Source organism: Osmerus mordax, chromosome 7, assembly GCF_038355195.1.
Source record: "Osmerus mordax isolate fOsmMor3 chromosome 7, fOsmMor3.pri, whole genome shotgun sequence".
In the NCBI taxonomy this organism is placed as follows: Eukaryota; Metazoa; Chordata; class Actinopteri; order Osmeriformes; family Osmeridae; genus Osmerus; species Osmerus mordax.
The window spans coordinates 4,739,547-4,883,725 of NC_090056.1; the positions used below are offsets into that span (position 1 = coordinate 4,739,547).

Sequence of the window (144,179 nt, forward strand, 5' to 3'; positions counted from 1 at the left end):
TGGTGGAAAATTTGCCAACCACTTTGTCCTTGTCAATATGTATGTCCCGCTCCACACACAGAAAAATGAGATTTGACAGTCTGGCCTCATGCATGCACGAACGCAAGTAGGCTATGTCTTAATGAGACGTAGACGGCTGAAATTTCGTTCGGCACTGAATGTAGCGTTTTGTTGCCTGGCAATTGTTATTGTTGTGCTGGTTTACCATAGCCACGAGTTAAGTGACTGTTACGTAACTTACGTTTGATAAAAAAGAGCTGGATTAACGGAATGTGGTAGCGCGAGATCAGAAGCCGTAGTTAGCTACTTTCAGCTAATTATCTGCATTGTGTCACTAAGCGAGGGCCCCTTTCTCGTAACGTGACGCAAGATCGGCGGCGTTTGGGGGCCCACTGACTGGCACGGGGCCCTGGGGCGGCCGCAGCCATGCACCCACGCTATCTCCGCTACTGCTTATGCCTTATGAGTTCAAATCCCCATTCAGCCTATTGTTGTTGGCCAACTACATGAAGTACCTTTGCTCTCTTGTTGTCCAACTCTCCCTCTTCTACAATGTAGCCTACATTTTTATAATATTTTGCCATTTTGCGGAGGAACCCGCATCGCTGCTTGCAGCTATATTTGGTTTTGTGTTTACAGTTTTGAGAAAATGGTGGACTGTTTCAAGAAATGTGTTTTAGCAATCGTGAAAAACTGTAATAAAGAATAAAATCGACCAGACGAGTCAGGTACCTAATCGGAAATACAATACCATCAACATCCACCGGGGCTGTTGCCTCAAGCCGAGGAGCGAGGGGTGGGGGTCTGGCTACAACATATGAGGGAGTGAAACAGCTCATTAGGGGAATGTAGTGCAGGTGTGTGAGAGGTAACTCCTCTGGTGACCTGGACCTTTGGAGCCGGGCTGGAAGTGTGACAGTCACACAATCAATCATTCAAACAACAAAACATTGAATACATTCCTCCATGTATTCCTGGTTAGTTCCTGGTTAGTCAGTCAAACACACCAGGGTCAGGATGATCAGTGATACAGGAAGCACTTGATTTACTAAACCCACTGAGACCAAAAAAGTCCAGAGCAAAGCTCTGAGTTAACATAAACACAACATTTCAAATACTTGTCCCAAGCATCACCAAATGCTTAATTATCCTGCTTTATTCAACTATTGGGCTGGTCAACCCTCTTCCTGCAGATTTGGAACCACAATTGGAACAAATATGATTCAGCTTGTCAGCCAGGTAATTATTAGAATCTGGTGTTTTGGATTAGGGTTGAACTCAATCAATCACCACCTGCCCCTCTATAAATACAATTGACTAGTTGCACGTCTACATATCCAACAAACGCAGCTGCTGTTTGTCCAAGAGTCTGAATTTTTGCCTCTATTAATACTAGTTGTCTGAGGTGAGGTTGTTTTTTTTATAATGTCTAGAAAGACCATGAGTCCTCGTCTCACGCTGGGTGCTTTGATCTGTAAGTACCTGGTCTCTCTGGGCTGCTCCTTGGTGAGCAGGAGGACTACTTTATATTTACATTATCATTCAAGTTTGTCTGGGTTTGAAGTTGTAGAATTAGATTATGGTTTGTGACTGGATTCACTGTAAGGTAACTCCTATTGCTCCCTCCTTTTAAAAATGTAAACTTAAATGTTATGGAATGATCAGTTCCAGAGACATCGTGAAACTAGTTCGGAAGTCATTTGTTCTGGGGTACTTTAATGAAAGGTGTATATTTTAGTTATTTGACTATGGGTTAAATTGGAGGCGGAATGGTCAAAGTAAGGTGAAATGAAATGGATAATGGAATTGATTACAAAGCAAACATGTTACAAAATGAAGGTTTTTACCTACTCCACTATAATTATTGTTAATCAGAGAACAAGAGGTGAGGAAGGAGTAGGACAAGCCAGAACTGAAAGTGCTTAGGAGATAAAAAATCCACAGAACAATGCTTCATAATTCCCTTTTATACCAAACTATAATTAGAACAACCAATCAGACCACATCTTGACCCTTAACAACATGCAACAGTAAGTTACAAAATGAGGTGAGACCATGAAGTAGACTCCATCCAACAACTCCAGATTTTAGCCTGAGAGGTGGGGGCAGGGTGACACTCAGCCTTGCATTACTTCAATGAATTGTTAGTTTCCGTTTATGAAATGTAAAGGGGTGGGGGTGAGTTTCTTGTCTTTCCACAAATATCCAGAAGGAGTTGCAGATGTTGCAAATGCATCTGGGTCCGACTGTATATGATGCTCTAGGAATGTTTACAGTCCATATTTGGCCAACTGCCTGATTGTGATTGTGATCTTTGTCTTTTTCAGTGCTGGCATGTTGTATGTCAACAGGAGCAGGTAAAACTCAGAGCCTGATTGTCCAAGGGAGGATCTACTTTTTGTAAACGATTGACAATTATAATTTGTACTGTTTCAGTGACTACAGACATCTGTGAAGGTCAGCAGGCCACCCTGAACTGTGGTACGTTGCTAAACTGTTACAGTTGTACAGTTGCCTTGCTATACTATACCCACAGCATTGAAGTTACATTAATGGTAAGAGAATGGGGCTTAACTTCCGGTTTCCAGGGAGTTCTGTGATCAACGTGGTCAGTGCTAACTATGGACGCACCGACCGTGTGACCTGCGTCTCTGGTCGTCCACGACATCAGATTCGCAACACCAACTGCCTCAACCCCACAACCTTCCCGTTGGTGACTAGCATGTAAGACACGTGCACGCACACAGACATGCGTGTTCGCTTTTTCTCACACTCATTTTGCTCCTTCCACCTTCCCAGTGTAGCAGAGCCAACAGACAAACCACGTACCATCACACCTTTCCCCTACCCCCGACAAGGAGAAAGGGGGTTTTCCCCCTTTGTCCTTATCTCCAGAGCAGGAGCTTCAAAGCTTCTGGCCCAGCATGGGGTCAGAAGGTAGACCAAAATGGCCTTACAGTATGGAGACAAAGGATTTTAAGGAAGAACTAACTTTTCTGGATTTACAAACATATTCTCAAGGACTACATGGCTCAGGGACACTATTTCAATGACAGTAGTTGATGTGTTATAATGTATGCTTTCCCTTTAATGCTGTGTTGATATAATTTGATGTTTTAATGTAACTTCCTTTCCTGTTATGATAAATCAGTCAATCTTGATATCAAAATGATTCGAATCTACAAACTAAACCATTTATGAATGTTGTATTGTTATATTTTGAAGTATAAGCAATACATGGACATTTGAAATAGCTGAACTCTGAAAAGTTATCAACCACTTCACACCCATACGTCAATCTCAGGATGGACGCCCAGGTGGGAGTAACTGACCAATCAAAGAGTTCACCTCCAAAAGGATACCCCTCTTTCGCAAGGATTATAAAACCTCGACGCACAAGCAATCCTCGCTTTTTCGCAAGGATTCACCGGAAGTGTTCGCGACACATCTGACCTATCCTTCTCAATCAGCAACTCACTGGACCACTAGGAACTTGAACGAAAGATTCCTTTGCTCTAACCGTTTGACAACGACGAACGGAACCTTGACTCTTCTTCTTCAAACTGACAACAGTAACTGCGATATTGCTACATTTCTTACTTGTGAACATTGGCATATTGTGATTTAATTTGTTACGTTTGATTTTAGTTTGCAAATGATTTAACCTAACTTTCGTTAGGATTAGTTAACATACTCTCCCATTGTTCTCCAGAAGCCTATCTCTCTCTCTCTCCTCTCCCCTCCCCACGCGCTCTCAACCTACCACCTTGTACCAACCCTCATCATAGTTTAGGACCTACTGTATACAGTTCAACTCAACTCACTTTCAACTAACCTATAACTTCTCTGGTATTTGTTCATTATAATTACATTTCCTTAAATAAATCATTGTTTATAATACTCGCGTTATCCCACGTTATCTGATCTGCTCTACTTTCATAGAATTCACTACTTAAGATTAGACTGATTATTACGAAGGCTATTATTTCAATATTATTCAATAAGGTTTCCTCTATCCCTTTAACAATAAGAGGTGGTGCCCCCAAGAACTACATACTTTATCATAAATTAAGTATTGCTAATCTTAAACGAGCGAACCCCGCTACACCAGGTGCAATGGGCATACAAGCTGTTCTCTGGATGCCTCCAACTCTGTGTTCTCTGATCCCTGTTATGGAACCTACAAATACCTGCATGTGATCTACAACTGCATTCCCCCAAGTTGGTATTTGTGTGTTTGATTGTGTGTGTGTAGAGCGTCGACACTGACATATTTGTACTATTACTGTTTCAGAGACGACAGTGATCTGTGAAGGTCAGCAGGCTACCCTAAACTGTGGTATGTTGTAACACTGAATGCTGTTGCCCTACTATACTGTTAATAGTGCCACACGGCATACACTTTGATGGTAAGAAAGCAGAGGTAATAACTTCCTGTTTCCAGGGAGTTCTCATATCAACGTTGTCAGTGCTAACTATGGACGCACAGACAGGGTGACCTGCATCACTGGTCGTCCACAAAGTCAGATTAGCAACACCAACTGCCTCAACCCCACAACCTTGCTGTCGGTGGCTAGCATGTAAGGCACGTGCACGTGCACACAGACATGCGTGTTCTCTCTCACAGACACATACTCACACACTTATTTTGCTCCTTCCCAGGTGCAATGGACATACAAGCTGTTCTCTGTCTGCCTCCAACTCTGTGTTCTCGGATCCCTGTTATGGAACCTACAAATACCTGTATGTGTCCTACACCTGCACATGACCTACACCTGCGGTAAGTGATCTTTACATCAGTCTCTGTATGAGTGACGTGTGTGTCTTTTATAATATAATATTTGTTGACTGGCACTTTCTGTTTCAGTGAGTATTGTTGGGTCGAAGGAACAGGTCGAACAGCCTGGACCTGGATGTGAACCTGTTCCAATGCCAAAGACTGGTTCAATATTGAATAAATTCCACCATTTACATGTATCAGTGTGTTGTGGTCGTTTCCAGGTCAGTCAGAAACGCATCAGGGACAATATGGATCAGTGATGTAGGAAGCACTTGATTTACTAAACCCACTGAGACAAAGTCCAGAGCAAAGCTCTGAGTTAAAACAAAACCTACTTGGTTTCAAATACTTTCCCCAGGCATCACCACATCCTTTATCCTGTTCTTAGTGTTATGAAATGTAGTTATTATTCAATCCTTTCCAGCCGGACCATACAAAATCATTCCCATGGTTCCTGCCTTAATATCTTCGCTGTCCACACAAATTATTTCTGAACTGCCAGATACCTGGCATGTAAGACACGTGCACGCACACAGACATGCGCGTTTTCTCTCACACAAACACACTAATATTTGATAGCCAAATCCTTGGCCTGAATACTTCCACTGCAAACATTTATCATATCTTGGTGCATCTAAACAAGCCAAGATTACACTTGTGTGGCAGATGGCCTATTTTAAAATAGAAATTCCCACATTAAAAAGCATAATGACAGTTTGTATGATTTGAAATTGTCATTTGTCATCACACTAGCATTTTTAATCATCACGGTAAACAATTATACTGCAATGAACTGAAATTACACAAGTTAAAATAACAAAACCTATAATATTACTTGTGAACGAATATCATTCACGTCATACTAAACCTAGCTGTCAAATGAGGTAAACCAATCCTTCGTTTCCTCTTCTGAGCCTATGCAGGTCGTGAAATTATCCAAAGACTTGTGACCTTCAGTGACAGTCGGTAGATGAACGAATCATTTCCTCTACTGAGGAACTGTCCCGATGCGCGGCCACGAGAAAATTAACATATCGCTCTGAGACTACTCGTTACTCCTGAGTCATACTAAAGATTTGTTAAAATTAACTAATCGTTCACGAAGGCCACATCACTACAGGCTACATGTAATCAATTACAGTAGTTGGGGACGGTGGACACATCACTTAAGTCATACTGCAGTATATAACATGCATAGCTACTTTGCACTACTACCTAATAATACAGTATACAATTATTTCAAAGCCTATTTTGAGCTGTAAATATACTGTATGTTTTAGGTCTACAAAAGGACAGGGAAACGTATCAACAGATATTCTCATTCAAACTATCTTCTACTGTACTCATTTGCTTAGTCATAGACGAGTTGCTCTTCTGATCTCTATCTTGACCTCTGGTCCAATGCATGATAGTGTGGCATCCTGACAGTCCCCCTGGTCTTTAGGTTGGGGTCGGTTTGAGAGCCAAGGAGCTATATTGCTGACTAACACTGACAAGGTACGCTGAAAATGTTCTAAAATGTTCCACTCATCCATACAGGCTCTCTCACCCAGGTCTGCAGTTCATCAACTGAAAGCTGCTCTTGATTGAATTAACAACTGCTCAGGGGACAGGCTATATGCATGCCTGTATTTTAACTATTTAGTAGGCTATAGTTGTCAGGGTGTTTCCTCGCTCCATGTAAAAGCCAGGGGCTCCGTGCTAAAAAGCTGTTCTGGTCCTGCCCTCGTTGGAAGTTTGGTCTGCAGTCGGAAGAAATCTCCCTCTCTCCTGATGATGAAATGGTTTACCTGATATCGCCAACTTGTAGTGATTTCCTTCCTGGTCCTCTTCCTACTGTCCCTCCACTAGCTCCATCCTTCTAGGTGCAGTTCTGACAACACCCAGATAGAAGTCAAAGAAGGACATCAAAGCAATAGAACACTGTTCTGAAACTAAAAAGCGACTTTGTGAAGCAGAGGATAACAAGGGTACAGACAAACACATAACCAAATGCTGTAAATAAACCAAAATGACACCATGACATGTCCAAACCTTCAGGTGTTGATTTCAGCAACATCTAGTGATTTCAATTTGCACTGTGACAGAATATGTTATGTTCCCGGCCTGATCCCGGCCAGGTTTTCTGTTTGTTCTGTTTTGTTCTTGTTTTCATAGGTGTTGGCTCCAGGCTCAGGGTCTCCTGCCACATACTTAATCCTTCCTGTGAAATTGAAACCACTGCATCTCATCCCCTCATCAGCACCACAATATTTCAACCCCGGTCACTCATCGCCAGTTCAACGCTTCTAGTAGACGTGTTAGTGTTGGCACCTAACTTAAGGTACGTTATCTCAGAACACTAGGTAATCGTGCTTTTGTCTCTGCCTGTTACAGACCGTGCCATATCCTCCTTTGCCTGTTCGTCTGCCTGCCTGCCCCCCCCCCCCCCACCCGCCTGCCCCCTCCCCCCAGATCTCCTTCGTTCCCCTTGTCCTTTTTTTCCAATAAAACTGTCAACGGTGCCTTGTGTGGAGTTGTGCATTTGGGTCCACCAGCCAGTAGCCAGTTGGTCCATCTTAACAGAGTACTCTTCGCCGAAGCTGTGAACACTTGGTTCATTTTGGCAAGCGGCAAAGTTCCTTGAGGCAATAATTCTGAATGAAAAGCAACACATTTATTGGATCAAAATATCCATATAAGTTATGTGCTGGGACTTCCTTTAGATATGAACTGGTTTCATCTGGTCTGGTGAATAATACCTGAAAACTTAAGCAAAGTCAGCCATCCTCAAATCTTCACAGATCTTTACCAAACTCTCTTCTCGTAAGAGAGACAAATATCGACAAATATGTACTGTATACATTGTTGCATGTTGCAAGCTCTTACCAAGTTAGCCAGCTTTACTTTGTAATCTACTACTCATCTACTACCCATCTACTACCCTACTACTACTGTACTCATGAACATGAATGAACTCATAAACATGAATTTAAAAAGACAATCTCCCTTCATCTTGTATTACCTTGAATTTGTCAATCTCTTACAATTGCTTTGAAAGCTTTTCATTGCTGTATGTGCTGTGTGTATTCTCTTTTGTACTCGCAAACCTACATATTCTAATCACAAAGACCAGTTTCTGCAAGTGACATGCCTGGACATACATCTACAGATATGCTGTGAGAACCTGCTTTTTAATCCAGGCACACCTTAGGGAAACACTGAAATGACCCTGGATCAGTAGACAGGCTGAGAACTCACTTCCTCTGGGTCTGGACAGTAAGTTCAACTGCATATATTTCGCGTATATAACATTCCAGTGTAACAAGAACTAAATGTACGTTTGTCCTTATAGTTTGTTTGTGCTGTTTTGCTGTTTACAACGACTGACTTCTCAGATTCAGCAGCATTCAGCAGATTAGACAGCACTTCACAAAGCAATTTACCTGGATGTCCCTCCACCCACAACCCAGGATCACTCCACCCGGGATGCGAGAGGTCTTCACCAGGCTAAATTCTTGTGAGTTGAGAAAGCCTGGGAACAATATTACAGGATCAGTGATGAGGGCTAAAATTGTAAGCTTACCATGTCTGGGTCCCTGTGCAGAGTCTGGTGTCCTCCCTGCTTCCGCCCATGGCTGCCCTTCGATGAACTCCAGCTGTCTTCGCGGCAGCCTCCTCTCCTCCTGTGTACAGTACCAGATGTCTCTGAGCTGGCTGGATGGACGCACGGCTATGCTGGAGGATAGAGTGACGAGGGAGGGAGACTTAGGAACATGAAGACATGGAGACAAACTCGCACATGCAGCCATACACAATGCCTTGTCAACATCACCCTCCCTTCCTTTGCAGCTTCAGTCACCAAACTACAAGGTTAGCATTGTGCCCAGAAACACTGGGCAAAAGTTTTAGTGTGTGCTAACATGGCTTCTAAAGATGAAATAATAATTGGGTTGTGTTTCTCTCTTCGGTTCTCAGCCTCTTAGAGCCAAGACCTGATTTGTTCCAGAGATCTATCCCATCAGCCATCCCTTCCAACCCCGCCCTGCCTCTCCTCCATGTCCCATAAAACGCCTTGCATGTGTATGTGCAACGTGCATCAGTTCTAGACAATCTCCCCATGTTTGCATATGAATGCCAAACACTGTCGTGTGAAGGGTCTTAAGCAACAAGGATCATCCCAGAAACTATCAGTGATTAGTTCTGGGCTCATTGTGAGAAACCTGCAGAGGAAGGTTGTTGATATCCTCCAATTTGTTTCTTTGGACACTTGGTTGGACTTCCTAATGGGCTTTACTACAGCCTGACTGATTACTCATTTGGAAAGGTTGAGCTTTCACACAGCTCAAAGTTCGTGAGCATGAGACAGGATGAGTGCTGTGCACTTTGTATGTTTGCACAGCTCCTCGTTGCAGATACTGGCTGTCATCCCCCCTCCTCCGTCTCTCTGCTCTGAGCTGCACTCCATCCAGCCAAAACAGACAGACTTGCTGACATGTTACTTCACTCACTCAGCAAAGGCACGAAAGGCTATTAGCCGCCCGCCTTGCTAAGGTGTTCCTCAATGAAGGAAAATGTCTGTATAAACAAAGACCAGCTAAAGGGGGGGGGGGGTATCCAATCCAGTCATCCTAGAATCAGCCTTCGAAGATAAGGATGAACGCACAGGAATGTTTGTCATAAAAAGATTCCTAAGCAGGATCTTGCTGTGTGAATGAGCTCTTTGTTTACAGCCAAGGTTTGTGGGCTCAGTTAATCAAATGGATTATGGCTAGACCACCAGTCTGAGAAATGGCCATTCTCAAAAAAACAAACACCCCAGTCCCATGCTTTCACTATGGTGTGTGTGTGAGTGTCTGCTAAAGCTTGAAAAATTGATAGATGAAGCAGATTGGTGTCAAATTGGCCACCACCTTAATCAGTTCAGAGTCAGTGAGTCAGATGGCTGAGCGGTTAGGGAATCGGGCTATTAATCAGAAGGTTGCCGGTTCGATTCCCTGTATTTGAAAATGACGTTGTGTCCTTGGAAAAGGCACTTAACCCTACTTGCCTCGGGGGAATGTCCCTGTACTTACTGTAAGTCGCTCTGGATAAGAGTGTCTGCTAAAATGACTAAATGTAGTTCATTTTGTCAACCATAATCTGAGGGAAAATATTTCTTTATGACTTACTATCCCATGATGATGACAAGATGGAAACCTGACTGCCAAACAAGGATGCCCTTTTCATTCACATGACCCAACTACATCAAGGCCTGAGGTTTTCTTTGAGTAATTCCATATTTGAGACCGTTGTCTCTTTTCAGAAAGAGCCTATGTGAACACACACACTGTACACACATACAGAAATATAGAGTTAGTATCACTGTACAGCTGTAGAGAATACAAAATACATAGCCTTGTGGCATTTTCTCTCTGTTCCAGATAGTTCCGTTCTATACGTACCACTGGATGGTGCTATTTCTTTGAGCTAGGTAACCTTCATCTTGGTGCGAAGTGAGACGAATGACACATTACAGTACTGCAGCATAATGTGAGAGGTTGTTTGGTTTTAGTCTGGAATGTATTCTATTCTACTGCATCTAATGACACATGTTTGTTTTGATGCAAGTCTAGAAAGTTAGTGCTGTGCATTTGGCTGTCTGTTTTTCACTCATTTCACTAACTTTCATGGTTATTGTGAACCATAACATTTTGCAATTGAGGTAGCTTTCTCTGTATTTACAGAATGGTTGGGAAGGATAGTTTAGAGAGCAGAGCCATTATAAGTCATTGTACTTTGTTTAATTGCCAGAAGCAGCTTCAGAATAAGGATCTTAATGGAATTTTCATCCTAATGCATTACCATTCAATAGCTAACAAAACATTAGTAAAAATAGCTTGCTAATCGAATCAGAACTTGTTATGGAGTCAGGTGGCTGAGCGGTGAGGGAATCGGGCTAGTAATCCGAAGGTTGCTAGTTCGATTCCCGGTCATGCCAACTGACGTTGTGTCCTTGGGCAAGGCACTTCACCTTACTTGCCTCGGGAGAATGTCCCTGTACTTACTGTAAGTCGCTCTGGATAAGAGCGTCTGCTAAATATGTAAATGTAAATGTACATGTAATGCAGGAGACTCAGAAACCTTAGCACGTCACAAGCATCTTGTCATATCACGCAGTCGGCGCACAGCTAGATAATCAGTGCTCTTGAGTACCCAGCATGCAGTGTGGCATGTCAAAAAACGCAATGACTTGTGGAAAATAGTTAGGTTACAACGACCATGCGAGGGATTTCAGTTGTTGTGTTCGTTCACTTAGATGTTTGTAATGTTATTGTTTGTTAGTTAATATAATCTTGTTGGTCACCCTGAGTGTGCGTGTAGTTTAATCCGAACAGAGAGTCTACTATCAAAGGTTTCACTCGCAAGGGGCTGGACGTGGGCCGTATCCTAGCCAGTTGCCTATGAAGTTATTCTTGATTCTGGTTTGACTGAGATTCTGGAAAGAGATCTACTCAATAAGAGAGTCAATATATCAAGCCATTTGTGAGAAAATTTGAAGACATTGTTGCGGTTAATGTGTTTGGATTGTGGGAGGCAACGATTGGACTACACCTAAACCTCATGCGGCTGCTGCAGCATTTCTGCTTTGACGTGACCTGCGCTGGGAGAGAGAGAGAAACAGCATGGATGGGGATAGTGTGCGGGCAGATGTGTCTTTATATAGGGTGAAATGGAATGAGAAATGCAATACAAAATGTCTGAAAGGGGTGTATTTATGTAAATGTCCACATTGCCTCAATATCTTTGTGTCAATAAATAAAATATAATTTTGACTGATGGTTTTTCAAACCTTATTGGCTTCAAGGTGACATCATTCTGATGTACAATGCGCAATTTCATGCAATTTTACCTTGAAATGTCAACCGTTTCTTCACCTTTGTCCCAAAGCTGACCAAAGCTATTCATAAAATCTCAACAGTTGGTGTGTAGCAGAGAGGATAAAGAGACTGACTTGTAACCTTATGCCCAGGGGCGGAGCTAGACTCAGTGCAGTGGGGGCGGAGCTTCATCATGGGGCCCTCTGCTACAAAGTCATTTTAAAATTAAAGCCGTAAAAAAAACGGTAAAATATCTGATGAATGCATATGTTATAATGTGTCACATGTTCAGCCAAGTAAGCCTATATGTCAAATAAGACACATAAAAAAGCCACATTTGTTGACAAGTTTGTATTGACGAACAAAGAAAACAGTTTGCCAGTCAAATAAAATATTTTCAACACCACGGACAGCAACAGCTGATCGACAGCGATGGTGCTGAACAGGCCAAGTGCACTCAATCAGTGCCACAGTATTTCTTACAATTTTGTTGTCTGCTTAACGATCCTCCCGAACAAATGAATCTAACAAAACTATACACATATCCCTTATTAAATCTTCATCCTCCTCCATGGTGGAAAATTTGCCAACCACTTTGTCCTTGTCAATATGTATGTCCCGCTCCACACACAGAAAGGTGAGATTTGACAGTCTGGCCTCATGCATGCACGAACGCAAGTAGGCTATGTCTTAATGAGACGTAGACGGCTGAAATTCCGTTCGGCACTGAATGTAGCGTTTTGTTGCATGGCAATTGTTATTGTTGTGCTGGTTTACCATAGCCACGAGTTAAGTGACTGTTACGTAACTTACGTTTGATAAAAAAGAGCTGGATTAACGGAATGTGGTAGCGTGAGATCAGAAGCCGTAGTTAGCTACTTTCAGCTAATTATCTGCATTGTGTCACTAAGCGAGGGCCCCTTTCTCGTAAAGTGACGCAAGATCGGCGGCGTTTGGGGGCCCACTGACTGGCACGGGGCCCTGGGGCGGCCGCAGCCATGCACCCACGCTATCTCCGCTACTGCTTATGCCTTATGAGTTCAAATCCCCATTCAGCCTATTGTTGGCCAACTACATGAAGTACCTTTGCTCTCTTGTTGTCCAATTCTCCCTCTTCTACAATGTAGCCTACATTTTATAATATTTTGCCATTTTGCGGAGGAACCCGCATCGCTGCTTGCAGCTATATTTGGTTTTGTGTTTACAGTTTTGAGAAAATGGTGGACTGTTTCAAGAAATGTGTTTTAGCAATCGTGAAAAACTGTAATAAAGAATAAAATCGACCAGACGAGTCAGGTACCTAATCAGAAATACAATACCATCAACATCCACCGGGGCCGTTGCCTCAAACCGAGGAGCGAGGGGTGGGGGTCTGGCTACAACAGATGAGGGAGTGAAACAGCTCATTAGGGGAATGTAGTGCAGGTGTGTGAGAGGTAACTCCTCTGGTGAGCTGGACCTTTGGAGCCGGGCTGGAAGTGTGACAGTCACACAATCAATCATTCAAACAACAAAACATTGAATACATTCCTCCATGTATTCCTGGTTAGTTCCTGGTTAGTCAGTCAAACACACCAGGGTCAGGATGATCAGTGATACAGGAAGCACTTGATTTACTAAACCCACTGAGACCAAAAAAGTCCAGAGCAAAGCTCTGAGTTAAAATAAACACAACATTTCAAATACTTGTCCCAAGCATCACCAAATGCTTAATTATCCTGCTTTATTCAACTATTGGGCTGGTCAACCCTCTTCCTGCAGATTTGGAACCACAATTGGAACAAATATGATTCAGCTTGTCAGCCAGGTAATTATTAGAATCTGGTGTTTTGGATTAGGGTTGAACTCAATCAATCACCACCTGCCCCTCTATAAATACAATTGACACGTTACACGTCTACATATCCAACACACGCAGCTGCTGTTTGTCCAAGAGTCTGAAGTTTTGCCTTTATTAATACTAGTTGTCTGAGGTGAGGTTGTTTTTTTATAATGTCTAGAAAGACCATGAGTCCTCGTCTCACGCTGGGTGCTTTGATCTGTAAGTACCTGGTCTCTCTGGGCTGCTCCTTGGTGAGCAGGAGGACTACTTTATATTTACATTATCATTCAAGTTTGTCTGGGTTTGAAGTTGTAGAATTTAGATTATGGTTTGTGACTGGATTCACTGTAAGGTAACTCCTATTGCTCCCTCCTTTTAAAAATGTAAACTTAAATGTTATGGAATGATCAGTTCCAGAGACATCGTGAAACTAGTTCGGAAGTCATTTGTTCTGGGGCACTTTAATGAAAGGTGTATATTTTAGTTATTTGACTATGGGTTAAATTGGAGGCGGAATGGTCAAAGTAAGGTGAAATGAAATGGATAATGGAATTGATTACAAAGTAAACATGTTACAAAATGAAGGTTTTTACCTACTCCACTATAATTATTGTTAATCAGAGAACAAGAGGTGAGGAAGGAGTAGGACAAGCCAGAACTGAAAGTGCTTAGGAGATTAAAAATCCACAGAACAATGCTTCATAATTCCCTTTTATACCAAACTATAATTAGAACAACCAATCAGACCACATCTTGACCCTTAACAACATGCAACAGTAAGTTACAAAATGAGGTGAGACCATCAAGTAGACTCCATCCAACAACTCCAGATTTTAGCCTGAGAGGTGGGGGCAGGGTGACACTCAGCCTTGCATTACTTCAATGAATTGTTAGTTTCCGTTTATGAAATGTAAAGGGGTGGGGGTGAGTTTCTTGTCTTTCCACAAATATCCAGAAGGAGTTGCAGATGTTGCAAATGCATCTGGGTCTGACTGTATATGATGCTCTAGGAATGTTTACAGTCCATATTTGACCAACTGCCTGATTGTGATTGTGATCTTTGTCTTTTTCAGTGCTGGCATGTTGTATGTCTACAGGAGCAGGTAAAACTCAGAACCTGATTGTCCAAGGGAGGATCTGCTTTTTGTAAACGATTGACAATTATAATTTGTACTGTTTCAGTGACTACAGACATCTGTGAAGGTCAGCAGGCCACCCTGAACTGTGGTACGTTGCTACACTGTTAGTTGTACAGTTGCCTTGCTATACTGTTTCCCACAGCACTGAAGTTACATTAATGGTAAGAGAATGGTGGTTAACTTCCTGTTTCCAGGGAGTTCTATGATCAACGTGGTCAGTGCTAACTATGGACGCACCGACCGTGTGACCTGCGTCTCTGGTCGTCCACGACATCAGATTCGCAACACCAACTGCCTCAACCCCACAACCTTCCCGTTGGTGACTAGCATGTAAGACACGTGCACGCACACAGACATGCGTGTTTGCTTTTTCTCACACATTTTGCTCCTTCCACCTTCCCAGGTGCAATGGACATACAAGCTGTTCTCTGGATGCCTCCAACTCTGTGTTCTCTGATCCCTGTTATGGAACCTACAAATACCTGCATGTGATCTACAACTGCATTCCCCCAAGTTGGTATTTGTGTGTTTGATTGTGTGTGTGCAGAGCGTCGACACTGACATATTTGTACTATTACTGTTTCAGAGACGACAGTGATCTGTGAAGGCCAGCAGGCTACCCTAAACTGTGGTATGTTGTAACACTGAATGCTGTTGCCCTACTATACTGTTAATAGTGCCACACGGCATACACTTTGATGGTAAGAAAGCAGAGGTAATAACTTCCTGTTTCCAGGGAGTTCTCATATCAACGTTGTCAGTGCTAACTATGGACGCACAGACGGGGTGACCTGCGTCACTGGTCGTCCACCAAGCCAGATTAGCAACACCAACTGCCTCAACCCCACAACCTTGCTGTCGGTGGCTGGCATGTAAGACACGTGCACGCGCACACAGACATGCGTGTTCTCTCTCACACACACATACTCACGCTTATTTTGCTCCTTCCCAGGTGCAATGGACATACAAGCTGTTCTCTGTCTGCCTCCAACTCTGTGTTCTCTGATCCCTGTTATGGAACCTACAAATACCTGTATGTGTCCTACACCTGCACATGACTTACACCTGCGGTAAGTGATCTTTACATCAGTCTCTGTATGAGTGACGTGTGTCTTTATAACATAATATTTGTTGACTGGCACTTTCTGTTTCAGTGAGTATTGTTGGGTCGAAGGAGTGGAACAGCCTGGACCTGGATGTGAACCAGTTCCAATGCCAAAGACTGGTTCAATATTGAATAAATTCCACCATTTACATGTATCAGTGTGTTGTGGTTGTTTCCAGGTCAGTCAGAAATGCATCAGGGACAATATGGATCATTGATGTAGGAAGCACTTGATTTACTAAACCCACTGAGACAAAGTCCAGAGCAAAGCTGAGTTAAAACAAAACCTACTTGGTTTCAAATACTTTTCCCAGGCATCACCACATCCTTTATCCTGTTCTTAGTGTTATGAAATGTAGTTATTATTCAATCCTTTCCAGCCGGACCATACAAAACAATTATTCCCATGGTTCCTGCCTTAATATCTTCATGAATATCATGATGATGACAAGATGGAAACCTGACTGCCAAACAAGGATGCCCTTTTCATTCACATGACCCAACTACATCAAGGCCTGAGGTTTTCTTTGAGTAATTCCATATTTGAGACCGTTGTCTCTTTTCAGAAAGAGCCTATGAACACACACTGTACACACATACAGAAATAGAGTTAGTATCACTGTACAGCTGTAGAGAATACAAAATACATAGCCTTGTGGCATTTTCTCTCTGTTCCAGATAGTACCGTTCTATACGTACCACTGGATGGTGCTATTTCTTTGTGCTAGGTAACCTTCATCTTGGTGCGAAGTGAGACGAATGACACATTACAGTACTGCAGCATAATGTGAGAGGTTGTTTGGTTTTAGTCTGGAATGTATTCTATTCTACTGCATCTAATGACACATGTTTGTTTTGATGCAAGTCTAGAAAGTTAGTGCTGTGCATTTGGCTGTCTGTTTTTCACTCATTTCACTAACTTTCATGGTTATTGTGAACCATAACATTTTGCAATTGAGGTAGCTTTCTCTGTATTTACAGAATGGTTGGGAAGGATAGTTTAGAGAGCAGAGCCATTATAAGTCATTGTACTTTGTTTAATTGCCAGAAGCAGCTTCAGAATAAGGATCCTATATAAAATGTCCTGAGTGGGTTGAACTTGACGAGGCTACACATGGAATAAAAAGGCTAGTCTGCTAATAGTTTCTAAACCCATGGCCATGTGTTTTTGATCATAAAAACCAGACTTAGTTCAAGATGACATTGTAGAGAAATACTGACAAGTAATTTGCGTCTTAATGGAATTTTCATCCTAGAAGACCGGGGGCTTAACTCATTTTATTGTTTAACAGGGGGGCAGCCATAACACATGCAAGGGGGTTTAACATTCTTGTTCTGTAAAGCTTCAAGCTGTTCGTGGTGATACAGGATTCACTTAAACATGAGCTCTGATAGACGATCCACTTGTGAAACCTTGTTAAACACACTTTACACACGTGATTGAACTACTGCTAATACTGATCCCACAGGATCTTCCATGCCCAGTGTACAAGGATGGCCAGACAAAGGATTCAGATTGCAATTGTAGATGACATTTCAACATCTGTATTGACAGGAACAAATTGTAAGCCAATATTACATTTGTTTTGAAGTGAATTTAAACTGCAAAAACAAGTCATTTGTTCCATTTGGTCTTGTACTGTTTTCCATCAGGGTAGCTAGCAATGGAAAATGCTCCATGAACCATGACATTCTGGAAGGATCATTGGAAGTCAGTGTCACCCAGTCAGTTGTTCTCAAAGGGTGAGACAAGGTGACACTTTTCTAAGGGGGCTTCACTTAAAAAAAGGTTGAAATGCAGCAAAAAAATTTTTTGCAGTGAACGAACTAAGTAATATACAATATCGTATAATATTTGATATGAGAGTAAAGCGAGTGGACAAAAAATGCAGACTTGTGTGCAACATTGACACTTCCCTCCTGAAGAGGACTGTAACTCAAACAAACCAAAGTACTCATATTTGCCCCTCTGGTTCAAATAGTACTGTTGATATATTTTACTTTGAGCCAAACATAGAACAGCTTGTTGATCTGTGGGAGTGTAGTAAATGGGTGCAAATATTGAGCCAGTTAACAACCACCTTAAACCCTTTGTGTGTCTGTGTGCTGGCTGTGCCCTGAGCCAGGGTATCATTCACCATTGTCAATAAAGAAATACATGTCTTCAACAGTAAATAAGAATTCCCACTCACCTGTTGTCACAATGTTGTCTTACTAGCCAACAGTCAGTCTAACTCTGTGGTTTTATCATCTCAGATCAACCGTTTGATTCCAACACAGACATATTATCCAGCCAGGGTAATTGGAAGTAAACTCACTTGATGTTGTGATGATGTATGAGTATGTTTAGACTAACGACAGTTTTTGAGGGAGAGATGTAATCTCTAAGGAAATGGTGTAATAACCATGCTCTGATAAAAAAGTTGTAAAACGGGAATGTATGTCTGAGCAAATTCAGTTCAATTCAATTTCAGTTCCTTGCATTGAGATGACCGACAACATTAATGCCCCTCAGTCAAAGCCGGATCTACCATATGGGCAATCTAGGCACGTACCCAGGGGCCTGGGCATAGAGGGGCCCTCCGTGATCAGAGAATTGTATTATTATTATAATGTTTTGGCGACATAAAAACAGTCTACACAAGGCTTGCTTGGCCCTCGATCTGTGGGGTGGGGGGGTGGGGGGGTGGGGGGGGTGGGGGGGGGGGGGGGGGCACATGAGCTTCAGTGCCTAGGGTCCCTTTGGGGTAATAATCTGGCCTTGCCCTCAGTAAATGACTTAATTGTGACTTCCTTCTTTCCAAACACGGTGAGCCATCATACATGTTTTTATTATTAACTAAAATAAATTTTTACAACACTCTGGATAAGAGCGTCTGCTAAATGACTACATGTTAACACTTTTTACAAACAATGTCACAGAGAGCTTCACAGATGCCCATAGAACTGCACCTAAACCCTCCTAAACCCTCAAGACAAGGAACAACTGGAAGAAACCTTGTGAGGAGCAATTCACTAAGGGGTCCCCCTCCTCCAGAGATGGTAATGATTCAGAGTATCAGACCACAGGCTGAACACAATTATACATTAAGAGTAGAAATACAAGTAAATATTGTGAATGGATGGTGAAACACAAATATTCAGAGTTTGGCATGAGTAGAACATTTGCAGTACTCTGCATTGGCCTTTGGCTGTTTGGGCATTGGTATCACTACTATGGTAGCCAAGAAAGTAGCCATACAAACACATTGAGTTGTTGTTTAGCCTATGCCTGCCTTGTTGTGTTACCCTGTGGTCAGACTTGGGTATGGATGGGGTGCCCAGGCCCCTGGCTTGCATTGACAAGGGCCTCCCAGTGCAGACTAACAGACTCCTGCCATTGTTGGGGACTCTGCCCTGAGAGAAAGCCTAACGGTCCGGGTCTGAATGTCGACCCCAGACACCAACAGTAAACATGAGCGAAATACCAAACAAACAAAAGCAAAAGGTCAACTATACTGTCCCTTTAATGAGCATCTCGGCCTCTCTCTTTCACAAAAACGTTCCCCCTCGTCTCCCTCTCTTTATTTTTCTTCATCCTCATTCTTTTTCTCTGTCTCCATAAGAAACATGCTGCACTCATAAAGATGCTCTTCAGATGATCCTATTTTGATTCAAATATTGAGATCATTTCAAGCTAATTATTTCAATGTAGAAAATGGTGTTGGAACCATTTTTGTTTTAGTTCATTGAAATCAGTTATGTAAAAAATTTGAAACAATATCAAAACACTTTCATCTGGATATAGTTTTATGAGTGTGTGGGTTACGACTGAAGCGGAACATCTCATCCGGGGCCAAAACTAGCAGAAACCCAGAGGTCAGAAGACGTTTGGTGGAAATAACATCTCCTTCTTGTTTACATGCTTGTCCATGCCAGTGTTCGATTATTCTGTTTTCAAGCATTTCCATGGAAGTATTTCTTCAGTCCTCTGGGTGTCTTCATAGAGAACATGTTTCCATGTATGTAGTGTTGTCATGTAACTGTTCAGGGGCTCTGGTGTCTAAGCCTGTGGGGGAGAGGGACCTAGGGCCATGGCTCACTAAGGGGTTTTGTGTTAGGGCCTCTTTTTAGGGATGGCCAGTGATGCCCTGAAATAACTCAGACATTTTGATTTTCCACATGCTTGGCTTCTGAGACCTGTGGCTAATCCAGTAAGCACTAATATATATGATCTACCACTACGCTCCTAGCCTGTGGTCTGGAAACACTTGAATTCTGCCGTAAATCTCACTCTCATCTTAAACTGGTTTGTGCTGTATATTGTGCTTTTCTATCTCTGTATACAAGTGTGTGTGTGTTTTTAATTCTTCTTCCTACATTTACATTTAGTCATTTAGCAGACACTCTTATCCAGAGCGACTTACAGTAAGTACAGGGACATTCTCCCCGAGGCAAGTAGGGTGAAGTGCCTTTCCCAAGGACACAACGTAATTTTGCACGGCCAGGAATCGAACCAACAACCTTCTGATTAATAGCCCGACTCCCTAACCGCTCAGCCATGTGACTCCCCTTCCTCTTGAATAAATACTGTCCACAGCCTCTGTTTTTTGTTTCAGACGTTTTGGTACTGTTTTTCAGTTCTGCTCTTCATCGTCTTCCTGAGCCAAACTGAGCTCAAGCAGAATCGTCCTTGGGAGTCACAGTGGACCCCCAACAGACTCCTACTTCTCCCGCTGGTCGCAAGCATGGTCTGGTTCAGGACTCACACTGATGGCACCGTTTTCGCATACTTTATTTTGCTCGTAAAATCTCAACCACTCATTATAAGCTTGTCATTAGTGAGTGTTAAGTTGGTTAAGTGGTGTACTTCATGGTTGCGTTGAGGGAATCAGCCTTTCCCTGCCGGCCAAGCTATGCATTTCCACATTCAAAAAACAGAACCCTGTGAGGATCTGTAAAACAGAACATGGACCAGAACCTCAGCCCTGTCAGTACTCCTCATTCATAGCTCTGGATCTATATGTCACTACTTTTCATTTGTTTGTCTCTCTTCAACACGGCACCACTCTAAAAGGGATGGAGCCATGTGCGGGGAGTTCAAGACAGATAGAGGAGCGAGGATGGAGGAATGTGTTCTGAGGTTTAACAGTGTTTCATATGTGCGCTGGGAGATGGTGCCATGGGGCCCAACCTGCTCTGGCAGAGCTAGTGAGTGTGAGAGTGAGAGGGTGAGAGATAGATAGATAGAGAGAGCGAAAGAGAAGAGGAGAGAGAGGGAAACAATGAGGGAGAGAGAAAGAGAAGGGGGTGGAGAGTGTAGCAAGAGACGGAGTGGAAAGAACATGGAGAGAGAGTGGAGGAATGATGGGATAGATGTAGAGGGAGACTGAGTGTTTGGGATAGTTAGCAGAGTGAGGCTCTTTAAACATCTGGTAATGATTTTGCAGCTGTATGTTGGAGGGTGGGGGGGCACTGTAACAACAGGAGCTGCATTGTGTTCTGTCTAATTTGCGTGCATTTTGTTCTTATTTGTGGGCCCGGGGGATGCAAGCATTGGCTTGAAATGGAAGAAATAAACAAAAAATGCGCTCTTATCAAAGTCACACAAAAATGCAGCACTTCAGGATGCATGTGGAAGCCAAATTGCATGTGCACGCGCTAATACACACACACACACACACACACACACACACACACACACACACATGCACTCTCTCTCTCCAACTTTTTTGGAAGCTCATGGAAACAATATATAAACTTTTAGAATAAGTAATGTGTCTTCTAACAGTAACCTTTGGGAATTTTCCCATTCCCTCTCATATACAATAGATACATTGGATGGATGGATCTGGTATTGCACCATGTATGGGGGGAGGAGGGACTCACACCTAAAGGAACAATTAGTTCCTCAACAATTGGTCTTGCAGTTTTTCCTGTTTTTGTTTTTCTGTGTCTTCTGTAGGCTTTCTAAACAACTCTTCTGTTTGGCCCCAGTGGGGTCATTGTGGAAACATAAACAAGAAACAGAAAAGGGTGTGTAGAGAAAATGAGAAATAAACCTTGTTGCCAAGTACTTCATGATAGCCCTGAGGTTATGTTTCTGTGGGTCCTAAAGGCTGATTTGCACAAACAGTGAAGTAGGTGAAGTTGAGCTTCCAGAAAGTGCATATTCCTTCTAATTGATACCTGTGATCAGTGTTCACATTGTGTGAAAGGTCGTTAAGGTGGAGGGGGGTGGTGGGAAAGTTGGGAACACAAATAACTTCGGACCCCCCAAGTTTTTCAGGGGCGGGCCTTAACTATAAATGGAAGTCCACTCTCCATTCTTACTGCCCTGCTGTCCCGTGTGCCGCAGTCTTCACATAAAAACACCACAAGATGTTCTAAGCTCTGCAAGCCATTTTTGCAAAAATGGCTGGTGCAGTCCTTGAGGGAGATTGTGGAAGAGATTAACCACTCGTTGACCACAACTTGTTGGTTGGATGCACAGTCCATGGCAAGTGCCTTTCTAAAGAGAGGTGGTAGAAAAACATTACAGTAATAAGGGAGGGGGGCTATGCAGAGACCATTAAGCACGAGGACTCTGATGTCATCGTCTCACAAAGCCTTCCTGGAGGCTGGACAGCCCCGTTATGGAAGGGGCTGTGAGAGGCCCAGAATGTCTAACAGAAGAGCCACTCCTTTTGGCTATCATGCGTACTTGCAAAAATTCTCTGGCTGGAATATGACTACCAACACTGACATTTAACTTATGAAGGCTTGTGAAGGAAAGTGCTCTGTACTTTGCAATTAGCAACAAATCTGATCATCTTAATGTCCACCTGAGACATTCGTTTCTTCTCTTTGGAAGGAGAGGTCCGTCTTCATAACAGTCTCTTACCACAGTATACAGTGTGTGTTTTGGTCAGCTTAATTGTTGTAAAAAAAAACATAAGATACATGGTGCAAAAATCAGTTCTACATTTACATTTAGTCATTTAGCAGACGCTCTTATCCAGAGCGACTTATAGTAAGTACAGGGACATTCCCCCCGAGGCAAGTAGGGTGAAGTGCCTTTCCCAAGGACACAACGTCATTTTGCACAGCCATTAATAGAACCGGGAACCTTCAGATTACTAGCCCGACTCCCTCACTGCTCAGCCACCTGACTCCCTCAGTTCTGGTTGCATTCAGAATGTACAAAGTTCTGCATCGACCATTCAATCTTCAGCCAAAGCCCTGAATGGCATTCCATCTCATGCTAGTCGACCCTCTGAAAACTGAAAGAGAGAGAGAGAGAGAGAGAGAGAGAGAGAGAGAGAGAGAGAGAGAGAGAGGGGGGGGGGGGGGGGAGAGAGGGGGAGAGAGAGAGAGAGAGAGAACAAAAATGAAAAGAGACAGAAAATTAAAAAGAGAAAATGTTCTAGACGGTAAAGGAGTGTATGAGTGGGCTGGCCATTTGGGACAGATAGCAGCACAAGTTTGCACTGATTTGCACCAGTGCTCTCAGCTCTCTCCCCATCTACACACCCACTTAGCTGTTCTAGCTCTGAGTTTAGCTGGGGTTTCCTTCTGACAAGCCCCATTACGTATCCTGTTGTGCTTACATGTTGTGTGTGTGTTATTTGTGAGGGAAAGGGGTAAGTTTTTGAAATTGAGAATAGAGTTTCAGTTTGAGTTCTTCAGTGACCATCTCATTCCTGCCAATTCAGAGCCTTTTGAAGATGTCCACTCTGCACCAATTGCCCGTCTGTTTGTGATTTTGACTTTTAAGCTCATAATGTTTAGATTTTTCTTATCTCATTGATTAAATTATTGTGTTCATTGTAATTATGCTCCGAATGTGTAACTTAACCTCATAACCTGTTTTCCATTCATGCTCCATGAGTTGTAAGACAAACACCAATGCAGAACATTTCAAATGCTCTGCTAATTCAGAACTCAATATTTGTGTTAAACCATACATTTACTTGTGTAACTCTGTGGCATGAAAGCTTCTTTAAAAGGGCTATACAAATAAAATGTGTAAACGCTACAAATGGCACCTCCTGTAGCTAATCTGAAAAATGGCATGGCCAGAAGGGGGAGACCATTTTAAAACACAAATATGGATGCACCTACGACTATATAAATTAAGAATTAGAGGAACGGAAAGATGGGAAGGTGGCTGGGAAGGGAGGTGGAGGGGACCACAAGGAGTTTCCTCATCATCCTGAATATTTGCCACCAAGAACTACACGTACGATTTAACTGAGATGATGTTGCAGAAATAGACAGAATTTTCTGGAGAGAACATTTTAAAAAGCAGACTGGTTTTTTGGTGGCTTGAAGTCAATTATTTATGAAACATTTATGAATCTTAGGGAACCAACTGGTCTGTTTTGCTGAGCAGAGAAAATATTTTCCAATGAAAACACACAGAGATACAGCATCGCTCCTTAATCAGGCTCACAAGGAGAACCGATTAAAGGTGCATTTAATGGGTTTTCAGTTCTCAGTCCAAAAGAAATATTAATTCATTAAGATATACGTGCCGTTTATAATGGCTCAAGTCTGTGGCAGCCTTCAGTATGAACATATGTGTGCATACAGTCATCAATTATGCACACACACACACACACACAGACACACACACACACACACACACACACACACACACACACACACACACACACACACACAAACTGGGTGCCTGTGTTTAGCACACAGCTGCTTGTTCCAGCCACAGAACTTTGAAGACTCCAGCGCAGGAACCTCCACCTCAAAGTTGAAAGACATGGCAATGAGCACTGTAAGGTGTGTGTATTAACCAGACGTAATCGACAACACGTGTCCGTGAATGTTCCAGAAATCACATTCTTCACCCAACTCACTGTAACCCATTAATTCTTTAACAGATGCTAAATGAATGGTTGCTTTTACTAGAGACACTACAAGCTGCTGTTCACACAAGTCATGCTTTTAGCCAGTCTAACCTGCTTCAGTGCACTGAATTAGATTGACGTTGGACTTACTTTTATCATTGGGTCTGAACTGAACATGCTCAATAGCCTTTCAAAAGACTTGACGTAATATTGTTGAGGATTGGGTACTGTACAGTTTTGTAGCTATGAATGCCACATGGTTCACTACACTTCACAGTCTGGTGGTTGTGGCATCCAGATGCTCTTAGCAGGCCTTGACAATGACTGTTTGAATAATAGGAGACATAATGGAATCATTCACTATATCACGAATGAACTGATACTGTAGAACATATTTTTCAAATAATGAACTATAATTGCATTCACCTTGATTTGAAAATGGTTTGGTAATCATCATATCAGAATTATTTTATTGTCATTACACTTGACCTCTATTGTTCTACACATATTTGATTGTTGTTTAATTATATATGTACCTGTAACTAAATAAATGTTGCTCGAACAGAAGCTAACTGTTAGATATTGAGCTAGTGAGGCAGTGCCAGATTACTGTAATAAGGGATAAAACTCTCCTTCACATTCTATCATCTACTTTATAAAGTATTTTCCTCGGTATTTCCTTCTTAAAAATGCTAACTGCACATTCAATGTGTGTCAAATACAGTTGTTGCCTTTGGAAAATAACAATGGGTTCAAAGCATGATGAATTGCCTTGGTTATATGCCTAGATTATATCAAATAATAAATGACACTTAATAATAAATAATCCTATACATCATGTAATACATTTCACCACTGACCATATAAAACATGATGCAAATATGATATGATATTCACTTAATCTCTAAATGGCGCACACGTGCATCTAACAACAATAATCTGTTTCAACTCACTCCTTCGTTCAATTACCCACCCACCTGCCATATCACATGCCTGGTTTTCTTGGTGCCTCCGCTGGTCTCAATGCTGCTGCTTCCTTGTGACTTGCTCATGTGTTTTACCAGTTCACCCCGGTCCTTAGAGATGCCAGGGATGCCTTGGTGATATGTTCATTGCTTAGAAAATGCACCACAGCCATGTTGGTTAGGGATAGTTTTGGGCATAGACGTATAGCTACCTGACACTAACTCTCAAAGCTCAAACTGACAGGACGGCAATGGAACAGTGTTCAGAACACCGCGTTAGCTGAGCCCAACTGCATTGTTTGTTGCTTGTGGCTGATACAGTGTAATGTAAACGGCATCAGTGCACTGGAAAACAATGATGTCATGCGAGATACATGGCCCTGGTTCGTAATTCCACCCCCTTAGCTCTACTGGAGTCTCCACATTGAGTTCTCTTTTTGTGGGGAGGTTCAGCTTAGCAACGCTGCTGGCATCAACCAGCCCAGGTTCTTCTGGGTTCCCTGGCTTCCTTTTATACATAATTGCTCACCACAGATGTGACAAATGATGCCAGATGCCACAGGGGAGAGAAGTCCAGCCATACGCAGTTTTATGAGCAGAAGAGAAATAGTGGGCCCTATTTATAGCTATATTTTACTAGCCCTGGCCCCAGGGAATGGAGAGTGGCCAGACTCGGTACCAGTGGAGAATGTGGCACGTGGAAACCATTATTACACTGGGGACAACACAAACAGGTGTGCCAGGTGGTTGTACGTGTGTGTGTGTGTGTGGCCAGTCTGTTCCTGAACACTGTAGCAGACAGTATGGTCACACTAGGACACTAATTTTGTGTCACGCCTCTCATTGGAGACAAAGTGTAAAAAGTCACTTGTCATTCTCTGATTATGGACTAGTCAACAATCGAATGCTTTGGAGACGAAAGTTGGCCAGTATTTGACACTAAATTGTGGCATTAATAGAAAACCAAAGACTTGCGGTCCATTACAAGTTGTGATTTATAAACACATGGGCATTGTATGTCCTAATTGATGTACCATTTGCAGGACATGGGTGGTGTCCTTGACAGGTAACACCGTGATCGAAGCACCATGTCATGAGAATCTTTAGACTGCTAGGTGTCAGGATTCTTTGTTGATTGGCCGATGTATTGGCCGATGTATTGGTTCTTAACTGGACTAGTTCTGGAGATTGGGTCTGGTTGGAACCATCTGCGGCTGTATGAAGTGGATGTAGAAGATGTGACTTCATCACTTCTACGTTTCGTTAATGTTCTACCCAGGAAATGTGTGACCTTTGCTTATGTTTTTGCATCGAATACCCCTACTCTATGTGGTCCACTTTTCCACAGATAACGTCCATTTATAGGAATGTTTTCCAAACATGACCAGATATACATTATCAGTTTGGGTGAATCCTAGAGGCTGAGTCGAGTCCAGCTCCGTGCGGCTTGCCAGCCAGTGTGCTGTGATTGAAGTGGTGTCAGCAGTAGCGCAGTGTTTGATGCTGTGCCCTTGCCTCCTGTATCCTGTCTCTGCTCCCCCAGGTATGCGCTTCTGAGATTCCTGGCAAAGCCGAGTCCAGACTGCAGCCCATATGAGGCCCTCTTTACTACCGGCCTCACAGGAAATTGAGAAAAAAGCCAAGGCTCTAAACTTGCAGAGAGGGGTTTGATGAGAATTTACTGTGTGCATGCTTGCTCTCTGAGCTCTGAGCAACCATTTAAAGGCTGCCTGGCCTCATCACCTTGAACACAGACAGATAGGGCCTGCTTCTGTATGCAAATGTGTTTCCAAACTGGTCTCCACTTTCAAACTAAACCTCGACATTTCCTTGACAGTGGACTGGTGAAGTAATTCCCAATAAAACAGGTAAGACACTCATAATTCAGACACAGCCAGAGCCAGAGTGTAAGTGTGTGTGTTTGTGTGTGTGTGTGTGTGTGTGTGTGTGGTGTGTGTGTGTGTACTGTGTATGTGAACGCGCGCGCGTGAGACAGACAAGCTCGAAAGGCAAATAATTAAATATGGACGAACAACCACACAGACAATCCGACCGGCCAGTAGACTGAAAGCTGACTCGGGCCTTCTCCTTTCTCACTAAGCGGCTCCACGGTCGTGCTGAGTAGTTAACCCAGAGAGAGACTGTCTGGGATGGAAAGGACTGGGATTGAGAGAGATGAATCTTCAAGGCTGGATGAACTAACCGACTGTCTTTCCTGGGTGTCTTTACGGAGCGCAGAGGTGCAGAGGTTAAGAGTCTAATCCTCACACACGGTCCTCAAATAGCAGGACCATCTCCTCACACTCCTCTTGTAGTGAGAGCACTGCAAGCGTTTCCCAAGTGTGGAAAATGTATTTTCATTTAATTTAGGTTTATTTTATAATGCATATTTCAACAAGACAGTAGGTATTTTTATACTATAATTTTCTTACATACATTTGTAAGTTCTAATTACAATAAACATAATATTTTGGTTGATATCATAATGTTTATGCTATTATTCACTTTAAATCTTTTGACACTTCTAGGATTTTGCAAAAAGCATGATATAATACCAAATTAGTGTTGGTGGCGTGTATGAATTTCTCTTTTTCAAATAAATCTGTTCAGTTTTGGGATTGGCTATCAAACCAGTGACTGAGTCTGCTCTGGTCTAAAACTCAACGAAGGGCGGGGACCATGAAGGAAAGTTTACGATAGAGTACCTATTTCTGTAGTTGGGCTTTTTAAAATCCAGAGTCCCTTGAGTTTCCATGGATGTGAAAATAACTTTTTGCCCCTCTCTGTTGTAAAACCAGGACAAAAATGCAGCCAGCGAATGCCTGGATTTGGCACTATTCATCAGTCAGAGCTTTTAGTGACATAAAGCACATGGCAGCACTGGTACGGTCCCATACGCCAGAGTCAGCTTGGAACCCAGGGAGCAGCGCTGGTAGGCCCACTTAATTAGGATTAAGGTTTCATGAGGGATTCATGATAGAAAAGGAAGCATCAAGGTATGTGTGTGTGGGACAATGCGACCTTATGTTAAAAGGGGGGAAACTATGTTGATATGCGTTATACATGTTGCATGCTAGCAGTTTCTAAGTTTCACTTATTTAATTTGATTTGAATCCTGTCCAAAACAAAAATGGTCCCACTTCAGCTACACTTGAGTGGTTACAGTCATGTGAAAATGTGTAGACTGAAAGAAGACGTCAATTTTCATGGAAGCGCCTGAGCAAGAGAAGCATCAAGTGTGGACCTCACACAGACTCCTAAGCACCCCATACTGTATGTAGATTGGACACCCCCGGACACACACACACACCCATGAAGGTGGTCCATTTTTGGAGTGCTAACCTGAAAACCACGAGAGACCAAACATCCTCACACAATGCTGTGTGTGTTCCACGTTCCTTAACTGATAGAAGTACAGATAACATCCTTCTTATCTGAACGAAGACACCTTCATTTATTTGCCTCAAATTCCTGGTAAAAGAATCTGAAATGATTGATGAAACTGAACCAGCAAGGGTATTGAGTTATGTACCCCCCCCTCCCTCCAATCCCGAACCTGGGTGGGTATTTTCTAATCCATAATGTAGCTTGAACCCCTTCACCCATCACCCATTCAGAGCAAAGCCAAAGTGTTAACCTGGTTGAATTTAGGACCCCGAAATCATTTAATGTCTCCTTTCACACTTCCAGATGAGGATGAATCATCTCTTTTGATGCGTCGTTTTAACTGTTGCCAAAGAACCAGAGACAGAGAAAGAGGTAACGAAAGAGGGAGACAAAGGTAGAGAGAGCAAGAGAACGACTGTGTCACACATATGGACACAGTTATGCCAGTTCACACACACGGGTTGGTGTTATCATGAGCAGAATCAGCCAGAGGTGGTATTCTCACTGCAAAAACACAACATGCACATACCAGCCTGATCCCTGGATATGGTCCTGCAAAACCACAATATTTAGCCTCGGAATATTCATTACATGAGACGTTTATTTGCGATGTGACTGGGAATAACATTGACGTTCTGCAGGCATTCAGTGTTTTCTAAATGCCTGTTTCTGAAATGGTCTCCAATGGTCTGGATCAGAGAATGCTTGTGCAAGGCAAGGCAGACACTACACACTTTCAGACCTGATTTGGGTGTCCGGACGGGCCTGCAAGCTGAAGAACGGAATCTCTGATGTTCTGCCGTGAGACAGACACGCTCACCTCTGATCCAATCCATCTGGGAAACCCCCTGTTCTTTCTGTTTGATTCTATCAGCATTCTATCAACACGGCCTTGCAGCGTGAACTCTGCAAAGTTCACTGCATGTACAGGGTGCTTGTGTAGAAATAGCACGTCTGTCTCTCAGAGATTTTCATCAACAGTAACAATGCTTAATACTAAGGTAGGTTAGTCCGACCTATGACAACAGTAAATAAGTCTTATATTTACATGCCGTTGTCTAACGTTACAGAACTGGACTGAGGCAAAGAGAAAAATAAGGGCTGAACTGGAGAGCCTTGCTTTCGGAAAGCACACCAACTGACTTGACTTCCATCGTGTACAAGAGAGACGGCAGGGAAACAACTTACTGCACCTTTATCCAGAAGCTTAAACCACGCTTAGCTCCGCCCGATGTGGAAGGTGTGTGCGTGCACCCTCCGTTGCTTACGGCACCAAGTGGAGTGAACCTGAAGGATTGCGTCAGTGCCAGAGAAAGGAACAGCTCTGGCCCGTAAACTGGCCTTTAATTGCTTTGCAACTGAGAACACATTGCAGAGGAAACAAGGGCTTCATTGTAAATGCATGTTCATCTCAAAAACACCTCATTTTAAATGTCTCTCCCTTCATGTGCCTCTCGTGGATGTATAGAGCTCCCAGACACAAGAAACATAGGTTATAAAAAATTGTTTGTCTTGTGTCATGCACATCTTTTTAAAGATGCACTTGTTGCACGCAAAGAAAATGTCAGTGAATAACAGACAAGAACGTTATCTAATCTAATCTAAAAACAACCACAAGAAAACAACATAGATATTGACATGCGCGCTCTCAAGCTCCTGGGCTAATGTGCGCCCTTGTGCAAACACATGCACGTGCACACTCGGCCCCAGACACAGGAACTAAATGGGTCGCATTGTCTGCCGTTCTGTTCCACAGCTCCCAGCTCGTAGTAGGGCAGGTTACAGGGACTACGCTGAACTCAGCTCCTGCCCCAGATAAAGACACATTGTGCTCTGAGTTTTTGGAGCCAGGCAAAAGACTAAGGAGTTATAAAATATGGGTGAGGTGTGTGTGTGTGTGTATGTGTATGTGTGTGCGTGATTGAAAAAAAGTGCTTGTGTGCGGGTGTGTGTTTGTGTGAGGAATTGAAAAGTGGAGAAAAGGGAAAAGTGTGTGTGTTGCCGGTGGAATTGGGGAGGGTGATGGTGGTCTATGGTAATCAAAGCCAGATGCTGAGTGAATGCAGACCGTACCCACCAGAGAGAGGAGACTGTGTGTGTGCGACTGTACGGCGGTGCATGTGGGTAAATAGCAAAAGCAGCAACATTGATTACAAATCCAAAGTAATCTCGGATTTGCCCAAAACCGCATATGGCAGAGGGTCGTTGCTGTGCAAGACACAATGATCTCATGCCTTCTTGTGGAATCTGTAAATCATATGGAATGCATCCAACAACTCCAGTGTCTCATGATTTGTGGTTTTAAAGCAGATATGTAATTAGACCCCTTAGGAGTGGTATTAAATTAATCTAACATTCCTTGAATTAGGTCCGAGTTTACTTACAGTATGTAGGCTCTGTATAACAATCGTTTTATTCCATCGACCCTCTTCAACTTGTATTGACTGTATTTAGGACCATTTTGACGTTGAAAAATCTGGAGATATCTTCTGACTTACCTCAGGAACAGATTTGTTCAAACTGTTTGTGTATCTGTATAAAAAAGAAACTTTTTAGAAGTGCTGCTGTCATTGACTGGATAGTGAATGTGAATGATAGCCCCTGAAGATGATGCTATATGAACAGGGACCAAAATGATGAATGATGTATCGCATACACACACACACAGATTTGTTTTACTATCCTAGCGGGGACCGACAACAAACAAAATATCCCCACAAGGTCAATTCTTTCTAAGTTTACTATCCTGTAAATGGGGACTTCTGGTCCCCAGAAGGGTAGTTAAACAAGACTACACACACACACACACACACACCTACTCATGTTCCCACAAACACGACAGTGGAAGAAAGGACTCTTAAAGGTGCTTCTCTGATTTAGAAAGAGAAATATAGTAATTGTGCTCGTGTGTGGTGAGGACTTAATACTCTGTTTTGTTCTTTTTGTAGAAACACAAGTCTTGTGACCCTAGCAGGCCACGAAGGGTGAGAGGGAGAATTATATTATGACCAAACAAGGTCAGTGCTGTCGAACCACAAGCTAATCTGGGATTTGGTGCAGTCTGAGCAGTGGCTTGGCATTTTCAGATTCCGTTTCTGACATCCACGACATTGTCTCAGGAGACCTGGACAAACACAGAAGGTCACACAGTCATGCAAGCTATATTTATGCCCCCGGTGGTCACAAACTGCTGCCTTTTTAATCTCACCTCACACACTTGCAACAGTATTCTCCCCTGCCCTCCCATGCCCCTCACTCTCTTTCAGCAAAACCCTGAGTCTGTGACAATATCCTCTCCTCCCTCCCCACCCCCTCCTCCAGAAACCTGACAGTGGGTAAACAGGGGTGCATACCTCACACAGACACTGAGAACACCTAAAGGAGTGTGTGGCCGAACGTAGCCGAGGGGAGATGGAGAGAGAGAGAGTATTGTGGTATCGGGGGTTAGGGTTACACGCTGAAATGTCATTCCGTTCCCACACCTACAGCTTTAAGAGCTCTTATCCTCCCGGTTCTATTGTACAAAAATGGAGGCTGTGCCTTTGCAGGAAACACCTTTTGACCCCAGTAAAGTATATGTGTTTATGCACAACCACCTATTTGTAAAAGTAAACGCTCTTCTTTACTGGGGATTGTATTTATGGCTGCTCATTGTTTTTAGTAAATGGGAAACACAGACAGAATAAATATTGAAGGGATTGTAACTCAAATAAGATCATCTATAAAATAGGATTTTCTTTCACAAATTCCAATTAAACACAGTAGTTGATTTTACGAGCCTTGAGGCAATTTTTGAACCGGCTCACTGAAATAAACCACTTGCTTTTTTTGCTCCATGCGAACGCTGTAAGCTTGCTTCTTTATCAAGGCTGTTCTATTTGTGCCTCTTGTCCTGTAGAAGGGGAATCATTTGTTGCTAAACATTCTAAGAGCCTTCAGTCATGATGGTGTACACACTTGCACGACATATAATGTATCATGTCTAACAGATGCTGGGTAGGAGGGGGATCCATATGAAATCCATGAGAATTTTTTCTATCCTCTTCATCTTCCCCCATTTTATGGGGACTGGTTCATTTCCCAGGTCACTACTGTGGGAACAGATCAAGTGTCCTTCGCTACGTTAAGTGGCTGATGTCACAGCCTAAGAATCTGTTTTCTCTCTCTCTTCTTGTGCCTCTCTGCTATGTCTCTGTGACTGAATCTAATAAAATAATTTCCAGTAAAAAGCCTGAAGAATGCTGATTATGAAGGTTCATAACGGGGTTACACTAATGAAAGTTACTGAGTGGTGTGCTGTCTTGTTGAAATTGATTCATTAAACTTGGTTCCCATCTCTTGTTCTCCATGTGACTGCAGTGAGCTTTGTTCTGTCAGATAATGTCATGAAGTCAGACCAAGTGAAAGATTATCTTGAAACCTGTCAAGGAATAATGAGATTGTATTTTCTCAAAATGTACAATACTAGCACAGTGCCCGTTCTCCATCGCTTAGTACGGCTCTCATGAACCGCTCATCTAGACAACTTCACATGCGACACTGCACGTTTTTGGGTCCTGAGTAATACTCAACTTCATACAGTGCCCGATTATCGGGATAATTGAGCCACAGACAGACAGACACGGACTGAGATTACTGCCTTTGTAGTTAGATAAAAGATTACTCATCACAATAAAATGTCCATGAGATACAATGAGGACTATAGAATCTAAAGTTTAGATCCATTTAAAAGTACTTGATATTGCCTGAATTCTTTTCAAGTCTGAACTAATTTGAAAAGATTCAGGCATACATTTCAAGTTCCAGAATCTCCTTTACATCCTCATCAACCTTTCTTGATGTTTGTCCTAATTGCTTTCTGAGGAGACTGACTCGGCACGTCAGATTGAAAATACCTCAAGGAACAAACAAGCATGCAGGAGTGAGACAGCTGAGCTACTGTGAAGAGTGCCACAATACACATGCTCGTCTGGATGCATTCATGTATGTATGTAATTATACCATTCTTTATTCGCGGGGCTGGGGGGGCAGGTGAAATATATTAGAATCAACCCTGACTTGAGATGAATGCTAACACAACAGCACTGCATTTCTTACCATATTTTTCCCCGCATACAACAAGACCTAGATGTACACTATCCTGACTTAAGACCTGGCTTAATAAAGTATGGTATGTTTTTTTTCCAATAACGCCCACAATTTTTGTCAAATTGCTATTTGTGTGCAAATCTTGGTATGGGGTGCAGGTTTCTTTAGAAGTTTCCCAAAGGGACGGTAGCAGGAGGGGGTGGATGATGGATCACAAAGCACTTTGGCGCCACACACCCGTGTCCGGCCCCATGCGACCACTTTGTTGTGTCTTTTCTCAGCCAGACTTTTCTCTTTAGGGTTTTTTTATCCCTAACTCTAACCGTAACCTTTTATTTTTCAATGCTTAAACCCAAACTAAATATTTGTTTTAATCAACCTAACCTAAACATTTGTGTTAATAATTCACTATTTGTTAGATTTGCAACAAAATGCCTGTCATAAGAATTGTTTCAACATGCCACTCGCCAATCATAACACGAAATAACAGCACATGGAAAAATTAGTTTGGAGTTCACGTTGGCTTTTCAAATGATACTGTCCTGGGACAGACAGCTATTAAAATGTCTGCCAAAGATCGTTCTGAAAGATGACTTAAAGACACACCTATTAATGGATCCCCTCTGGTCAATACCTGCCAAAAAGTTCAGAAATAGTTTCCTCCTCACTTTGTCCGGTGTATCTTGGATGTGCTACAAGGGAGAGGGAGGATATTCTGCAGAGTGGGTCAGAACAGGCACCAAGCTGTTCTGCAGGGAACCACATCAGTCTTATCACATGCAGGCAGGGTGGGTCCAGGCAAGAAAATAACCTGAATTTAAGTGTGGGTGGAGAGAAAATGCATATAAATGTGATGGTAATTAATGTTTTGGGTACAGAGAAGATTATTATTGATCCACTGGTGTCTGAATAGGCCAAATTAGATTTATTTGTGTGCATTTACTCACGAGTAACTTTTACACAGGCCTTTTACAGGAATTACATTAAATAATAACAGACATAGATTTCTACTGAATGTGAAGAAATGGGAGGATGGTCGTTTAGGGTGTGTGGCTGGGTGTCCAGTGAGAGATGAACAGAACTGTTTGGTTGGGACTGTTTATCTCTTCAAGTTTTATAAAAGTTTCCCAAGCCCTGTCCTTATCCTTGGTTTTCATGGCTTGACTTAACCTATACGTTCTGGAATGCACAACTAAATTATTTTGGTTTCAAACCTTGTTTGGTTGCAAGGCATTCACATTCAACCTTAGATTAACATGTTGACATTCCATGTAATAGAAAAATGACATTGGACTGAATCACAGTGGTAAGCATTTTACAAAATATGTTGATATGATTGTATGTCTGCAAGATTGGTTTTGCTTCCAGGATAAAATCCCTTCAAGTTTTGACGTGGTTGATATCAGGGAAGCCACTCCTGCGGATAGTGTTGGGATTCCATTGGTGTAGTTAGGGTTCTGGTTAGGTCTAGGCATACAACTTACGTTTTTGGCGGTTAGAAGTAAGATTAGCCTAACAAAAAGCATCAGGACACTGGTAGAGAACGGGTTCTGATGCATTGCAAGCCAAGAACTTTTACATCCTGCTTTTTAACTTTAAACACTTTTAAAATGGGTGAAAAAAAAGCTGACTTTTAATAACGTGTGTGCAACTAAAGCTACTTCATCATGTGTAGTCGGCTAAAAAAGTTGTTGAAAAGTTGACATAACCTTTTTCAGAGCCCTTTAGGCGGTTCTAGTGCTATTGCACAGCTAAACTGTCTGTTACAAAACGACCCTTTCCAATATAGTTGTACAGTCACCTGCATTCATAAGTGAGCCTAGAAGCTTCAAGTCTTCTTTGTGGAAGAGAACCATCTTCTCCCAATTTTCTTCAAATGTTTTAAAACCACCAGGGGCAAAGATGGCAAACCCCCTCACCTTGAAAACATTTTTTGTTTAGTCTAAGAGATTTCAGGTATTTTAGTTAGGCCCTGATGTTTCAAATTGTTGGCCCTAAACACACACAGACAGTGCCTTTTTGCAAGTGTGTGTATCCTGGTCTAGAGTGCATCTGTCCGTTTTCTTTTCACAATGACCTGTAAATGAAGAGTAAATACAGCATGGTAAACTGCATCCAGGCAACTGCTGGATGTGAGAAGAGACTCCCACGGTAACCAAACAAACAAACGAGTCGTTTTAGAACTCTGTCTCTTCCGATTTTCAGGGTGGCTCTTACAGTAAATAGTTGTATAGTAAAACAGTTGTTGTACTCTCTCTCTATTTCTCTCTGTCATATAACACACACAGACACATACAAACACACACACACACACAACACAATAGAAAGGAAACAAAAAAATAAATAAGAGAAGTTCCAAGCCGAAACCCGGCTATTGCCAATTCCCGGTCTCAATTTAAGACTCAAACCAATTTATTCAAATTCGATCTTCTAGACTCATGTTCCTGTTTTGCACAACAATAAGAATACTGCATGTATGGGATGTATGAAAGCAAGTGTAGTGAGGGGTGAGAAGCAAGGGACTGGAGTAGCTGGACTGGGGATAATGGTGGACCACTGTGAGGAAGGGGGGTTCCATTGTGTTCAGGTCCAGCAACTCTCTAGCTCTGCAGGCAGGCTGCTCATGGACCAGACAGACAGACAGACAGACAGACAGACAGACAGGGAGAAAGATACGAAAGATAAGCAGACAGGTCAGACATACAGGTCAGACAGACAGGTCAGACAGACAGGGAGAAAGATCCAACAGATAAGCAGACAGGTCAGACAGACAGGTTAGACAGAAAGGTTAGACAGACAGGTTAGACAGACAGGTCAGACAGACAGGTCAGACAGACAGGGAGAAAGATCCAACAGATAAGCAGACAGGTCAGACAGACAGGTTAGACAGAAAGGTCAGACAGACAGGTTAGACAGACAGGTCAGACAGACAGATTAGACAGACAGATTAGACAGACAGGTCAGAAAGACAGGTTAGACAGACAGGTCAGACAGACAGGTTAGACAGACAGGTCAGACATACAGGTTAGACAGACAGGTCAGACATACAGGTTAGACATACAGTACAGGCAGGCAGAAAAGTTGATAGACAGACAGATGACAGGGAATGAAGATGAAAGGGAATGGAGGAAGGGAGACACAGGAGAGGGAGACAGAGAGGGCGAGGAGGGACTGAGAGAGACATGCTATGGAAGGGGAGGGGAGAAGGGGATGGGCCAGGTCTGCTGCTCATATAAAGGGGTCAAAGGGGGGGGGGGGGGGGGGCTGGGGTGGGTGTTGGCTCAGTCGAACGCTTTCCTTCTTAGGAATCAGTGTGGAGCAAGGACGACTTTGCAGACGCAAAATCAGATCAACGTTCAAAATACTGAACTGGCATGGTTTGTAAAAATCTATTATGACAGGGCTTGTGCCAGTAATATCCTTTGTTGGCACACACTGTTTAAATGATGCCTAAGCCTTTCGCTCCAGCTGCATGTGTGTGTTTGTTTGTTTGTGTGTGTGTGTGTCGCCTGCCTGCCTGCGCACGTGTGTTGGTGTGTGCATGGGTGCATGTGTGTGAGAGCGAGAGAGAATCAAGGGGCTGTTCTACCCCAGTATGGGTAGCGTTTCAGGGCAGTGGCCAGAGCTGGAGTTGGGGAGGGATATGCAAATGTCTCCCTGCCTGCCCCCTCCGAGGCAGGAGGGGAACACACAGCTCCTGCTCACACACGGCACAGACGACTGGAAGCACCGGGCTTACTCAGCAGATCCCTTCCACTCACTCACACACCCACACACTCCGACTCACAGACATCCATTCGCATGAGCATGTGCGGATGGACCTGTGGCTTTCCTAGAGACCCCGACACCCTCTCTCTCTCTCGCTCTCTAACTTTCTCACTCCCTCTGTTTTCAATTTTCCTTGTTGCTTTCGATCTCTCTTTCGGACTTTCTTTCCGGAATCCTCCCCCAACACACCTTGGTGTTGTTTTTCTCTGCTTCCGATCCTTCTCCCTCTCCTGTCTCCCTCCTCCAGGCGCCTTCCTGTGCGCCTGTCACTCGCCGACCCTCCAGAATAGGTGAGGACTAGGGCAGGATGTTTTGGATGCTCCAGAAGGCTGGCCTGCCTGTCTCCTTTAGGGCTGACTGAGGACAAGGACTGCAACTCCATCCAGAAGGAGAGGGTCCTCAAGCGCAGAGCATCTGTGACACCAAAATAATACTACATCAAAAAAACGAGAAGAACTTTTCCAGAGCTTTCCTTTGGCGGCGTCCGTAGAGAGCAAGATGAGGTCCGCTTCTCGCCCAGTGGCTCTTCAGTCCTTCGTCCTTGGAGTCCTGTTGTCTGTGGTGGATACCAAGGGAACCTTCTATGGAGGCCACGCAGCACCTTTCTACGGGAGCAGATACAACCTGTACAAAGCTGGAGTCAACCCCCTATACACACCAGGGAAGCCCATGACCCGTCACAAGTAAGTACACTTCAACATAAATACCTTCTGGTTAATTGAGTTGTTACTGTAGATCCAGCCGTGTTCTGGATTTATAGAACACCTTACCAACTGATAAGAATGTTTTGCATGCGATGCAATGGGAGACCCACCTTCGACTGTCTTTCCCAAGTGAAATACGTCCCATTGCGACTTATAGGAAAAGGTTTTCGGTTAGTGGATCGGCTCAGGATCCCTGTCTGATCTGTGTTTCTGTTTCTCTTTCACACACAATCCATCTGTGACTGGCGAAAAACAATATGGGGAACCAATGACATGGCACATTAGCAGAACAAAGGCTCCATTATGAGGGTTACGGTACAGTCGAAAGGAGGGCAGAGCTGATGACAGGGATATTGATTGGGGATAGGCGTAGTGTGTGTGTGAGTGTGTGTGTGTGTGCACTAAGGAAGGGGGTTCATTTAGATGCAGACATACAACTGTGTACCCTGAAGCTGAAGAGGGAGGTGCTGCCATGCAAAGCAAAAACACGTTTCCTCAATCTAACTGGACCCAGAGCTTGACAAGCGCATTGGATACCAAATACTAGACCGTTTCATTTGACCATCAGTCGTACCATGATAGGATCTGGGGTGGTATGCTTTGATCCTGGTCTGGGAAGTGAATCACCAAAATGATTCCACTGTAGAAACTACTGTATTTAACGTCGATACTCCTCCACCCCTTATCTTAACTTCAAAGCAAATGACTTACATTTCTTCTTGGGGTATCCACATTCGATTGTTGTTGTTTTTCTTTGTACTGCTAGTACTTGTACAAGAAGTATTACTAGTATCAATCGTGTTTTCACGTTATTATAATGTTGTTGTATTCTTAGTTGTAATAGCAGTTTTAGTAGAAGAAGTTGTGGTAATAGTAATAGTTGTCATACTAGTAGCAGTATCAGTAGTGGTAGTAATAGTATTGTGTGGGTTGAAACCGTAACAACCATCGACATTGCCAGATTTGTGGGTAGAACACTTCCAAACCACATCACCACCATTTCCACAGTAATTGACAAATTACAAATATACACAAGGAGTGTCTTGTGTGAGATATTCCCAGTCAGATATATGTTGGGTGAAGCATAGTCAAAGAGATCTATTTGGCCTCTGCATACTTTGTTTATGTTTTTTTTTTTTTGGTTTTCCTCCCCTCTCCTCTCTTTCGCTTGGCTTCCTCTCAGAGTAGGACATCTTTGGACAGCTCCCAAGCTACCTGCTGCTTTTCTCAAACTGGCTTAGCAAACTGAATGACCCGGACCTACTTATTTTTACCCTCACCTTCACCCGCCCTCACCCTATCCCTTCTTCACACCCCCCTGGCCCCCTTCTCTCATAATCCAGCTCACCCTCACAGGCGCTCCCCTTCACTTCCCCTCTCACCTCTGTCCTCTCCATTCCCCTGTGCCCGCCTCACCCTCTCCAAAACTCCCGCCCTCAACTCACTTCCACCCCGCACCCCCACTTTCACGCCGCTTTCCTTCCTCCGCTCCTCTCACCCTCTTCGGTATCTTTTCCCCTGACAAACAGCCTTCTGCTCGCTAGAAGTCCTTGTTCCTCCTGTACCACCACAGCCCGCCTCCTTCCCTCTTTCTCTTCTGATTCTGCTTTCTTACCTTTATCCTACCCTGCTCCGCCCTCAGAATGTTTTTTTCTTGAAAACCTTCACATGGCTCTGTCATGAGAGAGGGCTAAAGGGGGCCCAGACCATGCCTTATGTATGTTAGTGGTGTTACATTGTTAGGTTTATGACACTGGCGCCAATAGGTTTAAATATATCCCCAGACAAACATGGGCATTAGTGTGCGACATGAACACACTCACACACGCACAGACTCACACACACACACACACGCACGCACACATACACACACACACACACACACACACACACACACACACACAGACAGACACACACTGAGCCCTGTGGATCTTCCAGACCTCAGCACCTGATGCATAGGTTTAGTTTCTGTCTGGGAAAGAGAATACGGAGCCTTTGAAAAATAGCACACATGTTTTAATATGACGTGTGTGTGCGTGCGTGTCAATGTCACACACGAATCCACGTTTGTGTGTGCACTTGCTTGTGTGCCTACCATCATGTTTAGGCCGTCCATGCAGCCTGGTCAACCCTGAACATGACCGCGAGCCATTAAATGTTTGACATTCCGTACTTCTTTTTTTTGCTGGATTGGAGAATGCGATCTGGCAATCCTTCCTTCATTTGGTGGGAACTTAGTGAGAGGAGATGTGGGCCATTCTTTATCAGTAGTGACATTTCAGACAATGACCATAATGAGTAGAGCTCTACTGTACTGTGTGTCTATCACTTTAGTGGTTGCAAAATGAGCACGGAGGGAGAGTTCACCCGAGTCTCTCTCCTGTAGGTCTCCTTTTATGAAAGAAACCGCATTAAATTTCTGGAATGCTTGTCTTGTGTCTTTTGGTCGTCTTTTTTTCTTGCCGATCATTGTGTCACGTCTGTCATCTTCGGAACAATGGAGATTGCAGCGGATCCAACTACTGTCGACTTTCGTCAAGCATTTTGTGAAAATCGTCTTTTATTGTGGTAAAGATTCCTTCCTCGACTTCATTTCCTGTGTTCTCGGATCCTCCCTCCCCTGGTCCCCTCCGAGTTTAGTAAAGATGATGATGTGCACAACCATGAGCCATGCATCTGGAGAATAGACATGCTAGAGCTGAACGACAAACTTTGCGATGTAACGCTACCGTGACGGCTGCACAAAAGGCACCGGCTCCTGTACTTTGAACAGCGTGTTTCTTCCTGTCAGATTACTGTAAGTCTACATACTGCAAGAAGCATCGTGAATTCATCATGCAACGAAGCAGGAAGGGAGTGCTGCGACCTGGTGATGTGATGATATGCTATGATTTGTTGTGATAACATTGCTCATGGAGCTGTTCAGTCCATGAGCTGCTTGCAGAGATAGGCCATGTAGCCTAATCAATTTACACACAATTATTTTAAGTACATCCCACAGGTATCCATACATGTAATTCTTTTGTGATTAACCACACTTAAACTACTTTACATCTTGTTAATTCCATTGATGTGGGTGCATCTTCAGCCAGAACTGATGTCCTGTGGCAGTGTGGCATATTGATTTCAAAAGAAGCATTAATTTAATGGCTAATGGTAATGAGAGCCTTAGTTGTAACATTGTTGCATGTGTTCTTGATGCACTACATTATCCCAAATTGTCTGGGGGTCTGGCTTTCCCTAAATACATAATATTCTGAAGTGATACAAATATGCTAACAGGATTTGTTCCCTGCTGAACTAATCTCATTTGCATGCAGGCACGCATACTTGGCCACCTGTGTACACAGTCATAAAAAACTCTAATCCAGTACAATTCATACTGTATATCTTTGTATGAATAAATTAGAGGCTTCAGAAAGGGCCTACACCAGCCAATGGATATCTGAAAGAGTTCCACTGATGGATTAGACAGGGGTTCAGAGCTCAGAGGTCAGTGAGTTGATGGAGGTCAGAGGTCGTGTGTCGCATGGTGTAGGTTTGTATTGTTTCTCTAGGAAGGACAGAAATGGATTCAGTGTCCAGCTGGGGGTCAGAGGTCAGCCTCACAACAACACCTCCACGCAGCTTTCTCACCACGCTACCTCACTTCTCACACTGCCTGACTCAGCCCACAGCCTCGCGTTTCCCAGGGACACAGCGCAAGTACGAAAAGATCTATCGACGGTTCGGTACTGTACAGCACCTACTTCGGGATCCACAATGTCAATCGACTGATTTTCCTGCCTTAGTGTTCTCCAAAACAATGAAAGACGACAGACAATGTAAGTGTTTTAGGGTTGAAGCAGTTCCCGGAAATATACAATATGCTGACATACATTATACAACATACTGCATATTGGGTACTTACATGGGTTTTGCCGAAGTCGAGGCAAATGCACATTGAGGGTGACAGATAATCTAAACTGTCTATTGTGCCCAACCATTCCTATTGGGGAAATAAAAGTGCTTTGGTATGCCTGTGCTAAGTTCCTACTAGTGCATGTACTGTGTATGTACAGTAATGCTATTGAACCACCAACCATTATACACATGCAGCCTAGCCTACAATCTAGAGTTAGATGAAGAAGAAAGGCTGTGGATATTGATACTGAGTGCAACAACAGTATTGTATGTTTCTTCATAATTTCCAAAATGTCCCCATTGTGGGACAAATAAAGGGATATCTTATCTTATACTGATCAAATGAATGGATATGATTCAATCTATCCTCTTGTCCTGTTCTAGGTCAATTCAATGAAACCCATCCTGCTTCAGAAAGAGGTAGAGAGTCTTTGGGTAAACGGGTGAATACCTAAACCAGAAACAGAATGGGAGTTGTCCGTGAGCTGACCCTGCCTGAATAAGACTGAGAGATCCCTCTGCTCCACCGCCCCGTCCCGCCCCCCCCCCCCTCCCCCAAAAAGAAAAATTGAAAAGAATGTCTGCTTTAAAACCTAATCAGCTGCCACAAGTCCAACGTACATCAGCCATATCATCAGGGGAGCTCTAAGACTGCCAGATGGATGGAAATCGTTTTCTTAAAAAGCCCTTGAAAAGAAAGAAGTTGAGGAAGGAAGGCGGGAGGGAGGGAAGGAAGAAACCACAGAGGGGATTATTTGCTAGGCTGTTATAATGGCCGTAAACTGTGGATGTGCCCCTCTCCTACAATAAATCTCTTCTTTGTCAATGGATGCAGTGTCGGGCAGTTAATCAAGAGCCCGGCAGGTGAGGGAAGCAGGTTGTTGTTAAACAGTCCTGCCTGTACTGGAGCTCCGTGGAGTCGTGACAAGAACGGAAACCATGGACAGGGAGATGGGGGGGGGGAGAAGAGGAGAGGAAGGTGAGCGTTGGGGACCTGACAGCAGAGCAGAGGAGGAAGTAGAAGGATTAGGAAAGGAGGAGCAATGAAAATGAAACAAGAGAAAGGGTTGGAAGAACGGGAGAGAGGTATGGAAAAATCTAATTGGGTGCATGTAGAGGGAGAACAGTGAGAGAGGTGAGCGTTTGTAGAGGGTGGAGGTCCAGCAGCAATAATATTTGCCGACGACGCTCCGTATGCAACCCCACCCCACCAGCCCAACCCCCACCACCTACCCCAAAGGGGATTCAGGAACTGTAACACAATACTGGAAATATTTACAGTGGGACCAGACCCACAGCAGAAAAATGACATGCTTGAGAAAAAAAAAAATCCAATATTTTGGGGGGAATGAGGTGAAAGGGGTTAGGAGCTGTCATGGGTGAACGGTGGGTTGGGAAAGCAGAGTGAGGAATGTGGAGTTAGGGTTAGCGGCTGGGACAGTGTGGCTGAATGGAGGTTAGGTTTAGGGTTCAAATGTGTTTTGCGTGGTTAGGGTTATGGTTGGGGTCCGAATCAGATATGGGTGGTTAGAGCTAGAATCTGTTCTGGTTGGTTAGAGTTAGGAGCTGCTGTGATGAATGGTGGTGAGTGGAGCTGAGTGATAAGTGTTTGTATTGTGGGAAAGAAGGGTGTTGGGATTTCGGTGGAATGTTGAATTGGTGGGCTGCTTAAGGAGGTTTGGGTTGTGGGTTAAATTATGACATTCAATAGCGTCAAACAGATAATACAATGTAGGACACATCTGTTTCGTTTCTGTCTTTTGATGCAACAGTTGAGAAATGTGGTGTGAGAATGGCTCAGAATTAAGCTTCTCCTCTCATCTCCCACCCTTAGTCACTCTCTCATCTCAGATCATTCCAGATCACTCCAGCTCATCCCTATTCCCAAGTGCCTATTAGCAGGCTTACTTCAAGGCTTGGACATCACTCAGAAAAAACACGCCAAGTCCAAGTTTTCACCTCAGAGACAACAGCTGAGGCCTGGCCAACACACACACTCACACACATACACACATTCACAGCTCTTACCCTGAGAGGCGCACATGTATAAACAGCCACACACATGCTTATAAACTCATACTGTAATAGAGACACATGCACACACACACACACACACACGCAGCTGTCTTTCATATTATCAGTTATAAAGCTGTCATAATCTTTGCACCTCAAACTGTATGGTCTCGGTGGGCATTCGAGCGCAAGGTCAAAAGCTTTATTTCTCTAATTCTATAGACCGTGTGTGTGTGTCTGTCTGTGTGTGTGTGTCTGTCTGTGTGTGTGTGTGTGCGCGCGCAATGGGAAGGGCCGTAGTTCATGTCTCACACATTGATGCTCTTTGCCTATCTGTCTTAAGATCTTCCTTAGAGACCCCTTTGTCTGTTTCTCATTGACCCCACAGAGCTACTCACAGCAATGCAGTTGACCTGAAGTTGCACTGACTTTACACTGCAGAGACACCAGCCTCATCTTCACCCAACACTGTAGAGAGACTGGCCTCATCTAAGATGTCTGTTTTCAGTGTCATGGACCCTGTTCTCCTCACTCTGACCGACACCTGCTAGGATGGAACATCTCTCAAAGAACCGAATGGCATTGCCAGACTTGTGAGACGACCATGGGAGGCCTGGAGAGAGGGAGAAGAAAGAGGAGAGGAAAGGGAGTGTTTTTGATTTTTTTTTTACTGTACATCTGGATTCCCAGTTTAGGCCTTTGTGTGTGTGAGACCGAAGGTCGCTGGCTCTCTGCAGATGTGCACCTGACAAACAAATCTGGGAGCACAGTCTGTTTTCACTCCTCCATCTCAACCTGTGGGTAATCCGAGAGGAGCCTCTGGTACACACACCCACACACGCACACACACATGCACACACAAACTCACAGACACCACACACACACAAACACACCACACACACAGCTGTCAGACTGTATCTGTAAAGCAGGTCTGTCGTCACTCACCCGATCCCCAGACAGCAGGCAGGTAGAACCCTTTAAACAGCAATATTTATGGAGAGGAAACTACGAAGAGAAAAATCCTCCACTTTTACAGTATGATTTTAAAACCAGACACTATGTGTTTATTGACGTGAATAAACGTGCGCGCGTCTTTGACTTTGACTGGCTTGGGAATCGTCAGCATATTCACCCGGCAGATTTATCGGAGCGAATTCTCTGTCGTTAAACAAAGTTGTGAAGTAAACCATCGTCAAACTTCTATGCTGTAAGGACAATGTGTTTAAGGACAACAACACTCAATTGTGTATTTCAAAGTAAATGAAAGGAACCAGCTGCAGGTAAAAAAACAATGTACTTCGCAAAGTACTTTTAACTGGACCATCCAGTAATACTTCAACAGCAGATTATGTATTAGCCAACCACTTCCTTTAAGGAACACAGCCTGGCAACAAGTTGTCATGTTTGGATGGAAGGAGCCCAGTTATTCATCGCTTCATCCACTTCTGTGTCAACACCAGGAGAGCGGTGGTCCACACACACACACACACGTACATAGGTGCTTGCGCACACGACACACACACCCACACATTCATGCACTCAGCAGTTGCCGAAAGCAATAGCGCAGTGGTTTCTCACAATGTCTGACAGGCTGTCCTCTTCCCCGCAGCCCTCTGAACCTGCTCACTTGGCTTACACACACGTTCTCTGCCTCAGAACGCCCCCTCTGTTCTCCTCCAAACACTTCTGTTTGCCTTGAAACAGCTGTGGAGGGGAATAGCGTTGCTGAACGTTCCCCTTTGACCTGAAAAAAAGCTTCACTTTTTGGTCTAAAGAGCGCAGATCATTTCCCGTGTGCAGGGGCCAAGGAACATTTAGCAGTTGCTATAGTTGCACTGGCGATAAAGAGAGAGAGAGAGAGCGTGTGCGTAATGCAATGACAGTCTATAGTGGTTACTGTGAAGCTTTTATGCATTTCTTCTGTGCTTGAACACTCACACTTCTCTGCTTCTTCGAAATGGTCGTTGGCTGTTTTTCAGATGACTCGTAATTCCCTAAATGCCTTGTGATGCTTGTGATTGTGTCGTTAAAGACTTGGCCACAGCACAGTGCAGCTGTGTGTTGGGTAAGAGAGGGGGAGAGACATTAATACTGGACAGCCCCTTCTCCATTTTAAACTGAATACAGGACTGTAAGAAACGATTGTGTGATGAAGTAAAGCATTTATGAATGCAATTGTAAGTAGCGTGTACTGTAACACAACTTGACCAATAGGTGTGTGAGTGATAATCACTTTCTAATGTTTATACATTGTACAACAAACCAAATTGACGTTGAGCAAACACAGGTATCTTGTTTCTTGATATTTCTCTCTCTCTCTCTCTCTCTCTCTCTCTCTCTCTCTCTCTCTCTCTCTCTCTCTCTCTCTCTCTCTCTCTCTCTCTCTCTCTCTCTCTCTCTCTCTCTCTCTCTCTCTCTCTCTCTCTCTCTCTCTCTCTCTCTCTCTCTCTCTCTCTCTCTCTGTCTCTCTCTCTCTCTCCTCTCTCTGTCTCTCTCTGTCTCTCTCTCTCCTCTCTCTCTCTCTCTCTCTCTCTCTCTCCTCTCTACCTCTCTCTCTATATATATATCTCTCTCTGTCTCTCTTCCTCCCTCTCCTCTTTCTGAATCAACAGAAACCATTGTGCGTATGTGGTCCAGAAGAACATCACATGCACCATGCAGGACGGCGTGGCCACATATGTGAAGGCGGAGTACACCACCAAGTGCATCTGGGGACAGAAGTGTCCTGTCGTTATGTAAGTCAACATGCACCAGTGGCAAGGTTGTGACGTCCATTCACAAAAATGTGGGTTCAGATATCTTGTTGCTGCTGCCCTCTAGTGTTTATGTGATGATCCAATGTGGAACTTGGAAAGTGTTTATACAATAAACACAATTACATAATTCAATGCGCAAAACAGGCCTGCAATGCTTAAAAAAGAAAAGTTGCCAGTAATTTAACTGAATATTTATTAACTAAATTAACTGGAATTTTATGACTTTTATGATTTTACAATGAGCCTTCATTTTAGCAGACAATCTAGACAATTGGACTAAAGTTGGATGTTGAGTGGTTAGTAGGAGACAAAGTAGAAAACTACAAGAGAATCTGTTTCAAACAATATAACCATAACCCTGTCCAGTGTCCACCACCATTCATGCCTTCAGGTACCTTACCATCTTGCTCAAATCCTTCTTGCTTGATTGAATTATGTGGCTTAGCTGACAGCAGCATGATGACACACTATATCTAAAGGTGTAAATTGACTATACCTGTGTCACATCTGTCTTTTCTCGTGTTTAGGTATCGCACGTTTTACAAGCCCAAGTACAAGGTGGGACACAAGACCATCTCTGAGCTGGAGTGGAGATGCTGTCCTGGCTACTCTGGAGATAATTGCTACGATGGACCCACCTCCTTACCAGACATGATGATGCCCCCCTTCAAAGGTGGGGCCCCTCACCGGCCCGGCTTGAAAGGCTTCCCCCACGGACACCCTCGGCCCCTACCGGACACCAGGCCCCAGACACCCGGGGGTCACCTGGAGCCAGGGAAGGCCTTCCCAGGACAGCCAGACCACAGGCCCATCCCCTCTGGACAGCTGCCCACAGGGAACGGCAAGTCCACTACTCTGGATGTTCCTTTCTGCCATGTAACAGCATGACTGTGAACAAGAACAGTTTCACAGGCCATATTCCCAATACAAAAACCCCCCCAAAATAAAATCAAACCACTGCAAAAAAAAAAAGGAAATAAAACTGTCTCTCTTCCCTACTCTCCTCCACCTCGCAAGAATTACTAACACTGAATCCTTCCATCTGTGTCCCTCCCCTTCCACAGGCCACAAGTATGGTGGGGTGTCCGGGGAGCGCCTGGACCGTATGGAGGAAGACCTGCGTCATCTGACCCAGGGTCTGGACACCCTGAACGGGGTGGTGGCCGGCCTGGAGGACCGCCTGCGGGTCTCCCTCCGCGAGGACACCAACAAGATGCTGGGGTCAGTCCTCTCCACCAGGCCCAGGCTCTCGGACTCCTCGGTGGGCTTCGGGGTGATCCCAGACGGGACGCCCGACGGCCTGGAAGGGGGAGAAGGCTTCCCTGGTTTCGGGGATCTGGCTGGGAGGGTGACGGAGGTGAAGGATGAGCTCCGGGTGAAGGGCCACATGCTGGAGGAGATCCAGGTGTGTAGAATCGCAGGGAGGAGCAGGGGAGTGTTTGTCCGTATAAAGAGTTTACATCGCAACCAAACTGAGGGGAGAGAGCTTTCTCACATTGTGATTTTTTGTTAAGAGAATCGAAAAGAACTACGGTTATTTATGTAAATAACTGAGCGAGTGAGTTTATACAGTCAGCTTAGTGAATTTATGCAGGGATCATTTACTCTAGCTAGCAAGGCACACTGTGCTAGGCTTTGGCCAAAAGCAATAAAATAACATTTTGGCATGGTCACTGATCATTTAAACCTCTCTCTCTCTCTCTCTCTCTCTCTCTCTCTCTCTCTCTCTCTCTCTCTCTCTCTCTCTCTCTCTCTCTCTCTCTCTCTCTCTCTCTCTCTCTCTCTCTCTCTCTCTCTCTCTCTCTCTCTCTCTCTCTCTCTCTCTCTCTCTCTCTCTCTCTCTCTCTCTCTCTCTCTCTCTCTCTCTCTCTCTCACTTGCTCTCTCTTTCCGGCGATTTCCCTCCACCCATCCTCCTGCCTCTCCTCCTCCTCCACCCGTCTTCCAGGGCATGGTGCTGGGCCACGAGGGGCAGCTCAAGAGGCTCCTGGAGACGGCCAGCGGCAGGCCCATCCCGGCGGCCGGCTACCCGTCCCTCATAGAGGAGCTGCTGGACGCCAGGCTGGCCGCCGTCCGGGCTGACATCCTGGACGGCTTCGAGCGCCGGCTGTCCACCCTGGAGGGCCAGTGCGAGGAGCGGATCGGGGAGGTGCAGAGACAGTGCCACCGGGAGCACATGAGCGGGCAGGAGCAGATGCAGCAGTCTCTGGACGGGAGGGAGACGGGGATCAGAGAGGAGCTGGGGACCCTGCAGGCTCAGATCCAGGGACTCACCCTGACGGAGAGCTGCTGCGGACAGGTAGGGGACGGCACGGTCTTGTTCGCCAGCGAGCGATGGGCGAGCGAGCGCTGGGCGATGGTAATAGTTAAAAGTCAAAGGTTCTCACTGTAATCTATAATATATTATATTCATTACAGGGACTCTCAGTTAATATGCATTTTGTTATCAGACAATGTAATACCAACTTTGTTTAAGTGATCAATAATAACTATGTTCATCCTCAAGTAACTTACTGTGAAGACACAATGAAATAGGTGTGCTTAACATGACTGACCGACACTGTGATGGTGTGTCCAGGTGAACAGCCTATCCCAGCGTGTCCTGCACCTGGAGGAGTCTGTGAAAGGCTTGACAGAGTCTCAGAGGCAGCTACAGACCGCTGTCACCGAGCAGAACATCCACTTTGAGACTCTGGTGGAGGCTCGCCTGGTGGATGTGGAGGGGCGCTTCAACGCCAGCGAGGCAGGGGAGCCGTTCCCGGGCTCTCTGGATGGCTTCAAGGCCCTCCTGGAGGACAAGCTGAAGACCCTGGAGGAGCGCGTGTTCGTGGCGGTGGAGGAGCTGAGCAACGCCACGGCTCCCGCTCTGCTGGAGGGCCAGGTGGTGCCGGCGCTGGAGACGGAGATCGACTCGGTGAGGAGGAGGGTGGAGGGAGACCTGGATGGGATCCAGAAACAGCTGACCGACCTGGAGCTGCTGTGCACCTCCTCCTGCAACCCCTCCCACCTCCCAGCAGGGGGCCTGGGTGGCGTGGGCGCGGGGGAGGACTGCGAAGAGTTGGAGGAGACGATGTCGGGCCGTCTGGACTCGCACGGCGAGCGCCTGGGGCGCCTGAACGCCACCCTGCAGGCGCTGCTGGCCCGCGTCGCCCAGGACGACGAGGAAGGCACTGTGCACGGAGAGATCACGCTGCTCAAGGTCAACATCAACTCTGTCAACCGCACCCTCAAGGGCCTGAGAGACTCCGTTAGCCTGTTCGCCAAGGACGTGGGCCACGCCAACGCCAGCTGGCAGCACAGAGAGACCCAGCTGGCCACGCAAATGCAGGGCATCACCCAGCTGGTGGGGCACCAGGCCTCCCTGCTCGGGGCCGGGGAGAGACGGCTGGCCCAGCTGAAAGGCGAGCTGATGGTTCTGAGGAGGAGGCTGTCCGGGGAGCTGCAGGGCTGCCGCAGCACGGCTCTGGGGGTCCAGAAGGAGGTGAAGGAGGTGGATAGCAGGGTGACCCAGGTGGAGGGTCAGTGTGGCAGCCTCGGGGAACTGGCCGACCACCTGGAGAGGATCAGGGCCGAGCTGGAGAGGCACTCAGACTCCTACCTGTCGCAGGTGAATGGGACACTGGCCAGCCACTCGGAACAGCTGTCTGAATTGAAGGGGGATGTCAAAGACTGCATAAGCAAGGGTTCAGCCAATCAGAGAGGAGACCAGTAGCACCTGAGCTACAGTGAGAGAGACTTGTGTGCATCTCATTTGTCTGAGGTGGTTTCCTCTGCTTGTCTCCTTTCCTTCTCCATCGACACACGTGCAAACGATTAGGATAAGTGAATGTAAGGTACAGTTAGAGGCCCGCTTCTTGATGTGTTTAGCTGTCCTCAATTTTGCAGACCAGTGTGAGGACAGAGGGGAGACAAGAGGAGGAACACTTTAGACTTGTGAGGCATACTTTTGGTTGTATAGTTGGGCAATATTTACCTTTCCTCCAAATTGTATTCAAAAGGGGCATTTTTGTCTGAATTGTATGTGGTTGTTCCATGTTCACATTTTATATTGATTCCAACTGACTTTTTAACTTATATGAAGAAAAAAGTGACTTGTAATTGCAATAATGTTGTATTAAAGATGTTTGTATCAAAACATATATGAAATGCAAATGATATCAGACGAATAAGCTGCTATGGGTATCTACTGGCAAGCACACTCTACTTTATCTGTGTGGACTCAAACTTGTCTGATTGTTAACAAAAATACTGTATGTCAACATGAATGGTGCTATACTTTTTTGCATACTTTTGTTTTACTTCTTAAAAATATGTACTTCTCTTTGGAGTGTATTGCTTGATTTCATTTCACTGGCCACCAAACCAGTGTCAGAACGCATAGCTACCATAATATCGACCTGAGAATCCAGAAAGTTCTAAGCATCACCTGCAGAGGGCAGGAAACACACACACACACACTCACGCACACACACCACTGAAAGACATCCGCTTTCAAAGTTTGCCTTTGGACACACCCCATGTCTCAGTTCACACGACAGTGAGAGCCAACCTGACAACAGCTAGCTGTCTAATACTAGGATATTAACAGCAATGTAAAACTCAGGCTAAACAGCAAGTAGAAGATATCTTTACCTTACATTTTATAATGATTTCAATCAAGGTGTGCATGTATTCATAGACACACATTCCCTCTCTGAAAGAGAGAGGGATGAGAAGCATATCTTTATGATATAAAAAGGAAACGGTTGATTTCCCAACAGTCCTTATTCACACTTCACACTGGGGCTACAGTACATTGCACATGGTACTCAACATCTGTCATCCAATCCTGTGAGTGGATTCTCTCTGTGAGCTTTCTTATTGTTCTCTAGACTAATCGGGAAAGTCAGCATCGACCACAGGGGTACACTCACTGTTGGTTTCCGAAATCGTAAGAGTACCATGTGATGAGTGCGTTTGGCGAAATGTACATAAGATTCTTTCCAAATGATTGCTGTGGAGAGAAGATTTGGGATTTCTACAACTGAAATCAAGCTAGGTTTCAGTTGCGTGGAAAGGTCAAGATGAAGTCAGTACTAGCAACACATGGGTTGAGCCGAATACTATGTGGGCAGCGGTCAGACGGGCAGCAGTCAGACGGTGCTGCGGCTCCCCGTGCATGTGTTGGAGGTCAAGGGTCGGGGCTGTGACGATCGGTGTTACGACGCTCACCAAGAAGAACGGCGGGATCTCACCATGTGGAGACAGCAGAGGGGATGTGACTCAGCGCTCAGAAGCTGCTGTCAGCAGGCTTAACAGAGCGTCAGCACATACCATGAAACATAAACAACTCTCGATGACCAAAACCTGCTGAGACGTTTGAATGAAAACCAGCGATATTCGAAAGGAGAGGTGTGAAAGAGTGGGTCCAAGAAATACAAAGATCGTTTGAAAAAAAATAATATGCTGAATGCATCCTAAAAAGTCACAGTTCATTCCCTCTTGAGGAAACCCTCCTAAGTTACTGCAGCAGCAGCTGCCAGTAAAATATGTTCCCATGGGCTTAATCGGTTAGGGTTGTCAGATTGATGAGGTAGATCAGCCCTGTGTGATTGGACACATCCTTCTCCAAAACATGTTGTCCATTCAGTTGATTAATGTTTGATCCTAAAATCAACTCCCCAAAATGGACCACTCAAACATGTCATCTTAGCATCTAGAGTTTTACATCAGTGATTAAAGTTACATACTGTAATAATAAGAGCCATAATTAGCAATGTCAATAAACAGCTACTGTATATGAAGTGTTCTGATCTCCAAAAAGGAAATGATTTTTAGATCCTTTGAGTTTTTTTGTGCAAGAAAACCAATTAAAGTGTCTCTGTTTGAAAGTAAACTATTATCTAAAATATCTAATAAACCATTCTACCAATTCAAAATGTAAGCAGTGTAACTGTTATGAGTGACACCGTCCAGAATGTCCATGTGATAGTGAAGGTAAAGGTGTGGTAAAAAAATGGAGGATGGAGAAGGAGAAGAACACAGCAGAAAGACGCTGTGGATGCCAGAGAGGGGAGAGAGATACTGGGTGACTAGGGAAGCATCTGCTAAATGAATGAAAACATCAAACGTGAGACCGACGATGCAATGACATGTTATCAGAGAGTGCAGGAGAGGGTCGAAAAAAGCTAAGGTGTGGAAAGAGAGACACTAGAGGAGGGGTCAGGGGAGTCAGGGACTGGGATAATCACGTAAGGCGGGGTCCATGGATGACGTGTGGGCGAAAGAGGCAGGGGGGAATGATGTCTGGCCATTGACACAGCTGGACTAGTGTAACCCTGTCAGGAGAGGAGAGATAGAGAAGAAAGGCCATGGACAGATGGCTGCCTCCTTTGTGACCCTGACAGGCGCTCAGGCAGGAGTCCCAACATAGGCAGTTTGACGTGCGGAGCCCACACAAACACGCGCGCACACGCAAACACACGCACACACACGCAAACACACAGAGCACGGTACTGTAAACAAACATGCACATAGAGTAGACATACACACACAGCATGGTGTGAGCATAGCCCAAGGGGCAGGGCGCAGCTGGACTGCCTGTCCCCAGCTCAATCTCTACCCTCCTTGGGGAGGCAACGAGGCACAGAGGGCCTGAGCCATCTCCTGGATGAGAGAGGACCCGAGAGGGGAAACAGGAAGATGGGAACACTGGGCATGATGTAGATACCAGATAGAAACCAAGACAGTTACTGCAGATATACACATTATGTTACCATGATTACTGTAAATTCATATGCATAAAGTACATGTCTAGTACAATCATACATTGTATCCTTGAACCTTTGATCTGCTTTTATAACCACTTCCACTGGTATTAATATATGTTAAAATGGCGACCACATGTCAATTTACACCTCTTTTCAACTTTATGATGACTAGGAACTTACATACCGTATTTTGAGTCATCATGTTGTTGGACATCATATTTTTAAAGACCTTTGAAAACCTAGGATCAAGGCTAAACATTGACAGCTCTCAGGAAAGCAAACAATTATTAACACACTTCCCTACAGAAACCAGGTTTGAGCAAAGTGTCGTAAAATAGGCGAGCTATGTTAAACAAGTGGTCTATTTAAAATATTGATGAAACATATAATGTTGTGTGCACTGCATTCGAAAATACTGCTGATGTTTACCAAGAGGGATTCAGTTTAGCTATGGATTATTCCAACACACACACTTCCCAACAAAGGATGTGAAGAGTGCTTCTCTTCTGTGCTGAAGGCCAATTCTTTCATTAGTGACACAGACTCAAGATAAAACACTTTGAGGAAGACAGACATTGACACATAATGCACACACCCCAGCAAACACACAAACACAGCACTAAAAGACTTGAGTGCCACTTCACTCCACAATGTGTCTGAATGCAACAGTTCTGTATTGTGCAACTTTAGTATTGTATATATGTCTGTCAGGGCCTTGTGGTCCACCTTTTAAAGTTATAGGTGTGCCATTAGCCACATACATGTCATAATATGTAATAAAACAATTTGTCAGTGGGTAAATAATGTTAAAAAAGCAAACAAATGTACGTGTGTGTGTCTGTGTGGACTTGTTCAGCAAGCCATTTGGCTTAAGATTACACTCAAGAATTATAGTAATCCGTCAAGAGACAGGAAGCACACTTGAATGTTTAGGGATATAATTAGTGTTAGAATTACATTAAGGGGTAGGGTTAGGAGTTAGGGATAGTTTTAGGACAGTGGTGTTAGCATACCGAAGCCTTGTGTTCCAAACACAAGCGTTTATTTAACGTAAGACTCAGACACATTGTAAACATCGAGACGACTATTAAAGTCAAGGAGAATACCACTGCCCAGCTATGGAGAAGACATAACCCAACCTAATATCAACTCTGCTGTTCAGCATCACATTAGGGATACTGGCTCTCTCACATAGGGAGAACTTGTGCTGGTTCCTAAAGCCTAATTATATTACAATTGACTGGAAGGAGAGTCTGTGCTAAGCTAAAAGAGGGCCACTGAACCATTGCTTCTTAAGTGGCCTCGTGAAAGCTTCTCATTCTGTTCCGTCTGTCTTCCTCCATGCGGCTGCTACCGTGTCTGAATGAGTGGATATGAACAACAAGCGGCATCTTTGTCCACTGCGCTGTTCTGATGAAGCCCAGCTGCCCAGCAGTTAGCAGAGTAGTCTATGCGGTCTTTGACCTCCCCCTTCAGACGACAGCACGCTGGGAAAAAAAAGAAAAATGTGTCTGAAGACAAGGGTGTTTATTTCGGGCTTTACCAGCAAACTGACATTTCCCTGGTCTCTACAACACTGTCAGTGAGCCCAGAACCCTAACACTCAAAGGCTATTTATCCGAAAGGCGCTCCAAAAAGGAGATGAAGCTGTTTATTCCTCCCTCACCATGGAGACATAATGTAACTGGAACTACTCTCTCTCTCTCTTCCTCTTTGTTTGCCCTGACGGGTCATCCTGACCTCTTCTGTGGACGGGTGTGCTCCAGGCCTCGGGTCAGACATGCAGTAGCCTACAACACAGACCAAATGTGGTGTGACAAGAGTGAACGTGTGGACGTCAACCTTGGATGATGACCAGCAGGGTGTCTGACGGCTGGCTCAGCCTATAGAACTCTTCGTATCGAGCTCCCTGTCCTGTCCCTGCATCAGGAACAATGAACATAGTGTCTATGCAGTGTTTTGAAGAGTACTCATATTTCATATTTTAAACATCAGTACATAAGTTCATATTTTAAATTGGCTATCATTTTACTTTGTTCATTATTCGTGGAACGAGGCACAGAAAGAGGACCAACCTTGTTCCTGGAGTACTATATTCCTGTAGGTCTTTATTCAATGGTTCACTCTGACATCAAAATATGATTCATCCATGGGTATAACCTTTTCAAGGCCCCGTCACACCATAACGTTCTGGTCAAAGTTCTCTGAATGTTCTAATCGTTCAATTTCGAGGGTTCTAGGGCGACGTGGACACATCTGGCGTGTGACTAACGCATGACTAGGGTGGGACTTACGCATAACTAGCGAGGGACTTACGCATGAGAAGCGTGTAACAGCGACCAAGTAAGACACCTCTGAAAACTATTAGCGTGTGATGACGTGTCACTGGCGCGCAACAAATGATTAGCGTGTGACTTACGTGTGTATAACGACAGATTAGCGTTTTGCTGGCGTGTGGGTTTTATGACCAAATGGGTATAAAACACTGGAAAATCAGTGGATTCAGTTGTTCTGAACAGTAGCCACCTAGACGACATAAGGGTGCGAGGGGGGCTTCTGCTACTAGCGAGTGAGTTGTTCAGTACAAAGAAAACGATGAATAACAACATTTACATTTAGTCATTATTTTTATTAATTTTTACAGCGTTTTTTTTTTTACTCTAGCGTTACAACCAAGTAACGCTAGGGTAACGACTGACTAACAATAGCCAAACGTGTGCAGCGCAAGTCAAACGTTCTTCAGCGTTATCCAGCATTTAAAATTAAACGTTGAAGAACGCTGGTCGCCATGAGAACTTTTGTGCTTGTTTTTTTGGACCAGCGTTCTTTGCCGATCACCGACGATTACCGACGATTACCAGCGTCACCAGCATCCACACAATGCTCTTCTGGCGCTATACCAGCGACCATGGACGATTACCAACGTTTCCTCCAACGTCATAGAACGTCGACCAGAACGTTATGGTGTGACGGGGCCTTCACAAACATATATATATATATCTATGTTCACAAAGAGAGATAACGCTGTGCATACACATGGGATGATTAAACGTGTTTATTTATTAACTTGTAGATTAAATTACCAGCCTGGCAAGAAGCCCTCATGTTTTTCTGCCTACCCTCATTGCCCTCCATTATTGTCCGAATTAAAATGTATTGATGGCCTTGTGATAACGGCAGTTATCTTTGTAGAGTACGCAGGTCAGCTCTCCATCCACATACAGTACTAGGGTGGAGGAAACCACAGGACAACACGGACATCTTTTGAAGTTCAATTTATTGGTGTATTTACATTAACAACTATGGTAAAAAAAAAATCTCCATCATAAAAATTTTAATAATCAAAAGATAATGTCGATACACAAACAGATACACAAGGCCCACATCAAGTTTTACAAGTGGCTTCAAATGGCTTCAATTCAAAAGAGAATATCACTCCTTCCAATCTGAAAAGAGATCATTTAAATTTAGATAGGTATTTATTCATTTTTTGTTATCATTTACTTTCATACAAAAACACTTTTTCTCGATTGCAGGAAGTGGAGTTGGTAGCCAAGCTGGGTTTGGGTGCCTTCCCCATCGTAAGCATGGCAAGCAATATTGCGCAAGAACATATTGGCTGATGCAGTGCTTTTTAAATCCTACAGTGATAAATGTGGACCTGTGTCCTGCCTACAGCTGTTACTCCAGTACAAAAGGGATATCGGGTTTGCTGTTTGGGAGTTCTCTCTTGGCAGCTTCTAGTGCTTGACCAGTTGGGGGCAGAGCTCCAGGAGAGAAGGGAGAGAACGAACCTCACCTTCGTCCTCATGAGAGGGTGAGCTGGGGAAGCAGGGATGTGAAAGCTTTCAAGGAGCCCAACTGGCTTAAGTGTAACGCTCACATCTCCAGACAGACATCAACCAAACCCCTACATAGCCCCATTTGTTCACCTAGCATCCACAGGCCTTTATTTCATTTTTCTTCTAAAACTACACATGGCAATATTTACAGTGGACGTTAGTCGAGACGCACTTTCCATTTAAATAGATTTGCTTATAAAAAAATAAAAACCTGTGTAAAATCACTTAAATAAATGAAAGAGTTTAAGGCTGCGAGTCATGTCAGGGCACTGTGTGCAGTGGAGGGCCCGTCATTTAGACTGGCACAGAATGGAATGGGTGTGAGCCTGGCCCAGAGGCAGACAAGGCAGTGACCAACACACTGAGCACTGGGGTCACTATGATGGATCACTACTGACCAGCTAGCTATCATGATATTTAGCACAGACACGCCTGGCTTGATAACCAGTTGACAACTAAAACCCATCAGTTATATTTAGTTACGATGAGTTCTTGTCAGAGATAGCTCGCTCCGTGATTCTACTTTGGGAAGTCAAGTCACTGACTCGTGGTCGGTCAAAACAACAACAACAATATTAATCCTGAGGCCCTCACTTCGACTTCTTCCAGGTATACAGTATTCTCAGGGTCTGTTGTTTCTGTGAACTACAGTACACTCTTCATTGATTGGACATCAAACAGGATGTACAGTATTGTGAGTGTGGAAACCTATAGAGCTAGGCCATTTGACATGAGCTGGAGGACTAACGAAAAAAAAAAAACTTCTGACGTGAAAGACACTGAGGCCAAGTGGCACAGACAGGTCCAGCCATTTCACTCAAACACACTTAGAGAAGAAAACTTTAGTCTCTTCTCTCTCTTCCCCCCCCCCCCCCCCCCCCACTATACACCTCAGAATTAATGGCTTAACAAGGTAAACATGTGCCTTTTGTAAGCTTAACACAATTTTTTAACTTATCTGATAAAAGACAACTTATTCCTACATATAAATCATGGACATCTATTGGGCATCAACATCTAATGTTTTCAATTGTGCATCAGAAGATGCCCGTTGTTTCACAATGCCTGATGTTTCACAATGCCTGATGTTTCCCAATGCCTGATGTTTCAGCATAGTGGATTATCAAGAAATTAGAGGTGTAGAATGAGAGGAAGTGACATCAAGCAGTTCTCTCTGTGGTCGTCATACAAAATGGCTTCTACCACCTCCAGTGCCTTTTTAAATCAGATTAACAAGTGAATCAAGTTAATAGAAAATGCTATTTGGAATAGCCCCGTCCCTGACATACACATAATTCCATACAGGTTTGAATCTCAACATTTCAGTCTGAAACCAGAACTAGGATCAGTGCTTCTAACACAGTCTGTCATTTGTTTTCAACTATATAATTATATTATCACACCTGCAACAAAAAACAAACACTGAAAGTAATTCATAAAAGATTCAATAAATAAATGAGGTCCAGCCTCACATCATAATAGGAACAACAATTAAACAGGTACTCCCCCCCCCCACCTCCAAAAGTCAATGTTTAGACAAGGCGATCTGTGTGACATGAACTAACAGAAGCTCAGTTGAAGCTGTCTAAAGGGCAGACATATACCATAGGCAGGAGAGGGACAATGTGTCGACATAGCTTTCAAGAGAGAACTACTACTAAAAACGTCATTCAAATTAACACTGTCAAACACACAGAGGAACACAAAGGGACGTATGCGCTAAGGGTGGCTGTGTGCTGTGAGGGGGCCTTCCATCGATACTAACAAGATTCATTAGTTGACACACCCCCTGCGCGTCAAAAGCCAGTATTTTGTGTACCACCTCAAGGCAGTGCATACAAACGCTACACACAGGCCATAGATTAGCCGGGGTGCTAAAACCATAATGGCTGTGGTGCCTCTTGGCCACTCATTTGACTTTGGTGAATAATCAGTGGCTGTGCAACGTTAAAGTCCTGTCCCGATGGTCTTCTGTAAACACGACGCAGTGTCTCCTAGACAGACACTGGCTTTTATCATCTCCTTCAGCTCTATGACTATAGAAATGCAGGTGAGCAAACGATACAGCTAGAAAGTAGATACTGAGACACAAACACTGTTTCTCTCCCTGGTTTCCGGCATCTTCCGTCCACGTCACAAGGTCAACAGTGAATATTTTTCAGTTGGGGGGGGGGGGGGGGGGGATGTGTTCTGGGACATCCCCTCAGAGAAGCATGAAGAACAGGACGCTGACTGGTATGCTTTTGCATAGCTCCTCCCTTATTCACACACACGCGCGCGCACACAAACAAACAAATTTGTGAAAGCTCTGAGTGGCCAGCTGCCTAGCATGTTTGTTTAGGCAAAGGTGGGTCTACAGTGTGGTTTGTATACAGGGCTCTTCTACTCTAATAGCTATCCACTGTCCTTTTGTATGTCACTACACAGTATGGCCAGAGCTAGTAGAGGTTGTAATGCATGTAGATCATTGTAAACGGTAGGTTAGACAAAGTGATTCCAAAGCAGCCTGAGCAGGGAATTGGAGCTGATGACGTCTTGCTGGCGTCAAACGCATTGCCACAGCCTAGACGCAGAACATGTCCACGTCGATCTAAGGATTAGCACACGTAGTATCCACACTAGCATGCTACACTTTGTACATACAGTATACAGTAGCTACACATTTCGTATCCAACCGCGTCCTCGTTACACTGCCACTGTTCATGCACACTCAATAGATTTGGCATACCCTATACAGAGCCAGCTGCAAGGGTCTGTGTGTGTGCATGTGTGGTTGGTGAGAGAAAGAGAGAGAGAGAGAGAGCCATAGTGCGCCTTTGTCTCTTTCTTAATTTATATTATCATATAACTGAAAATATTCAGTGCAGGAGCAGATAACCAAATGTTTCAGGACTAGGTCAGCCTGTGTGTGTGTGTGTGTGTGCGTGTGTGCACACTGTACTGCATGTGCGTTAGTGTGTGGTTGTTTGTGTGTGCGCGTGTACTGTGTGTGGTTGTGTGTGTGTGTGTGTGTGTGTGTGTATGTACTGTATTTGTGGCTGTGTTATATACTGTGTCCTGGGTACCTGTCTGCAGGTTGAGAACGTGTTCATGTTGGGATGAGACCCAGACAGGAAGCTTGACAGGACGGTGACACAGTGAGCCGAGGGATGAGAATAAAAATCGAATCGAAAAAATTACTGTAACGAATTACTGAAATAATGAATGAATGTGTCCATGTTAAAGGCCAAAATGGTGTGAAAGGCAGGTGGAGACAGAAGACTGGAGAAGCCCGGATGAGAGGAGCGATGGATCATGAACGAGTCTTATCCCTTACTCTCATATGATTAACCAACATACTTCTGCGTGTCTCCTTTTTTTTTTTTGCATCCAAACAACAAAAACAAAATGAAATGCATATCAGTAAGGTTCAAAGCAGTGCTGAGACTAGCGACATGGTCGACAGCCTTCGTGGCCTAGGAGGAACGCCTGGTTAGTAGTCCGCAATCTGGGCTAACTGTCGGCTCAGGCTGACAGAAACGTTGGTGTAGAGAGGCCTCCGGGACACCAGGGGGGAGTAGTGCAGGTTGTTAAGGCCATCCAGACTCTGTCTCTCCTTAGAATGGCGCAGCAGAGTATACCTGTGAGCCGTGAGGGAGAGGGGGAGGGGGGGAGAGAGAGAGAGAAAGGGAGAGAGAAAGGGAGAGAGAAAGGGAGAGAGAAAGGGAGAGAGAAAGGGAGAGAGAAAGGGAGAGAGAGAGAGTGAGAAAGGGAAAGGGAGAGAGAAAGGGAGAGAGAGAGGGAGAAAGAGAGAGAGAGAGACAGAGAGAGAGAAAGGGAGAGAGAAAGAGAGGGAGAGAAGGAGAGAGAGACCAGAGTGAGTGGATATGACTACAGTCACCATACCCCTGGAAAGCGAAGAACCCACTTCCAGCATTCTCTATCAGGTACCAGGCAGGATTACACCAGGACAATCTTAGCATGGAACTTTGACAGACAGCATGATTGGAATTTTTCTTCCAATGAGGTCACATGTAAAGTCTTAAAAAGAGCAGAAATGTCTTGAAAGCCACTCTTCTACTCTCACCAGTCTCTCCATGTGACCGGTTAGCATCACATGAGACTAAGCTACATTCCAAACACACCCTTTCTTCAAATCCACGTCAGCTGGGCATTTTTCTCTGTGTCCATGGGCAGTGTTTGCATGTGGTCCAATTATTTGTCCCTCGGTGAGTGCGGGTGGCTATGTTTGCAATGTCTACATGTTTAAGTTTCTGGAAGTGTGTGTGGGCGCATGGCTGCGAGTGTGTACGTGCTTGAAGCGTGTGCGTTTTTTCGGTGCTCGTTTGAGGGGCTGTGACTGACCGTTTGTGTGTATGCTCATGGCGAGGGGGTGTGACTGACCTGCCCAGAAACTGGACCTCTCCACGGTGATGGTGAGGGATGGACATGTACCCGAACCAAGTTCACCCTGCGGCCGACTGACAGTATAGTTGGCATACTGCACCCTGCGCAAACACACACGAACAGTAATTAACATTTGACATGAGGTTTTCTTCATTCAGCTTGTATCCAAAGGACTTACAATGAGTATGCTTGTCTTGAGTATCTGAACGGACTGTATATCAGTGCGAGTTAGTCCTTATTTAAAAAGGACATATATGTCTCTGTTTGACCATGAGAACGGTCTACATTCCAGACCAGACAGCAGGCTATGACCCTCAGCTTTACAATAATAGTCGCTTGCAACAGTGCTGTCTACTTTTGAACCTTTAGACATTCTAGAATCTCCTGGAAAAGGAGTTAGTTTATTTAGATTTTTCAAATTTAGTTGATGCTTCAATTGACTAAACTCTCTCACGGTCTTGGTAAGAAAGAGTTGTCAAGGTTATTTGTATCACAAGGCAATCGTGGAGAAGTCTCTTCACCTGTTCCACAGATCATCATCTTCCCTCCCCAGCCCCAGAATGCATTGGAAAGCCGTTGATCTTTCTGTACTGTTCCACCGTGAGACCACTGACGCCACCGAAGAACTCGTTATACGGAAGCCTGCAGAGGACAAACAGCCAAACTACAGCCCATTGCAGAAACGCATCAATGTCTAGATTTCTTAAGATCTCTTTTCTGCATATCGATCGGGGACATCCATTGTGGGCGCGTGGGACTCACATGTAGAGTACTTGTTGAGCTTGACGGCGAAGTGTCGAGGCATCTCTCCACAGCCGTAGTAGTTCCTGTCGTTCTCCATGAGGTGGTCGACGTCGTGGAACACAAGGCAGTCCCAGTCCATGTCTCGCATGGCTTCCTTGAAGCCCACATTGAATAGCATGGCCCTGTTAAACGGCTCTGTCCCTGTCTGCAGAGAGAGAGAGAGAGAGAGAGAGAGAGAGAGAGAGAGAGGAGAGAGAGAGAGAGAGAGAGAGAGAGAGAGAGAGAGAGAGAGAGAGAGAGAGAGAGAGAGAGAGGAGAGAGAGAGAGAGAGAGAGAGAGAGAGAGAGAGAGAGAGAGAGATGAGAGAGAGAGAGAGAGAGAGAGAGAGAGAGAGAGAGAGAGAGACAAAGAAAGAGAAAGAAAGAGAAAGAAAGAGAGAGCGAGAAAGCGAGAAAGAGAGAGCGAGAAAGAGAGAGCGAGAGCGAGAAAAAAAGAAAGAATAAAAAGTGAACACTTAAAACACCCTCACCCTGAGTTGTAATCTCACCGATAATCAGATAGTGTATACACAAATACGTGTGGAATGAGGACGAAAACTGCTCAGAAAAGTTCCAAAACCAAACGTTTTCTAAAGCTAGACAGCACGACAGGCCAAGGTTGGAGCAACCCTACTGTGGGGAGTGGGGGGATATGAACAACAGCTCATGCAGTGTGAGGCGAACCACAAATTAGTCACTCAGTAGCCTGTTTTTGTATATTTTGGTGTGTGTTTGCGTGTGTTCTGTACTGGTGTTTGTGTGGTGCGTGTTAGCAAGTGTGTACCTGCTCTATGACATAGAATGCAAACTGCAGCCTCTGACTCTGCAGTACTGGCACCAGGTGTTGAGGAGGATAGGCAGGTGCTCATGACGGTTCCTGAAAGGGACGAGGATCGCCACCTAAAGACGGGGAGGGAACAATTGTTGATACACACATCCGTTGACCTCTGCTTGCGAGGACTTGCAATTCAGGCCTTATCACAATCTTGTTTGCCATAACTCCCAACCCTTACCTAGACCAAAAAACCTAACCTGCCCCCATAATCCTAACCCTAGCTCCTAACCTTAACTCGATTCTTAACTTCCAAGCCCCAACACTTCATGTATCCTAACCCTGCACTAAATCTAACCCATAAAAGCCTGTTCACACACACACGCGCACACTTTGAAAACTAAAAACTAAACACTGACAGATCTCTGTCTAGATTACATCAGCATTCTGAGTAACTCAGACTGAGTTCCCTGGTAGCTCAGGATTAGCTTGTTAAAATAATCTCACCACACCAGAACACGGTAGGCACATACATGGTCACCTCCCCTGGCATCAGTTGATGTTTCATTAGTGTACAACACCATGATAATATCTAGCAATGACATTCAAGTCAGGTGCGTAAGGTACGTAGATTTTGTGCAGACGTGACGACAAGGAATGTGTGGACGTGCGTGTAGATTAAAAGAAAGTTCAAGGAACATCATACATCAGCTTGTACACAGAAACTGGATCATCCTCATGCATGAACACAAACAGAGAGAACACAGTGTGAACCATCCAGGCTCTGGTCTCCAAAGGCACTTTGTTGGGTTGGGTAGGGCAAGACTTTGTTTTAAAGTTTTGCAAGATAGTTGTTTAAAGTCTTTCCTAAGAAACAGCATGTTCAGAGTGTCTGAACATGTACCTTCATCCTATTTTGCATCTCCTTCATATGGGGCGACTTGCTCCACTTCCCCTTGACAAAATGTCGAATCTCATTTGTCAAATGCGGCGACACTGCGCCCAGTAAAAAAAAATCCCATGGGGACAATAAAGTATATTGTATTGTAAATACCCTGTCCTCCTACAGAATGCCTGTGAATGCACACGCACACACCCACACACACACACCTTCCAGCGGGGAACACAGTCCTGTGGCTTCCAGTAGCCTCCAGGGGACAAGCTTGGCTCTGCTGCCAACAGCACGCGCTCCACCTCCTCCAGAGACACCTCACTCATATTAACCTGCAACCTGCCGTCTGGGGGGGGGGGGGGGGGTTGCGGGGGAGAGATGGGAGGGGGGAGAGAGGGGATGGAGGGTGAGCAGGAGGGGAAGGAGAGAGAGGGAGGGAGGAGGTCAGGAGAAAAAAGTTAAGGTTATTCAGTAGGCAGCCAATATGACAGAGAGAGAGAGAGAGAGAGAGAGAGAGAGAGAGAGCGAGAGAGAGAGAGAGAGAGAGAGAGAGAGAGAGAGAGAGAGAAGGAAAGAGAGAAAATGAGGGAGAGAGAGAGAGAGAGAGAGAGAGAGAGAGAGAGAGAGAGAGAGAGAGAGAGAGAGAGAGAGAGAGAGAGAGAAGGAAAGAGAGAAAATGAGGGAGAGAGAATGAGGGAGAGAGAGAGAGGGAGAGAAAGAGAATGAGGGAGAGAGAGAGAGAATGAGGGAGAGAGTGTGTACTCACTCATGGTAGGCAGTTTCTCGGGGCAGAGCTGGGAGGATAGGTACGTGAAGCCCTCAGGGAGGTACGAGGTGGCTGGATCGTCACTCTCAACTAGGTTGAAGTCATACGTATAGTCTGGACAGAGTGGAAAGAGAGGAGGGGGAGAGGGAGAGAGAGAATGAGAGTGAGAGAAAGAAAGAATGACGGCAGTCCCTTAAATGTTTTCACCAATATTAAAGAGGTGTGCCCCTGGCTGCTGACTAGCTGAATTCAAGTCTCCCAGTGGCGTTAGATCAGGCCTCTCATTAACCTGATTCACTATGTCATCAATAATTTATGTTTGTAAGTTTGTGTGCGTGCATGTTTTCATGCATGCGCGTTTGTGAATGGATGCTGCACGTGGACAAAAAGACAAGGTGTGCTGTCAAGTATTTACAACGAAGAAATACTGCACATCTCCAAGGAATGACTCCAAGACTCCAATTTCGGGTGTGGTTCGTGGGGTCCCGTTTGCCTTGGTCTGTGCTATTGTTGGTGTTGTGCTCTGCCAGCCTGCTCACCTGTGCTGTTGGCACTGTACGCTCCTCTCACCACCTGCTCCAGAACCTGGGCGCCGATGTTCTTCACGTTCTCACGGATCTGGATCCCTCTGGCCTGGACCATGAACAGGTACTCATTCACTGCGGAGGGAGGGGAAAGCGAGGACGGGAGAGAGGGAGACGGATGTTGGTTTAGCTTAATGGCCACCAAGGCAATCCGTCATTAGTCATAACACCGTCAACGGGATATTATTGACGTAGGTTTGATGTTTTGCCGGGGTAAATCAGTCTGTGATGAATGGGCATGGGAGGATTAATGCAATGAGGGCAAACATCCTGATTGTGAGGCAGACTCCCTTTATCATCATCATCATCATCATCATCCCCCTCCCCCCTCCTCCTCCTCCTCCTCTTCAGCTGCCATAGTAACACTAAGAGAAGGCGGGACCTATGAGCTTAACTCCAGCCTCGGGAAGAGGGTCTCCTACCTGACCCTAATTGATTACCAGCCTTAATGGGTTCCCCTAACGATGGGATCCCCCCCTGCCCCCCCACTCCGCACATCAAAGGATTCCTTCCGCAGAAGGAGCTAAGCGAGCAGTCCTAATCTGCGGAGAGAAGGGTTTGTGGGCGAGTGAGAGTTAATCTAATTTCACGGCGAGGGAGAACAAGCGAGCGAGCGAAGGAGAGAGATAGAGATGGAGGACGGGAGGGAGGAAGGGAAGATGAAGGCTGCAGGACGGGGCGGGGGGGGGGGGGGGGGGGGGGGGGGGGTCGAGGCACGTAAGAGGGGGTGTGGAACAAGATATATGGGCACATTAAAGTACTCAGTCCTTTTGTGTGTGTGTGTGCGTGGTGGGAGGGAGCTGTAACCTTCATTGATTTCCCCCCCCCCCCCCCCCTCCCCTTCATCGGCAATGTCACAGACCATAAACATTTTAATATAAAAAGTCTGCCAGTAGCGCAAATCATTTCTGATTTACTCGGAACTGTATGGTACTAGTGTAATCCTGCAATCTGTTTTAACCTGAATAATGTATACATATAGAGACTACAGACAGCCAAGCCAGGTTAAAATCTGAAGGAGGAAGTTGGAGGCTGGATCCACCTACAAAGCACACAAATTCTAACTTAATCTAAATTTAACACTTTGTGGCTGACTAAAATACTGTAGTGTTGTGTGAGTGTGTTATAGATTAACTGGCAGCACAGTGAGTCACAAGGTCAGCCAGATAAAGGAATAACAGTGAGACACTGAGATGTGCTTTTGAACAGGAATAACCTGCTGTTCTCTTCCACACCTGTGACTTTTCGGCATGTGTGTGTGTGGCTAGCCAGATTGACTGAATAAGCGAGTTCAGGCAGAATTAGTTTGTGCATGTGTACGTGTGTGTGTATGAGTGCGTGCGTCTATGTGTGTGTGTGTGTGTGTGTGTGTGTGTGTGACTAACAAACAGAAGCGCACGACACAGGGTTCCTCATCCATAATTGCTTTTGCTTACATTGACCGTGTTTACACGACTGACTTGACTTGCAGAAAAGGGAGGCTGGAAGTGAAATCAATGTTTTCATCTCACCCTCAGACATGCACAAAACGAAAACCACAGCACATTCACTCCACCGACAAGCTACCCGATCCAAAAAACCATCATCGCTCTATAAACACACGGACTCCCTGCACAGCACATTTGCGGGCGTGGACGCGTGCACACGTACAGTACAGTGCATTCATCGGAATGTGTGTTTCGCGGCAAAGTCACTCTCGAAGGACAGGGTTTTGAGGTCCCGCACCCTCTATCCCTTTGTTGCTCCATATGGTGGAAAATGTCTGACAGGCTTTCGGCCCCCGCCGCCACGTCCCCCTCCAGGCAGCAACACAGCCTTGGCTCGACTGCGTTCATCTCATCTAGAAGTGCTGGGGCAAGGCCAGGGAGAATAATGACTACATTATTCATTACTGACACACTCCACGTATCATCACATCTTCTCTTATGGGCATAGTTCAATATGTTTTGTTCTTGCAGACTTTATTTACTCACGGTGAGACGTCTTGGCCTCAAAGTTTGAGACTCCGTTTAGATCCTGTGATCCATATTGATCCAAAACTGCAATGTACTGAGTGAGCCTCCGGGGTGATGAAGTGGGATTCGGTAACTACTGAAGACTTTGTGATGCTGAACGGTATCTGTTCCTAGCGATATCCGACTCAATTTCAGTTGTTTGGCCGTATGCCGCCTCCCAACAAGTGCTGGTTAAGAACTTTAATCTTACAATATCAGTTAGAAGATGTCAAGGTTGCTATTATTCTCGTTCTTGCCCTTCCTCTCCTCCCTCTCTCCTCTCTTCCACTTCTCAACCTCCTCTCCCTTCCTTTCTCATCCTCCTCCTCCTTTCTCTCCTCCTCCTCCCTCCATCTCATCCTCCTCCCTCCATCATGGAACAATGGTTTCCTGAGACTAGGTTTCTCCTGTGATGTTCAAGGCAAGGCTGGGACACATTGCTGCACATTGTGACAAATTCAACCAGGCACCAAAGACCTGGAGCCCACAGAGATCCAGGGCAATTAGCCCACGGGACCAAGACACATGACACTCCACTCAGGCATGGTGATGAAGCAAGACCCCAGTCACACACACACACACACACACACACACACACACAGTACACACACACACATTTTACTCACAACGTACACTACACACACACCAAACATGTAGAGGACTATTACAGCACACACAGCTACATATCACACTAGGGCTGGGCGAGATATAAAAATATCTCAATATTGTCAAAATTGTTACGAAATTCAATATGTTTGCATTTAAATAATAATAAAAGAAACATGATTTTTTTTTCCTCCATTAGAAAACAACAAAAACTACTTAGATAGAACAGCTATCGTTACAAAGTACAAAATGTGTAGTGCAACTTTAAGCAGTTGCCATAATATGGTACTTGCAACTTGACAAAATGGACCTCACAAGGAACAATTCATGTGGTCCTTATGTGACATGACAAAAAGAGAGCAAAAGAGAGTGCCTGTGCGCGTGCAATTTTCAGTTTGTGCACATGCTCTTTGTGAGCATGTGCACAAACGGTGTGTGTGTGTGTGTCTGTTTGTGTGTGAACACAGAGGAGCCAGATGGTGATCTTAAAACACAAGCAACACAAAAGACCTGAACAAATATTCACTATATTTTCCAATTTGACATTGTTATCAAAATGATTGCGATATTATCGCTAATATTCAATACATCGCCCAGCCCTATATCACACACATTCCAAGCACACAGTACCATTTCAGAACCCCCCCCCCCTTATCAGGTGAACTTGTCCGACCTTGTCCAAAACAGCTCTCTCAAGCAGCTCTGTCCTCTTTCAGGCACTGCCTCTACTGTCCCTCCCTCCCTGCCTCCCTCCCTCTTCTTTGTCTACATTCCTCCCTTTCGAGGGCCCCGCTTCTATTTTGTGTCCATCAAGCCCTTCTTTGCGTTCAGATCACTGATATTGTTGATAACTAGCTGAGGGATTCAACCTGTGTGGAGGCAATGTGTCAGTAAAAACCCTGACACACACACACACACACACAAACACACATCCACTAAAAGGCAATTAACTTCCCATTGATAAGTCAGCAGTGGGAGGTGCCTCATCAGTTGAATTCTCCACGCTCTCCGATTAGAACTGAAAGGGCTTTTTTTTCCATTTCGATTTTTGACAGGAAACGCACACACATGCACACGCGGCTCCGGGGGGCTTTAAAGCTGTCATTCTGAGAATAGTTTTTTTGTACTTCCACCACCACCACCAGGGCTTCCAGCCCCAGCCCAGTCAAAGCTCTCTCACACATACACGGCCACGCACGCACACACGCTGTCATCGACGTGTGGCGCCATTTGAGGATATTTACGGTCAGTTGTTCACCGTGTTACGAGACAGGCTTAGCATGCGTGGCGGCCAGCGGAAATAAACAAGCGACCGCTCATGGGCCTGTATTTGAGACATCGGTGTTTTTATTTATATTTGTTAGACGGGATCTCTGCTCCGTCTTTGAGCTGTTTACAGTCTCCGTGGAACCATAAGTGGATGTTTACTCAAGTCTTTGGCCCGAAAGCCCTTCAATAATCAGGGGTAATTGTTTCGTTTAGGTAGCTGATCCCATCAGATAGCTGAAAATGATCGATCAGATAGAGCAACTGAGGATTTGCATTCACATTTTATGTGTTTCAACACAGGTGTAGAGCAGTTGGTGGTGGTGGTGTTGTTTTTGAAACAATTTCAAATGATCATTGGTTTTCTCCGTAGAGGCCGGGTGCATCATAGCCTTCCCTGAACCCTATCAGTGATACCAAGAAAACCAACAGATCGATATACACACACACACGCACTCACAAACAAATGAAAGGTTTAACAGTTTATGGAACCTACAGTGTGGTTCTCATTCCAAGTAAGGTGTTTAGAGAGAAAGAGAGTCACATAGAGATAAAGAGATACCCTCTAAACAAATGATTCACATCCCCAGGTCCTGTCCTTCAACGAGCCATGCAAAACACAACACCTCATGCACACTCACGCAACCATCCTCACGGTAACCAAGGGCCTCACACTCAAATAAACCCAAGCACAGTCACAAAACAAGCCTCACAACAAATGACTGTACGGCCTGACGCTTGCATGAATACCATCGCAGGAGAGTAACCATAGATGTGGTGTGACACCAACCCTTCCGGAGTATTCTGTAAAAGGAGGTCATTCTGTGTCTCTGTTTTGACCCAGTGATTAGAGTTGTTGTGTGAGTGTGCACACGCCTACACACACACACACAATACATTTGCAACTGATTTTTAAGGACACACAGGGAATCTGTCTAATTTCCCTCATCCTTCCATTTCATCCTGGTCTAAAAGAAGCCACGGTCAGACCTACAAAAAAAGCCTCACTCTCTCTTATCACCCTTTCTCTGCCTCCCTCAATCTCTGGCTGCCTCCCTCAATCCCCCCCCCCCCCCCCCCCCCCCCCACACACACACACACACACACACACACACGCTCCCCTCCCTCTTCAGCAGGGCGTCTGGTTGCCGGGGGTAACTAAAGGTTATGTAAGCGGCAGCATGTGTTGGCCTTTCCCAAGGGCCCTTTCCGTGGCCACCTCCAGAGACAAACACAAACACACACACAGACACGACCATCCCATCCCACACCTCCAATCCCCATTCATGAGATGAAGGTGTGGGGAAATGAACGTGACTGTGTTCCTGCTGATAATGCATTGTAGATACGCACACATCTGCAAATGCACAGTCTCCAGGGTATAAAAGGAAATTCTTCAGACAATGTGCGTGTGAAGAATTTCCTCTTGGTGTACAAGTTAAACAGTGGATCCCATTCATGGGCACAACACACACACATACATATTTGTAACCCTCTCAGAGTGTCTTTTAACCCGTGCTACAGCCACACATACTTATCTGCCCCTCTCTATACCTGCTTGGACCTGGAACAGTTTTAGATCAATGTTATATCAACTCTTTTCAATAATGAGACTTTTGATGCTGTCATTGATAGTACACTACACTTTTACTATTCATGCTGAATAACCAATTTCTTTGCATGCAGTGTAATTCTTTCCCAAAAGATTTGTGTGTGTTAACATAGCAAATCAAATGAAATTGTATGTCAATGGCGGATTCCTGCAGAAACTGGCTCAAGTGGAGAGGGTGGTGAATTGGGCTACCAATTCTCCACCTTCACCTTCCCTAAAGAATAGCTTCAGCTAGCGGGCGCCTGTCAACCAGCATGGCACACGCTACTACGCACAACATTGCATTCCATGCAGGAGCCTCCCATTCCTCAGTCAGATGCTTGTGTTCTATCCTGTTCTGGGCCTGGAGCACAGAGATAAGTAGTAGAGGTCTTGTGATTTGCATTCTGGAGTCAGCTGGGAAAAAAAAAACAACCAGCACATGAGATCTAACAACTCAAAGCTCAGACGAGAGGATGAGAGGGAGGGCAAGGGAGGATATGAGGGCTGGAGACATGGGGAAGGATGTGAGGTAGGGGGCAGGAGGGTAGGATGTGAGGGGGGGAGGGAGGGATGGGGAGTGGGCGGGGTGGCCTGTGAGGTGGAATGACACCACCCGAAACCCCGTACTCCCTAACCACGCAGACCAGTGAAGACACTGGTCGAGCACAGCTCCCGGTCACGAGACTCAGTCATAAGTGGATCATGAGGCTTCAACCCTTACACTTCACATTGCCGTCCCTAATCACACACACACGCGCACACACACAAATCACCCGACTTGCAAGAGGCAAAGACAGGAAATTGGAATGAGAGAGAGAGAGCTCATTCAGACTACAGATGTCTCAGCCACAAAATGCTCCATCTCTGCGCTGCGGATGACGTCACCGGCCACAGCAACATGGCACTGTGCCCATTTACTCCTAGTGCTGGCAGCTAGCTCCACCCCTTCACCCAATCCGCATGCTCCATACAGCTCTACCTTCACCCTCATGCTCCATACAGCTCTACTGGTATATATGATCACAGGTCATCTGACTTGATAAGACAGAGGGAAATGTACTAAAGCAAGCCAGTTTTCATAGCAGAGAAGTGAACTGAAAAAATTCATCTTGGTAACATATACACTGTCAGGGGGCCGATGTTCAGTCATGCACGACTTCTTCTACAGTGGTTGACAAAGTGAGGTCAACACTGTCACGGTGGAAACGCTAACCGGGTTTTCCCCTCAATCTGACTTTGTCTGGTTTTAGATACAATAAACACTGACAGAGAGACACTTAGATCATCGAAACCGGGCTTTCCAAGCCCACTAAAATAAGTAAAAGTGATTCATTAACATGACACCTTTGGGAAAACATGCATCAGAAAACATGCGTAAGAAAACATGGAATGATTTGACGTCGCCAAAAAACGATGCTCTTACACACTTTTGGTACTTTCAACAGACATGCTGCGTCCTCGAACGAGTGTCAGTTTGCAAAACAAGTCTGGCCTGTTAAAAACAATACATTCTTATCAATGGGAGCAGCCATTTCCTTCTCGAGAGAGGAAAGAGGAAGCATCACATATACAGCTCAGAACATGTACAGTACAGTACATATAAACACATTCCAAAGAGACGCCTGCAAGCATGTGTGGTGGCAAGACCAAAATCCACAGGCTCTGCACTGCTGCGTTTGAGCCTTTCCGTCCAATCAAAAGCTAAATCAAAGCGTAAGTGAATACACTTTTTTGGCCTGTCAATGACATTGATTGGTCAATTATCTACACAGTGGAGAGGAAGATCAATTAATGGTATGGACCGCCTTGGATTGCAGTCGGTAAATGTAATAGTGGGTCATTTTACAGTTAGAGACGTGGCACAGAGATTATGATTGACATTTCATTGTGCCAAAAGGGATTGCTTTGTCTTTTACTCTGCAGGTAAAGCGGACTTCTATCTACTCATTTAAGGTGTTATCTTAGGGGTCACAAATAACCACTACCTTTAACCCGAAGAGAAAAAACCTTCATTCAACACACACAATGAGAAATTGAGATTAATGTGTGCCACTGATTCCTGATACAGAGGCTATAAGAGGTGTTGCAGATGACAGTTCTCTCTTAGCACATTTCGGTGTTTTAATGGAAACGAGCGGTGTCCACTGATTAACCGTAGTCTTTCTGCACAGCATCTCGCTGCTCTATTTTTAGGGGTTCTGAAAAAGTCTGGTTCTTTTCACCCCTTTGTACAAGGGGGGTATCCAGAATGTTTGAACTACACAAGGGTTCAAAGAAAACACAGTATACAGCATGACAAAATCCAGGTGTGTTGCAGAGCGTAAACATTAAGGATATCCCCCCCCCCTCACCTACACACACACACCCAAGGACAAATGACCAGGGGGAGCAACATGGCTGCCACTTAAGAGTCCATTTTCAGACTCGCATCATCCACTCGGCCCGTCCCTCTGCCAGGCTGTCCCTTGGGTGTCTGTGCCTGTGTGTGTGCGCGTGTGGTGCTTGTTTTTGTGGATATGAGTCTGTCCCCTGAGTCATAGTATCTGTCGAGCCACAGCACGCAATGAAACAGGATGACCAGGCGCTAGAAGGACTATTGCATAAACACAATATCATAGTGCCATGACCCCTTGTTTTGACATCACTACAGACAGGGGTTGCTGTGAGAAAGAAGTAGATAGAAAGAGAGAGAAAGGGAGAGGAGAGAGGGAAGGCTAGAGAGAGACACAGTCTCCAACATACTCGAATACCCACATTCCAACATTCTCTGCTTCCGAATGACTCAACGGACTCGTTCCCAAGTTTTCTGCCTCCTCCTGTCATTAACTCCCAGTGTGTTTCCCAAGCACAGAATCGTTATCCATAAATGACACTGTGTGCACACCTTAATCGCCCTAAATCTAGATAACTGCATACCCTACCTAAAACACACACACAAACCCAGCTTATCCTAGGTGTCTCATCCTGTTGGATAGGTGATTCAGCCTGTCTGGCCACACTAGTGAGCTGTGAATGTGATTCATTTCTGCAGCACCCCTGGCCTCCCCCTCTCTCTCTCTCTCTCTCTCTCTCTCTCTCTCTCTCTCTCTCTCTGTTAGCCCATTTCTGCATGCTCTTACGTTTGGCAGTCATCCAGAACATTCTTGTCTTATTGCAGTGTCTCACTCTCAATTTGATACTGGTACTGCGCACTACACGCGCACACACACACACACACACACACACACAACATCCTAACCCCCCACAATCGTCCCTGGGCTTTCATTGTTGACCACGTGCTTTCCTGCTGACGCTCAACCAGGGCTCAAACTTACTTTAGATCACAGAAAAAAAGGTTGGAGCTAATCGCTAAAAAGCATTCCCATCAGGTGATGGTGCCAAATGTAGATTACACTAAAAGATTACATATTCAGATGTAGGCTAGGAAAATAAAGCCAACTGACAAATTGGTGTCTGGGGAGGAGAGGAAACAGGCTTGTAATTAGGATGCGGTGGATGTGTTTAATGATTGCGATTGCTTTCTTAACAGGCTTGATGTTCAAGGTTACCAGACCATGATAGTAAAATTCTCATTACAATAATAAGCATAAACATACGTCTTGCCCTATTTAAGGAAGTAAATGATGATTCGGAACATTTCATTCGGGGAGTCAGGTGGCTGAGCGGTTAGGGAATTGGTCTAGTAATCAGAAGGTTGCTGGTTGGATTCCCGGCCGTGAAAAATGACTTTGTGTCCTTGGGCAAGGCACTTCACCCTACTTGCCTCGGGGTAATGTCCCTGTACTTACTGTAAGTTGCTCTGGATAAGAGCGTCTGCTAAATGACTAAATGTTAATTTCAAACTGATTACAGTATCAAATCAACCAAGTAGCACTCAAAAAGGAGGAAGTGCTTTACACAGAATATCTGTTTTCATTTGTACGATTGTACCTGCAGGCTTCCTTACAGGCCTAACTCAGTAACCTAGCCACGAGAGCAGTCAGTCCTAATTAGCATTTATTGGCTAAGTTACCATGGTGGTAGATAAAACAGCAGTGCAGCTTTAAACCAGATCAGGACCCAGCTTCCACCCACTGATCAACTAAGCTCCCCACAGAGGATTTGTACAGGTGTCGTGACGTCTAATAAGACACCTGGATCACTGTTTCCACGTGCAGCCAGGGCCAAGAGCAGGCTACTCTGGGCAGTGTACTGGAAAGTTGTTACCTGGATGAGACAACCCTGGAAGCATAACTGCTTACTGCTGGTCAAGTTCAAGATGCAAAGTGCAATAGGTTCACCAACAGAACCCCAGTAGGGACGCTGGCGAGCCCTACGGTAATCTATGTATCATTTTCCGTTAATGCCCAGGTCGCAAGTCCAATCGTCCTCCCACTTGTGTGAATCATTTAGGTGTGATAACTTATCAGTGTAGGCTTGGCCTTACTCATCACTGACATGAGTGAAACAAGGTCACTGTCCACGTGTGTGTGAGACTAGCGTAACCACGGCAGCTGTCTCAAAGTAGTCCTGGACAACGAACAATGCAGAATCTCTAATCTCAACTCTGATAACCCCCCCCCCCACCTACCTACCTACCTACCTACCTACCAAACACAGTCCTGGGAACTGAGGGTAGAAGTGAAGGAAAGCTGTCTGAAAATAAAAACTTGCCGTTGAGGTGCTGTTGTCTTCATGATACGCGCAACAGACAACATGCTGCTTGTCACCTCGACAAAGTTCCTTCCTGTCACACCGTCAGTGAGATGCACACAGCCACGTCGTGGAGAGGAGCAAGGAGAGGAGCAAGGACACTTTCAGAACAAATACACACCTTTTCAAGATAGATACCCACACACACACAAAGGTCTGGCACCCAAGTGATGTACAATACAGTGTACAGTGCCCTTATCTCTGTAGCCTAGCCACAAGAGCAAACACACGCAGGGAGAGTCCTCTATGGGCGGAGCTATAGCATGTGTATGTAAGTGGGATTGTCTCTCCACAATACACATAGATTAGCCAACAGTAAAGGAGGGAGTTGGTTTCCACCTCAATACCCTAGCACAAGTTCAGAGGGAACTCTCGTTCAGTGTGTACACGAGAGAGAGAGAGAGAGAGAGAGAGAGAGAGAGAGAGAGAGAGAGAGAGAGAGAGAGAGAGAGAGGAGAGGCGTTAGAATCAAACAGACTTCAATCAGTATCAGGCATCAGCTCAATGTAACTGAGCAACCCAACCCTAAACGTCAGATCTTCTCCAACAGATTTCAACTACTTGGGGGTTGTCTGTCTAAGAAACACAGCCAAGCTTCCCAATGGAAGAATAAGGAATGTTGCTCCTTGGACTGGACCACAACTCACTTCCAAAACACAGACAAAGCCATACATATGGGTGCAGAATCTGACTGTAGTCGGCTTGTACCTAATCGATTTATGTCCTGGTTAATCTGTGCTCTTCTTTGTATTGTCATTTAGTAATTACTGCAAGAGTAATATCAAGGTTTCAGTTGTTTGGTAACTGAACATTAATTACCTCACAGTAATGTAGTAACATTGCAATACCTTTTTGAATAAAGGATTGGAGAAAATGCCAGCTTTTAGTGCTGACCACACACAGAGACACACTTTTCTAAGTGAAACCTAAATGCCGCAGCTGAATAATTTATCACAGCATCACCTTTGGGGAGTCTGGAGAGGTTGAAGAATAAAGACATAGGTAAACAAAGAGAGAGAGAGACTGAGAGAGAGAGACAGAGAGAGAGACTGAGAGAGAGAGACAGAGACAGAGACAGAGAGAGAGAGAGAGAGAGAGAGAGAGAGAGAGAGAGAGAGAGTGTTTGGTGGTGTCACGCGGTCACTGAAAGGCCATAAGAGGATTTATTGTGGCAGAGAGTGACTTGTAAGGTGCAATGAACTCTCAGCCCATTGATGATTAACCAAATTCCATTGTTAATACAGCATTTAGCGTCACATGTCCTTGGACCGTGCACAGCCACTTAAACAAGAGGACCAGCTGACACCAGCTAATAGTCAACCTGGAGAGGAAGTGAACTGCCCTGGAAAAGCATTTTATGGTACAATTATGCAAAACGTGTGTATTTATAAAGCTGGTGTTTTTGAAATGCCCGTAAAGCTTGTAGACATTTTTCCAGTGAACAAGGAAGAAATGGTTCTGGGGTGGCAGTGAGGTCGACTGTGAGGCAATAAGGTGGAGGAAGGTGTTTCAACTCCAGTTTCTTAGAGCCTTAAAGAACCCCAGCATTGTTTTTCAGCCATCTATTGTTGTGAAAATTGCCACAGCGAAATATAAAGAATGTGGAGGTTATCATTTATTTTTGATGACCAGGTAGTGTGTTTTCCCCCCCACCAGCAGTAGCTGTTTGTGTGTGGTTATGTGAGTGTGAATTTCAGTAACTGGAAATTAGCTTTAGGAGGCTTGGAGAACAGATATACAGAACAGATCGATTTAAATCTCCAGAGATGGAGTGTGGCCATGTTGGAGACCTCCAGGAGAGAGTAAGGGCACTGCTCTAACATATTAAAGACAATGTACTGGACTGCACATACACGTGCAAGAGCATTATAATACACGTTTGTAGGAACACACACATGTAGGGACACATATATGCAGGCATACATACATGCATTCATGCATTCACACACACACTTTTTGGTCCTCAGGGTTATGGCAACCACACAGCAATCCAGACACGGTTAAGAGCCTATAAAAGTGTGTCTGTAGTTAAATGAGCAGCATGTTTATGAGATTGGGGCTGAGGAGCAGGGTAACAAAGCAGGGCAGGGCTGGCTCTGTCACTTGTGTTTATGTGACAGTCCCAAACTCTTATTACCGACAAGGCTTCTAGCAGTAGGCTACTGATTAAAAAGAAGCGATCCCAAACTCAGACTAACAGAACTGCGCTACGCTACTTGATGAAGGTGGGCGTCTTGAACAATATTTCAAGCTTAAAAACATACCTACATGTGTTGACCAGTTTAACATAACTTAACCTGAAGCTATTATTATGAGGACCTAGCGTTCAAATGACCTCCACGGTACTTTTCAGCAGATTTGCAGTCAGTTTAATGAGTGTGGTAAGAGTGGAGACCAGCCACAAAGTCATCAGTCATGCTGGTGTCGGACCCAGCCTGTCAATGTCAATATACAGTAAGATTAAAGTGAATACTGTGAGGAGTTTTTGTTACTTTATGCCTGTTCATCTTCAATTATTGCTGTAATTGTAATGAAATGTAATATTTATTAATAATTATGATTTTATCATTCTACATTTTGATACCTTTAGACCTCCTTCCTGCTAAAGGAAATGGTAACTGCCGGGTAATGTTGTAAAGAACTATTAACAAGGCTTGAACTATTTCCCACATAGCTGACCCTCCCTTTACCGGCTGTCAAATATCAGAATCAGAATCAGAATCAGAATCAGAATCAGAAAGGGATTTATTCGCCATGAAAGTTTGCACAGACAAGGAATTTGCTTTGGCAGGAAGGTGCATACAATAAACATATACCTAAAATTTAAATATGTGGACTAACTATACTAAGGGTACATAAACTAGCAGTACTAAGTGGGATAAATATAAGTTGCCGTAAATTACAATATAAAAATACAAAAATACAAATATTACAAAAAATACAAATGTACAAGAAGAATACTGTTCGTATCAGCCATGAAGACATTCAGACAGTAGCCTTCGCTTCCTCCTCTAACGCCAAGGGGTACACAACAGGCCATCGCTGTTTTTTTGGCCGTTTAGTTAGTGTGCTTTGGTCTTTAGACTTGATATACCCTGCAATGTTATAATGTGTTGACTCTCTCCTCTAACACCTTCAGTAAGTCACTCACAGTAGCCTGAATGGCAATACCACTGCCAATCCCCCTCCAGCTGCCCGCAAGCCTGTTTCAGCTCTTTGAAGGAGACGTTCAGCTTCCTTTGTCTGTCCGAAACGCAAATCTAAGTGTTGCTGGGCAGAATCAAGTAGACCAACACTAACTTTAAACAAATCGACATTCAAATGCTGTTAAGACAAGGCCGTTTTCCCGCTAGAATAGCAAAATGACAGAAGGAAGGAGAGGCTGAGCTTATCACTCACACGCACACAATCTACACAGAGAAGTACACACAAACTTATTCAAACTGGGTGATGTGGAAATATCCGTTTTGACAGTTCCAGTTCTGAGAATGGCAGGCGGAGGGGCGTGAGGAGAGAAAGTGAGGAGGGGCGTGAGGGATCAGGGGAGGGGCTGATACCCCAGGTCATGTCTAACAGTGTCACTAAGGTGATGACAGACTCAAAGTGAGCCTACTCACAATAAGGGAAGAAGACCAAGTGCCAGTTCTGGCTGTCACAACTTAATGTTGACCTAATTTGGATATTTGAGTGTTAAATATGAATTACGGTAAAACACTTAGCATTTATGTACATTCCAATAATACTACAAATACTTTCAAATATTTACCACAATCATTTAAAATAACATTGCTCTACACACAAAGTAGCTGAAATCTATCCATATTTAAATTAAGTTCTAAACTCTTATAGCCTGATAGAGAAAGGGAGTGTATTTTGAGTTCTTTGGGGCCTTAGGTTAATTTTCAAGTATTTATTGAATCTTTTTAAATTCCAATACACTGGTAGACTGTATACACAACATATTGGTTGTATAAAGACCTTATATGTCCTATACGTCTAGGTTTTGAAGTTAATCTAATTTTGCATATGCTTTTGTGTATGTTTGCTTGGGTGCTTGTACAATATGAGTTTGTGTGTCTGCAGAGTCATGGTATCCTTTGTATTTGCGGGCAGCATGGACTAACAGGCTGGTTTCACGCTCTCAGGAGTCCATTCATTCATTCACAGACAGAAAAGGGAATCATCTGACCAGAAAAAAGCATCCATTTTGCACAATAAATCTGTGTTTGAATGCAAACTTCCACATGTGTGTGTGGCATAATATAACGTTATGTTGAATGAGAATGCTTAAAAGCCCCAGTGGTCCTGCACACATTCTGGCACCTTTTCCTGGTAGCTGGTGGTGGAAGTCAACCTTTATCAGAAAGTTCAAGAATTAAAAAGCTTTCTGTCAGTAACAAGATGTTCCAGGCTGGTAAACCATTCCAGTTCCTCTTTGTTTTGTTTGACGCTTCTGAGATCACACATTTACCGACATATAAAAGTACTTGTTCAACAGCATCATAAATGTCATCCTGATTTTTAGCAAATTGCCAGTGCTCTGTTACATTCATGCCAATAATTACGTAGCCTAAAATTGTTGCTGTTTCCTACATTATCAATTCAATCAACATGTATTATATTGGTTCTCTATTAAATAGTTTAAACTTTGCACAGTGCACGGTTTTCAAGCTAATCGTTCCACTAAAGTCAACCTAAAATTCAACTATACATTTTGCACAGACACAAACACAAAGGCAGACAGACACAGAGATTCCTTACATTATAGTATAGATGGAGGAAAAAGGAATTGGCTCTGTTTAGTTCAGAGGTCAAAGGCCACATGCTGAAAACAGGCTTATCATTCAAGTGCATGGATGCTATAGCCACACACTGCAGGGTGCACTACTGCTACCACCCCTGGCACAATACCCTAGAGTGGGGGAACTCAATAGGCGGACTCCGGTCCGGATCCGGACCCAGACACAATACAATTTGCCAAAATCAACATTCTAATTTAGTCATGATCCAAGCGAGTTTTCATTGGTGCATGATTTCGCGCTATAGCCTATATTTTGTTCCAACTAGATGTGGTTTCTATCTAGTTTGAAACAAGTATGTATTTGTGCTGCCGGTGGGGAGAACAAACCCGATGTGTTTAATCTGCATTGAAACAGTTGCCCTTGTCAAAAGTGGTCATGTGAAACTTCACTATGACACAAAGCATGGACACTTTAAACAAAATTACCCCCAGAACTCTGGAGGTAAGGGCAAGAAAAATAAACCATCACTGTTCGGACCCTGGACTGAATGAAAATTTGGTGAGTGGACCTTTGGAGTTTCTAATTGAGTACCCCTGCCCTAGAGACTACCCTAGAGACTCTACCAGGGAAACCACAAACACACACAGATATGCAGAAGTGCAAATATCCACACTCATATGCCATGTCACATCAAACACGTCCCCAGACATACATGTACCTGATGCACACAAACACATGGGCCTGAACACACACATCCATTACCTCAGATCTTTCATACGCACATGCACACACGGTCAGACAGAGGGGGTGGGGTCCAGCTCTCAAGAGACTTAGGGTGCACCTGGCTTCTAGTCTCCCCTGCTGTCCACAATATGTGTGGGAGTCTGTGTGCGCATGTGTATGTGAGTGTGTATGCGAGAGGGTGTGTGCGTGTACGTATAGTAAGTGTGTGTGCGCCTATGAATAGGCTCTGTGCATTCTCTACCTCTGGCTCTACTCCGGCGGGATCCTCTCATGTTTTAATTAAATAAACTGCTGCAATCAGGCCCAGCTGTGCCCCGCATCCCCAGCCTGCATCAAGCCTCCACCAAGTCCCAACTGAGGGGCCCGGGAGAGGCGGAGCTCATGTGAGGCCCCCAGGTGCGCTGAGGCTAGATCGTAGCATAAAGTAAGGAGGCACAGAAGCAGGGAAATTGTCATCTTTCTTTATAGTGGAGCTACTGGTTTGTGAACATTTCCTTCGCGTGGCCTGCAAAGCAGCACAATCAACACTCTAGGGGATTGGTAGGCGAGAACAGAAGGCCGTCAATAGTAAGCGGACACTATCAATAATTTATCATTTTTTCTTTTCTGCTTTTTCTTTTTTTGAAGAAAATGATTGTAAATGCGCAAATCCATGCTGATTTATTTATTGGAATACCGAACTGTTCAAATATTGATCTGCTTGGCGTTTTGAGAGAATGTTGGATGCAATTCTTGGCATGGGTGAAATCTATGAAACACAACTTGGTTTTGGAGAAATCTATCACAAACTCCATTTTTGTTCTTCAACACCAAACAGCCGGCTCCTGCTCCTTCACTTGCACTTCACACAAACATTGATCCGCTTATGGATCTGGCTAGCTGGAGCAGGTAGGAAGCGTGAGAAGATCAATAGCCATTTGGATGACAGAGGGGTATCAGCTTCCTTTTTGCTGTTTTACTGAGCCTCAACATGGCTGACAGACAGGGATGGACTGTCTTTTTACAGTTTCTCCTCTTACATGGATCTGAAACATGCTTCAAACTCCCTTCCTTTCAAAATGCCACAGTGAAAAGGAAAACGTTTTTTTTGTTGGCCTGTGAGGATGTCTAAACAAGAGTCACAACTCAACCAAAGGCCCTGAGTTTCAGTCATGTTTCAAATCCTTGTTTGAGCTTGTGGTTGAGGAAGTTTCCTGATCAGGGCATGACCCCCTGGAAACTGTAGGATAGTAAAGTCAATTCTTGAAACGGCTAATCATGTCCAACCCGATGAGGAAAAAGTGCAACTTCCTGACTTTAGTACCGCAAACAGGAAATGAAAGCTCTAAAACACACACACACTCACTCAGGGAAAATCTACTTTCCGTAACACACCTCTCTTGGTCTTCTGGAAATGATGGAGAACATGGATGCATGTTGTCATCAAGGACATTGTCATGGGACATGGTGCCAACAAAAACCTGTATAGTTTGACACTCATTCATGTGTAAGGGTGGGTACAATCAGTCATCATCTAACCATTTAAGTTACGACTCAAACTTAGTCACTCAACTCAGGAATAAGAATGGCAAAGAAATGAAGGAATGGAAAATTAATCAAGCTACATCTATTATTTAACGTTAAACAAGCCATCTTTTTTATGCAATCAAAATTGGTCTTTGGGCAACTAACACCAGAATGTTTGACAACCACTTCAAACAATGTAATATGCATTGGTAAAAGACTATTATCATTTCAATGAGGTTCTTGAAGCCACACTCAGGAAAACACACTGCAAGACCTGCAGTGTATACTCACACACAGCTCATGTGAAGCAGCAGTTTGTGCCAGGGCCTTTCTGCATCACACAGTGACATGTATACTTTAGATGGGACAGTGAGTTAACTGTTTCGGACTTGTACAATAAATGCTCCTTTGGTCGCCAGTCCCACCCGTTCTATTGATAGCATGGTTACTACCAACAGCGGGGGAACTTTGAAGAGGTGTGGCGTATTCACCTGCATGTGTTTCCCCACACCAGGACTACAGGCTAGGTGTGGCGTATTCACCTGCATGTGTTTCCCCACACCAGGACTACAGGCTAGGTGTGGCGTATTCACCTGCATGTGTTTCCCCACACCAGGACTACAGGCTAGGTGTGGCGTATTCACCTGCATGTGTTTCCCCACACCAGGACTACAGGCTAGGCACATACAATTCAGTTGATATTAGATTGAACGCAACTCACAACTCTTTGTTGGCCATTTGTTAGTGGTTAAATTTAAATGTTCACTTAACGTGCAATGAATAGCCTTACATTGTTTCGAGTGTGAACTGAAGGAAAATCTAACAAACTGGTTGTCATGCACGCTGGTGATACCCAAGGTGCGGATGACCCAAATGAAACCCCCCGAGGATCATCAAACCATGATCGTCATCGCCTGTATCACGACTATCTATCAGAGGTAATAGAATGAGCGCGATTCACGTTATCATGGATCAGGAAATAAATGATGTCAAACGTCAAACCTCAGCAGGCGCATGGTTAAGCGAGCTTGTCAAACACTCGTTAGACCAGCCAAGATGTCAAAGCCTACATGATCAACAGCAGCACAAATAAATCCTATTCCAGTAATATATTGGGAAGGGTTGACGTAGCCCGGTGAAATGATCAATGATAAATTACTCACCGATACCGGGCGCTGAATAGATGAAGTACAATGCGGAGGTGGACAGTGAAAAAAGGAAAATAAGCCCAAGGAATGACCTTCTTCGGAATCGTAAATGTCTCGGCATTATATAGGCGGCAAAAACACGTAGACGTTTTCTTTTCAACAATGTGTATGAGTATCGGTATGTGTACCGATTTTCGTTAAAAGCCTAACAGCGCGTCCAGGCTTTAGAGTGCGAATAATCTTGTGGGCTATCAGCAGACTGGAACGGAAGGTCTGCGGCAGAGATGAGCGGCTACTAGGAAGTCCAGCGTCAGAATCTGCTAGTATAGCATAGGCAGAGTCGAAAATTAGACACGGGTATCAATAACTGAATCAATCAGTCAAGACATTAGAATGCGTTCTTGGTAGGCCTATATGTTAATCGCAAACGTATCAAAACGATATTGTTACTGCCAATTCAATGAAGGATCATCATTAGCCTAGTCCACAGCCCAACGATGATGGGATACAGCCGCTCCTGCGGAAGACTGTGGAATGGTTACTGAAGGCTAAACGAGCGTCCCCCGCAATAGGCTAGGCTCTTCTGAAAGAGGAGTTGCAAAAGTACTCTCACATGTGTGCCTACTGGGTGTGTGTAAAACCCCGCATGACATCACTGATTGACTTGCTGTTTCTAGAAATGATGAAACCTCATCAATAGGCCAATGTCTTTATTATTAGACAGGCTACCAAATTGAAAACTTGCGCACCATTCTTGGTAATACTGAATACCGATTTAGATAGTAAGAGAGGTCCACAGATTCAATTAGAATTGAAAAAAAAAAAAATAGACAACAACATCAATTAGCTTATAACTCGACAACAGGAGGCACACCCACACCGAGTTTGGATCCCCCTAGGTTTTATGTTACATGTTGCAAGTGAGGGGCAAACACCAGATGACTAACAGTTATCATCTATTTGAATACAATTAAATCCTAGAGGGTGGAGTAGGCTTAACTGCCAATCATGTTGAACATAACTGCAGTGCAACTTGCGTTATATATAGCCTATATATATATATATATATATTTAAAAAATTATAATAGGATATATTCTGTACTTCATCGTGTAGAACTAGTTCTCTCTCAATGAAGGCTACGCCCACTAGTCTAAAACCTACAATTCCCTTCAACATCCTGCTTTTCCTATGCACCATGGGTATTGAAGTGAAAATGTGTAAGGTTTTGTTGGCATGGCATATCTGTGTCAATACAATTATAAATCAAATCGAGTTGGTATTCATAATATAGTTAATTGCCTAGTACATTTGTCATTTAAACGTCGTGGGATTTGTTTTGTTGTTATACCAGGAGGCGAGATGTCACCAAGAAAACTACAAATCCCAAAAGTTCAACATTCAGGAAGAGAAACTGTACGTGTTGTACTGACCCACGTTAAAATTGGATACAGTCGACATGGACTTTTTCGTATTTTCTGTTACTGAATAATTGCACTGCAGTGTAAAAGCACAGTTTTAATGATGAAAGGCATGAAGTTTACATTTGCGATTTGCCTTCTGGTGATGTTTTTGAATGTGTGCGCGGCGGACAATGATGAGAAAGAGTCGCTGGAAGTGCATGAGCAAGACGTCGCTGCAGCAAATCAAGATCAGATCGTCTTTACACCTAGTATTAATAAAAATGCACAATTAGACGATGACGATATATCTGCTGCCCACCAGAACCTGGGAGATGGACTGTTTACCAGGTAAGGACACGCTCGTGCAAACTTGTTTCGTCGTGCTCCATGTTTACAAGTGTCCTGGAAGTGACAGCTGTCAAATCATCTATTCTCAATTTGGGACCTTCAGTCATCTGCCTGCTGTCATCGTGGTCATGAATGAATCCTAGTTAATGTGAGGATTGTAATATAATTTTAGGATGCAAAATTAATGTGTTTTAATTGTGGTTGAATTGTAATCTCCTTTGTTCATTGTTAAGGAACATCCTGGGACTAGCTTACATTTAACAGAAAAGGACTTAGGTTAAGAGGGGCTGAATTATTTAGGGGAACGTTTGTTTGAGGGGGTAGCCTGACCAGGGAGGGAAATCTAGAGACGCAAAGTTTGGGTGGCTTGAGTTTTTGGGAATGTGTTAAAGGTAAGACCTGTTTCCTGTTAAGACATCCATTGTGGAGAAGAGTGTGTTCAATGTTTATACAGATTGATTGTTGTTTACAATGACCAGATGCTGTGAGTCTATATAAGACATGGTCTGTTGTGGGATCCTTATCACTCAGCTGAACAACATTTATGTTTCGTGTCTTCCAGTATATTTGTTACAGAGTGCTCTGATAAGTACTTTTATTATATAACCTTCTCACCGAAGCAAATTACTTGTTTGTGTACACAGGCGAACAAACCTGATTCTGATTCTGAACTAACCGAAACGGTCACATATATTATCATCATAACCACTCAAGACTAATCTGATAACGCTGTTATCACTGGTGGCGTTGCACTGTCTTGTAAACACAGACAGTGTCTCGGCACAGCTCTGTATAATAGGACCTACAGTTAGAACGGTGCACACGTAGTCCTTGAATACATGATAAACTTAGCCTGTTATTTGCATACATAAAAGTGTCTGCTGAATGAACAAATGTAAATGTAACTCATTCTAATGAAGCAGGTTGAATGACACAGAGACTTCTGGAAATGACACCCACCGTGCCACCACTCCGGTTGTCAAGGTGACGACCCCGGTGCCCCCAAGCCCTAAGCCCATCCTCCCTGTGCAGACGGGGGTCAAGGCCCAGGAAGAGGAGCAGTCCAGCGGCATGACCATATTCTTCAGCCTGCTGGTCATCGGTGGGTAGCTTTAGGACTGTTCTCCATCACATGTCACCACTTAAGAGCCACTGTCCATCCATTAGCCGGTATTGGAGGGAAGGAAAGGAAATGGAGGGGCAAAGAGAAGGATGTGGCTGCACTTTAGCTAACAAGAAGGACATGTCTCCTGGGACCTTCTCTGACCCTAAGGCACTCTCAGAAACCAGCACCAGAAAACTGCCTATTGTGGTTCAGTTTTAGTTGCGTTGGAATTATTCATGTAGAAATTAGGATTTAGAACTGTATAGGATTTATGTTATACCACTAAGAAACAGATAAGAAGCTCATAACCGGGAATTCCACTTCCCTAGTGCTGTTTACAAATGACAAATAAACCGAAAGCTACAAGTTGAAGGCTAGTCTGGCTCTTCCATGCCTTTTCAACCTCGATCCTGGAAAGCTACACTTCTGTACGCTCCAACACCAGTTGGGACTAGCCCGATTCAGTTCACTTCTCAACTATTATTTGAATCAGATGTGCAAGATTAGAGTTGGGGCAAGTCAGTGGCCCAGTCAGTGGTCTGCATCCTAATATTCATCCTCTTTAGTATGCCAAAAAAGGTATTGTATATCCCTATACATAGTATAGTCTTACTGAATGCCATTACCAGGATGTTTTAGTACATCTGGTAGCATTTTGCTACCAGATGTAGCAGATGTACCATATGTTTAGTTTGTGAGTCAGCAAACTGAAGTGACCCACAATTGCTACATCACTTCCTGCTTTATGTGAATTACCCGTTCATGAGAACGCTCCAGATACACTGTGTGACCAATAGATTAGAACAATAGTGTTTTTGAGTGATTCAGTGTGTGTGTGTGTGTGTGTGTGTGTGAGAGAGGTATGTGTGTGTGTGTGTGTGTGTGTGTGTGTGTGTGTGAGAGGTGTTGTTTTCGCTTACTCACTTGGGGGGTGTGTTCTGTCTTTCAGGTATCTGCATCATATTGGTGCACCTGCTCATCAAATTTAAACTGCATTTCCTTCCAGAGAGTGTGGCTGTGGTGTCCTTAGGTGAGTATTGCTTTAATCAGCCTTGGGGTTGACTAAAGACAATGTTTACACATCCATTGTACATGTTTTTCCTGATTGCCTTATCCTTCCCTTATTTCTAGACTCTCAGAAACGGTTAGGGTTAGGTAACCCCACTTTCACACAGTGAGTGTTGCGTATATGGGGCAGTTGTGAGAAAATAAGCAATGCAGTGTTTATTATCTTGGAATTGGTGTCATACAGTTTTCAGGTGAATGTTTCAGTTTCAAGTTTCACTGGCCCAAAGCCTACAGCCTCTATAGCTTCTACACTTACACACACACACACACGTGCGTGTGCACACACACACACACACATCCAGACATCCATCTTGACCCCATGACCTTTTCTGTTTCCTCTTCTGTGCATAATGCATCAAAGACTGCTCTCTTGTCTGGGGTTGGGAGTGCAGGCTTAACCGGCCCTCTGCCCAGAAGAGATAACTCTCCTCCTCACTTGTTATTCAGGAAGCAGACTCCCTCCCTCCCCCTCCCTCCCTCCCTCCCTCCCTCCCTCCCTCCCTCCCTCCCTCCCTCCCTCCCTCCCTCCCTCCCTCCCTCCCTCCCTCCCTCCCTCCCTCCCTCCCTCCCTCCCTCCCTCCCTCCCTCCCTCCCTCCCTCCCTCCCTCCCTCCCTCCCTTCACCCTTCCTCTCTCGTCCTCTCCTTCGCTCTCTGCCTCCCCTCTGTCTTCCACCTCTCTCTTGCCCTCGCCTGACCTTTAACTAGCTCGCGTTCCCCAATAAATTGTTGGCTTTTCTTCCAATCCACCTCCCTCCGTCCCTTTATCCACATCCCCCATGCTATCTCTCTCTCCCTCTCTCTCACTTTGACCTTTTCAAGCCTTTTCGCTTTTCTTCTCCCTTTAATTAAAACCTTTTTTTGTTGTCATGGAATAGGAGAGCCAGCTTCTTTCACCCTTTACCCAAGGGGACTCACCATAGTGGGTGACATTACTAAGACAATAGCTTCTTTGTCTTTCAAGTGTATCATTTCCCATCTCAGAAATACAACAGTTGGCAAAGCCAACACAAAGCGATGTGCCCTGGAATCACCACCCAATCTGTGTTGTCCAGCATATTTCCTTTTGTGTTGTCCGTTGCAAATACATGAACATGAGGCATGGCAACCAAGGATAGGGATAAACTTTATTTTTCTTTTTTCTTTTCTTTTTTGTGATGACGGTGATTTCAGTTTCTGTGTGGATCTTCTGTCCTGTACAGGCATTCTCATGGGAGGCTTCATCAAGATCATTGAGTTTCAGGAGCTCGCCAACTGGAAGGTACAGTACTGTGTTCACTCTGGTACTTTCCAGAATAGTACATGGACAGGAGTTGGCCTAACAAACGCTCGGGACCCATTTCACACTGAATCCAGCCCCTCTGTTAGTGTAACACAATCTGTAACCTGAGAAGAACTTCCCAGGCCTACACAGGCAGTAGACACACCTGTAGGCATATTGTTAATGTGGCCCGATGCGTAATAGCAACAGAAATGAACGGTCTTTCACTTTTCAGTTTCTCTTGTTTTTCTCTGTTTCGTTTTTTTCATCGCTCGCGCTCTCTCTCTCTCTCTCTCTCTCTCTCTCTCTCTCTCTCTCTCTCTCTCTCTCTCGCCTTTCTGTCCCTCAGCCATCCTTTAGTTCTCACAGCCTTTAATTAACATTCCTATTCCGCTGCCAGTGAGGGGACAGGGGGGAAGAGAGACAGGTTGTGTCAGGGTTTCCTGCACACAGGGGCCATTGTCCCAGAGACCCGGGACCCCAGGGTGGTGCTGAGTCATCTGGCCCAGTAATCAGAGCCCCTCTGCCCCCTTTTAACCCTAGCCTGTGTCCACTGGCCCCTTGTTCTTTATCGTCCAAAAGCTCTTATCTTCCAGCGTGTGTGCGTTTGTGTGCTTGTGTTGCTATGAACATAGCAGTACCAGCTCAGTCCTTATTCACAGGGATTCATTGTGTTTGAGTGATTGGCACAAGTAGCCTCAGTGCCCGGGCGATGTTCCTGCATGGATAAGTGTATATGATTGAAAGTCTCCACCTGTCCTTATGCCATTGGCAACGTTTGGTTTCTGTGCAGACTTTGTACAGTAATCTGTTCTTCTACTGGGACAGTTTGTGGTTGACTTATTGGTCACATTGGTTTCCTGTGAAATTGCCAACGGAATTCTGGAGAATGCCATTCAGTCCAATTGAGTGTTTTCTCTCAAAGCATGTTCTCCTTTGTTCCTTTGTTGTGTTTACATTTGTAGATTAGAGGGATTTTCACAAGCTTTAACCTTTTTCCCCCAACCCTTCCATTTAAACAGCATTTGTAGTTGTGTGTATTTCTAACTTCTGCCTCTCTCCCCTGAAGGTTAGCTGCTAAAGCTAGTAGACTGAGTCAGTGGACCTAGCAGTCAGGAATAGCCTGGAAATGGTGCTAATTGCTAACCACCCAGCCCTCACACAAGCCCCAGGGCTATGACATCCTGTTGTCCTTGGCTTGCCTCTCTCTCCTTCCCCCTCCCACCTCTATCTTCAATAATAGTCACTGTAGCTCTTTCTTCTTGTGCCGCGTTCCTAGCACCCACCCCTGCCCCTGGTCTATTTGTTTCCTTCTTCCCTCCATTCCTCTATCCCATTTCATCTCATTTCTCCTATGTGCACTGACACAGTTGGCTGATCAGCTTCATATGTGAAGTGGGGTGGGCGTGAACATGCTTTCACTTGAAGGCGCGGAGGGAAAACAGATGTATGAGGTTTTGCCTACATCATTTGGTTACAGGCGTAAGAGGCAAGGCGTCAAAACAAGAAAAGCGAAGGACAAGAGTCCTTGTTCCATCTCGTGCCTTTGAAGCTCTGAGGTCACTCTTCCGGTTTTACTTGTCACTGTAGGAAGTCAATTCCCAGAATTGCCACTGCTTTCTCTTGAAAAGGATGATTAAGGGTGAATTTAATTGAGGTTTCAGGGAACTGTTGCCTTTGTCTTAAAGTCACTACACTCTGACTCAACTCTGAGCGTACAGGGACCTCTTCCTCCTGCCTCATCTAATAGGAGCCCCCCTGTGTATCTTCTCTCTCTCTCTCTCTCGCTCTCTCTCGCTCTCTCTCTCTCTCTCTCTCTCTCTTTCTCTCTCCCCCTCTCATTCATTTACATTGTCTCTCCTTTTTCTTGTCAATTCACTTTCAGGTGCTTTAGTGGCATGACCAAAATAATGTGAATTGCTAAAGCTTTGACATAAACAAATTTGATGAGATGTTTTCAGGCCCTTCCGCTTTTAATACCTTTAGTTTGGACCGGTTTCGATGTCAGAAAAAGTCAGTCAGTGTGTTGTGCAGTGTGCATGAATCTGGACTTGAGTGAGCCTCACCTTTTGGATAATTACACATCTGCTCGCTACATGCTCATGCATGCAGAAATACCATTCATGTCAGAGGGAATTCGAGCATGGTTGTCTGATTTCCTGTGTCTGAGGGAGAAATTTTTTTTGGATGACCTTTTACCTCTTCCGCTGCCTCGCACCAATGGCTAGAGGTCACATGATTTAGCTCAGGGGTGTCAAACCCTGGTCCCAGAGGGCTGCTGTCCTGCATGTTTTAGATGTTTCCCTTCTCCAACACACTTGATTCAATTAAATGTGTTGTTATAACGACCATTCATTCGAATCAGGTGAGCTGGATCAGGGAAACATCTAAAACATGCAGGACAGCGGCCCTCGAGGACCAGGGTTTGACACCCCTGATTTTTAGCTGATGACTGGAAAAGGGTTCCTGGTAATAGTTTATCTAAAGCCTGCAAGCACCAGTATTCAAGATCCCAGGCTAGCCTACAGCCTACCCTGAGCCTTAGATACTCTTATCTTTTAGAAAGTGAACCTGCTGAATAAAAGCAACTCTTGGTGCTTTTTGCCTGTGTTCATAAGGTGTTATCCCTTAGCCTGGTCCTAACCAGTCTCTCGTACATTTCATTTGTACAGAGAGTCTGGGATTGCTCCATTGATAATCGTTAACTTCCTTGAAGGCGGATACTCTGTTGAAGTCTAAGACTATTGGATCTGCCCAGAGCCACTCTGGATCTGCCATAACCAATCGATAGCGTTCGCCTTAGCCAACTCCTTCACCACTAACGGAGCTAGCTGGAAAATCAAACATTTCCCCAACCCCGTGGGGAGGAGGGCCACAACATCATGGCCACCAAGAAAACAAACAAGATTGTTGACTGGCCTGGGTAAAATAATGTAACATGAGACACAGGCCTGCCCTCCTCTATCTCTGGAGGATGACTGATATGATGTCAGTCTCAAACAGGGCCCAGAAATAGTCCTGTCATCCACATGGGCATGTGAGTCAAACACACAGACACACATATTCTCACAATAGTTGTATAGGAGTGGAGAAACGGTCACTATTTACCAAATAGGCCAAGGTGTATGACACATATAATCATGTAAATATATGCACATAGGATATTTCATTTCCAGTGCAATAGTCATACAATAGACACACATACATACATACATACATGTATACATAAATGCACACACACGCACACACACACAGTAACATACTGTAGGGTGCAACAGAGCGTAACGCTGTGGCACATGATGCCTATGCCATGTTCTGGAACTTAGCCAGTTGAACTGAGGGGCAACAATCATGCCATTATGTTTCGAATATGATCAGAAATGGAAGATAACTGGAGAGTACTGTGTGCACGATGAGACCAAGTGTTCCATGTAAATATGATATGGTAATTATGTGTGCACTGCATCTCACTAACGTAGGTTTGGAAGAGTGTTTTAGGCATGTGTACTGTACATTGTGAGTCAAGCTTTAGTTTGAAACTCTACCTACTTGAAGTTCGAGGAGCACCAAGTGTTTTTCTTTATTTTTTTTTAGCTTTTTGAATACAGCAGAAGGATGCAGTTTCTGTTGTTTCTTGTTCCAGCCAATTAGGGACAAGAATAAAAGCTCATCTCAACTTAGACTTTCTAGCCACACGTACGGAGGAATCGCCCTTGAAAAAGTATATAGAAAAGGGTTAGTTATAGTAACGATATGAATTTGGTGGCGCATCCATTGCCTATAACCTATAGGCAGAGTGGTTCCTAAATTACACTGTCATTTCGTGTTGTGGGAAAGATTCCATATGCTAATGACGCCAAGCGTGTTCCTTTTCTTCTGGCCTCACTGAAGAAGGAACCACCAGGGGCATGTGAGGAACACACTTTGCCTCTTGTTACCACACAGTCCGCCTGCCAGTCATCAGGACCCACGTCCCTCATTCTATCAGAAATGAAAAAAACAACTGTCAAAGAAGGATTTCTCATTCAGGACCATTTATGTTTCCGCTGATTTATGTCTGTAACTACCTTGCAGGCCATGTAGAACATAGGACAGGCACTGTGTTGGCCTTATTTGACCAGTGTTTATTTGTCGCATCTGATTTGACAGGAAGAGGAAATGTTTCGACCAAATATGTTCTTCCTGCTGCTCCTGCCACCCATCATCTTTGAGTCTGGATACTCACTGCACAAGGTGTGTATGTTTGTTTGGGTGTGTTTTGGTTGCTAATGGAACATTGTTCAAACATTGCTCTGTACATAGATTGTGGTGGTTATGACATTCCCTGTCATACATTATCATTCCTATCATTAAAACTAGGCATCGTCCTACATCCGGTATTATTTTATGTGAGAAATTCGGTTTGCTTTCATTGACAGAGATGGACACATTCATCTTGTAAATGGGCTTGATGGTGAAACCACGCTCTAGTAAATGGTTGTTGATTAATTTTTGGACTTAATGCTAAACTGCAGATGTGTTGCCGTGTTTAATGAAGATCGTTATGCGTGTGTGGGGGTCAGGGGAACTTTTTCCAGAACATTGGCTCCATCACCTTGTTTGCTGTTATTGGCACAGCCATCTCGGCCTTCATCGTGGGAGGTGGAATCTACTTCCTGGGACAGGTGAGGGTTCTGCTTGTCATGCAACATGACACAGCAGAAACTCGAACTAGAAATTCTGAGAACACAAGCACCTCATTAAGAATTTATGTTTTTGGTAGCATTTGTTCATTGAAACGTAGTAGTTTTATCATTGCGAAGTGTTGCAGGTCAACAAATTTAAATGAGTTCTCCTTTGGATGTGCAACATAGTGTTGCACAAAATGTGGCGTTTGATGTTTTGCAAACCGGAACATTGCACAGCAATATGGTATTACTGTTGCTCAGGAAAACAGGACTGTTGATTCTCCCAACCGTCTTCCTGTCGTTATCACAGGCTGATGTCATCTACAAGATGAGCATGACAGACAGGTGAGTTGGATCTGACTAACTTCCCACCGTACTGTACAGAGTGGAGAAGATTCACTCAGGCAGTTGGTGAGTGTATTTGTAACCCCAAGGTTAAGGTTAAGGATTGCACATTTACACAGTTACACTAACTTGACTGGCGTAATGCCTAACCATAGCTCCATCCACAGAGAAAACCACCAAGTTGCATTTTCCGTAAGGAAGTATTTCTCTTAATATGGTCTGTTAAGTCTCTTAACTGTCAACCACAATCTCTTCTCTTCATCCCTTCCCCCCCCCTCTCTCTCTCTCTCTCTCTTACTCTCTCTCTCTCTCTCTCTCTCTCTCTCTCTTACTCTCTCCCTCTCTCTCTCTTACTCTCTCTCTCTCCCTCCCTCCCTCTTACTCTCTCTCTCACTCTCTCTCTCTCTCTATCTGCAGTTTTGCTTTTGGTTCCCTCATCTCAGCCGTGGACCCCGTGGCAACCATCGCCATCTTCAACGCTCTCAATGTTGACCCTGTGCTCAACATGCTGGTGTTTGGAGAGAGCATCCTTAACGACGCTGTGTCCATCGTGCTCACCAAGTACGCCGTCCTCTCTGGAACACTCCGCCTGGTGTTCCACCCTTGTGTCATCCACGGAATGATGTGATTAGTTTCGGTTCAAGTCAGGGCGACTGCAGTGTAAGGGGGACATGCGGAACAACATGCACACACGCATTCTTGTTAAGGTCAGCTGAGCTCCGATGATGTTCAGTAATGTAAAATATTGTCTCCTGTCTGCTTTAAGATAATGGCACACCAGGACCAAAAAAAAACGAGTGACACATATTTCCCAGAACCCTTCCTTAAACACATACCAGAGGAACAAACAGACCGTAGAAACAAAGTTCATCAGTCAAGTGTAAAAGATAAGGGTCTTATGATGGGGAACTTGTGTGTGCTGTAAATGATGTTCAGTAACATGATGTGAAGTGTTTACTTTATTGTCCTAATGAGAGAGATTCACAGACACACACGCACCCACACACAGACACACTCGTTCTTGACAGACTGGTTCTGTGGCAGCTCGGCTGTTATTGGTTCCATATATTTGTTGTATCTGTCCTCCTCTCCTCTAATCTCTCAATCTCACCTGACTCTCTTTCTCTCTCCCCCCCCCCCCCCCTCTTTTTCATTCTGTGTTTCCTCTCTTGTCTCCATGCATGTCACGCCCAGGCTAATGTGTGTGTAGTGATCTCACATGTCACCTCGTCCCGGAAGAGTAAATGAACCCATGAATTATAGATAGGAGTTTACTGGGTGTTGCTCAGCCGGTTAGCACCATAACCGGAGCCCCTTTCCTGGAAAGCCACACTTTGTCTTCTCGCATTACATGACGTGCTAATATGGCACATGCCAGAGCCCAACCTGCAGAGCAGTGTTGCGACCCTGCCATGCAGAGATAACCACACCACACTCTGATCCAACCCACAGGAGGCAGGCCAGGTAATAATGAATTATTTAGGAGTGATCTGCCAGGTATTTGATATTGACAATATTTGCGTCCGGGGAGGGCCCAGCCGGTCCCCAGCTCGTATGAGTAATTAGGCTGCTAGATTTAGACGTCACATAGGTTACCCGGGTCGGTTGGAGGCCGGAATTTGCTAATGGTTCTTGGTGATCCCTGTGCGGCAGTTTAATTTCCTCAATCAAAGCAGACAGTGGTGGCTGTTTCTGATGAGTCTGTGTTTTTAACTGACTCCCTGCAAGGGGAAACACCGTACTGAAACCCAGTTTCAGTACAGGTGAAAAAGGTTTTGCACCCTCTGTGTCACACATAGACATTTTGTCAACTTTTGATTTTGAACTGTTATTTGCATGCAGAGATATTTCAAACCGAATCAATGGTGGATTCATGAATCAATTCATGATTCATTTCACTGATGTTTTGACATAGAACAAAGTGGTACCAAAGCGCCATTGCTCCTTCCTAAAGTCAATCCGTAGCCTGACTACTCGAACCCTCCATGTGCCGAAGTTAAAAGGAAACATCACAAAAGTTGATCCTGTGTGCTTAACGGGTCGTTGATTTTCACATTGACAATGCATGTGATGACCTGTCTGTGTCTGGGGCTAAACCCTCTTCAAGTAATCCAGGTTTAAGCGCGGAGTAAAAGCATAAGTAACCATCCCACCTTGACATAGCTCCTGACGTCTACATTAAAGGCAGGGTACACAGGTTTTTGCAAACCTAGCAATTTAGAATTTCAACCTAAATATTCCACCCCCTTCCTTTAAAAGCCACTTGACCAAAACGCATGAACGTGCTGCCTGATAACTGCCTGATGGTAGACAGACAGACAAGTAGCCTGTCTAATCATTGCATTTGGTCCAAATGCCGTCTAATCATTAGTGCCGGTCCGACATTAATGATTGATTGTGTTGATTACAGTCCTGCGATACCCACAGATATCGGATTGATTTCATTTTACTGTTGAACCTTTAGATTTTTTTGGTTGCTATCAGCATGTGAAGTTTATTTCAGCAAACAAGACAAAAAGTGTTTCTCAACAACATTGTCTACTCTGCTTTTAACTAAACACTCAATCAGTCAAATCAGTAGCTGTTTTATAAGGCGTGTACTAGCATTGGAATCAAACCGGTGATCAAATAGGAAATGCATACTGTCAAGTGTGCGTCGTGATATGTTTCCTTGTCTGTGTTTTAACACCGAGAGGAACTGTCCTAGATGTGCTGTAGTGTCGCACCATTCTAATGTAGGTGATGCTGGCCTGCTTTTTATCATGTTTGTTCTAATTTGTAAGTACCTGTGCATGCACACACACACACACACACATACTGTACACACGCACACGAGAACAGGTGACCAACCAGCCAATGGAGCGACACTGCACTCTAGTGCAAGATGGAGGTAGCACATAGTGAGACAGTTCGATCAACTGTACATGTGCTTACACTGCAAGACCCTCAAGTCTCTCCTTTCTCCCCTGAAGCACTGCAGAGGGATTTGCCCGTTCAGATAACTTGGCCACGGGCTGGGAGACGTTTGTGCAGGCGCTAGGATACTTCCTCAAGATGTTCTTCGGTTCTGCTGCCCTCGGAACCCTCACAGGACTCATCTCCGCCATCGTATCCTCCTTGTGGCCGTGTTGAACCTTCCTAGAAAGTTCCAGTACAGATGTGTGGTTATCAGGAGTTTAGGCTTATGTAGACTGCTGTGTATGAAATCATTCTCAAAATAACAGGGCGCACTCGCCAGAGATAAGTAGAAAACAAACTTTAATATGAGAGCTCTCCTGTACCTCCATAATGAGAGAGAGAGAGATATTCCTGTGTGGTTGTTAGCGGTTAGCCTACCTTAACTATTTCCCCAGTCTCTTAAGCACTTTGACCTAAGGAAGACTCCGTCTCTGGAGTTTGGAATGATGATCATCTTTGCCTACCTGCCCTACGGACTCGCTGAGGGGATCAAACTGTCTGGTGGGTTTGTCACACACGCACACTCGCGCGCGCACACACACAAATGCCATGTCCCCAAGGAAACACCGTACACAACAACACACCCGGTTAGGAACAAGTCCTCACGTTCAGTCCTCCCTTGCTGACTTCTCTCCTTTCCCCTCTCCTTGCAGGTATCATGTCCATCCTCTTTTCAGGGATTGTGATGTCGCACTACACACATCACAACCTGTCTCCCATCACCCAGATCCTGATGCAGCAAACCCTCCGCTCTGTGGCCTTTATGTGTGGTCAGTATCCCACACAGTCTCACATACTATTATGCTCATATTTTACTTCCACATTTTCAAAAACACCCCAAGTATCCTCTAAACTGCCTGTATTCTGAAGCCTGCATTGTTGTGTTTCTGTCTCTCTCTTTCTCTCTCTATTTTTATCTTTCTCTATATATTTCTTTCTCTCTTTCATTACAGAGACATGTGTGTTTGCCTTCTTGGGCCTCTCCATTTTTAGTTTTCCTCACAAGTTTGAGCTGTCCTTTGTTGTCTGGTGCATAGTAAGTACATTTCATCTGTCATTTTTTCTCAAGCTTCTGGCAAAGGCTTGTGAATTTGGAAAACAACTACAATACGAGGAAAAGCTGTTATCACGTAGTCGTCTTTCCCAAATGTCCAGAGATTGTAAAGATGAACACCACAGAAGTCTCAAAAAAGGCATTATGCTTTTTGCCTTGCAAACCTGCCCAAACACAGTTCCATTTATTCACTAGACCAGCAGTGTAACCAAAACAAACAGCTGTGTGTTCATAACGTTCATGTTCTGTCATTGCAACTTTGAAGTTGACATTTTATACACAAATTAAGACGGCTGGATTTGTTTAAGGGACTGTCATGACAACAACAACATTTAGTGTTGTATTCGTGCATTCCGTATGTGAGTTAATGTCCCTGTCCTTGACCCTGTGTAGGTCCTGGTGCTGCTGGGTCGGGCTGTGAACATCTTCCCTCTCTCCTTCATGCTCAACTTCTTCCGAGACCACAAGATCACGCCCAAGATGATGTTTATCATGTGGTTCAGTGGTAAGAACAGGTTTCTGGGAGTTTCTGGGATTTGCTGGAGTGATGATGGCCAAAACAGAGACAAGTTTCCATGACGCATTAAAATAAAGTGGTTTTGAAGGGCAATATTCATCCTCTGATACGTGACTTCACAGTTGTGTCTCTCTTCTGATCCCGTGTGTTATATATTTTGCCGTTCACGTTTCTCTCCAGCAATCTCAAGGACTTGACCAGAGTCACTGGACCAAATACTGTCTTACCTGTCTAGCTGACTCGCTCTCTCTCCTCTCCATCCCTCCATATTCTCGGCCACTCCGCCTTTCTGTCAGGCCTGCGAGGTGCCATTCCCTATGCCCTGAGCCTCCACTTGGGCCTGGAGCCCATTGAAAAGCGGCAGTTGATTGGCACCACCACTATCGTCATCGTCCTCTTCACGATCCTCCTCATGGGAGGCGGGACCATGCCCCTTATCCGCATCATGGACATTGAGGAGAGCCAATCGCGGCGCAAAAGCAAGAAAGACATCAACCTCAGCAAGACGGAGAAAATGGTGAGAGAGAAACGTTTGGACGGCGAGGTCCTCTCGCTCTGCACAACCTCCTCTCTGCTTTCACTCTTCCCATTATCCTTTCGTCTTTCCCTCTCTCTCTGTCTCCCTCTCTATTGTCTTTCCAAATCCTTGCCATGCATCTCCCCGTGCTTTCCATATGAGAGGCAAATCAAAGGGTTTACTTTTGCTTGCATCAGACACAACTCGAGAGGTGCGTGTGTGTGTGTGTGTGTGTGGGGGGGGGGGGGGGGGATTATTAGGCCAACAGTTTTTATGAACACACATACCTATGCGTGATACTACCTGCTCATGCTTGCCATTTTTGAACTTGTACAAAGTTTATGGACACACAGACGAGACCCCTCGACATCGAGGACCTGCTGGTAGTTTCACTCTGGTAGTTGTAAAAGTTTTGTGACACGCAGAGCTATTTCTGCATAGACTCTGTCTGGCTGTCTGAGGGGTGTTTAGGCTGTGTTGCACACTCAAGCCAATTTATTTCCCCTTCATTCATTTGAAGGAAATGGGAGGGTTCGGGTTACAGGTAGGAACAGCTAAAGATGAAGACATACAACAGCAGCCATTACTATGGAAATATATGAAGCAACAGCTTTGGAATATAACAATGTCTGTATAAATACTGTAAACATCTGATGGTATGCATTGCTGGGTCAGATGTAGGATAGATATACTGCATACTAGACGAGTATACTGCAAATAAATAAGGATATAATCATATAATATGTTGAGAAAACTGTGTAATGTGACATCGTGTGAACCAGTGCACCAGGTTCAGATGAATTTAAGGCGTGACAAAACCTTCAGAATTCAGCGACTTCTTTATCTTAAAAACGCTTCTCTAGACACACAGGCATGTACAGTTTTCCTGTAGATGAGGATATTTTGTGTGGTCTTCTTGGAAGAGCTCTGTGAGGTAGCTCCGATCTTCCTGAAGAATGATGCTCCTTTGACAACCCTCAGTCAGATCCATGTGTGTGTGCCTGTCTGTGTGTGTGTTTGCATGTGTGTGTATCTGCAGGGGGGGGGGAGGAGAGAGAGAGAGAGAGAGAGAGAGAGAGAACCGAATGTCTTTGATGTGTTCCAAACTTAGAGTTGCAGACAACAGTCTACAGAAAAACCTCATCTGTCTCTTGTCCTCTTTCCCCCTTTGTTGTTGTGATCTTTCTCTCTTTCTGTCCCGGCTCCCCCTCCTCCTCCTCCTCCAATTCCCTTTGCCCTCCCTCCCTGTTTGTGGTTCAATCTCATCCTACCCCGTACTGTGCCCTGTCGATTCCCATCCAACCTCGGCTGTCTCCCGCTTTCGTTTCTCTTCTGGTTGCCTCCTCCCCACCCTCCTCCCCTCCCCCTCTCCCCAGGGCAACGCCATCGAGTCAGAGCACCTGTCGGAGCTGACGGAGGAGGAGTACGAGGCGCACATCTACCAGAGGCAGGACCTGAAGGGCTTCATGTGGCTGGATGCCAAGTACCTCAACCCCTTCTTCACCCGCCGCCTCACCCAGGAGGTACGGCGCGGCGTGCGGGAGCCCCTCGCATGTCGCGCGCCACCACACACCACCTCGTCTTCCACTCGCGGGGGAAAGTCTCTGCGTTCCACTTTCAATCGTTGCCTTTCGGATTCCCGATCCTTTACCGCCGTTCCCTTTGCGCCGCTTTGGCAAGTGTGCGTGTATGTGCTTTGTCGAAAACCGGTCTCAAAGGCCGCGACGAGACAGAGACCACACAGAACGTTTAGTGAATAACTTATCACATGACTAAAGAAAAGTATTAGATACGAGGAGGTGGTGTCCGTCCGCTGGTTAGCGGTGTCGGTGGAACGGGTAGTCAAAGTTTAACATTACAGGGTGCATTAACGAATGTTAAAAAGCCCCAGCTAAACAAGAGCTGATGAGAGAGGTCTCCATGTGGGATGAGGAACAGCAGCTATGAGGACACACCGGGCCCAGGTGTAGCGGTCAACAGTGATGACCTCCTGATCTCTGCCCAACATCCTGGGTGGAGACCTTCACTGTGCGTTTGAACAGTGACCACACACCACTAGCAGGTGTGATACAATCTCTGACACACTAGAATACAACAACTATAGGCTTCTTTTTTTTTCATACTATGCAGTAAGCACAAAAACTTATTTTTCATAAAATTCGCTAGTGGTATGGCAATATTTGAAATTTTGGTACTACCATCAACAAATAAATTGCCTAATTTGCTTAAAGGGAAAACGGGCTACCTTTTTATGTGTATAGCACACAAACCTTCACACTGGCCCACCAGCTATGGGGGAGGGAGGAAGGCATTTTCCTGACAGACAGGGAACGGCTTCCTGTTCTACGGTCCCAAACCTCACGACATAGGGACTAAAATGCATACAACTTGGTTGTTTCAGGACCTCCTGCACGGTCGAATCCAGATGAAGACACTGACCAATAAATGGTACGAGGAAGTCCGACAGGGTCCGTCGGGATCGGAGGACGACGAAGATGAAGCCGAGCTCCTCTGAAGACGGTCGGACCAGCACAGCCACCGGCGGGCTCAGCGTGTGCATCTGGGACCAGACAAAAAGTTTCAGAAGAGGACCACTGTACTTTCTCTGTGTGTGGAAGAGTGACCAGACACCACAAGTGCCCACACTGAAATGTACCACTTCACTTGACCGTACACCACTACCATGACCACCCCAGCCCACTACACAGAAACAGAGAGTTTCTCCTGAGCCAACCAGGGGCCTTCACAGAATATGGAGTGGCTTGGGAACCACTGAATCTGGAATAGAAGCTGCTCTTGTGCCATGTAATAACACTGCAACTAGCTACTTGTTTGGGAGAGGGGAACTGGTGATCCCCTGTCCTGCGCTGTCACAAGATCATTTTAATTTGAAGGGAGACCCCTGCTCCATCAGGAGCGTTGTGCTTCATGTGTGATAGAACTGATCTGGTGCTGGTTCACGACATGCTTTAATGGCAGGGCTTAGCGTTCTTTGCACCATGTAGCTCCTTAGTTCGAAAATGTTTTGTTTTGAAGGAAATATTACTAAAATATTGAGAAAGATATTTCTCTAGTGAGGCAATATTAAAGCACTTTCAATCGAAGTTTCAAATTTTTTTGTGCCTCTGCAAATACTTTTTACTATACTATACTATTTAGGAATTATCTCTGTAAAGTCTACAAATGGATTTGTTAGGGTCTTTGACACGTTATAATGTGAACCACAGGGAATGCCACCAATGAATGTGGGGATGAGGGGAAAATTTCCTTTTTTTGTGTCTATTTATCTTATTTTATATTTATCAATTACATGATTGATATGTTGCTGGGATAACGGCTTTTATACTGTCACAGTTGTTGAATGATGTTGGTGTAAGTTTATGTTTCATTGGTAAAACATTAAATTGTTTAAGGGTACCAAATTGGCCATTACGTTCTTTGATGTAGAGCTTAGGATGAAATCCGTGTTGTACCATCGTTGATGTTCACATGCTGAAGAATACTTGGAGTAAAGGAAACCGAAAAATGACATGCCAGTGTTTGGGATTGGCAACACCACTCTGTAAATTCCACTGCTATACATTGTAGCATAAATTCACTTTAAGATAAAAAAAAAAAGCTGATATTTGGACAGTTTGAGTTGCATTTGTTTGTCTTCCATTTAGTACTTCCCTATATGTATTAGCGGCCTGGTTTTGATGCATAGCTACATTGACATACATCTAACACCACCATTTATGATCTCAGTTTGCATTCAGACAACTAGATGTGCTAATATCTCCTATCAATTTTCCTTCGGGTCTCATGTCCATGGCAGTACAAGACTGAACAACATGTTATATCAACCCATGAGTGATCTCGCATGTCACTTGCATGTATTCATTTAGCCGACCCTCTTCTCCAAAGCGAGTGAACCCACAAGACTGTTGACGCAGCAGAGCAGGAGTGGAACCAGCAGGGGGTGTGGGACTCCTACCAGAGATTGTAGCATAGCCGGCACAGCATCGCAGGAGGGACCTTTACTTCCTCAGGCGAAGCAGGATTCAAACCCCTGATATAGTGAGCACAAGGAACGCTACAGAAATACCTCCTCACTGTGAGCCTGATGTTCGGGGACATTCATGTTGGGGAACCATTCCATTCCAGCTTGTCGTAAAGATTCCCTTGGGTTGGGGTATAACTCGTGCAGTCTGTCCATGTCCAGATGCTGATACTTGGAACCATTCTGAGATTAGATGTTCAGTAGACATGAAGGGATGCACATGGTCAGCAACTATATTCAGAATGCTTTGGCGTTCAGTCATTGCTCAGTTCGTATCAAGGGACCTTACGTGTGCCAGGAAGACCGTTACACCACTGGCAGCAGCTGGTACTGTTTACACCAGGATGGGTCCATGTGGACTGCCTTCATGACGCAGCAGGAACCAGGTTTGGTTGGTCTCTATACATCAAGCCAAGGCCATGACTCACTGTCGAGGAGCAATTCATTTAGCTAAACAGGGAACCTAATAAACCGGCTGCTAAATATATATGTATCAACTTGTAAACAGACAGGTGTTTCATCTAAGCCTGCTCCCCTCTCCTGCTCCCTCCCCTTCTGCATCAATTTCAATAACATGTGGTGCTACAAGGGAAGGGAATTAATTAGGCAGATGGAGTACAAAAGTTAGAAGCCAAAGTTTGGATTTATTCAAATTACTTTTGGTTAAACATATTTTATAGAAGGGAGATGTCTGTCTCCGCCCCAACCTCCTAACATAGCACATTTTATCCAAAAAAGGACAACAGTGAGATTGGTAATTGCATTTATCTGAACTTTGTACAAACAACCTGCAAATTACATTTTCAATATTCTAGTATTTATATAATATTCCAAAACATAATTAGCCCCATTATTACATTATACAGCATTTCCTGAAAAATAATGTTAACCTAATTTGCATGTATGTATTAGCATCTTAAAGTAGTTGTGATGCAATTATAATCTTAGCAGAACTAAAACTGATCATGCAGAAAATAAGAACGTTTTAATTGATTATAGAAACATCTGGACATTATTATTATTCTGAACTGAAAAGTAGGATTAGATCAAGTTGTCTGAATGAGCTGTAGCCAGCAGGGGTCTCTTTATATCCACAGCTAACCCCAGCTGGAGCCAGACACACTGTTCAACACAGAGAAAAGCAAGAATCCATCACCAAACTCAAAAGTTCTGGAACATGTCTCTCACTGTACTACCCATACTGCTTCTACCATTCAGTTTCACAGATTCAGGATAGGCCAGTTTTGCAAACCGAGCAATTTCAGCTTGAGTTTAAAAGGAGTCAAACCAAAATATCCCACCCCCTCTCTTCAAAGCCACTCCTCCAAAACACATAAAGGCGCTACTTGACTACTGCCGGGGGTATACAGACAGACAGACAGACAAGTAGCCCGTCCAGTCATTGCATTCGGTCCGAACGACGTCCAATCATTGGCTTGGCTGCACCAGCACCAGTAGCCAGAGGCAAATTTTATCCCCAGCCCAAAGGACAGCAGCTCCCATATGCCCCCAAGCGGTTTCATGCACCTTGCCATTCATTCAGACAGGTTGGGGGAAGTTCGGAATAATTCCCTGCATCAGATCATCCTGCTGTAAAGTACAATCGCATAACCCCCGGCATCAATGTTATTTATCAGTGGTGATGTCAGATCAAGGGTAAAACAAATCTCTCTGAAAAAAAGATGGCCCTAGCATATACCATTTGTATTATTATTATTATTTACGCTGACCTGACGCGGTCACTAATAACGACCCGGGGTCAATGTGGGGGGCCCCGATACATTTTCTAAATGATTGGTTTTTCCTTTTGTATTTACTTTTTGTACCCACTTATTGTGCAGTGTATTTGTATACGTGTCATCTACGTGCCATCTCCCACTGCCCTGGGTAGTGTCTTTTGAAAGTGTATTTCAAAACTGTAAATAAGTTATATGGTGGTTATATCTAATTAATGTGGTATTTAACATTTGCAATATGTGTCAGGCAATTATTAATGCACATATCTTTTCATACTCAATCGCTTTCATTCAGTAGGCTATTGCAAAGCAATTATCAGTAGATCATGGGTAGAAAAGGTTTCCAGTTTTGTTAACAATATCTCTGTTTTATCCTCAGTTGGTCAACCTGTAAGCTAGCTAACATATTATTTGTAGATGGCTGAAGTGCTTGGGCCTCTTAGCCACAATGATGTAATTGACCTTTTGGTGTCTGCAAAATCGAACAGCAATTGTGAAGGCTTTAAGTTTGTAGATTTCTGGCAGTCTTGCTGGCAGTGTTTTTAGATGCCATGTGTTTGTTGTTCATCGTTTTATTTTCTCCCAATTACACCTCGAGCCAATTCTTGTTTCTTAGGTCCCCATCAACATCAACAAATGACAACAGGTTGAAACTTAAAGATTTTTGATAATGGTATGATGTGACTTGTGATTTCTATGTCTCTCCCTCTCAAAATAATTCCAAAAGTATAGTGTTTTGGCTACATATACTATGTATGTACCTGTGCCTTTTGTTTGAGTTGGATGGGGACGGTGTGCTTGTATTTCTTTATGTGGATAGAGTTATTGTAAGTTATTAAATTTAGGGACTAACACAAACTCAGACAGGTTTGCTTTCAGCCAGCCTTAACCAAAAATAACCATTTATTGATAGATTTTACACCGGTCATAACTCCAAAAATCTATGATTAAGAATCTATTTTGGTTGCTTAAAATAGATTTGAAGCCAAATCAATGTTTCCCCACCCCCAAGAATAGTTTTACCCACATCCATGAATCTCTACTGGTGCCCTGGCCGCTAGCATGGTTACGTTTCTTGTACAATCACTGCAATCACATATTCACATGAGATCCACGTATGTCCATGTGTTTAAATTCCTTGCTGTTATTGTTCCCTGTAAAAGCTCCCAGCCAGTGTGCCGCAGCATTCTGATGAACAACCAATGAGAAGCTCATAACGGCCGTGTCTGAATTCCCTGGGATATACAATGAGCCATTAAATATCTACTGGGACGTTAACAGAAAGAAGCATTCGTGGACTAAAGTGTCAGAAGCAATCGATGTGCCCGGTGGGTACATGGTGGGTTTTAAAATGCTTTGTGCACCAGACATTATAACTGCATGATGTTATCAAGTGCTCGCCATGTTAATTCACTATGATAATTTACTCTTCAGATTTTACCCTCCAAGTTTACCGTAAGAGGTTGAAGGGGATGAGAGACACCTATAAAAAAGAAAAAAAGGATATTCTGTGAAGTGGGCCTGCTTCCGCTAACACTCGACCATTACGGCTCACAGCCATCCTGAGATTCCTGGGACTCTTCCTTGAATACAGAGAAATGTGCGGCAACATGTCCCGCACTGTACCTCCACATGCTAGCCCACCAGGCCCACATCCCATCCACATCCCACTAAACCTCTATACCAGCAACCATGCCCTTTTCATACTATCTCCCATCCCCTCATGCTCCTCCACCAGGAACACCTCAGCCTACATCCCATCTCCCAGTCTGCCAGACCTCTCTATCAGCAACTCTTTATTGGTCCACAGTTGATCTGGGGACCAACAAAAGGACTGTGGTGTTGGAACTGTGAGTGAATAATAGATAAACAATCTCCACAGGAAGTTGTCTAAGTCAGCCTTTCATAAATAAATAAATAAATAAATAAATAGACATATCTTAAGTGATGTGAAGTTGCATGTCTTTAAAAATAAATACAACTTTCATTTAAATGATCTGACACATTTCAATTTAAATGCAAAGGGGCGGGACATAACCCATTACATGGAGCTGTCCTTATGTGCTTGGAGCACTGTGATTGGACACTTGAGAGCAAACTGTCAGACCTAAGCTGTCAATCAAGTAGCAGACATTCAAGTTTCAGTCTTATTGAAACACAATTGGGCCACTTTGAAAACGATTTAACCAGATATGTTATTGTTAACATGTAGCCTGTTCTCAGTCATGTTCATTGAAGCAAGCGCATGATCAGGTAGAGGATCAGAGAAGTGTGTGTCTTGGTTGTTCCAGGCTGCCAGCACCGTTCTACAGCTCAATACCAGGAATAAACCTTTACAGGTTACGTTTTAGGGCCATTTAAAAATGTTCAGGAAAATACAATGTTTTGTAAAGCATAAAACACTGCAGTTCAATGAGGACAGGTCTCTCAAATGGCTCATGTCCCACCCCTTTGCATTTAAATGCAAAGGGGCGGGACTTTGATAAAACTGGTTATGTCCCGCCCCTTTGCAAAGGAAAATACATTTGCATTTCATTGCATTTCATGCCTGGTATTGATCTGTAGTGCTGGCAGCTTGGCACAACCAAGACACACACACTTCTCTGACCCTCTACCTGTGCATGCGCTTGCTTCAGGGGCCCAATTGTGTTTCAATAAGTCTGAAACTTATATGTGTGCTACTTGATTGACAGCTCAGGTTGCTTGCTTTGCGTTGCTTTGCTTTGCTTTGCGTTGCTTTGCGTTGTCTTGTCCTAAGAATTTCAGTGCCCAGTGTTGTGTTGTTCTGTGCATCTGACAATTAAAGACTTGAACTTGGTTCAAGTCTTTGGTTCATCTGAGGACATCCTTTCAAATGTCTTGTCAATAAAGTTGCTTTCGGCAAAAATATCTTTCTTTCATAGGATTTGTGGCCTTCAGAGCCTCACACGGGTTCAATTCAGGCTCAGCTGCCTGAACAGGCCTTTCTGTATGGTTTCCATGTTCTCCCTGCACTCACATGGATTTCCCAACACAAAAACAATGTAAAAATGCAGAACAGATTGCTCTCCTGCCCAGTGGTGATCATTTGGACTCAATGACTTGCCATTGACATGGCTGACAACTTCTCTTGGCTGTCTGTGGAGGAACACCAGAAGGATGGGGAAACCATGGAGAAAGACTTTGTTCAGTGGATGTTGCAGCATGTGTGTGTGTTCTGGTGTTCCCCGCATGCATGATTTCCTCTTCTTCTACAGTACAGCAGAAGTGAGATGGTTTAAGTTTATACCTCACAACCATGAACTGAAGTAGTCTCCTATTTTCATGGAAAGCAGTTAGTTCTCTCTTTTGTCTGTGTGTTTTGTTCTGTTGCACTGGCTGAGCAAAATAAGTATTAGATCACAAGCTAGTGGTTTGGCCTACTGTGTGTCCAAATCTTCTCTGCAGGTTCCAGAAGGTCGACATTTGAGTCTGATTGATATTCAGGATCAATAAACCTACCAGCAGAGAAAGCGTATTGAAATCCCATTCCCCTTTGAAATAACCTTACTTTACTCTTCCATTTAGCACGCCAATGTTCAATGCCTAATTTCTCCAAACAACCCGGTTCACACACAGTAGGCAGTCTGCACCACCTACAGGCCCCTGTGGGGTCTGCACGCCACCTTCCACCAGCACTCCTGCCAACTGTAGCTGTTCTGCAAAACGGCATACGTAGTGTTTACTTGTTTGCAAGTTTACTTTTCAAAAAGGTTTCACATAAACATGAATACTTAATTTAGCCAACGCTTCATTTCCACTATATACGAATATCTGAAAGAATGTTTCCCTCCTTTAGCAGACAACTGCCTTATGCGGTTGAGGTAACAAACAGTGAGGTGTTGTGTGGTTAGGCTGGGAAAGAAATGCATTTCCTTGTTTACTATCCATTTTTCAAAAATATACGGTAGCATAAATTGCTCTATAGACTATAATATCTATAGAGCTGTATCTCTATATAGTGTCCTGCTCCATATCCATGACTCTTTCAGAGTCAATGTTTATACTCACTGTGCCACATTCTCAACTTTGTAGAATTTTTTGTGACACAGTTAGTAGAACACTTTCGTTTTGGTGGGCTGTAACAGCTTTGTTCATTGGTGCACTTTTGAGATAGAAGTCACTGAAAATATTTCTCTCAAACCGTGTTCATACCAAACCAAACTGTTTACTAAAGCATTAACAGATTACAAACTGTGCAGTATATATTGCTAAGAAGTCCGATGCATTTTGGCAGATACAGTCATTTATTTCAGAGTAGTCACATTTTACATGAGGCATTACAGCCGCAGATCCCAGTACCTTGAGTTTGGTACACTGACATCAGAGAGAGAGAGAAGAGGGGATAGATACAGCCTGTGGAGGCCAGTGGAAGGCATACGAATATCAAACACACATGCGTGTGTGCAAGGTAGACCAGCGTAACTAGAACATCTGTGCCTTATAACACTGTCTCCAAAGCTTTCTGCCCCTGGCACACGCTGGCCAGCTCCAGACAATCAGACATGCTCTACTACCTAGCCACTAGAGTGTTTCTAGTGATCATCTCTTCCCTTGGTTCTGGCCATTAGCAGAAATATCCCTTGTCAGACAACCATTTGTTATCATTTATCTTTCATTTGCAGAGAGGATATTTGGGACCAGAGTCTATTTTACAAAGATATCCTGTCAATTACAGACATCAAATGAGCTTAACAATAAAAAACAGGAAAGGGAGAACTAAAATTGAATATAGAACTACATGATACTTCCAGTCAGCCACAATCCCAAATAACAAAATTACCCTCTGGTTATGAAGTTACGTAAAATAGTATGCATACTCCAGAGGCCAAATGATCCACTGTTCTATGAATAAACGTACCTTTTTCCTAAACTCTTCCTCAATTATCAATTCTGTCCCCAAATAAAGATCAGAGGTAAAACCAAAATTTACAAAAGAGATAAGTGACTGTAAATGTTTTTATACTGTAGACTAACAAAGCTTTGCACTTTTAATAACTGTATAGGCCTATCTAAGACAATGCACACTTGGCACATTATTGAAAGCTTAAATGTTTGAAATGTGCATTTCTTACACTAAATCCAAACATGGAACCTTTGCAAAGTGCTTCATATAGACATACTGATAATTTCATTAGGCCAGCATCCATAGGCCAAACTGAGAAGGTTGTACACAAATGTTTATAGGATCCAGAAACACTCTGCCATGAACACTTCCTACCCTGTGTTCACTTCCAATGCACAACCACGCACAGCAAAAACTTTAATTCACATTTTTTATTGATCTTTTAAAGCTTTTTTTCTTTTCGTTTTTTTTTGTGTGCACATATAATATGATTCTGTCGACTCCAACAGTTTGCACATTCAACATATTCCCCATTGCCTTTTATCATTATTTATTTTTCATCGCTTTAATTTCTTATTTAATTTTTTCTCTCTCTCAATGAAAGCCTTTGATGGCAGCCCCCACGGGCTCCTATTAGCTGAGTCTCCGTGAGCACTGAGCAGAGCAGCAAGGTCTTATGGAAATCACACCCGCGTTTAATGGCCAGGCAGAGAGCGGTGCAGTGAGGAGAAGATGGGATGAGAGGAATGGAAAGAAAGAACGAAGAAGAAACGTAATGGAAGACAGATCCACTGGCTGTGGGTAATAAGAGCAGCACTTTTTAATGGTAAGGGTGGATATGGAGGAAGGAGAAACAAGACATAGGAGAGGGGGCGCATTGTGGTCAAACGAGTGCTGAATTAAAAAGCCATATGGTAAATTCCATGATACAAAGTGCTCTAACGAAAGACTATGAAAGCTAGTGACTCAACAAAGACAGCACAAAAGTCAGTAAAACATATGCCAATCTTCACTGCCTCTGTTGATCAGGGCAGGTCCACTGACCAGGCAGAACTGTTTCTAGAAGCTTTCATGTGTCTCATTATACATTGCATACATTCCTGTGCATTAGCGCTGTAAACTAAATCTAATGTAACATACAACCTCCCACATATACTGTACAGTACACATAACCTTCAGTGTGTGACATTCAATGTTGTATTACGCACATGGATTTTCTTAAATGAAACACTTAGCACACTACATTTAGATCATTAATTCTTCTCGCCACAGGTGTTCCATTTATAGTGTGCAGAAAAATGAGAATACACAGGACATCTGGATCATGAAAAAGCGATCATGTTTCGCACTTCTGTGCCACCGTAGGTAAGACTCGGTTGCGATAGATAAATGCTGCCCAGGAAATAAATCTTAAAGAAAACCAAATGATGGCAACCTTGAATGTGTGCAAGGTGAGATGAAAAGAAGGTACAAAGCCAAGAGGAAAAGACACAGAGGTACAGAGGGTTGGAGAGGGAGGTTAGAGGAAGGTCAGAGCAAGAGAGGAAGGTTAGAGTAGTGGAAAATGAGTAAGAGAAGGGAATGAATTTCCCACTCATCATTTTGTTACTGGAATTTTGAACCGTCTCCAAAGAGATTTAAAATGAGAGTTCACTTGAAGTTGCTTCTGGAGATAAAAAATGTGAAATGAAAGAGCTAAAATTGAAGACACCAATTTTCAATCAATGAAATTCTTACTTGCAAGTAGGGTCTCAAAGTGAACAAAGACAATGTTACAATATTGATTTTAATCAATATCAATCAATATAATAATATAGAACACATAAATTATTTGCTGATTCGCTGATGGAACAAACAGGCAGTTATGAGTAATGCCTGTCAGGACTGGAACAATTATTTTGCCCTCACCATGCAAACGTGCACATCTAGATAGAGAGGAACACAGTCCTTCAGTGTACCCAAGAAAGCAAGTGGAACATATCTAATGGACTATATCTAACTTAACATTATCATTAATACATATGCTAAAATTGCTTTAAATTAACCAAATACACACAATACACCAGCACAAAACACAGTGATATGAAATGTGCTGTAGCCCAGATCTGCTCTTATAACTGGCTTGCACCAGCTCAGATAGCTAAGGTCTTCTGAAGATTAAATAACAAAATCAAATTAGGCAGCAAAAAATAACGATCAATTACTGCCCATTGTAAATACAAAATCAAAATACTCAGATTATGCAGGGACATAAAATAAAGGTAATACAGTCACAAGTCAAATAATGCTTTATATTGGGTACCAAAAACCCCAACTGTGGCTAACTAGTGTCTAGAACATCTAAAGCATTACACCACCAGGGATCAATGAACATAAATGTATAATTAAAAAATATGACTGAGAAAAGGGAGAAATATTTCATGCTTTTCACAGAAACCACTTGCTGTAGACATGCAAAGCCCCCAGCTAGGATGTTTCCGATAGCACACCTGTAGAAGTTGGTGAGGACAGGAGTGAACCTCAGCGTTCATGGCTGACAACACCCAGCGGTTTCTTTCCCCCCAACCCCCATCCCCCCACCCAAGTGAACAGAATATCGGCACATCTGGCTGACATCTCAAGGATGTCCTTCCACCACTTGAATTCCAATCAAAACTGATGGCTTCATCCCTGCCAGATTGTCCAAAGCATGAGGCCTCTCCATCACCACAGACAGCATCTCTGTAGCAGCCTCTCGCTCTGCAAGAAACCTGGGAGTCATCCTCGATGACAACCTGGGTTACAAGAAACATTTCTCGCCCCACACAGACCTGTTACTCAGTCTACCCACCATCGAAGATCAGTTAGTTTCTGAGTACTGCACCCAGGTGCTCATCCAGGACAGTGGTCTTCTCTTGGCCACCGTGTCAGACATCGTCTGACAAATATCTCCAATGCGCGGTTGGGCTTCGTTAAACTGGCTGTCCATGAGTTCACTATCTAGCTACCAGCCAACATTAACTCACCCCACTAGCAAACTGTTTTTGGACCTCTATTTCTCAAACTTTGGATAGTGCATACGGCCCTGGAGGCAGCAGTGCAAAGGATGGGCATACATGGGTCGAGGAGACTTGTAGTTCCAACTTCCCTCCACTGGCCTCCCGAGATGAAACGCTAAATACTTCAGAATCCTTGGATTGACATTTTATACTCCAATGCAGCCTTGCACCACTAATAATGGAAAAGAGGATTAGGGGAGGCAGAGCTGAACATGTTTAAGTTGATGTGCATTGTGCAAACACTTTGTATTTCAGACAATACTTGTCCAAGACAGATTTGCAAACTAAAGGCAATTTCTCTACAACCCCAGAACTGAAAGTTATGGCTTTCATGTAGTATTGGCACTGCTAAAGTGATACATTATCTGCAAGCAGAGGAGCTCCTTGATCTATTATTGACATACTAAATGGCAGTACCTGGTTATGAAGGACATCAATAGAACCACTTGAGACCTGGCATTCCAAAAGCACTAAGAAACTCCCAATTATGCACATGCACAAGTTCAGTGACAATGTATTAAAATCACCTGATTGTTGTCAGAAACTAGGATACTTCAAAGGGCTAAAACTAAACGCTGAGATTTGTAAGACCCAAGTACTACCAGAGAAGACAGCAAATGCTAGAATACTGAAATTGTGAGTGCTGCTTGATGAATGACAAGGCGTGAAGTGGTGAAGTAAAAGTAGTTTATTCAAAAATCTTTAAAATATGTGGACACTGGTTGTGATGTTAAAGTGCTGTTGCAGACTGGCATGCCAGTCACCAATGGATGTGACATTGTTAGCAGGACTGCTGGCACCACCTCCTGTGTTGTTAGGAAACCCTTTGGGGTCATGGTTGCTAGCTGGGACGTTGGTACTGCTGGCTGTAGCATTAAAAGGGACGGCGGTGGTTGCGTTGTTGGGGCCGTCATTGCTGGCTGTGATGTTGGCGTTGCTGGCTGTGGCATTGGGGTAGCCGTCATTGGAAGTGGCATTAAAAGGGCCGGCGGTGATTGCATTGTTGGGGCCGTCATTGCTAGCTGTGATGTTGGCGTTGCTGGCTGTGGCATTGGGGTAGCCGTCGTTGGCTGTAGCATTAACAGGGCCGGTGGTGGTTGCGTTGGGGCCGTCATTACTGGCTGTGACGTTGGTACTGCTGGCTGTGGCATTGGGGTAGCTGTCGTTGGCTGTAGCATTAACAGGGCTGGTAGTGGTAGCGTTGTTGGGGCCGTCATTGATGGCTGTGACGTTTGTACTGCTGGCTGTGGCATAGGGGTAGCCATCGTTCGCTGTAGCATTAACAGGGCCGGTTGTGGTTGCGTTGTTGGGGCTGTCATTGCTAGCTGTGATGTTGGTGTTGCTGGCTGTGGCATTGGGGTAGCCGTCGTTGGCTGTAGCATTAACAGGGCTGGCGGTGGTTGCGTTGTTGGGGCCGTCATTGCTGGCTGTAGCATTAACAGGGCCGGCGGTGGTTGCGTTGTTGGGGCCGTCATTGCTGGCTGTGACGTTGGTACTGCTGTATGTGGCATTGGGGTTGCCGTTGTTGGGGCCGTCATTGCTAGCTGTGACGTTGGCGTTGCTGGCTGTGGCATTGGGGTAGCCGTCGTTGGCTGTAGCATTAACAGGGCCGGCGGTGGTTGCGTTGGGGCCGTCATTGCTGGCTGTGGCATTGGGGTAGCCGTCGTTGGCTGTAGCATTAACAGGGCTGGCAGTGGTAGCGTTGTTGGGGCCGTCATTGCTAGCTGTGATGTTGGTGTTGCTGGCTGTGGCATTGGGGTAGCCGTCGTTGGCTGTAGCATTAACAGGGCCGGTTGTGGTTGCATTGTTGGGGCCGTCATTGCTAGCTGTGACGTTGGTACTGCTGGCTGTGGCATAGGGGTAGCCATCGTTGGCTGTAGAATTAACAGGGCCGGTTGTGGTTGCATTGTTGGGGCCGTCATTGCTGGCTGTGACGTTTGCGTCGTTGGCTGTAGCATTAACAGGGCTGGCAGTGGTAGCGTTGTTGGGGCCGTCATTGCTAGCTGTGATGTTGGTGTTGCTGGCTGTGGCATTGGGGTAGCCATCGTTCGCTGTAGCATTAACAGGGCCGGTTGTGGTTGCGTTGTTGGGGCTGTCATTGCTGGCTGTGACGTTGGCGTTGCTGGCTGTAGCATTGGGGTAGCCGTCGTTGGCTGTAGCATTAACAGGGCCGGCGGTGGTTGCGTTGTTGGGGCCGTCATTGCTGGCTGTGACGTTGGCGTTGCTGGCTGTAGCATTAACAGGGCCGGCGGTGGTCGCGTTGTTGGGGCCGTCATTGCTAGCTGTCACGTTGGTGTTGCTGGCTGTGGCATTGGGGTAGCCGTCGTTCGCTGTAGCGTTAACATGGCCGGTTGTGGTTGCGTTGTTGGGGCCGTCATTGCTAGCTGTGACGTTAGTGCTGCTGGCTGTGGCATTGGGGTAGCCGTCGTTGGCTGTAGCGTTAACATGGCCGGTTGTGGTTGCATTGTTGGGGCCGTCATTGCTGGCTGTGACGTTTGCGTTGCTGGCTGTGGCATTGGGGTAGCCATCGTTGGCTGTAGCATTAACAGGGCTGGCAGTGGTAGCGTTGTTGGGGCCATCATTGCTAGCTGTGATGTTGGTGTTGCTGGCTGTGGCATTGGGGTAGCCATCATTCGCTGTAGCATTAACAGGGCTGGTTGTGGTTGCGTTGTTGGGGCCGTCATTGCTAGCTGTGATGTTGGTGTTGCTGGCTGTGGCATTGGGGTAGCCGTCGTTGGCTGTAGCATTAACAGGGCCGGCGGTGGTTGCGTTGTTGGGGCCGTCATTGCTGGCTGTGACGTTGGTACTGCTGGCTGTGGCATTGGGGTAGCCATCGTTGGCTGTAGCATTAACAGGGCTGGCAGTGGTAGCGTTGTTGGGGCCATCATTGCTGGCTGTGACGTTGGTACTGCTCGCTGTGGCATTGGGGTAGCCGTCGTTGGCTGTAGCATTAACAGGGCCGGCGGTGGTCGCGTTGTTGGGGCCGTCATTGCTAGCTGTGATGTTGGTGTTGCTGGCTGTGGCATTGGGGTAGCCATCGTTCGCTGTAGCATTAACAGGGCCGGTTGTGGTTGCGTTGTTGGGGCCGTCATTGCTAGCTGTCACGTTGGTGTTGCTGGCTGTGGCATTGGGGTAGCCGTCGTTCGCTGTAGCGTTAACAGGGCTGGTTGCGTTGTTGGGGCCGTCATTGCTAGCTGTGACGTTAGTGCTGCTGGCTGTGGCATTGGGGTAGCCGTCGTTGGCTGTAGCGTTAACATGGCCGGTTGTGGTTGCATTGTTGGGGCCGTCATTGCTGGCTGTGACGTTTGTACTGCTGGCTGTGGCATTGGGGTAGCCGTCGTTGGCTGTAGCGTTAACAGGGCTGGCGGTGGTTGCGTTGTTGGGGCCGTCATTGCTGGCTGTGACGTTGGTACTGCTGGCTGTGGCATTGGGGTAGCCATCGTTGGCTGTAGCATTAACAGGGGTGGCAGTGGTAGCGTTGTTGGGGCCATCATTGCTGGCTGTGACGTTGGTGTTGCTGGCTGTGGCATTGGGGTAGCCGTCGTTGGCTGTAGCATTAACAGGGCCGGCGGTGGTTGCGTTGTTGGGGCCGTCATTGCTGGCTGTGACGTTGGTACTGCTCGCTGTGGCATTGGGGTAGCTGTCATTGGAAGTGGCATTAAAAGGGCCGGCGGTAGTTGCATTGTTGGGGCCGTCATTGCTGGCTGTGACGTTTGTACTGCTGGCTGTGGCATTGGGGTAGCCGTCGTTGGCTGTAGCATTAACAGGGCCAGTGTTGGTTGCATTGTTGGGGCCGTCATTGCTAGCTGTGACGTTGGTGTTGCTGGCTGTGGCATTGGGGTAGCCGTCGTTGGCTGTAGCGTTAACATGGCCGGTTGTGGTTGCATTGTTGGGGCCGTCATTGCTGGCTGTGACGTTTGCGTTGCTGGCTGTGGCATTGGGGTAGCCATCGTTGGCTGTAGCATTAACAGGGCTGGCGGTGGTTGCGTTGTTGGGGCCGTCATTGCTGGCTGTGACGTTGGTACTGCTGGCTGTGGCATTGGGGTAGCCATCGTTGGCTGTAGCATTAACAGGGGTGGCAGTGGTAGCGTTGTTGGGGCCATCATTGCTGGCTGTGACGTTGGTGTTGCTGGCTGTGGCATTGGGGTAGCCGTCGTTGGCTGTAGCATTAACAGGGCCGGCGGTGGTTGCGTTGTTGGGGCCGTCATTGCTGGCTGTGACGTTGGTACTGCTCGCTGTGGCATTGGGGTGGCTGGCAGTGGTAGCGTTGTTGGGGCCATCATTGCTAGCTGTCACGTTGGTGTTGCTGGCTGTGGCATTGGGGTAGCCGTCGTTGGCTGTAGCATTAACAGGGCCAGTGTTGGTTGCATTGTTGGGGCCGTCATTGCTAGCTGTGACGTTGGTGTTGCTGGCTGTGGCATTGGGGTAGCCATCGTTGGCTGTAGCATTAACAGGGCCGGTTGTGGTTGCGTTGTTGGGGCCGTCATTGCTGGCTGTGGCATTGGGGTAGCCGTCGTTGGCTGTAGCATTAACAGGGCCGGCGGTGGTCGCGTTGTTGGGGCCGTCATTGCTAGCTGTCACGTTGGTGTTGCTGGCTGTGGCATTGGGGTAGCCGTCGTTCGCTGTAGCGTTAACATGGCCGGTTGTGGTTGCGTTGTTGGGGCCGTCATTGCTAGCTGTGACGTTAGTGCTGCTGGCTGTGGCATTGGGGTAGCCGTCGTTGGCTGTAGCGTTAACATGGCCGGTTGTGGTTGCATTGTTGGGGCCGTCATTGCTGGCTGTGACGTTTGCGTTGCTGGCTGTGGCATTGGGGTAGCCATCGTTGGCTGTAGCATTAACAGGGCTGGCAGTGGTAGCGTTGTTGGGGCCATCATTGCTAGCTGTGATGTTGGTGTTGCTGGCTGTGGCATTGGGGTAGCCATCGTTCGCTGTAGCATTAACAGGGCTGTTTGTGGTTGCGTTGTTGGGGCCGTCATTGCTAGCTGTGATGTTGGTGTTGCTGGCTGTGGCATTGGGGTAGCCGTCGTTGGCTGTAGCATTAACAGGGCCGGCGGTGGTTGCGTTGTTGGGGCCGTCATTGCTGGCTGTGACGTTGGTACTGCTGGCTGTGGCATTGGGGTAGCCATCGTTGGCTGTAGCATTAACAGGGCTGGCAGTGGTAGCGTTGTTGGGGCCATCATTGCTGGCTGTGACGTTGGTACTGCTCGCTGTGGCATTGGGGTAGCCGTCGTTGGCTGTAGCATTAACAGGGCCGGCGGTGGTCGCGTTGTTGGGGCCGTCATTGCTAGCTGTGATGTTGGTGTTGCTGGCTGTGGCATTGGGGTAGCCATCGTTCGCTGTAGCATTAACAGGGCCGGTTGTGGTTGCGTTGTTGGGGCCGTCATTGCTAGCTGTCACGTTGGTGTTGCTGGCTGTGGCATTGGGGTAGCCGTCGTTCGCTGTAGCGTTAACAGGGCTGGTTGCGTTGTTGGGGCCGTCATTGCTAGCTGTGACGTTAGTGCTGCTGGCTGTGGCATTGGGGTAGCCGTCGTTGGCTGTAGCGTTAACATGGCCGGTTGTGGTTGCATTGTTGGGGCCGTCATTGCTGGCTGTGACGTTTGTACTGCTGGCTGTGGCATTGGGGTAGCCGTCGTTGGCTGTAGCGTTAACAGGGCTGGCGGTGGTTGCGTTGTTGGGGCCGTCATTGCTGGCTGTGACGTTGGTACTGCTGGCTGTGGCATTGGGGTAGCCATCGTTGGCTGTAGCATTAACAGGGGTGGCAGTGGTAGCGTTGTTGGGGCCATCATTGCTGGCTGTGACGTTGGTGTTGCTGGCTGTGGCATTGGGGTAGCCGTCGTTGGCTGTAGCATTAACAGGGCCGGCGGTGGTTGCGTTGTTGGGGCCGTCATTGCTGGCTGTGACGTTGGTACTGCTCGCTGTGGCATTGGGGTAGCTGTCATTGGAAGTGGCATTAAAAGGGCCGGCGGTAGTTGCATTGTTGGGGCCGTCATTGCTGGCTGTGGCATTGGGGTAGCCGTCGTTGGCTGTAGCGTTAACAGGGCCGGCGGTGGTTGCGTTGTTGGGGCCGTCATTGCTGGCTGTGACGTTGGTACTGCTGTCTGTGGCATTGGGGTAGCCGTCGTTTGCTGTAGCGTTAACAGGGCTGGTTGCGTTGTTGGGGCCGTCATTGCTAGCTGTGACGTTAGTGCTGCTGGCTGTGGCATTGGGGTAGCCGTCGTTGGCTGTAGCGTTGACATGGCCGGTTGTGGTTGCATTGTTGGGGCCGTCATTGCTGGCTGTAACGTTTGCGCTGCTGGCTGTGGCATTGGGGTAGCCATCGTTGGCTGTAGCATTAACAGGGCCGGTTGTGGTTGCGTTGTTGGGGCCGTCATTGCTAGCTGTGATGTTGGTGTTGCTGGCTGTGGCATTGGGGTAGCCGTCGTTCGCTGTAGCATTAACAGGGCCGGTTGTGGTTGCGTTGTTGGGGCCGTCATTGCTAGCTGTGATGTTGGTGTTGCTGGCTGTGGCATTGGGGTAGACATCGTTCGCTGTAGCATTAACAGGGCCGGTTGTGGTTGCGTTGTTGGGGCCGTCATTGCTGGCTGTGACGTTTGTGTTGCTGGCTGTGGCATTGGGGTAGCCATCGTTGGCTGTAGCATTAACAGGGCCGGCGGTGGTAGCGTTGTTGGGGCCGTCATTGCTGGCTGTGACGTTGGTACTGCTCGCTGTGGCATTGGGGTAGCCGTCATTGGAAGTGGCATTAAAAGGGCCGGCGGTAGTTGCGTTGTTGGGGCCGTCATTGCTGGCTGTGACGTTTGTACTGCTGGCTGTGGCATTGGGGTAGCCGTCGTTGGCTGTAGCGTTAACAGGGCTGGTTGCGTCGTTGGGGCCGTCATTGCTAGCTGTGACGTTAGTGCTGCTGGCTGTGGCATTGGGGTAGCCGTCGTTGGCTGTAGCGTTGACATGGCCGGTTGTGGTTGCATTGTTGGGGCCGTCATTGCTGGCTGTAACGTTTGCGCTGCTGGCTGTGGCATTGGGGTAGCCATCGTTGGCTGTAGCATTAACAGGGCCGGTTGTGGTTGCGTTGTTGGGGCCGTCATTGCTAGCTGTGATGTTGGTGTTGCTGGCTGTGGCATTGGGGTAGCCGTCGTTCGCTGTAGCATTAACAGGGCCGGTTGTGGTTGCGTTGTTGGGGCTGTCATTGCTAGCTGTGATGTTGGTGTTGCTGGCTGTGGCATTGGGGTAGCCATCGTTCGCTGTAGCATTAACAGGGCCGGTTGTGGTTGCGTTGTTGGGGCCGTCATTGCTGGCTGTGACGTTTGTGTTGCTGGCTGTGGCATTGGGGTAGCCATCGTTGGCTGTAGCATTAACAGGGCCGGCGGTGGTAGCGTTGTTGGGGCCGTCATTGCTGGCTGTGACGTTGGTACTGCTCGCTGTGGCATTGGGGTAGCCGTCGTTGGCTGTAGCGTTAACATGGCCGGTTGTGGTTGCATTGTTGGGGCCGTCATTGCTGGCTGTGACGTTTGCGCTGCTGGCTGTGGCATTGGGGTAGCCATCGTTGGCTGTAGCATTAACAGGGCTGGCAGTGGTAGCGTTGTTGGGGCCATCATTGCTAGCTGTGATGTTGGTGTTGCTGGCTGTGGCATTGGGGTAGCCGTCGTTGGCTGTAGCATTAACAGGGCCAGCGGTGGTCGCGTTGTTGGGGCCGTCATTGCTAGCTGTCACGTTGGTGTTGCTGGCTGTGGCATTGGGGTAGCCGTCGTTGGCTGTAGCATTAACAGGGCCGGTGGTGGTTGCATTGTTGGGGCCGTCATTGCTAGCTGTGACGTTGGTACTGCTGGCTGTGGCATTGGGGTAGCCATCGTTCGCTGTAGCATTAACAGGGCCGGTTGTGGTTGCGTTGTTGGGGCCGTCATTGCTGGCTGTGGCATTGGGGTAGCCGTCGTTGGCAGTAGCATTAATAAGGCTGTCGGTGGTTGTGGCATCGGCACCGCCACCTTCAGTGGTAGTGGTGGTCTTGGCATAGGGTGAGCTGCTGGTTATTTTGGCAGTCACAAGATCCACGTCGCTGGACGCAGAACCACCAGTTGTAACAGAGACAGCCATTGTGACCATCGGATTATCATTGTCAAATTGGTCAGTGTCAAGACCTACTTGAGGGCAAACAAAGAAAGTGTTAAGGGCATAGACCAACTAAGCCACTATGGGTTGTCTAGAGGCAAAAAGCTTACAGCTGGGCCAACAGTATTAAGTTGGAACTCACCCAAATCTTGATGCCAATTGGAGTTATCCTTTAATTGAAGCCCTTTTTGGGCATTTATGTAATCATAATACTGCAGCACTAAATGGGAAGGTACAATTTGACAGCTTTAAGGACTAATTTATCATGTCATTATACATTTGCCTTACATTCAGTACCTTTGAAGACATAAGCCAAAACTACATTAGACTGAGCCAAAGAGGAAACACGTTCGTACTTAACCAAGTTAACAAACATTCTCTTCAAGTTTCAAGAACTGTATTAAACAATAGTAAATTGTCATGTCATACTTGGCTAAATAGTCTACGCACCTTTAAACCATTACTGCATACAATACTTTAAAGGAACTGGCTTGGCTTTGGGCTATGCCGCTTCCTTAAACCATTACTCTAACAAAATCGGCTAAATTCAGATTACCGTCTCGGATTCGCTGCACAGAGATGTCCTCTTGATTGGCGTTTTCAATGGGGGAACACAAGCCTGAAAAAACAGTTCAGCCATCAGTCAAGACCAGAAAGCTCAGTGACAAGTCACACTTAAAATATTAAAACACAAACCTTTGAGTACACAAACTGTTAGCACAAAACTCAACACCCTTGCAGCTGCCATAACTCAGTCGTAGCCAAGACAACAATATCACTTCATACCGTTTCTGACCCTTTTAAAGAGCCCCATACACCTGTAGTTCATCAAAGGATAATGATCAATTAAGTACCCACTTGAACTAATTTAATGGATTGCCCAATCAAATGTGCACACTAAAAGTTTTTTAATCAGTTTACAGGTAGGCCTATGAAATACATTTAGCTGCAAGCAGCAATGAGGGGGCCAAGCAGAAAATGATGTAAAAACATTTTAGACATCCACGGAACAGGGTTCCGAATACACTTAGCAAGTTTGGTGTGAATCCATCAAAGATTTGCTGAGATACGACCCAAGTTCCTGTTTGGCGGCACTGCTGCCAATTTTGATTGTTTCGAAAATCTAAAAACCTTGTGAAAACATTTGTGAGGGTTGGTCTGTAGATGACCCGTGTCAAATCTTTGTTTATTGCAGCACCCCCTAGAGGTCAAATGCACAAACTGTTTTGGACGTCTTTAGAATAGGGTCCCGAGTCCATATACCAAGGATGGGGTCAATGCAGCTAAGATCTGCTGAGAAATGACCTTGCTTCCTTTTTGGAGGCTTTGTTGCAGACTTTGATTTGGCTGTACTGTACTAACGGTTTAGAAAATCTAAAAACCATGTGATAACTTTTGTAAGGCTTAGTCTCACAAAAAACAATTTAGTCATGAATTTAAAATGGCAGTCGCAACAAATAGGCTGGTATTGCAAGTTGACATGTGTCACTGACGGGATCTCCCAAGATGTCACCAGACAAAGCAATCACTTAATTAAAGGTCCCATGACATGTTGTTTTTGGATGCTTTTTTATAGGCCTTAGTGGTCCCCTAATACTGTATCTGAAGTCTCTTTCCTGAAATTCAGCCTTGGTGCAGAATTACAGCCACTACGAGCAGTCCCACAATGAGCTTTCCTTAGGACGTGCCATTTCTGTGTCTGTAGCTTTAAATGCTATGAGGAGGAGAGAGGCGGGGCGAACTGCCATGCTTCGGTCGTTTGCAAGCCATGATGACTCTCGAGGAAAAACCAATATCACGCTCGCACGTCGTAGCTCATTTTCTCATTGGCGGGCCAAATTCTCTGGGGGGCAAAGCAGAGAAAGGGGAAGTAACCTTTCCCCTTATGACAACATAAGGGGAAAATTCCAGATCGGACCATTTGAGCTTTCATTTTCTCAAAGGTGGAGAAGAATACCCAGGGCTTGGTTTACACTTATCAACGTAAATAACCTCATAAAGTGAAATGTTCATGCCATGGGACCTTTAAGGCAAACAAACCAACAGTTATTGGCTAAAACAGATCTTTGCTTATTATGACCTTTTGTGGACCTCTTGTGGACCTCTTTAGAACACAGTTCCGAAACCCTGTATTAACTTTGGTATCAATGCAGCAAAGATTTGCTGAGATATGACCTCACTTCCCTTTTGCCGGCTCAGTTGCTGAATTTGGCTGTAACTGACAAACAATTTTGAAAATCAAAAATCCGTACGATAGCTTTTGTGAGGCTCGGTCTGAAGATCATCTCTAGCAATTCTGAAGAAGATTTAAAGATCCTGTAAAGTAAATTCCATGTTTTGCTTCTAAGTAAATTATATACGTGTGAAATGAGTTCCTGAAAGCATGTGCAAAGCGCCAAAACTTTGTCACACTTAAATGTGGAGTTAAACCGAAGATCAGTTTCTCTTCCGTTTTCAGATCAGGTTTTAATGGGCGGAGCCAAAAAATGCCCTATCTACGTCATTTCGCCCTAACTACGTCAGATCACTCAATGGCTCCTCCTGCTGTACTGTTATTGTAGCCTACATCAGCTAGCTAGCTAGCTTCAGGATGTCTCCCACCACCCGCAACTGCATTTTCCCTGGATGCAAGAACTCCAGCTGCGCTGCAACGCCATTTAAGTTCCCTATTGATAATGAAAGGAAAAATAGGTGGATAGGTTTTGTGAAGAGCCACGCTCATGGAAAGCTTCGGATAAACTCCAACAGTCGCCTCTACACTGACCATTTCACGGCGGACAGTTTTAACATGGACCAGAGACAGACGGGGTTCACCAACACACGGCTTCTCTTGCAGCGTGCAGCCGTACTGAGCATCGCCCCTCCGGCCGTTCATCCTCCGGTCGCACCTGGACCATCCACCACCGCCAGCAGTTCATCACTCAGTTCTGTGTGCTTGTTATAATTACACTAGATAACTTTTCCAGAGGTATCTCTGCTATGAGTTAGTGCAAACCGCTAAATTGATATTAAGCTACTCGGTGTAGAATGATGGTATTTTGGTGAAATGGTAGCTAATGTGTTAGAAGTAGCAGAAGTAGTAGTTGGAGAGCTCACTGTCTGCTGTCTCTGGTGTCCATTTTTACTGTTACAGCTCAGGGGAACATTTCATTTATATGCATCTGTATGTTTCACTCATTGAACAAATAAATTCTAATTCTATAAGGTTTTGTTCGGCTTGACATAGCGTCCATTATCTGGGTCGGAGGTGGGCACTAGGCAGCGAGGGGCGGAGCTTCAGCTCCTTCAGGCGACACGTCCCTCCAGTCTCAAGCAGAGAAGAGTGCTGATTTTTTCACGATTTCAAAGCCTAATTTAACATACTTGTCTGTGTTATTTTTTCATTCGAATTTGGATGGGGAGTTAATAACACATTATTCTGTGGTGTGGCAATCTTAAAACTAGTTTCCAGGTCCATTTTACAGGATCTTTAACAAGAATTGCAGGAGGAGCAGCGAAAAAACGTTTTTCCTTCAAATTCAAAATGGCTGAAAATATAAATAACTGGGTATGACGTCATAGAGTGCGTTGAACTCGTCTTGATCCACGGAATCCAACGATACCTCATTTTGGAAAATGAGGCAAATGGTTCAAGAGTAATGTGTGTAAACACACCTTCAACTTTGACCCATTGGTGGCGCTAGAGGGTTCGAATGGGAGACATGAAACTTTGAGAAATTGATGAGGGGACTGGCCCCAAAGAGTGTGCCAAATTTCACAACTTCTGACCATATGGTTCTAGAGCCTGCCATAGACACCAATGCGAAGTTTAGACATAATAATAATAACTAGAGAGGATACAATTTCTGGGGAAATTGTAGGGTGTGCTTGCTTGCGTCGGTTGCACAGGGGTCTGTATATTTTATATAAAAATGCATCGGGCCTACTTATTATTTATAAAGATTACATAGATTTAAAAGCATCTTTTTTTTGCTGCTCATTTACAACTCAAAATACGAGTGAAGTGTAGAATGAAATATGATGTCTTCTCATTTCCCCTGCAAGAGGCAGCTGACAGGCTGAATCAAAACGAATACATTTGGCAGACCGGTGTAAAAATGGACCTAATCTCTATGACTTAAACGTCCTTTTAAGTTTTCCCTTCTCGTGATATTTTCAGGAATTTAGCCTACATTGCATTTGCATTAGCCTACAATACAATTGCATTCATTCATTAATAAAGAACCCCCTTTGAAGATTATTCTACGACGTTACCGGCAGAAGATAGAATCGCGATTCAAACAGTACCATCTGCTAACTGAAAATATGCCCCCCAAAACGTAAATAAGCTTGACATTTATTTAGTGGAAAATCGCTCATTCATAAAAAGCTCACTGGTAGCGATCATTGTCAGTAACAACGCAAAATGCGATATAAGGGGAGTGCCGAACATGTTCTGTCGCCGTTTGACTTCCTACAGCTGTGTAGATGTTTTTGTAGTGTCTCGCGTAGGCTACAGCGTTGCAGTGATACACTGGATTGAAACCACAGGTAATGATAATTTCACCCACAAATCGTTTACTTGTAATCTAATGTCATAATAAATCCTACAACGAAAATGTATATGTGAGGAATGTTTATTTTAACGATTGAAAACAGATACTTCATAGACCACTGTAGTATGTGTTGCCCGGGCAACACAGGCTAATGTCATGATGCTAATACTTCAGTGAAATAGTAGACTACTGTTTCCGAAAGTAGATGTACTTCCTTAATAATATCAGCTTATATTGTACATTACACATCACAATTGTGTGTCATATCACAAAGTAAAATGAGTAAATATTTATCACCCTGGCCTCTTTGCTTGTGGCGTTTCTGCAGCTGCCTTGCAGTAAAGCTATAGTTAGCCTAGCTATCCCCCAAGTTAACAGATGCGAAACGAATGTTCTGCCAAAGGTAGTCACGCGTGTTTTCGTGACGTTAGTGACGTAAGTAGCGTCATTGACTGTGGCTAGCAAATTAGCCACCGTTAGCTTCACTTTTCGCCACAAACACTTAATTCCCACTTAAACCATGCAACGGAACGTAAATTCCAATAGAAGCAACTCAATCGCTACCAAGACGAAACTTTTGACACCTACGTTGTCTATGTAGGCCAAATATTGACTGAGTTTTAGGGGGGCAAAAAGAATAATAAAAAGAATAATAATATATATGTGAGAGAACAAAGGTTGCGCCCTTGCCGAAGGCAAAGCACACCCAACTAGAGGGTACAATTTCTGGGGAAATTGTAGGGTGTGCTTGCTTGCGTCGGTTGTACAGGGATTTTAATGCCATTTTTTCAACTGATATTCCTGTATATTTTATATAAAAATGCATAGGGCCTACTTATTATGTATACATATTACATAGATTTATAAGCATCTTTTTTTTGCTGCTCATTTACAACTCAAAATACGAGTGAAGTGTAGAATGAAATATGATGTCTTCTCATTTCCCCTGCAAGAGGCAGCCTCATAGCTGAATCAAAACGAATACATTTGGCAGACCGGTGTAAAAATGGACCTAATCTCTATGACTTAAACTTCCTTTTAAGTTTTCCCTTCTCGTGATATTTTCAGGCATTTAGCCTACTCATATTGCATTCATTCATTAATAAAGAACCCCCTTTGAAGATTATTCTACGACGTTACCGGCAGAAGATAGAATCGCGATTCAAACAGTACCATCTGCTAACTGAAAATATGCCCCCAAAAACGTAAATAAGCTTGACATTTATTTAGTGGAAAATCTCTCATTCATAAAAAGCTCACTGGTAGCGATCATTGTCAGTAACAACGCAAAATGCGATATAGCCCTGTGTGGAGAAGCTGCCCCGGTAAAATTCTACTACTACAGTACAGTACTAGACTACTGCTGTGTTCGTCTTGGTAGCGATTGCGTTGGTTGAATTCGATTAAACGTTCCGTTGTACGGTTTAGGCTGAAATTAATTATTTTCATGAACAGATTGACAAAGTTTAGGCTGTGGCAATGAAGTTCAGGTTAGTAGTCAGATAGTTTCACCTATTGAAAGACTTAGTCCAGATTTAAGTAAGGGGAGTGCCGAACATGTTCTGACTCATAGACATATATACATAGACGCCCCATTGTCTGCGTCAGAACGTTGCTGCGACGTGCCAACTCGCCGCCATCTTGGGGAGGTAATGACTCGCCTGTAAACAAACGCAAGTGAACGGTGGAGCTGCGGCTTTTCTGGTTAAAAAGCACTTTAGCGTTTACATTTCTTAAACGATTCCGTTGAGTCGTTTATATATTCAAGGGTTTATGATCTACGTGGAGTACCAAAAAAAGTTTTGTCTCCATGTTACTTAGAATCTCGATAGTTAAATATTTTCCTGCAGTAGTGAATATTGTACGATTACGGCTCAGAACAACATGAACTAGAATCAGAGTGTAAGTAGCTAGTGCTAATGTGAATCGCGTATGGTTATGTATAAAACAATTCTGGACCAGAATTGTTTTATACATCGTCCACCAGAATCTGGTGTCTTGAATTGGACAATAAAGTTAACGTTAGCTAGCGTTAGCTTACTTCAACTTTGTCTTTGGACCAGTTTATCATCGGAGGTAAGGCGAGAATGTAAATGTTCTGCACAATGCCATACAACTTTATCATTTACTACTAATACCTTTATTATCAACCACTTAAGTAATGCTAATTAATGTACACTACTTCGTTAGTGTAACTGATATTTATGCTCACCTAGAAGCAATATTGTCTGTACTATTTCAGTAAAGTGGAGGAGTTTGATAGGGGGATATCTAAACAATTGTGCACAAAATGGAGACCATTCAACTATTAAGTAGTGCTGTTACCGACTTCACAATCTGGGGTTAGAATATTGAAGGGCCAGGAAAAGTCAAATATCCAAAATGTTTTTTTATATTTGTTTTTCTTGCTTCTGTCTCAATGAAGGATGGAGTTATATGGAGGTCGATATGGAGGTCTGGATGGAGTGATATGGAGGGGTGATTGTCATTGTGAAAATTCTTCAAAATAAACAATGTATATCTTGAATCTGCCCTGAGAGTCAACCTTGTGTCTTGCCTCTCTAACATTACACATTTGTGGTTGAAATTGAGTGACTGCGAAAGCCATAGTAAATAGAATAGAATATAACTTAACTTTTCCAGAACTTTGTGGTGTCAGACACATACAAAATGTAGCATGCACTCAGGCATGTGCAGTATTTACAGGTTCACTTTGAAATACTGAAAATAAATCTAAACTATCGAAATAGTGCTTCTTTAACTACTAATAATTGACCATCATTGAGAAAAAATGGAACAAAATCTGCAAATAGCCTACAAATCAAATTGTGCTTTTCTATATTTTGTTTCAAATATGTTTATTGAGAAACATATTCTTTAGCAGCAGTGACATTGACAATTATGTTTCCTTTAAAAAAAACAGTAATTTCATAAACAAAAATAGAGTAGACAAATGTAAACAAACATCAAACACCTGCTTTCTATATTTTTATAACAAGTCAAATATACACATTCAAATATATTATATCTTAATTTAAAGCAGCAATACAGAGATCTGTTCCAAAACTCGTAGGCTAACTACCTAAAAGGCATGCAAAAACCTTGCAAACACCACCATCAGCCCAGCTGAAACTGATAAAAGCTTGTTAACACACTAACTGGTGTCTTTTGGCAGTTTAGCTAGCTAGCAATGGCATGCATGTGAAAGCTTTTCTGATCCATTAGATTATATATAGAAGGATATGGAAGAATCCAAGCTTGGATCTTCCTGAACTGGCTAGAACCCTTGGAACAGGACACTTTTGCCAAGTTTTTTTCGTGGGTTGCCACTCTGTAATTTCAGAGTGCTGAGTTTGGCAATGTGGTGCAGCCTGAGTTTGTGGAATACAGACACAACTAAAGATAATAGCGAAAAGTGATGATTGTCTATCCCAAATTGTGTTTCCTCAATGTGCTCCTTGAGAAGAAACACATCATCTGAGCCAATTTCTGCTCGGACAAACTGCTGTATTACAGAAACACTGACAGTTTTCCCCGATGATGCCTGTCGAATATACCGCTCTGCTGACCTGATCACCTTCACTGTTCCTTCTGAAGGAATCATCAGCCCTCCTCTGTTTTTTAGGGTGAGCAAATGGTAGCTCTGATCGAATGATGCGCATGCAGCATCTGTCACCAGGCTAGCACGGCATACACCACATGACAGCTTCCTCAGTATCTGACGAACCACAAACCCCGATATGTAGACTAATGCGTTTTCCACAAGGCCACCAAAGCGGGTTGGTAGGTAGCTGTGGTCAGAGATAAGTGCAGAGACGTTCAAGAAGGGCAATGGAAGCTCTTCAGTTTCAGAGGCAGAGGACATCTCAACAGCCGATAGGGACACGGTGTCATCCTGTGCTGCCACGTTGCCCGAAGTGCTCGGAGAGACACCGCATCGGACCATGAGACGGCGGAAGATGCCCTGGAACTGGCCTGCCGAGGGATTGTTATTCCAGCCCCCTAAAAAACAAACACACACACACAGACCCACACAACACTTAATACATATTACTAGAATACTTTTTTGTAAAGAACATTTATAAACTTCTGAAATCCTTACCTGATGCTCTGATTGAGTTGAAGAGGAGCTCCAAGTGATCCTGGCTGAACCGATACGTGCAGATGTATCGCTGACATTGTATCAGCTCAGGACACATCAACATCAGGGTGTCAATATTGATAACGAACCCCATGACAGACAGGTGCCTTCAAAAGAAACAATATGATTGTCAATATGATCCTGGCTAACCAAAATAGCTCCAAAGAGCACCAAGTAATTTTGCTCATTGAAAGTTGTAAATGGACATTTCCATTTTCCACATGTATGAATTGAAAAACACTGAGCATAAAGGAATTTCAACAGAAACAAAACAGCAGACAGCAAAAAGATCAGAACAAGAGAACAGAGCATCATATGAACGGAAGTGTCGCAATTTAAAAGACCTCTTTGATCGATGAAGAGGTGTTCCATCCATCAGCAACAAACTGAGCAAGTATTCCCTGCCTCTCGACAAGAGTTCTTTACTCTTTGTCCAGTTCAAAGAACTCAGGGGAGCTTTGAATCCTTTGGCACAGGGATTGCGGCTGTTCATTACATCAAAGAGGCTGTCAATCATCTAAAAGGAAATGTTTTGAAAATAAAAATAATTCATGATTTGTAGCATTGCCAGTACACTTTGATAAGAAACAATGTTTGAATGTAGTCTTACCTCAATGAATTCAGCCGTTGCCTGACAGAGTGTGAAGCGTGGATAGCCAAGGTCCCTCAGTGTTCGCAGAGCTACTGTCACAGAGCGACTCAGCGTCTGTGCAGCCAAGGACACCTTCATTTTCTGTGAGTCAAAATGGACATGCTTGTCGGTGACCCTGTTGGCAGCATGCAGTCCGTTTTTGGTTTGCACATCATTCAAGTGAACAATGTAGCTCCAGTTTCAGAGGCCAGTGGTGCTTCGTATTGGACTGTACGCCTGTAACATGTTTCGTGCCAGCTTTAACATATGGCAAGCGTCCATCATTACAAACACCCTCTCACCAGTCACTGGATGTGGGAAAAATGTTTGTAAAGTCTCACAAGGGTCTGCCTTTAGCTGGCACCCAAGCTGATTACACATGCTGATATTGGAGGCATGCCCATCCATTGTCACACACATGACCCTTATTTCACGCTCATGCAGTGCCTCCAACGCATGAACCAGCAGGACCTTCTGTGTGTCAGGGGACACAGACTTGGTGAGGTAATAGGCAATTGGAGCCTTCCAATGGCCTTGTAGGCCAACCACCATTAACACGAGGGCCTCAGTGGCAACATCAGTCTCATTTATGCCATCCCCCATATCCACAAATCCAGACATCTTCTGGATATGCGGATTATACTGGACATGCTTTTTGATGGCCATGGCATCCAACATGAGCGCCACACGTCCATATTTGACTGGATCTGCCTCTTGTTTTTTCCTCAACATGTCCAACATCATCGTGTTGAGGCCAGGCTTGGCATCCACAGAACTCATCCACCTTTATCAAATGAAAAAGAAGTTATATAATGTATTTGAACCAGTAATTTTAAAAAGTGCAATTAAATGACATAACAAATATCTTTGCAATGTATGTGGATGTGGTAGGTGAATGTGGAGAGACTCTCTCAGATAAGCGTAAGCTTTTGGACCATGTAGGTGGAGAGTGAGGGCAAACTCCTTCTGGTCTTTGCTGTACTCATGGCCCTGTTTTGACAGGAGGCCTATTGGAAGATCTGAAATTCAGTTAGCACAGACTAATTGGTAAGTGCCCTTAAAATAATAAGTAAACTTTTTGGTACCTAGAATGTACATGCAGGAAATCCAGTTACAAGGTGTGTATTTGAACTCATGATGTTGCAGTTATTTTCTTGTTACTCTTCTGCCTTAGATACTACTCTGTTGGGTACACCCCTAAGATATACATGAAGTTCAAAGTTTAATTTTACCTGAGTAAAAATCAAGCCTTTCTTTAAGCTCTTCATTTATGAGGTTCTTCCCCCTGAGATCCTCCAGAAGACCATGCAACGTTTTTTTTGCCCTCCGTTCTCGTACCTTTGTGTTCCTCATATCTCGCTCCAGACTCTCCACCCTAGCCAAGGCTTTACTGAATTTAGTCTTCAGACCAGTGGGAGATGCAGGCATTGCATACAGATGTTCCTAATAGAAAGAATGATGAAAATGTTTTGAGTAATGTTTATATCACATCACTCACAATCACAGATGCTTGATGCATAGCTAGTACACATACTCACATTCACAACATTAGGTAGAGGTTCAGGCTCTTGCAGACAACAGTCCACTGACAGGCTCTCTTCAGCCTTCCTTGAGGCTTGTGTTGTCCTGGTTGCCACTTGCTGAAATGGAAGGAAAAATACTTAAAAACAACTTGAACAGGTTTAAGTATCTCACAGTGTACTATACATTACATTTTTTATTCCTAAACATAAAAAAAACAAAAAACATTTTCACTAAAGTGTGACATTGACTTGCTCTCAAATCCTTACAGCCTAGTGATAGACCTACTCTTTGGAAAATGAAGACTGTTGGCTTAGCTCCATCTCTAATTCTGACAATCTGACCTGTGCTGTCAATGTCCTCCTGCTTAAAGTGCTCACTGCAGAGCACGGAGTAGTCACTGGCTGAAAAATCTTCCCTTGTAACAGCAAATTCCCACTTCCTCCTCAACTCCTTCTCTTTGGGAAATCTTCAAAGTGTGAAAAATGTTAGCTACAGTAGCCAGCTAACTACAGTCATATTCATAATATCAGTCGCCCAGCCGAAACGCACAGCAGGGATTCAAGTTTTCCCGTTGCAAACCATGTATGCTATATAATTAACGACATCCAAGTAACACTAGATATATGTATGTATATATATATATAGCCTATATTTTTTGTTAGGCCAATATTGTCTTCTTTTGACAAATGTTAGAATAACGTAACGTTAGGCTTGGCTCCCCAGGTCTATTAGCTAATAGTCTGACTCTGGTAGCCAACTAACTGTAGAAATAGCGCAGTCCTGAGGAAAGCTCATTGTGGGACTGCTCATAGTGCCTGTAATTCTGCACCAAGGCTGAATTTCAGGAAATAGACTTCAGATACAGTATTAGGGGATCACTAAGGCCTATATAAAAGCATCCAAAAACAGCATGTCATGGGATCTTTAACCTTTTATTTATGGTGTGAAAAATTCAACATTTAGACCTACATATGGGATGTGGCATGAAAACAATCATAATTCCAAAGGAAACTGCAGCCGATCAATACTAAATCTTGAGTTCTTAGGTGTTTTCAAGGAAATGTTTTTCACTATAGTGGAGATGTCATATTGTCGTAGAGGCAGACTCCCATGCCAATTCCTGACCATTTGAATTGCAGTTCCAATAACATCAGACAATCAGCTCTCCTCCCTGTGTGCTGACTTCCTTGCTTATGCCCTTAAAACAGACAAGCAGACTTGCCATGCTTCACTTGCATGTGTTTTTTTATTTTTTGCACTTGTGTGATATGTTTGATAGCCACGAATCCTGGAATTGTCCGTAAGAAGTCTGTGTTTACCTGTGTGAGGTTGGCACACACACACACTGTTGTTTCAGCTTTATTTTTTCTGCACTCATTTGTCTCATCGGATGAGGTGGTTTTCAGGCTTGTATTGGGAGATGACCTATTTGGCAAATCAGCCATGACAATACAGTGTGGAGGTCTGCTCATAAGTCCTGCTTATCAGAGTGTGTACTTTTCAGTGTCTCCTCTGCCCACCCTTATCCCTTCCCATCTCTTCCACGGTACTTCAGCTGTCCAATAACTTTTGAAGGCCGGAGTCGAGGGAGGGATCCACTTGCACTCAGTAAGACCATGTTGTAAGGCTTCTAATACATAGACAACCCACTCAGGCACACTAATCCCCGGACTTTCACATTAATTAGCTCCCAAGGTAAATTGCCACTGGGTTTGAAGGTGAGCCAATACCTTTACCCCTCCCCCATCTGAGGAAAAGTGGAAGAAACATGGAAACAGAAAGTGAGCGAGTAGCAGGGTAATCACAGTTTAAACGCGGAATCGAGGAATAGATTATGATTCCCTGATGAGGCTGTCCAGCATGCCATGGCGGACTGCCGGACCCCCTGTCATCTTGCATGATTACAGACATTCCATTTTAAACCGCCTTAACATGGGTGCAGTGCTCCAATGAATAAGTACAGTGCCCATCATAACCTGGGGCGATTGGCAAGGTTTGCTTAAAATCTTAAATAGGTTGCAGAAGTGTAGCAGGGGATGTTAGGAGAATTTCCATTGTCATCTCACATTTTGTGTAAAACGCAGCCCCCAAAAACTACTTACGTAGGATTTGTGAAAAAGTGTGGCCTTTCATGGTCTCTTTTCAAATGACTTAATAATTTAAAATGCAAAAAGCATGTGTGCTTTGCAAAAGCAAAATGATGGTAATAAATGACGAAACAACAATCATTTTTACACTCTACATTGTGTCTTTTCTGGCCTGGTCTCATTGAAAGTCCTCACAGATTAGCCTGGTTTGAGAAACCAGATAAATCCATTATCTAATTATGCGTGTGTATATGTGTGTGTGATGGGGTGTGTTCCCACAGTCCCACAAGAAGAAGACATGACAGAGGCAACCTCCCAGTCAAGCCTAAACCTCCTTGCATTGCTGAGAGACACTAGCCTCCTGTTAGCCACATTAGCTTTAAAGACCTCAATTTCCAGTTTTCCAGTTCCAGTTTACTTCAGAAAGCTTTTGTGTGTATTAAAGAGAGTGAAATTCTAGGGTTGAAAGTGACAGCTTGCTTGGTCACTGATTGGCAATGCCAGTGTGGAGGTTTGACATAGTTAGGGGCAAGAGCTTGAAATTATTTTGTTGTGAACGTGTGGTTGTTTAGGTATGGGATGGGTTGGGCTGCCTTGGTGTGTTGGCAGTAGATTTTCAACTATTTCATGGCACAAGCTCTTGAATCAATTGACAAATATGCATGATGCACGACAAAATATTACTACAGTTTGCAGTGTTTAACTCTACCTTACACAATTATACTGCATATATAAAATGTCTCACCAGACATTTTAATTTATTAAATGCCTTTCTCATCGTGTTGAATTGCACAGCCAAATACCAACGAGCTGTATCTAACTAGGCAGAATGCTAAATACAGAGCTTTGGCGCACACACTCATTTGGCACCTGTAGGAAATTATCCTTTTTGGAATGAAGATCAAGGGTTTGTCCTGACTACTACTTGTTGTCATAATGACTTTTTTTTACAGATGTTGTACAGTTCTTGGGCCTCTCTCTTGTAGATTACCACGTTGTTACTTTGTCCTTCTGAACTGGGTGTTGACCAAACCAGAACAATTTAGTTACCTGTAGCTCACTTTGGTTTCCATGTTAGATAACCGACCTGTTTATTTAATTTAGATATCCCGTATAGTTATATAATATAGAAGTTTGACCAACAATCAGTTTTTTTCTTGCAGCGGAGAGTTTTTGTTGTGTGTTACATCTAAGATTTGTTAAGTAGCTTACAGTATCCACTTGTTAGCATTTTAAAAAGCGAGAACAGAAAGATGTGTGTGTCTGTGTGATGTATTCTGCTTTGTGACGTCTAAGGAGACCCCAAGGAGAAACCCAGAGGACGTGTATGAGAAGCTCTTACAAACATACAGACACACCACACACACGCACACACACAAAGAACATTAAAACAAATCTATGGTTAATACAGTATATATAAATTATCTGTATAATGTTCTCTTTTATTACACCAAGCAAGTTTTATTAGGAGAAATGCTCCTGCTTTAAAGTCTAGATTGTAAATAAATCAAATACAATATCGGGAAGAGACCTTGCAAAGCCCTGTGAAGTAATGGAAGAAGACCTTGAATTCAAGAGAACATTTTAACAAAGAACATCATACTGGAGATCTTCAGATTTTTCCATTATAGAGTCCCCCTTCACCAAGGTTGCCAACTTTATCACTACCAAATACAGGAAAAAAACCTTTTGTCCAGTACACAGTGCCATTGTGGTGTGGGTATGGTGTGAGAATAGGATACATTCATATCCTTATTGAATTGGAAAGGAAAACAATTATAAACCCCAAAATAGATGATCAAAGGAATCACAAGTTAGACTTTTACTTCAAGTTTTTCTACTTTTTCCATGGATATTTGTTGATATTCTTAACTGATTCTAGCAATCCTACGTCATTTTCAGAAGTGTCTCAGAAGTCACAGTTTACAGATATACGGTCGTTATTTTGTATCTGTTTCTTGAGATGGAACATCCTTTCTTCAGAGCCATTTGATACTGGAACACTGAGCATCAAACAATTGAGACAATACTGAAAACGTTGATCATGCTTTCCCTATGTTTAGGAAAACTGCCACCCACTTCTTACTTCTCACTTGTAGATTTTGTGGTTTCCTGTCTGGCTTTCTGTGTCTTCTCCCGTAATACAAACTCTTCACAGAGGTGGTCCATGCTGACTGTCTTGGTCATTTTGAGGGCAGACACCACCTGCCTCATGTCAGTGAAGGAGAGCTCCTCGAACAAGCAGATCGGTTTCAGTTTCACAATTACATTGTCTGGTGAGAAATCAAACCACTTCTCAATGAATGAAAGGTTATGGAACTTAACTTTAGAGCTGTTGCTGCTTGAACCTTTTGTGCTGACACTTGTTTGTCCTGCTTGGTCTGGCTTCCAACAAAGTCCTCTCCTGTTTCTGCTGAAACTTTCTTCATTCAATGTATGTTCAAGTGTAAGTAGATAGAGATAGGCTGTATAGAGATAGAGATTGTAGAGAGAGAGAGACATAGGTCATCCATCTATCCATCCATCCATCATGCACAGTAGGTGCGTAGGAGGCATGCAGCAACCCAGGCCCAGGTGGGACTAATTGTTTAATGAGATTATTTTCTTGCTACTTCCTCTCACGTTTTCCTCTTTCTCATTTATTTATTCCCCGGCCTTGGTCCCGACTGCTATTTTCAGCATACAAAAAATGCTGTACAGGGAGGCAAGGGTTGGGATTTAAGTTCCTAGGTCGTTAATTTGATGCCAGCCAACTGCAATCCTTTTTGTTGTGCCACTGCTTTAAAAATAAAAGTAATACTTGCTATTACCCCGTCGTTCCAGGAGTGGAATGCTTGACATTTGCACAAATTGTGAGTAGGGGTGGAGTACCAGTAGCGACTGGTAGTTCACATTTTGGACTCTGGTTTACAAAATACCCAATTTATTAAAGCATTGTCCCTGCAGATGCCTTAGTTGAGTGGTAATCCACATCATCTTAAAATGGATAACATTTTACATTTAGTCATTTAGCAGACGCTCTTATCCAGAGCGACTTACAGTAAGTACAGGGACATTCCCCCGAGGCAAGTAGGGTGAAGTGACTTGCCCAAGGACACAATGTCAGTTGGCATGACCAGGAATCGAACTGGCAACCTTCAGATTACTAGCCCGACTCCCTCACCGCTCCCTCACCGCTCAGCCACCTGACTGACTAACATGCATGATTATAACAATGATGACGATAATAAAAGTGGAAAACGACAAAATAGCTAGAGCACAATAATGCTCTAATCTTAACTGTAACCACAGCAAATTATATTATCAGGTGACATCTAGTGAGACAGGAACAATTATTCAGTGCTCCTTGCGACTGCAGCATTTACATTTACATTTAGTCATTTAGCAGACGCTCTTATCCAGAGCGACTTACAGTAAGTACAGGGACATTCCCCCGAGGCAAGTAGGGTGAAGTGCCTTGCCCAAGGACACAACGTCAGTTGGCATGACCGGGAATCGAACTGGCAACCTTCGGATTACTAGCCCGATTCCCTCACCGCTCAGCCATCTGACTCCCAGCAGCTGGAAGGGGGCAGAGAGATAGCCTGGTGTCCCCTGGGTAGGGGCATACGCGCCATTCTACCCTATGGCAGCTTGAACAGAGGAAAGCTAGCCTGCGGTAATCACTGGACAGACAAGCAAGTGATTAGTGTTGAGGTCACAGACCTCACTGAATGCCTGCAGTAATTAAAGCTTAGAAATGCAGAGCAATACAGCAGAGGATTAGCTCATTAAAAAGATAAGATCCTTTTCCTCCCATACTTACTTCCCCTGCTATGTCTCTCCTTTCCTTCCCTTCACTCCCCTCTTAACAACATAATAACTGCATGTCTTTTTTTTCCGCAGCTTTTCTTTAAATTAGGCTTCTAGACTGTGAACAACTGAGAGGGAGGAGCTGGCTTGTGTACAGTTAACCTGTATTTAATGGTCCATTATTAGTACAATTAAATAAATAACACATAAATAAGCTACTCCGGTGCTTAAGTATTTATGCATTTCATCGTACTTGTGTCCCCTAAGTGAATACATTGAGTCCAATGATACCCCAGGGCGCAAAACAGACTTGCAGTATCTGTTTAGCGCCCTGGGCTATTATTATTATCATCTCTGTTCTGATTATAAAATGGAATTTATGGCATTACCGCTTAGAGTACGTTTTTGTTTACCCTGGTAGTGCTTGAGTAAGCAATCAGAAATCAAAACATCCACATGGGTAAGGATGAAAAAAAACAGTATTGATGGTGACGTCTGAGAAGGTTATTATTGCAGCAAGTTTCAGACGGACATTCCCAGGACCCCAAAGAAAGTAAGAGGGTTCCAAATCAGACCTCTAACCTTGTTTCTTCCATAACACACCATTACACATGAGCTCCATAACCCCTGTAACAAAAATAAACTCTGGTTTTTATTAACACAAGTGGGAAAATACAGTGAACGCTGACCAATGGGAAGCAGGCTCAATCTTATGAAGATTGAAGATCTTCTGATCTTGTTTTTTGTTCATCAGACAGTAGTGGCTTTAATCCATTTTTGGCTTCCTCAAGACACCTTTAGCTGTTGGAAAACCTAGTGCTTGTCATCATTTCTCCTGCTTGCCTCCCCTCTTTCGCACCAGTGCTCTTGTGTGTACCTGTTCCTCGTCTGTCTTCCCAAGCCTAACCTGGCTGTAGCCGTGAAAGATAGCCATGAGGGGAAGCACTGCCTCAGGGACTGACCAGAGGAATGCAGAACTGACAGCGGGTATCTTTCATCTGGACACCTTTTAACAAACCCACACCGTTCGGTGCGTGCAGGAGAATGAAAACACTGTCTTCCAAACGCAGCTCACTCCCTTGCTAGAAGCACATACATTGTATTTCACCAAGAACGCCTGTAAGCACTTTTTAATGGGAACTTGCACACATTTACATTTAGTCATTTAGCAGACGCTCTTATCCACACCTCAGCACTTCTCAGCCTACCCCTGTAAGCCTAAAAGGTATGCCCGGTGGCGGTAATTAATTGCATGGATTCATCTGCACACATTAAGCCCTACTCATATATTATCATCAATGTGGGTAACGAGCACTATCATGCTTCGCAGGGTGTGAGAGATCACTTCAGGCACACCTCTTACACATGGCTCTTGGCCTATTGAAGGAGGACAGGTGCCAGACAGGTGTGCTGGGTGTGTCGGCCATCCCTTCCAGGCAGTAATAGGTAATATATCACTCTCTGGGGGTTTTCAAGCCCACCTACTCATCTCATTACCATGCATGTCACCCATGTCACACCTCAATGAGCCGCACACTGGTCTTATCTGTGTACATTTGAAAAGGTAGATATTCACACAATGACTATGTAGACAAAAAGGTTTTGGGTTGCGGAACAGTTGTACATGAAGTTAATGAAATATATTGGGCCCTGGCTGTGATGTTTTTGGATTAATTCAATAGGCTAATTCAATAGTATCTGTTGCCACTGTAGGGTGCTCCAGGCTGTGTTGCACTGATGTAGCCGAGCAATAAAAGAAGTAAACTAGTTTGGTTCTACTCTAATCCACGTGTGATACGTTCCTTCCATAAAGAATAAAGATAGCAGCAGTATTATAAATAGCATTTTGATGCAGACATAACACTGGCACCTAGTGATATTGCTGCTGGTCAAGAGGGCAAAAAAAATCTACAAAAAAGAAAGCATGCACATTGTTGAGGTACTTTTTGGGTTAGAGTGCAGAAAGACTTGGCCCTACTATAATTATATCTTCATTATTCTCTTTGTTATCCAGTGGTGTAGTGCTGGGTATATGCAGGTATACGGCATATACCCACCTGAGAAATGATTTACCATATACCTACCTCGGAATAGACTGACCGTACACGTACAAATCAGGAGAAATGTGTTTCTGTCCATCAATCTAATGGGAGCTAAGACAATTAAATCTTGACTGATAACAACATGTCGACAACATTGAAAATACGTGTATTATACGTGCGAAGATATTAAGGCAGGAACCATGGGAATTATTGTTTTGCATGTTCTGGCTGGAAAGGATTGAATAACTACATTTCATATGGGTATAATTGCAGAACACGATAAAGGATGTGGGGATGCCTGGGGAATGTATTTGAAACTAAGTAGGTTTTGTTTTAACTCAGCTTTGCGCTCGACTTTGTCTCAGTGGGTTTAGCAAATCAAGTGCTTCCTATATCACTGATCATCTTGACCCTGATGTGTTTCTGACTGACCTGGAAACAACCACAACACACTGATACATGTAAATGGTGAAATTTATTCAATATTGAACCAGGTTCACATCCAGGTCCAGGCTGTTCCACTCCGTCGACCCAACAATACTCACTGAAAAAGTGCCAGTCAACAAAAACTATTGTATTATAAAAAGACACACGTCACTCACAGAGACTGATGTAAAGATCACTTACCGCAGGTGTAGGTCATGTGCAGGTGTAGGTCACATACAGGTATTTGTAGGTTCCATAACAGGGATCAGAGAACACAGAGTTGGAGGCAGACAGAGAACAGCTTGTATGTCCATTGCACCTGGGAAGGAGCAAAATAAGTGTGTGAGTATGTGTGTGTGAGAGAGAACACACATGTCTGTGTGCGTGCACGCATCTTACATGCCAACCACCGACAGAAAGGTTGTGGGGTTGAGGCAGTTGGTGTTGCTAATCTGACTTTGTGGACGACCAGTGATGCAGGTCACCCTGTCTGTGCGTCCATAGTTAGCACTGACAACGTTGATATGAGAACTCCCTGGAAACAGGAAGTTATTACCTCTGCTTTCTTACCATCAAAGTGTATGCCGTGTGGAACTATTAACAGTATAGTAGGGCAACAGCATTCAGTGTTACAACATACCACAGTTTAGGGTAGCCTGCTGACCTTCACAGATCACTGTCGTCTCTGAAACAGTAATAGTACAAATATGTCAGTGTCAACGCTCTTACACACACAATCAAACACACAAATACTAACTTGGGGGAATGCAGTTGTAGATCACATGCAGGTATTTGTAGGTTCCATAACAGGGATCAGAGAACACAGAGTTGGAGGCATCCAGAGAACAGCTTGTATGTCCATTGCACCTGGGAAGGTGGAAGGACCAAAATGAGTGAGAAAAAGCGAACGCGCATGTCTGTGTGCGTGCACGTGTCTTACATGCTAGTCACCAACGGGAAGGTTGTGGGGTTGAGGCAGTTGGTGTTGCGAATCTGATGTCGTGGACGACCAGAGATGCAGGTCACACGGTCGGTGCGTCCATAGTTAGCACTGACCACGTTGATCACAGAACTCCCTGGAAACAGGAAGAAGTTAACCCCCATTCTCTTACCATTAATGTAACATCAATGCTGTGTGAAACAGTATAGCAAGGCAACTGTACAACTGTAACAGTGTAGCAACGTACCACAGTTCAGGGTGGCCTGCTGACCTTCACAGATGTCTGTAGTCACTGAAACAGTACAAATTATAATTGTCAATCGTTTACAATAAACAGATCCTCCCTTGGACAATCGGGTTCTGAGTTTTACCTGCTCCTGTAGACATACAACATGCCAGCACTGAAAAAGACAGAAAGATCACAATCACAATCTGGCAGTTGGTCAAATATGGACTGTAAACATTCCTAGAACATCATATACAGTTGGACTTGTCCCGGATGTATTTGCAATATCTATAACTCATTCTCCATATTTGTGGAAAGACAAGAAACTCAGCCCCACCCCTTTCATAAATGGAAAACGAACAATTCATTATAGTAATGCAAGGCTGAGTGTCACCCTGCCCCCACCCCTCATGCTAAAATCTGGAGTTGCTGTACAAAGTCTCTCCTTAATGGGTCTCACACCTCATTGTGTAACTTCCTGTCGCATTGCTAGTCATAAAAGATGGGAGCTATAAGATTTAACTTAGTAAATCCAGTCACAAACCATAATCTAATTCTACAACCTCAAACCCAGACAAACTTTAAATGATTATGTAAATATAAAGTAGTCCTCCTTCAGCTCTCCAAGGAGCAGCCCAGAGAGACCAGGTACTTACAGATCAGAGCACCCAGCATGAGACGAGGACTCATGGTGTTTCTAGACATTATACTAAAACAACCTCACCTCAAACAACTTGTATTAATAGAGGCAAAAATTCAGACTCATGGACAAACAGAAGCTGCATGTGTTGGATATGTAGATGTGTAACTAGTCAATTGTATTTATAGAGGGGCAGGTGATGATTGATTGAGTTCAACCCCTAATCCAAAACACCAGATTCTAATAATTACATGGTTGACAAGCTGAATCATATTGGCTCCAATTGTGGTTCGAAGTCTGCAGGAAGAGGGTTGACCAGCTTTAAATTAATCACCGAAGGTTGAATAAAGCAGGGTAATTAAGTAGGCCCTATGTGGTAATGCTTGGGACAAGTATTTGAAACTAAGGCCCCCGTTACACGGAGGAAAAACGCATATATTTTCATGCGGTTTGGCCTTTCACTTACACGAAAACTGAGGTTTTATCACGGAAAACGATCATTTCTAAAAACCTCCGGCCAAAGTGGAGATTTCTTTGTGTTGGCGTGTGCACTAGGTTAAACCAGAGCCTGTTTAAGGGGAGCTTTGCCACTCCCTATTAAGCCCCATTGTACCAAATTTGGTTGCAGTTCCACCAGAGTTCCACTAGGGGTGATCGCGAGCGAGTGCATGTTGAATGGGAGTCTATGGAGCTAAACGGCTTAATTGGTGTCTTTCGCCTGATTGTTATTGAGAAATCTTCGATTTGATTGTAGTTTTTGCATGTTCAACATGGATTATAGGTCGAAAGTTGAATGAACGAGTACTTGTGTCCGTTTGATTTCTTACAGGGTGAATCGTTGTTGCCCATAACACGCTAGCATTCTGCTAATGAATGCTGATTGGTTAGTGAAGGACTGACGACGACCAGAGATCCCGCTTGATGGCATTTGAAGCGGAATCAGAATGTCAGAGCATTAGCAACATTAGCAACAACATTAGCAAGCCAAAACTCTTTCTAGAATGTGTATTGACAGGGAGAGCCCAGAGAATGTCTAATATAGAGAGAACTGCCACTCTCGGGAAACTTCCGGGTTCTGAACTGGGCCCCGTTCGTCGTAAGGGTTGAAGCTAAGTTAATCAATTGTCCCTTTAGCCCGTTAACATTAGCGAGATGAGTGAGAATAGCAAATATCGGTTCGTCAACGGCTGATCCGCATCCAAATCATGTGGTTAATTTCAATCAGGCTAAACTTATCAGGGAAATTGCACGTGCACGTCCTACTTCAAAAGGCAGGAAAGGTCGATCACCAAAACCGTGATTTTCTAACGGTATGACGGCGGAAAATACGAAAGAGAGAGCGGTGATAGGCTATTCTCGCCATCCGAGCAAATTATTATAATGAGTCTCTATAAGACAATAAGCGTATATTATCATGGCTAAGTCAAACACCGCCACCGCTGCCAGAGCAAGACAAGCAGCTTGGCAAAAAATTGCCAATAAGCTAAATGCGAAAGTTTTGGGGAAATGTATAGGCTCATTTTAAGTGCCTCATTACCCCAATCAATCAGATCACATTTCTTAAAATGTGCCTGCTGGTATAGGCTTAATGGAAATTAATAATCGAATGAGATCTTGCTAGCGAAAATCATGATCTCAACTCTTCTCAGAATAAGTAGGCTAGATAAAAACAAGGCCAAAGAAATTGATACGAATTCATAGACAATTATGAGGATATACTGCGCTTATATCATGTAGGCCTACTATATATGTGCATGTAGGCCTATGTGTAAATCCCTCTTTGATTTAATTGACTGGGACATGGCCAGGGAATATGATGAATTGATTTATCAGATGGTTAAGCGCCAAGTACACTTTTCTTACAGCAACGCATGCTGCGGCTTTGCCAATGTTTTCTGCATCGCCTATACTGTATAAAAATGTAGCCTATAGCCTACCTGACGCAAAAAACCTCAAGGCTATGCAGTCTGAAGAACAGTTAAAGTTTCAAGTAGCTTTATTGGCAATTTCTTCACATG

General features: G+C 44.4%; 6 protein-coding genes across 8 annotated transcripts in view; 3 read left to right on the top strand and 3 right to left on the bottom strand.

Moving 5' to 3' along the window:
* Positions 1-15,840, top strand: part of LOC136945557 (rhamnose-binding lectin-like) — a 20,580-nt gene extending 4,740 nt beyond the window's left edge. The window contains exons 6-15 of the mRNA XM_067239452.1: positions 2,437-2,481; positions 2,589-2,724; positions 4,112-4,221; positions 14,624-14,668; positions 14,775-14,910; positions 14,984-15,093; positions 15,167-15,211; positions 15,317-15,452; positions 15,533-15,650; positions 15,735-15,840. Of these exons, the coding sequence (XP_067095553.1) occupies positions 2,437-2,481; positions 2,589-2,724; positions 4,112-4,221; positions 14,624-14,668; positions 14,775-14,910; positions 14,984-15,093; positions 15,167-15,211; positions 15,317-15,452; positions 15,533-15,638 (869 nt within the window). The 3' untranslated portion in view covers positions 15,639-15,650; positions 15,735-15,840. The remainder of the gene's footprint in view (positions 1-2,436; positions 2,482-2,588; positions 2,725-4,111; positions 4,222-14,623; positions 14,669-14,774; positions 14,911-14,983; positions 15,094-15,166; positions 15,212-15,316; positions 15,453-15,532; positions 15,651-15,734) is intronic.
* Positions 15,841-37,824: 21,984 nt separating this feature from the next.
* Positions 37,825-51,414, top strand: LOC136946002 (EMILIN-3). Its single transcript, XM_067240167.1, has 6 exons — positions 37,825-38,401; positions 46,951-47,073; positions 47,622-47,935; positions 48,159-48,499; positions 49,042-49,392; positions 49,672-51,414. Exons 1-6 carry the CDS (start codon positions 38,217-38,219, stop codon positions 50,803-50,805), a joined length of 2,448 nt encoding a protein of 815 aa, XP_067096268.1. The 5' UTR covers positions 37,825-38,216; the 3' UTR covers positions 50,806-51,414.
* Positions 51,415-58,668: 7,254 nt separating this feature from the next.
* Positions 58,669-84,682, bottom strand: b4galt5 (UDP-Gal:betaGlcNAc beta 1,4- galactosyltransferase, polypeptide 5). The gene is given in 13 exon segments (XM_067240578.1): positions 58,669-61,304; positions 62,068-62,117; positions 62,120-62,171; positions 62,592-62,613; positions 62,616-62,636; positions 62,639-62,712; positions 62,829-63,019; positions 63,637-63,701; positions 63,704-63,752; positions 64,735-64,862; positions 65,283-65,396; positions 65,822-65,941; positions 84,174-84,682. Coding segments are annotated over 13 exon segments (1,140 nt in total). The 5' UTR covers positions 84,280-84,682; the 3' UTR covers positions 58,669-61,156.
* Positions 84,683-85,583: 901 nt separating this feature from the next.
* Positions 85,584-102,962, top strand: slc9a8 (solute carrier family 9 member 8). Of its 3 annotated transcripts, XM_067240704.1 has the most exons (16): positions 85,584-85,907; positions 86,828-87,009; positions 87,962-88,042; positions 89,281-89,339; positions 93,489-93,572; positions 93,902-94,003; positions 94,317-94,351; positions 94,769-94,912; positions 97,324-97,459; positions 97,705-97,810; positions 97,963-98,079; positions 98,263-98,345; positions 98,757-98,868; positions 99,177-99,397; positions 100,774-100,920; positions 101,799-102,962. In XM_067240704.1, the coding sequence occupies exons 1-16, from the start codon at positions 85,678-85,680 to the stop codon at positions 101,910-101,912; spliced, it is 1,953 nt and encodes a 650-aa protein (XP_067096805.1). In that variant the 5' UTR covers positions 85,584-85,677; the 3' UTR covers positions 101,913-102,962. The 3 variants fall into 3 exon arrangements, with proteins under 3 accessions (XP_067096805.1, XP_067096803.1, XP_067096804.1); XM_067240702.1 differs by having other exon boundaries at positions 100,774-102,962; XM_067240703.1 differs by having other exon boundaries at positions 86,831-87,009; positions 100,774-102,962.
* A 10,817-nt stretch (positions 102,963-113,779) lies between these two features.
* LOC136946543 (mucin-19-like) lies at positions 113,780-121,162 on the bottom strand. Its single transcript, XM_067240919.1, has one exon. The coding sequence runs from the start codon at positions 121,160-121,162 to the stop codon at positions 113,780-113,782; it is 7,383 nt and encodes a 2,460-aa protein (XP_067097020.1).
* A 19,223-nt stretch (positions 121,163-140,385) lies between these two features.
* Positions 140,386-142,283, bottom strand: LOC136946029 (L-rhamnose-binding lectin CSL3-like). The gene is made up of 9 exons (XM_067240204.1): positions 142,178-142,283; positions 141,667-141,696; positions 141,543-141,587; positions 141,296-141,431; positions 141,113-141,222; positions 140,996-141,040; positions 140,755-140,890; positions 140,557-140,674; positions 140,386-140,473 (listed from the first exon to the last, which is right to left on the bottom strand). Exons 1-8 carry the CDS (start codon positions 142,224-142,226, stop codon positions 140,569-140,571), a joined length of 657 nt encoding a protein of 218 aa, XP_067096305.1. The 5' UTR covers positions 142,227-142,283; the 3' UTR covers positions 140,386-140,473; positions 140,557-140,568.
* Positions 142,284-144,179: the final 1,896 nt, after the last annotated feature.

What these genes read in the sequence shown, in the direction of transcription:
- slc9a8 (XM_067240702.1), top strand. Translation starts at nt 85,678, where the DNA reads ATGATGAAAGGCATGAAGTTTACATTTGCGATTTGCCTTCTGGTGATG. An exon ending in GGAGATGGACTGTTTACCAG is followed by an intron (nt 85,908 to 86,827) that starts GTAAGGACACGC and finishes ATTCTAATGAAG; the next exon opens with CAGGTTGAATGACACAGAGA. An exon ending in CTCTGTGGCCTTTATGTGTG is followed by an intron (nt 98,080 to 98,262) that starts GTCAGTATCCCA and finishes CTTTCATTACAG; the next exon opens with AGACATGTGTGTTTGCCTTC.
- LOC136946002 (XM_067240167.1), top strand. Translation starts at nt 38,217, where the DNA reads ATGAGGTCCGCTTCTCGCCCAGTGGCTCTTCAGTCCTTCGTCCTTGGA. An exon ending in AAGCCCATGACCCGTCACAA is followed by an intron (nt 38,402 to 46,950) that starts GTAAGTACACTT and finishes CTGAATCAACAG; the next exon opens with AAACCATTGTGCGTATGTGG. An exon ending in CAGAAGTGTCCTGTCGTTAT is followed by an intron (nt 47,074 to 47,621) that starts GTAAGTCAACAT and finishes TCTCGTGTTTAG; the next exon opens with GTATCGCACGTTTTACAAGC.
- LOC136946029 (XM_067240204.1), bottom strand. Translation starts at nt 142,226, where the DNA reads ATGTCTAGAAACACCATGAGTCCTCGTCTCATGCTGGGTGCTCTGATC. An exon ending in CTACAACTGCATTCCCCCAA is followed by an intron (nt 141,041 to 141,112) that starts GTTAGTATTTGT and finishes TTACTGTTTCAG; the next exon opens with AGACGACAGTGATCTGTGAA. An exon ending in GCAGGCTACCCTAAACTGTG is followed by an intron (nt 140,891 to 140,995) that starts GTATGTTGTAAC and finishes TCCTGTTTCCAG; the next exon opens with GGAGTTCTCATATCAACGTT.
- LOC136946543 (XM_067240919.1), bottom strand. Translation starts at nt 121,162, where the DNA reads ATGGCTGTCTCTGTTACAACTGGTGGTTCTGCGTCCAGCGACGTGGAT.